This window comes from Cryptomeria japonica, chromosome 10 (genome assembly GCF_030272615.1).
Source record: "Cryptomeria japonica chromosome 10, Sugi_1.0, whole genome shotgun sequence".
In the NCBI taxonomy this organism is placed as follows: domain Eukaryota; kingdom Viridiplantae; phylum Streptophyta; class Pinopsida; order Cupressales; family Cupressaceae; genus Cryptomeria; species Cryptomeria japonica.
In genome coordinates this window covers 378,400,317-378,544,495 of record NC_081414.1, presented here as the reverse complement: position 1 = coordinate 378,544,495, position 144,179 = coordinate 378,400,317, and the positions used below count along the sequence as shown (strand labels likewise).

Below are 144,179 nucleotides of genomic sequence, written 5' to 3'. Positions count from 1 at the left end.
TCAAAGCTAATGTTATCTCTATCATTGCTTGAATGTGTTCTTGCTTTGCCTTTATTTCATCCATTTTCATAGGTTAGGTGCTAGGTGCAATGTAATCATTCTCCAGATAATATGCTGCATATTCTCCAATCCCTGATAAGTGCAGCTTCATCCTTTTCTGCCATGTGGTGAAACTTAACTTGTTCATCTTTGGTGCATCCCTTTTATACATCTTCGGATCTTGCCTCAAGTACCTTTAAACTTTTCTTCTGGAGTCCAAGCTCTGATACCAATTGTTAGTTAGATGAGAGGGGGGGTGAATCAGATAACCTCAATAATAATTACTCTAATTAGATTCAACCTCAGTAGAATTTACTTGATATGCAACTTATGACTGTAAATCATTCAAACTCATAAACAGATAAACATGAAACATTAAATCACATTAGACACCAGATTTAACATGGAAACCCTAATAGGGAAAAACCACTATGGGATTTCAGAACCACAAGAAAATATACTCTTCTAGAGTATGCTTAGTTAAAAGAAAATCATGTTAAAGATTACATACACATTGCTAGATGTGACCCGGTCAAGCGATTTCCCTCAGATCTATTAGAATCTTCACTTTGTTAGAAGTGACCTTGTCAAAGGATTTCAAACACGCATTCATAATGTTACCTTCCAAGAGGATTTACAAATAAGACCATTAAGTCCACTCGGTTAAGAGATTTCTTGTCACTTACAAAAATAAATAACAGTAATAAAATATATCTGCAACTTCACATCTAAAATGTTAAAGCAGATTCTATGTGCTCAATGTGCTCAAGATAATCTTGTCATAAGAATTATCTTTCTCCTTGTTGGACTTCTCACTCTGTTCTTCAATCAGATCTTCAATCTTTTGTACTTAGTAATTACCTCTGTAGCATCATTGTGCTTCAGTTTGCCTACATACTTTGTTCAACAACATTACTTTATTTATAAGCAATTCCCAACTGATTAATCTCCTTAATCACATTTCCCATGATTAATCTTAGCCATCATATCTTCAAAATTGACTAGGTTCATTGTATCCTTCAATCTGAAAAATGTTTTATCTTACCTTGAAACTTGTATACCTTTCTTGGTACTTGTGCTCAGTTAGGACCGCTCAATCTGTGATGTAGATCTTACTCCTAAATTTTAATTGTCATTGATCCTTAACAAACTTCTTACATGGCATTCCTATCTTCAATAAACCTCCAGCTCATTGGCATCCTTTATTTAATAATGTATACACTTATTTAATGCATTCTGTTATTGCTCGGTTGATACTCGGTTAATACTAAACTTTACTCGGTAGACATTCTCTTCTCGGTGACTTTTCTTTCATTAACCGACATTGGTAACCTTGGATTTTACCGACTAGCTCCGTGCTCGATAAAATAGAATAGTATCAAACCTTTACTCATTCTATTACATGAAATATTTTCCCCTTCTTGTTCAGTCTTCGAATACATATATATAGGATATCAAAACAATCAAAAAATCATAATCTTATCACTGTCTAACTTGGTAATAGTTGCCCATTGAATAACTTATTACTCCCCTTCATTTTCACATTCTTTCTATGTCACTTACCAACATCTTTATACTCATAAAAACATACTTTTTAAGATATGGCAACATCATACTGAATCAGAAAATCAATTGCTTGACATCAATGACAAAATAATAATATTAAGACAGTAATCATCCTTTATCAATTATATCATTCATCTCCAACAACCTTCTCAATATCATCAACCATCAAACTTATTGTAATGCCAACAATCTCCCAACTTATTGTAATGCCAACACCTCCATCATACTTTTCCTCCTTTTTTCACTTAGAAATGAGCCTTCTATTTTGTTTTGTTTGTTGGAGCCCCAAAAACATGGAATCTCAGGATTTTGGGTTCTTGTTTTGTTGTCCTCTCTTCGGAGTCTCGAAACTCTGGAGTCCCAAGGTTGGCTTTTTTTCCACCTTGGAACCCCAAGACACTAAAGTGTGTTGTGCCTTAGTCTGTGTGATCACCGAGGGGTATAAATACCTCTCCTTGCTTCATTTTTCTCATTTTATGCACTTGATCCTTTTGAGAACTTTGTGATCCAAACAATTTGGGCATTTTGTGGCAAACTTTGTCTCCTCTTTCCTCCTTCATCCAGGTAGGTCTTTTCCTTTCTTTCCTTTTGTTTTTGTGGGTTTCTTATTTTTTCTTTTTTTCCTTGTCTTGGTTTTTGTTTTGTTTTCCCCTTTGAATAAGTCATTTTTTGATAGTTAGGGCCTTTTCATTGAATCCCAGTCATTTTTGGATCTCAAGTTCCCGATATCCCACCCTCTATGTCTTCATCTTGATTGTTTTCTCTAGAAACCCAGAACCCCAAGTTTCTAGAGATTTGTCTTTCTCTTTTCTCTTCATCCTTGAGAACCTCGGGTCCTTAGAGCCCCGAAGGTGTTATCCTTGATTGATATTTTTAATTCTTTTACTTGGAAACCTTGGGTTCCCGAGATTCCATAGTATGTTTTCTTCTTTAGTTATTCATAATTTGGAACCCTGAGTTCCTGAGATCCCAAAGTGTCCCTAAGGCAACTCTTTCCAGACTTCAGAACCCTGGGTTCTTGGGATTCTGAAGTCACTTGTTGAGCTATCCTCTTCACCATTTTGGGATCTCAAGATCTCGAAACAGTGAATTTTTTTTCTATCCTCCACTTCGGAACCCCGAAACCCTAGGATTCCGAAGTGGAATCTTTGTGAGTTTTTCTCAACTTCAAAACCCTAAAACTTCGGGATCTCAAAGTCAAGTTGTAGGTTGGTAAAAAGGTTTATTTTGAACCCGGAACCCTAAGATTCTAGAGTTCACTAGTTATGAAAAGAATTTATAAGATACTGATTTTGCATTTTGTTTTGTCAGTTAAAGAAATTTATGGAAGCAGCAACAACCCCAAGGAGGAAGACCAAGAATGAAGTTAGGCTTGAAAAGAACCCTATAAAAATGAAATATCAGTATCAAGGCAAAACACTTGTCACAAAGTTTGAGAATGAGGTGCAATGGGTCACCGACACCGAAATAGGACATACTGAATTAGAGGCAATTAGGAAGGAAGTGTTTGGTCATAACCTAAAAGCTAAAAATAGGAGAATTGAGAAATTTGGGCTTGTAGAAGCCGCGGTCTTTCCCTAAGAAATCCAGTCTATTAAACTGATATTAGCAATTGCTCAATATTACAACCAAGACACCAGAAAGTGCCTAGATTCCAAAGGAAATGTAGTGGTGGACTTTTCAGCCAGCATGCTTGCCATGACCTTTGGTATTTCCGAATATGATGAAGTTCTCTACATAACTGAGGATGAAGTTGTCCAAATCTTCAATAGGATGTGACAAAAAATAGACATCACATAAATGAAATATGGCTTAATGATCCAAGGAAATCAGGTTTGAAGGCAATAGACAACATCATAAGGGCAAATTTCAAAGATGCTCCTTGTGACCACATCATCATGCTCAGCAGAGCCTTTGATAAAGAAGATTGCAAGAACTACCACTTGTGGATGTTCCATTACATCCATACCATCCTCAAAGGGAACCAATATTTTGATTGCGCACATATCATATCAGACAACATCCACGAACAAATATGTAATGTACTCAAACCAAGAATTTCTTCATGACTTCTTATGCAATTTGGATGGTGGCTAGGAGTAGCATTTACTAAGGCTTGGACACTAATGGCAGACTAGGGGAAGGACCTAAATAATAGAGAGTGTAGTAGTATTAAATTCAATTGCCTATTCAAAAATCCAAGAACCACTTTGAGAGGATCAATGATGCCTTTATATGCGCAGTCACCTACAGACTAATAGGTGATGTAGGATACCAATTGTCCCTTGAGGCAATGAAACTAATCAAAGAATGGGGAGCATGGTTCATTCAAAACCAAAGATCCACTTACATCTGATTGAGTGGATTCATGGGCAACCCTTTCTTTCTCCCTCACTACTGCAATAACAAAATCATCCTTCTCAAGTATTCAAGGAAAATTGTAGGGGTCCAATCCCTTACGACTCTGAAGCACAAGACAGGAGTGGCATTTCAGATAGTCCTTGAGCATTACAAATGCCACAATTTAAAAACTGCAAAGATAGCTATCCAAGAGTTTGACTATGTCTAGATGCAATATGACCCATTTGGAAAGCTGAAAGGAATGATGTTGGTAGCATATGAGGGGCATATACTAGCTTTGGAGGACTTTTGGGTAGGAATGCAAGATAGTTTTGAAGATAGGAAAAGGGGATTCTACAAGCTAACAGTCTTCCAGATAAATAATTTGAGGTAGAAACAAACATCCCCAATGATTTCAAACATGACGGGGAAGTCGTAGATCCAACCTTTGATGAAATGAAGGTAGACCAAATACCCCTCTCTTTTATAAGGCAATCAAAAAAGGAGAATGTGGAGATCGCCAATGTCTCTAAAAAGGTTGATTAAAGAACTAGGTAATGGTTGAGCCTTACGCTTTAGGCAAGTACTTCAAGAGAAAAGAAGAAAGGTTAAGCTACTAGTAACCCCCAGTCAAACACTACTTGGGAGTATGTAAGGAGGATCAGATTCAAATCAAGAAAAACTACTCTAGTGGACCAAGAGGCTCCTATACCGACTATTGAGAAAGAATAATTGATGAAGCAGTTGGATGCAAAGATGAAAAAGTCTCAACTCCTTTAGAAAGCAGCTAAGCATGGATAGCCACTAGGTTACTCATTGTGCCCCAAGTATCAATCACACATGTTGTACTTTCCATTGGCATTGTTTTGAGAGAGGGCACATCACAAGGACAAGATGAAAAACTTGATCCTTCTACTCAAATCTCTATGGAGCCCGCAAAGCCAACTCGTGAATGGGTAATTGTGCATAATATTGAATCAAATTAAGATGAGGATGATAAGCCTATTGCAATAGTATCCTGCAAGAAGAAGGAGAATCTCATGCAAAGACAAGCCACTTCCAAGAAATGGTTAGGAGAAGCAGTATTGGTACAAGTAGCTTCCATTCCTCAATATGAACAACCCACTCAAACACTTGTTGATGATCCTGTAAAGCGGAAAATCATGATCGAACCCTAGTTGCTCTCCCCTCTTCCAACTCCGAGGAGAGAGAAGGGAAATTTGCTAGGGTTGATGGTTTTCACTTAGGGGAGAGACTTTACATTCAAAAGAGGGGTTGAAACCCACAAGATCCAATCCCACACAATGCAAGATTGGATGCTAAATGAGTTTCAAGGGTTAAGACAGCAAGGCTACCCTCTTTTGTAAAGAATGTGCATAGGAGAATTAAGCTAGGAATGCATAGAAAGTGACAAAGATTCGCTTATAAACTGAGATAGGAATACAGTATGAAGCTGCGGACCTGGAATTAGCAGTAAAATGTCGATACGGCATTGTCCTGCAAATTTGAGCAAAAGTTGTCGGGACGATGGCGCCCAGCGCCACGGTCCTCCGAAAAATCCGTGAAACGAAGGGGGATCTGTTCGTCTCTGCACAAGGATTCCAGATCTTCAATTTCAGCTGCGTACCTGCAACCTTGTTCTAAGGATGTTTGTATCCTTATGTGCGAAGGTATAGATGTTGTATGTTGTATGTTGTAGCATGTAGTATGTGATCTCCTCTTCAATGGTTGAATCCTTGTCTTGAATGCAACACTTAGCCTTGAATGGAGACTTGGAATGAATGCTTGAATGTTTGAATGCTTGAATGCTTGAGTATAGTTTCCATGCTTTGTACACATATCCTCCTCATATATTTTTTTCTCTCTCTCTACCCAAATGAGAGAGAGAAATGTAGTTTATATACTTGTCATTTAGGGCTGATAGACTGATTTTCCCGACCTTAGGCCGACCAGGGAATGTAATTTCCAATTTGCAAACAAAAAGACCCGAGACCCCTTAGGAGACCGGGCCCAAAATAGGACCCAGGGACCAGGGCGCTGGGCGCTCTGGTCCCACCTCCCGGGACAGCAGGGTGCAAGGAGGTTCAGGCTAGGGTGCTTGAAAAATGCAGTTTTCAGTGTTGTAATCAGGTTTCGGGGTCTCCATTTAGGTTGCGTGTTGCGTCGCCATCGTGAAGACTGAAATGCAGTCAAAATTGCAAGTGTCACAATTTTAGGACGCTACAGATCCTAAAGAGAATAAGTGAGGTTGCACAAACACAATTATATTATGCATAAATGGAAACCATGGAGGTTGATGCTTACGATGAACATCTGGTGCTCACACCATAGGATCAAGAACAACTTCTCAAACAATTAGAGGGATGCCAAGAAAAAGAAAAAGATGAGGTAAATAAGGAAGCTTTTGAACAAGAAGTGGGTGAAAAGTTAGAAGAGCTCGCTAAACAACAATAACAGGATTTTGAGCAAGTGTTGCAAGCATACCTTGTTCAACAACTTCCCCAACCTCTGCCATTGCATATAGAGCCTAAACAAAAGCTACATGAAAAACACCAAGGTATTGATAAGGAATAGAAAGAAGAGTAAGAGGAGTATGAACAACCTCCACAAACCCACATGGTAACTAACCAAATAACCACTCAAAGTGAGCAACAAGATGATAGTATGTCGCAATGGCTTAAATTTAACTTCCAAAACATGAATACGTTTGTATTACCAAGTATCGCTCTATAGGAATCACTCACTAAGTCACCAAGAAGGATAAAGAGAGCTAAAACCCTTCACCATCTCTTGATAAGTGACTCTGGGGATGTTATAGCTAGTGTAGATGCGCCTGTGCAAGGATTAGATGGAGAAGAACAGGCTTCCCCAAGGTACCAAATCTTCCAAGTGAAGCTCAACAAACAGACTAAATGGGGAGAGATAGCTACCCTCGACGCCTCAACTACTTCCATAAAGACAAGGATAGAGAAGGAACACAAGTCCAAGAAAGAGGCCAAAGCTCAGTTCTACTAGTACAGGGAATTGCTTATGGAAATGGAAAGACCTTTCAATTCAAGGCCAAGTGATTATCAACCCTCTACCTTAGCACTTCCATAGGAAGAATCCAAATCATTATATGTAATGACGAAGTTAATGACTACTATTAAAACTTGGGTTTGAGATCAGTTGAGCAAGTTAAGGATGTTCTTAATGGAAACCATGGATATTTATGAGGATGCTCATCTCCTAAAAACAGGTATCATCTTTTTCTCTACCCAGGGGGATACTTGGTCTGTCAAGTTTACCAAAAAAATTAAGGCACTAAGAAGGATTAAAAATCTAGGAGAATATATCATTAAGAAAGAAGATTTGTTGGGAGGTGAAGATATCATTATTTTACAAGCTTCCATTCATGCTTTTGAATTCAAGAGGGAAGTAGTAGATCAATGTAGAGCCAAGGTGTTAAAGGGGCATCCTCCTCTCTTCAACCTACTTGAATAATATAAATAGTATGTTGTAAGGATATTAGAGAAGTATGGATTAAACATCCTTCATACAGGCTCATTGAACTAGGAAGAGGTGCTCAAGCAATGGGAATCCTATGTGTCAGAAAGATTCTCTCCCACTATTGAGTTTTATACTAGTATTATGGAAAGGTATATGTACCTTTTTCTCCAGTCCTACCAAGCATTTCAAATGGTGGGAAATTTAGTAGATAAGATGGAAGAGGTAAGGGAGACATTGAGAGTTTCCAAGTTCCAAATTGAGTATGTACCTAATCTATCATCCACCTCAATAGATTGCTACATTGGGAACTATCACGGCTATAAGAAGAACAAACAATGAACAGGTGGGTGACTTTGAGTATAATTATATTTGTCATAAAGAAGAAGGCATGAGCTAGGCATGAACAATAGTTTTGAAGGGAGATCCAAGATACACTTGTCATGCATGCACACCACTGCTAGGAAAGCATAGCATATGTGGGAGGTGCAAACCCCATCACACTCAAAGAAGACTTATTTCTCTCTTGTGTTTTGTATAAGTTAACTGAGGTTCAAAAGAAATGACTTGCATGTCAAATGCAACCACCACCGTTTCATAACTAAGTCATGGGTTGTAATTACTTCAGGATTTTAGGGATTAAGACATTATAAATGTAATGAATTAGGCAATTTTGAGGGTCTGAGAAATGATGATTCAGGGCCAGTAATTAGGAAATTTATCTATATATGCAATTTTACTTTAGAAGTGTGTTATAATTGAAACACTTTCAACACCAGTCATTTCTAGTATTTATCTTCTCAAATTAATGCAAGCAACTTGTGGATTGCATGATCTACAGAATGTCTCTTCGTAATGGGTATCTCTCATAATTTGGTATCTTCTTTCATTTTATCAGCAATTGAATATTTTAGGCTTTATCATCTTATGAATCATACTGTGAATTTAAATGGTGTATGAGGATTAAGTGGTAGTGCAATAGTATGATCTTTGATATCTTTTTTCATTTATATGTAGCTTGAAGAGTTTGCATGTTCACTGGAAATACTATTTAATTGTTGTTTTAGATGTTATTGATAATATTATGTTATGTGTTGTATCAATTTTGTAGGTTACTTAGTTGTTTATGTTAATATTACTTACTCCTTGCTACTATATCCTATCTTTTGATATTTATTTCTTAAGTGAAAACCTAAAAAAGAAAGATTTGTGTGTTTTGTTTATAAAACTAGTAGACCCCTTGATTGCAACAGACCACGTGAACATTGAGTTTCTATGCACCGTTGTGGCCCAACAAAAGAGATCTTGGGAGGTGAGGGGATTCTAAATTCCTTATCCTCTTTTAGAAGAAGCTTTTTCATACAAAGCTTGCATGTTAGGTGTGTCAAAAGGCCCATCAACAATACCTCTATACAACATGGTCTCTGCCCTAAACTTTGTGAGATCGTGTTGTAGTTGCATCCTCTCCTCTCATTAAATCTATGGCTCTATCCTCAATAGATTAAAAATATCCTCATGTTGTCTTGCACTACGTTGTGATATATGAGTGATCTACAAAGACTGTGGGATGTGCATAGATGTGATAATATCTCTCAGACCCTGGATCACAAATTCATGTTATCCATGTGCACTAACTATAAGATAGAGATATAAGTTAATTTATCATATGTATTCACATCAAATATTAATAATGATCATCATGTTGCAAGGTGTGCACCCTTAGTCTCCTTGTGTTGTGTAGCACAACACTCGGGTTTGTGACATGGATTAACCACCTCCTATGGATTCTATAACTCTAGTGGTTGTATCGGGCATTAACGAGTTGATCTTTTGGTGCAACAACAACCGTACTTGTAACAAGTGGTATCATAGCTTGGTCACAAGTTCAAACCTCTCACTTGAGTTGGGGGGATTGTTGCAAGGTGTGTGCCCTTGGTCTCCTTGTGTTGTGCAGCACAACACTCGGGTTTGTCACATGGCTTAATCGCCTCCTATGGATTATATAAGTCTAGTGGTTGTATCGAGCATTAATAGATCGATCTTTTGGTGCAATGACAACTGTACTTATGACACATCACAATTTCTTAACTAGGTCTCCCTTTTCCTAAGTGGGGCCATGGCTATGGCTAGGGTGTGAGGTACTTTGGTTGGTGGTATAGCTCTACTACTCTCTCCTTGCTTGTATGCCTTGTCTATCTCCACATGAAATGTCGGTGGTGATCATCTTCATACACTGGAAGTTTTTTGTAGAATGCTTGTCAAAGAACACACCTATCACACAAAAACAAAATGACTACTAATTCATTGTTTTTGTAGGTTGCCTAAGGAGATTCAAGTGAACTTCGTGAATTCTTTAAATTCATTTTTTAGGAAATTAAATTGCTATTTGGTTAATGAACAAATATGTCTTTTGTGTTTTAAGAAAAATCTAAGAGGTAGGAGAGTATGCTCGTCTGCATAGACAATCAAAAATCTAGACCCTTGAAGATTTTTCTAAATTTGAGATTCATGTACATTTAGCAAGCTTGTCATAGTGGGAAAAAGTAATCACCTTGTGAGAACGACCCAAGTGAGTATAGCTGGACCTGAGCATTCCAACTCACTATAATAAATAGGCCTCTGGTGATTAAAGTCTCAAAGGATGGGATTATTTGACTTTCCTCTTTGAGACCTCTCATATTGAGCATTTTGTAGGGCCTTGTGGTCTCAATCATGTTTACATGACTACAACTTGTTTTGGTACCTTGTCCGGCTATAGGCCTCAATCATTCTTGCATGACTTCAAGGGGTAATTTTGAATGGAATTCTAGACTAAGAACTATAAGATAGAGGCTACTTGATTCACCTTCAAAAGGGGGATAATCTTCGTGCAAGAGAGATAGTAACTGATGAATACTAAGAGGGGGGGTGAATTAGTATGCCAAAAATCTTTGCACTTAAACACTTTGCAAGACTGACAATAAACCGGTAAAACAATTTAGCAGACAAACCGGTTAACAAATATGCAAACCAAATAGCTAATAATGCATTCACCCACAGAAGCACAAACACCATAACACAAGAGATTTTGATGTGGAAACCTAAATGGGAAAAACCACGGTGAGATGGAACTCACAAGTAACTATCTACAGAATAGGAACTAGACCGGTTAAGGTCTTACAATGTTCTTTACCAGAACAGATCCTGTTAGGAATCTCAATCTCTGTTAGGAGATAAGTTTGATTAAATACTACCTTGCTAGAGGATTTTAGATCCACGGATGTGAACCACCTTGTTAGAGGATTTACAAAAGGCTTTTGGGCCTACCCAGTTAAGGGCTACCGACTTGTCAAAGATGTGAGTAATCAACAAGTGTTTGATCTAGCTAGTTGCACAGACTACTTGGTTAGATCCTTGGTAGCTCGTTCCTAATGCACTCCAGCATTACTTCAGTCTTCTACACATTCATATTCTCTCCAACACCTCAATCACCTTAAACCCTAGCAAAAACATAAACTTTCACTATATCCACATCAACAACCTAAAAACCCTAGACATGATGTCCTTATAAAGGAATCTGATTTCATGTCGGTCCAAAAGAACTACATTACAATTTCCTAGGTTCAATGAACCTGGACATACTTGGTACCACGACACAAAAAGCACCATTAATGTGTCGGCACCGTCAAACAATCGGTGGATAGTAACTCATCACAAAATGTCGGTTGGTAACTCATCATAGAGTATTACCGGTTCATACAAAATGTCGATTGTCGGTTTGACAAAAATGAAGACTGGTAAAAATGTGTTATGCCACTTTAATCCCTCGAACCGCTTGGAGTCAACATGTCGCTTCAGACCGGGAAACACATTCTGCAAAACATCAATAGTCTAAAGACTATAATACAACATACCAGTTGGAACAAATATCGGTTGTGCTCTAACTCATACATATAAAGAGGATCTCAATGCAAGTGTGTGTCCATCAATGATAATCACAACATAAACATCAAAAATGCCAACAATCTCCCCCTTTGGCATTGATGGCAACACTTAGGAAAATAAAATATTTGACATCTAAGTGTTTTACAACAAAATCATGCCATTACCAAAATTGCTCCCCCTAAGCATATACACTATCCCTTTAACAATACAATGTATAGCACTTTTTCATATAGAGCATAAACATTGAGATATTCAAAGCATATAATCAAAATTTTGATTACCGGATACTTCTCCAAATAGAATTCTTGTCCCCCTTTGCCAACAATGACAAAGTATAGCTTAACAACCCTATTTTCATTTGATATTAAAAATAATAAAAGTTTATGACAACAAGGAATGATACTTGTCAAAAACAGATTTAAAGTCCTGCAAGAATTGTTTCATCGAAAAAGACCAAGACTCAAGTAGGGAGGTGGCTACTTCTTGCTCTGTCTACATCTCGGAGACTTGTTCTTCCATGGCATCAATTGTGCTCATCTCTTATGTAACTGTTAAGGCATCTAGGTTCAGATAGCATTTCTGAAGAATTTGCAATCATGGGAGTAGAACCAGTTGTAGCTCCTACAAATCTCTAGACCGAGTGTTGATCTCTTCCTCCATTTTTGTTGACTGGATGTGAAACCGATGAGTGGTTTTCCCATAAGTTGTAAAGGAATCATAAGGTATCTTGAATGTGAGCAAGTAGGACTGCAAGTCTGTTTCAAGTTTTTACTTTTGAGCTAGCACATCATCATAGAATAGATGGGGTTGGTAGATCTTGGTGAGTAGTAGATTCTCCTCATCTAGAGCATCCCTTATATCCTTTTGTTCTTTCTTCAGTTCAATCCAGAGCTCATTCAACTTCTTCACCAAAGCTATATTAAGATCTTTTTGATGCTCCTTCTTGACATTAGCCTCTGTTGCCTCTTCAAGGCTCTGCACTTGACCATCCACTACTGTGCATAGGAGCTTGAGTTTAGCTAGTCATGAATCAGTGTTCGAAAGATTTGTATAGGGTATCAAACCGGTAAGCGTATCCACGGCCGCTTGAATTACATCCTGCTCCTTCTTTCATCGAATTATTTCAAGGCGCTCTTGAGATCCCTTCATGCTCTGCATTAGCTCTATTTCACTTGCAGACTAGAGATCGATAGGACTGGAGAGATCAGTTGGTTTGGCTTGACTCCTGGTTGCCTTTGGAGTCTCCATCTAGGTGCTCTTCTCCGCTTCTCCTACCTTGTCCTCTTTTGCTTTCTTCTTCTCTGCTTCTCTCCTCTTCTCCACTTCCTTATCTTCCTCTTCCTTCTTCCTTTTCTCTACTTCTCTCCTCTTTTCCTCTTCTTTTTCTTCCTCTTCCTTCTTCTTCTTCTCCTCTTCATCTTTCTTCTTCTTCTCTTCTTCATCCTTCTTCTTTTTGTCTTCTTCATCTTTCTTCTTCTTCTCTTCTTCATCCTTCTTCTTTCTCTCTTCTTCATCTTTCTTCTTCTTCTCTTCTTCATCCCTTTTCTTCTTCTCTTCTTCATCCTTTTTCCTCTACTCTCCCTCTTCCTTTGCTACTTCCTATCTATCCTCAGCTTGCTTATCAACCTGTTTACCCTATTGCTTCTATCTTGTTGCCTCAGATGGTGTTTCCTGAGTAACATCCTCAATGTCTAGAGCATCGACATCAATGGTGTCAATCGGTTCAACAACCGGATTTCCTTCATCATCAAATACTTCATCCGGTTTGGATATAACCACTTCTTTTTTAGCTTGTTGGTTGGCTAGACGCGCTTTGTGAGTCTGGACAATGGTTCTCATATACAGATGAGTGTCTTTTTCGACATCATCAACTCTGCCTTTTAACAACCAAAGTCTTCTTCTTCTACCGAAGAAGAGTCCTTTATTTTGGTCAATAACATCAAACAATTCAGAATTTGACAGGTCGGGAAAGTACTATGCAAAAAATTTCTCCCTAATTTCCTGTTCCTTTTCTATGGCAATACGCCATCTATTGTCTAATGACATATATAAAGAATCTGGTGTCTGAGACTTAATCTTTGAGGGCGACCGGTCATTAACACATAAATACTAAATTATTTGCTTTTCAACCGCTTCCTTTTCATCATCATTAAAGTCATCAAAACACTCAATTCAGTCATTTAGCACTTTTCTCCTAACATTCTTTATTGTTCTTTGACAATGTGTCAAAGGTTTATAGGAAGATATATCTATATTTACCGGTGCAGATGATGTCGGTTCATTCTTTGTCTTCCTCTTTGCTTGATGAGTTTTCTTTGGCTTTTCCTCAGACACAGTTTCTTCTGAGTCTAGAGAGGTATTCCTTGTCTTCCTCTTTCTCTTGAACACTTTAGCCGGTGCTGCTTCCAGTTTCTTCTTGGCTGGTGACCGCTTGGTCACTTTTGGAGTTGCAGTAGTAACCGATGTTGATGCTACAAGCACTGCCTTTGCCTTCTTTACTGTTGGTTCTTTTTCTTTCATTGTTGGTGGTTCCTCAACCGATGCTATCCTCTCTAGGTAGGTGTCGGTTCTCTTTTCCTTAGGATCAAGCGGTGAGGCAATAAGGGTAGAGGCATACCCTTCCAGCATATCGTACATCACCTCATAGCCCATTGGCTCCACTTCTTCCTATCTAGGCTCAACAGCCTCCATTATGCATTTATCTACTTGGATGGTGAAGCAGATATTGTCTTCATATTTCTTGATGATGTCACCTGATATCCTCACTCTTTGGCTCATTTTCCTTCTAAAGTCATCAAAATACTTATTAAGAACATCAGGATAGTCGGTTCCAATTGCTTCAATGCTTTCCTTGATTTGCATGGTCACTGATTGGTCACCAGACCATTGGACATTTCCTACTCCTGGAAAGTAGCCTTGGAAATAGAAGAACAACCCCACCAGTAGTTATCCAAACTTGAACCTAAGTGCATTATCTTGTTTGATCGACTTTAGATTCAACAGGAGTTGTCTCTACATACCGGTGCACAGATCAAATGATGCATCGTCCTTTATCATCTAGTAAGTGGCATTTACCGTTACAGCAGATACAAAGTTAATTTTGCTGGTTGAGAATGTCTGGTATCCAATCACCATGCATGCATACTTCACCAGATCATCCTTGATAGAATTTACTATCATGCCTCATGAGTCACTCACTGAACCAGTGAGCTTGGACATTTCAGTTTTGCTTACCGTCCTCAGAGCTGGCACTTCCCCTGTGTTGTAGAATCCAGTGACTGCATGAATTGCCTGTGACATGATATCATGTGTTCTCTCTAAGTACATCTTATCACCATGGACTCTGCTTAGAATGATCCTTATATGAACCTTTGTGAAATCCTCCAAGAAGTAAATAGCATTGTGGAGCTTTTTCTTCTCCAAAATATTAAACTCCGGTTTGATCTTCTTATCTTTTCCACAAAATAAACCTAACTGGGTGTGGATAGCTAGAGACCCTAGGTCTTCAATCTTGCAATCTATGTAGTCATAAATTCCCTCTTCTACTATCACACCAGCCGGAACTTATGATAGGGCATTATACTTGGACTTCCGTTGAATAAAACTTGCAGACTCGACAGATGCACTAGAACTGGTATGAGATGTGGAAGCCATGATAGAAATCTTAAGAACTTGAGAAATACCTTTTGAAACATGTGAAATTAGGGCTTGTTGATTCTCCTTCACTTCACACTCCGTCGGTTGCAGAATCACCGCTTTGTGTTCTCCACTTGACCGTTTCCGGTTTGGATTTGAATGTCCTTCATGGTTTCTCAATTTCTCAAAATCTCTACTCAAATCGCCTTTTCATCACTCTTCTATTTGAAAAACTTTTCTTCGCTTGAAAACTGATAGTGAGAAATGATTTGAAACATGCTTTTAAACATATTCCTCACCTACCATCATTAATGCTCCTCCATTAGGGCGTAAACCCTAATTTGCCTTTTTACCATTTCTGGTCTTCTGCCAAATGACAGGTATAGCATACCGGTTAAGGTCTTTTACCGGTGTAAACTGGGGGTTCGAAACATTTTACCGTTTTCTCCACCTAAGCTTTTCTGAAGCTTAGTTTGTCGGTTCTGTGATTTCTACACTAGGTGCAGAAACCGGTTCCTCTTGTAGCACCATTGGTTTCTCCTTCTAGATTTTTTTCATGTCTACTTTAACAATGTCAACATCAATATTTCCTTCTGGAGTGATCGGTATATCATCAGATATGTTCTTTATTGATCTACGGAATCTGGCAATGTGACCCAGTTTGTTGCAGTGATAGCAGACCAATCCAGGTGCTCTCCAAGATCCATTGTTCATGTTTCCATTCTTCCTTCTACATGTTGCAGTAGTGTGACCATGACCATGATAGATCATACAATTTGCTCTCCATCCAGTTGCCGCTTGATAACCACTACTTCTTGGCTAATGATTGAAGGCATTAAACTGATTGTGATTCCGGTTCACAAAAGGTTCAGGACCAACTCCTTGGGTCCTCTGAGGATATCTTCCAGTGTTATTCATAACAGACCTGCATTCAGATTCTCTATGCCCATACTTGTTTCATGCATAACAGTTACCATCAAAACTATAGGATCTAGGCTTATCATTTAGGAAATAAGGAAAATTGTTGTAAGCCTTACTCCTACACACATTTGTAGTATGTCCTTTAAGACAATTAAAGCAAACAGGTTTAAACTTTTTCTTACCTTTATCCTTTGATGTCGGTTGTTTATTTGATGTTCTAGTATTTGTACCAAAGGTCTCACCTTCCTCATGACCGGAATAACCAAGTCCATTGGTATTCTTGACCGGTTTGGCAAATTCAAGCATTTGCTCTAGCTTGATAGTACTCTTGTTGAACTTAGCAAGTATTTCCTTTGACTCAGAGAGTTCTTTGGAAATAGTAGCATTTGTTTCCAATAGGTTTTCATTCTCAGAGATGGCAGTGTTCAGTTCTCCTTGCATGTCTTCCTTTTCCACTTTGCTTGCATGGAGTTGAGCATTTAGGGCACTCATCTCTTGTTTCAACTTGGAGATCTTGTGATCTCTTTCTTTCACTAGATCTTCAGCTTTCCTCCAGTTCTCAAGCTCTTGACACATCTAGATAGTCAGTCCTTCCAACTCCTTTCTCAGGTTGGAGTTTGATTCATTCAACTTATTTACTTTAGCAATTAGGGCTTCCATGTTTGCTTCATCTGAAGAACTATTTTCAGATAGCTCCATCATCTTTTCTGCATGTTCTCTTTTTTTTTCTTGAGATGCCTTGTATTTGACCATAAGATCATCATAGGCTTTCTCAGACTGAGTGAGCCGATGGGTAAGTTCCCTCAAAGTGTATTCCCCCATATCTCTTTCCAAGTGGTTAAACTTATAGAAAGGTTGGCTCTAATACCAATTGATGAATACTAAGAGGGGGGGGTGAATTAGTATGCCAAAAATATTTGCACTTAAACACTTTGCAAGACTTACAGTAAACTGGTAAAACAATTTAGCAGACAAACCGGTTAACAAATATGCAAACCAAATAGCTAATAATGCATTCACCCACAGAAGCACAAACACCATAACACAAGAGATTTTGACATGGAAACCCAAATGGGAAAAACCACGGTGAGATGGAACTCACAAGTAACTATCTATAGAATAGGAACCAGACCGGTTAAGGTCTTACAATGTTCTTTACCAGAATAGATCCTGTTAGGAATCTCAATCTCTGTTAGGAGATAAGTCCGATTGAAGACTACCTTGCTAGAGGATTTTAGATCCACAGATGTGAACCACCTTTTTAGAGGATTTACAAAAGGCTATTGGGCCTACCCGGTTAAGGGCTACAGACTTGTCAAAGATGTGAGTAATCAACAAATGTTTGATCTAGCTAGTTGCACAGACTACTTGGTTAGATCCTTGGTAGCTCATTCCTAATGCACTCCAGCATTACTTCAGTCTTCTACACATTCATATTCTCTCCAACACCTCAATCACCTTAAACTCTAGCAACAACATAAACTTTCACTATATCCACATCAACAACCTAAAACCCTAGACATGTTGTCCTTATAAAGGAATCTGATTTCATGTTGGTCCAATAGGATTACATTACAATTTCCTAGGTTCAATGAACCTAGACATACTTGGTACCATGACACAAAAAGAACCGTTAATGTGTCAGCACCATCAAACAATTAGTGGATGGTAACTCATCACAAAATGTCGGTTGGTAACTCATCACAGAGTATTACCGGTTCATACAAAATACCAGTTCCCAGTTTGACAAAAATAAAGACTGGTGAAAATGTGTTATGCCGCTTTAATCCCTCAAACCACTTGGAGTCAACATGTCGCTTCAGACCGGGAAACACATTCTGCAAAACATCAATAGTCTAAAGACTATAATACAACATACCAGTTAGAATAAATACTGGTTGTGCTCTAACTCATACATATAACGAGGATATCAATGCAAGTGTGTGTCCATCAATGACAATCACAACATAAACATCAAAAATGCCAACAGTAACTCTCTCAAGATACTTTCCATTTCGTGCCCCCATTAGCATTTGGAGTCGGCTAATACGGCATTGAGAATCCATTGTGTGAGACTCAGTGGATGTATTTTGATTAGCTATTGGGTTTGTACCTAAGTCTACAAGCAAAGGTTTTCTTCTCTAAACCATCTTCTATAGGGTTAGCGTGTTGCTCTTGAATTCATTATACATCTTGTGTTTTTACTGTGTTTTCATCCCTAAAATTGAAACTGAAATACTAAAACTGGAGAAAAAAATCAACAAAGTCAAAAACTTAGTCATCTAAACTTTGTCCATGTCAAAAACTAGTCTCTATCAGTCATCAAAACTCTGTCCATGTCAGAATCTTGTCTCTATCCATTCCACTATCGTACGAGTCTACTAAATTATCATCGAGTTATAGCCCTATTGTCATACAAGTCTGAATTCATCATGTTAGTTTATCGTTCGATTCTGTCAGAAGATTGAAGGGGATCATCTTGGAAGAAATGGAAATACATAAGGGGATCATCATGGGATTCCAGTGAGATAGGATCTTTTTCAACCATTGGATGGGATGGCCCTTTAGATAGCCCTAGAGGGTCAAAATGAAAAGTTTCATCATTAGGTTCATTATTTGAGGGATATGGTATGGATTTTTGTTGAGAATCTTTAGGAGATGGAGGCATCATCGAAGAGAGGGAGGCTATATGTGGGCCATTGCTAGACACAGGTTCATAATTTTGATCATGCTTGGAAATGACATCTGGTATCTCCTTAAGTGGAAATTTAGAATCTTTAATTTCAATAACACCACCATCAAGGAGGTCTTGAATTTTATGTTTTAATTTCATGCACATTGAAGTCTTATGTTTGTTATGCCTATGATATGCATAGTAATTACTCAAAATTTCACATCCCCATGTGGTCTTTTTAGGCAATGTGATAAGATTATGCTCAAGAAGCTCTTCCAAAGTTGACTCAATAGATTGCCCCAAAGGTGTAAATTGTCTATCTAGGGGATATATATCTTTTTGTCTTGGTGAAGGTTTCTTGTGATCTTGTATTCATTTGGATTTTGATTTTCAATTACTTTTAGTTCCACCTTGTGTAATTGTTTTAGCATTTCTTGAAGTCCGATGTTCTTGATATCATGAAATTTTATCGAAAGAGAAGTTATTGAATCTTTTTGTTGGCTTGAATTTCATATATTTCCTAGTTTCAATGAACCTAGACATACTTGGTACCATGAAACAAAAACCGTCGTTAATGTGTCGGCACCGTCAAACAATCGGTGGATGGTAACTCATCACAAAGTGCCAGTTGGTAACTCATCATAGAGTATTACTAGTTCATACAAAATGCCAGTTGCCAGTTTGACAAAAATGAAGACTGGTAAAAATGTGTTATGCCGCTTTAATCCCTCGAACCACTTGGAGTCAACATGCCACTTCAGACTGGGAAACACATTCTACAAAACATCAATAGTCTAAAGACTATAATACAACATACCAGTTAGAACAAATATCGGTTGTGCTCTAACTCATACATATAAAGAGGATATCAATGCAAGTGTGTATCCATCAATGACAATCACAACATAAACATCAAAAATGCCAACAGTAACTCTCTCAAGATACTTTCCATTTCGTGCCCCCATTAGCATTTGGAGTCGGCTAATACGGCATTGAGAATCCATTGTGTGAGACTCAGCGGATGTATTTTGACTAGCTATTGGGTTTGTACCTAAGTCTGCAATCAAAGGTTTTCTTCTCTAAACCAACTTTTGTAGGGTTAGCGTGTTGCTCTTGAATTCAGTATACATCTTGTGTTTTTATTGTGTTTTCATCCCTAAAATTGAAACTGAAATACTGAAACTAGAGAAAAAAATCAACAAAGTCAAAAACTTAGTCATCTAAACTTTGTCCATGTCAAAAACTAGTCTCTATCAGTCATCAAAACTCTGTCCATGTCAGAATCTTGTCTCTATCCATTCCACTATCGTACAAGTCTACTGAATTGTTCTTGAGTTATAGCCCTGTTGTCGTACAAGTTTGAATTCATCCTATTAGTTTATCATTTGGTTCTGTCAGAATTATTGTCCTGGTCCTTAGAATTGCCATCTGACCTATAAAACATAGTCGTACGAGTAATCATTATCCTCATCAAATTTTCATCTGTAGAACACTAAAATATCATGCGAGTATAGGTCGCAACTCATACGATAAACTACCTGTCATACGAATTTCTATTTTAACAGTCCAAAAAATTGTTTGTTTACACACTTTTCCAGAATTTTCATACTTGCCTAATCGGTCTATAGTGAGCATCTATTTGGTCATCATAATTTTGAGCATAAACAATCTTGATAGTGTACCCAAGTTGTTATGTTGCATGATTTTTTTATTATCTCCCAACTACTACAAATCAATCAATTATCAAACTTATCAAATCTCTTATCAAACTTAATCAACCTAAGTTGCTTAGATTGTGTATTATACAGGATAGATCATTCTTGAAACTAGACTAGGTCTTAGTCACCTTTCTCAATAACTACGTTAAACAAACAACTAGCTCTGATTTAATCTTGACTTCTGTATCACATCTAGCTCTTGGTCACATCGATTGTAAATGCCTATTCAAACCAGAAGCTCTTCTAAAAATTCTGACAAAAGTAAGAAGCCCATGGATACCTTGGTCCCACAAATTCAAAATCTCAAGTAGGAAATATACGAAATTCAAGCCCAACAAAAAGATTCATTAACTTCTCTTCAAATAAAATTTCATGATATCAAGAACACCGGACTTCAAGAAATGCCAAAACAATTACACAAGGTGGAATAGAAAGTAATTGAAAATCAAAATCCAAATGAATATGAGATCACAAGAAACCTTCACCAAGACAAAAAGATATATATCCCCTAGATAGACAGTTTACACCTTTGGGGCAATCTATTGAGTCAGCTTTGGAAGAGCTTCTTGAGCATAATCTTATCACATTGCCTAAAAAGACCACATGGGGATGTGAAATTTTGAGTAATTACTATGCATATCATATGCATAACAAACATAAGACTTCAATGTGCATGAAATTAAAACATAAAATTCAAGACCTCCTTGATGGTGGTGTTATTGAAATTAAAGATTCTAAATTTCCACTTAAGGAGAAACCAGATGTCATTTCCAAGAATGATCAAAATTATGAACCTGTGTCTAGTAATGGCCCAGATATAGCCTCCCTCTCTTCGATGATGCCTCCATCTCCTAAGGCTTCTCAACAAAAATTCATACCATATCCCTCAAATAATGAACCTAATGATGAAACTTTTCATTTTGACCCTCCAGGGGCTATCTCAAGGGCCATCCCATCTAATGGTTGAAAAAGATCCTATCTCACTGGAATCCCATGATGATCCCTTATGTATTTCCATTTCTTCCAAGATGATCCCCTTCAATCTCAAGAGAAAATCATCCTTCCTAAGAAAGATCATGATGCCTCTTCCACCTTTTCAAAGGATTCTATTCAAAATGAAGAGTCAAACATCCTTCCTATTCTATCCAATGGTCCTCCTCCATGTTAAGATCAAAGTATACCTTCATCTCCTTTTCATAATCCTCCATGTTTGCCTCACAGATCCATCATGTCTACAAAGCCCTCTCATGATCCTACAAATATTTATAAACACAAAGGGGTAGACCTTCACAAGCAAGAATCCCTCCATGTTAAAGAAACTATTAAGAGTCATGGCCTCAATGACATTCCTCAAGATGTTGGTATCCCTATTAAACCAAAATCCAAATACACGCCTTCCCCTTCATCTCTTCCATCCATTTTAGGACCCTATATTCCTCCATCCCTTGTGCAGGATCAACAAAGGCGTACATCTTTGTGTACCTTCCATCCATCTAAAAGGACACAAAGGCCCACTAAGCAAAAGAAAGAAAAATCAAAAGCTATATGGGTTCCTAAGGAACTTGTAGAAGCAATGTGTTCCAAGAAACTACAAAAGCATGAAAAATCAAAAACCATGTGGATCCCTAAGCGTCTTCTTGAAGCATGACAATCTAAAGAAAAATCCAAATCAACATCCAAAATTGTTATTGCTCCATGCAAATCTTCCAAATCTATTTCTCCATCACCTCTTTCATCCATTTTGGATCCTTATGTCCCAAAATCCCTGGTTATTCCTCCATCCAAATCTCAAAATTTGAGATTCACTTTTCCTCCATCAATCCACCACCCCTCAAGATGTGTGCCAATGGTGATCCTGCCAACATTTCTATTCACTCATGCACCAACCTTTCAATATCCAACAGCTCTTTTTCATCCTTCCATTCCCCTTATCCAATCCTTTGCATAAGACTTTACCCTAGTTTAATCACCAAATCCAAAAACTAAGGAAATCAACATTGGAGATGCTTGACATGTACACTTAGTTGAGTCTTTCTTGGAAAAGACATCTTATTTGACTCTTCAAACAAAGACCAATGAACTACCTACACAAAAGCCCCTGACCCTATGAATAGCATGCACCTTAATGATATTATATCTAAGGGTTGGGTTAGTTCAGGTTTTGCTTATGTATTGCATATCATTTTATTCAAAGCACTGCATCACATATAGTTTTTAAATGCATCGCATTTGCAAAGTTTTTGCATTTGCATATAATAGCATTAATAAAACAAGGCAACTGTCCAAGTTTATCATTTGTTTGCATTCAAGACAAACAAGGGTCATCTCTTTTCTTAGATATTCAAACATGAAGTCTTTGAGGTCCTAAGGTCATTCCTTTTCAACATTACCCTGTGACGACGCTTTACTTATGGTTGGGTAGTGATTTCACTATTTAAGACCTGTTAACCCAAAATCTATCAATTGCTATATCTCAAACACATTAACAAAATCTCTAATTCATTCTAGATACCTAGTTGATCATCTAACTAGTGAAAAATCTAAAAATTCTACTTCAGTGCCGATGTAATTGTCACACCCAAATAGGTTTCATTACTTACAAGTCAAGGCAAGAAAATAAAAAAAGAAAAGTGCTATGCCAAATATTCATCTCAAGGCAAAAGAGAAATCATATATAACTGAAATATCATGCATACAAGTGCGACAAAAAGCTTGACTATGGGAACATGCGAGTAACTCCATCAGGGCTATGAACGTCTGCTAGCAATGGAGCAATATTTGAGAGATTACAATCTAGAACCTCATCGGAGCTCTAAAAGCTTGCTGATAGCGAGGCTCTATTTGGGATGCTTTTGAAGTTAGAATAATCCACGTAGCTAGTCATATAGGATTCTAAGGATATTTAGTGAACACAAGAGCAGGAATTAACTCATTTGCACTCACATGGGAAAAAGAAGATCAAAGTTTCAAGAATCAATGAGGAATTTTTATGCGTCTCCATTTATAAATCCTAGTAACTAAGTGTGTTAATTCGGATGTTCCAAGGGACCTTAAGGATTGATTGACCGCTTATCTATGAAATGTTTTGTACCTTCAATTCAATTGGTGTATTACAAAGTGCAAAAAAAACATGGTCATCCTTGTTTGAATAGGAAATGCATCTTCATTATGCATATTGCATTCACATAGTTCATATCAAAAATTCATTGTCTCCACATGCATTCTGCAAATCATCATGTCTTATAGGTCTGCAAACTGGGGGCATATATGAAAAAATCATAAAAATGTCCTGAAAAAAATCCTAAAAATTATAAACAGTCCAAAAAAAATAAAAAAAATCAAATGCCTTGGTGAAAACTTAGTAAATAGGCACCTTGGTAAAAAAAAGAAAAAGAAATACTTTGTCAAGCAAGTGAAAACCTGGTAAACAGGTGCCTCTTATACTTAAGTGCTCCATATATCAATGCAAATTTGGCATTTCCTGCTTTCCTGCATCTTTGCTTTCGCTTGTAAATGTCTTTTAGTCGCTTTTGTGACATCCGGGTTCATTTGGAACCCTCATGGCTTGAAACCGATCAATGTCCTAGCCTTAGGGTAATCGACTAATCAATTTATATGTCCTAAGCAATTTAACCAAGTCATTTTTATGTCGGTAGTACCAGGTCGTCCACTCTGAGTCAGTCACCTATCTCCAAACTATTGAAGAGTTTTATCAGTGAGTAAACAAGCAAAACAAGACTACTAAAAACAATCTCTAATTTGTTTTAGATATGATTCAAATGTTCTTTGTGTGTTGTCTTTTAAATTGGTTTTTGATTATTATTCCCTTTGAGTAACTTGAGGAAGTCTATCTTGACTAAGAGGATTAAGGATTGGGGGCATAATACTTTTCTTTGTTTTCTACTTGTAGGAGTGATTCTAATGATCTGGAAACATCTATTAAGTTGGGTGTCTATGATAAGTGCCTTCACATCAAGGTGAAATTGCCACACATACCTCGACTTTGCTTATTTGTATGCTACAAGGAGGTTGGAGCCATTTCTTTGTCTATTTTGAGGAAATTTCTTTAATGTGCAATCCGGATGCATGTGTAATCTGTCCAAGGATATGAATGATAAAAGGGTCATTGTGGACAAGATAATTAATATTGCATATGAAAAGGAAAGAACTTTGTTTTGCCTATTGTGTTTGTAAAAAGATCAGTGATGAAAATTAAGCATACCAAATCCAGTGACTAAGTTTAGGTTGCATTCATTCTAAATTTTATGCATTTCACGTGATTTCAACGTGATAACAATGATCTCTTTATCTTTTGAATGAGAGTCTAAAGCAATCATCGTTTATCAGCTAAGTGGTCTCTTTTTCATCATCGTTTCTCTGATCGAGTACTTGTGTATTGAGATGTTAGCTGCATACATGAGCATATTATATAGCTCCATACATTTCATTATATATTTATTGGCATTCATATTGCTGCATACAAAAACTAAACATTTGCATTACTAGTTACTCATTTTCATTATTTATTTGCATATGGAAAAGAAATGAAAAAAAAAAAGAACATCCATATTCATCTCCATTTCATACATCCATACTGAAAAAGATACGCATACATATAGAATAAAGCATATAGAAAGACATCTCATAATCAATCAACACAAGTACGATGAATTGAAATCAAGAGATCGTATATCTCATCATAATCTCAGTATCTAAGAGTAAAAATGATATCAAATGCCAAATACAATATCTCATCGGAGAAAGAATTGTATATGCTACAAAAAAGGGGTATATAACAAAATCTAGGACACATAACAAATCTATCTCTCTGCCTCTCCCTCATCATCAGGTGGAGGAGGTGTTGCCTGCTAACCGATGTCCTATATGGGTGCCCTAGCTCCCTCAAATCAAGCCATATACTGAGAATACCGAACAACCTGATGCACTACTTGGATTGCTACACTATAAGTTGTGACGTAATAAGCTACATGGCTCATCTGATATAAATCCTCTCACTGAAGAGCATCATGCTCTGCTCTCACCTTTGTAATTTGTCAATCTTTCTCTACTCTCACCTCTACAAGTTGTTGATCATGATCAGCTTTGATCTCAATGAGTTGTCGGTCTTGCTCTGCCAGCCGCGTCTGCACCACTATCAACTGTGACAGCAAACTTGTCAACCTCATCCTCAAAGACCATACTATGTCTGGTACTGCCTGATCTCTCCCAACATCCCCCTCTCTGCCTCCCTTCTCATCTCTCTACTGCCTAACCTCCCTAGGAGTTTCTCTCTCCTCCTCACCTCCAACCTCTACTACCCTAGAACCACTAGCCTCAACCCCAACAACTCCTAAGGATCCACCCTCCCCTCTTTGTTGATATCAACCTCCCATTGCTGCCCTGCTGCTACTAGAACCAGGATCACTTCATGTCTATCTAGGTACATCCACTTTCTGTCCCTATACCTACCCTCATCCCTGTACCTGACCTAGTACTTGTTCCTGTGCTGATGCATCCTCCTCAATCTCCTCTATAAGAAGTGCATACTCTCCCAAATCTATAAATCGAGGAAAAGGATATCTCTGAAACCAATCTCTATATTGGGGAAATACCCCCGCATCTACTACATCCTCTAGATAATCCCATATTTGTGGTTGTAAACCTACTAACTCATGCATGCTCAGTGCATATGACAGTCTCGGTGTCCATCCTTGTCTCTCCTCCTCCCCATATCAGGCATAGGCTACGAAATCCTAGGATATACTATGCGGTCTCCCATACTATCTCATCACCCTAGATACTACAAATCGCTCAATAATAGACACCAATCTACCAATGAGAGGTCAAGTCATAAACATATCCTTCCTATGTTCTCTCCAATCATCTCACAACTCTAGACCCATATACGGTCTCCATACTACAGCAATCAAATAATCCAACTGCCTCCTCCAATAGTCAATCTTACCCAAGTGGAGCAGAGTAACATAACCTGAGTAAAAGCATACAATAGGTTGGTGTGCCTCCCATTAATCATCTACAATAGGTCTACATACTAGGATGTGTTCGCATGCCCATATCTGTAAAACTAACACACCTCCTGCCATGCTCTTCCCATCCCGATACACAATCTCATGAATCTCATGATATATATGAGCGATTAAGCATGATCCCCACCCTAATCTAAATAGATGAGTCAATAACCTCTCAAGCATCCTACCCCAACCACATACAAATCTATGTTGTCCCCTATCAAGCATCACAAAACAACCAATCATACCAACCAAAACGCAAGCCAGAGGGTATTGTGCACCATATCTGCTCATCAAATCATCCCACGTAATAGCGTGATCAAGAATAGTCTTGTCATGGAATATCTGTCTCAAAGCCAAAATACCTAGTCGTGGAGTAGAATCATAATCAACCTTATCTCCAGCAAACAGAATCCTCAAAATCCTATATATATCCTCCGACATGATGGTCATCTCTCCAACCAGTAGATGAAAGGTGTTATGCTCAAAATAAAAACACTCAACTAAAGCGGTCAACATATTGTGATTCACATGGATATTAGGAATCTGTAATAGGTATGTGAATCCACACAAACCAATATGACCTCTCTCTACGTCTGATAAATCACGCACTAGCCTCATCGTCAGCGAAAATGTACACCAAAACTGAATATCAGGAAACTGAATCTGCAAAATCGAACATACAAATCATCAGTTTGTGATCAAATTTGTGCTAAGAATGTGATAAACATGCTAAAGAATCCAAATATACAACATTCAAAATCAAAAAATACTCTTTGAACCTTAAAAACTACTTGTTGTTTTTTATACAAGTTTCTACAGACAAGCAGCAACTCGTACGAGCAAAAAATATGACCCACATGACTAAACAGACCCAAACGACAATTTAATACTCGTCAAATGATTAAATGGTCTATCAAGAACATTTTTGTATGAAACAAGGGTATACATCAGATGATAAACCCTACATCTGCATATGATAAAACAAAAAATTTCAGAAACTCGTACGATAAATGGTATTGAATCGTACAACAAAACAATGCATCCCAACTTTAAATGAATTTCAAAATGCAAAATTCACAAAAAAATTCAAAATTTGAGAAATGCAAAGGCTAAAGATCGATAACTAATTGTTGGGGCGTAGTTCTATGGTCAATTATGTCATCTTTGGCGCTCGAAGTGATGCTCTTGAATTGGAATTGCTATTTTCTTCACATGAGGTTTTCCAAGTTTTAAACTTTGAGATGTAAAAATGAATTGGCAATGACACATTGAACCCCTTATATAGCCCAAACCCTAATTTTAAACTTGCTCTGATGGACGTAAAACTTGTACCCTAATCTAAATCGACTATCCTGAGTCCATTTTCGGGATCGAAATCGAAATCTGACGTCAATTTTCTATTCAAAATTCAAAAGGTTGACCACTTAGCACTTTCATCCTCAAGTCAATTTTTTGAAACATTTGGCACTCAAATCATCTTTGATCTCAAAATTAATTCTTACATCAATCTTCATGCTCAAATAATTATCATCGCTAAATCTTTTATCTTTTCAAAATTGCCTAAAATCATTGTACCCTCTCTATCTTTTGATTTCGCTCCTGAGGGGGCATACTCATTACACGTTTTCAATTATTATCATCATCAAAAGTCGAGAAATTTTTTAAATCTTCATAAAGTCGAGTAAAAATCTTTTCAAACAAAGAAAATCAACCAAACCTTGTTACTAGGGGCATCTTAGCTAAATCACGTCATATCAAGTTGAGATTCTTCGACATCAAATAAAGCAATCTCTAGGGACATATCAACTTTTGTCCTTATCTGAATCAATCTTCCAAATCGATGTTCAGTTTCATCACAACAAATCAAGCTGGACATTTTCTCTTGCTAATTGTTTCCTTCTCCATCAAGTTCTGAATCAGTTTTATCGCTTTGCTCGGTTGATTCTTGTTCAATCAAGTTTGGAATCGGTTGCGTCTGTCACTCAATCTAGTTCAATCAAGTTCTAGATCGATGCTTGTTTCTTGATCAATCAAGTTCAGAAACGGTATCTCACTCTTTGTCGATTCTTGTTCAATCAAGTTCAGGATCGATATCGCTTTAATCAAACCTGTTCAGTTTCATCGCTTCGAATCAAGTTGAACATCTCACTCTTCATCAGTTTGTGATCCATCAAGTTCGGAACTGATATCTATTTGACATCAACTATTCTTTGAACCAATGCATTGCTCGCACATTAATTCAAAGAAGGGCAAATGTAATACCCTAAAAATGGTCACCTAAACCATGGGCCCCTAATCTCGACAACATCACCAAGGTCCTAACCAAAGGCAATTAAATCAACCTTGAGCACCTATTTAATTAATTCTTCAATCATTAATGTTGCATGGTTTGTTAATCACTCTATATTAAAAATATTTATTTAATTAATTAAATCATTCCAAGTAAATCATTTTGCTCAATTATCCTATTTATTTAATTAAATATCCTAGCATATTTAATTAATAAATAAATTTGCCATTTAATCATAAAAAAAGGAATTAAATTACAAAAAGAGATTAATCATAAAAAGAGGAATTAAATTTACAAAAAGAGATCAATCACAAAATGAGGAATTAATCTGCAAAAGAAAGAGTTAAAATGAAAACAAAAGAAAAGAATTAAATTTAGAGAAGAAATCAAACTTAAGATATTTTTTTTTCTAAAATTGAGATAACTTGAGAAAAATCAAAAAAGTAATTAAATTGAATTAATCATTTTCTCTAAAATTAAAACTCAAAGCTTCTCTTGAGGAAAGAGGTTCAGTTGCATTGAAAAAGCTTTTTCTAAATAAAAATCTTGAACAAATTAAAGAAAAGTGCATGGAATCAACTATTTTTATCTCAAGTGCATGGAATCAACTAAATTTTATCTCCAATGCAGACTTAGACTTATAATCTGAATGCATTCAATCAAGCTATAATTGGAATTTGTCTCAAGGTTAACTTAATTTGATCTCTCAATTATTTCAATTAACCAGGATTGTGCTTTTTCTTGAGGAATCTCAACCACTCATTGTTAATCGATCTTGACCATTGGTCTCTCTTTTGAGTCTATAAATTCAGCCTTCATCTCTCATTCAAAACACCCTGGAGATTTATTTTTATTATGCAGTTTTTGCTCTGGATTAATTGAAGATATTGTTCTTTGAGATATTACATCTTAGTTTAGCTTTTTGCATACTTAGTTTAATGGGTATTGCTTGTATTCAATTAGCTTAATCTTCATTCACTTAGCTTGATCTTCATTCACTTATCTTAATCTTCATTCATTTAGCTTAATCTTCATTCATCTAGCTTAATCTTGCATCCATTTAGCTTAATCTTGTGCTCATATAGATTAAATCCTTCGTCTTGGTGTAGTCTAGTCACTAGTATTGCTTATACAAATCTGAGAGCAAGTCTATACTCGCATATTTTAAAAGACAATAGGTCGATTTGTTATGTTTTTTTATATTCATGATTATATATGTCTAACCATGCATGAAATGACTTAATTGAAGTGTTGTGTCTTACATCTTGTAGATACTTACCCACTTTTCACACACACAATCATCATCTACCACTACTCCCTTCCCTCACTCCTTTGCATGTGGTAGATTGGGATCTAGTATCTCCTCCTTTGCATGGGCAGGAACCCTTTCATCACTCTACTCCTATAAATTTTACACCTTTAATTAGGGTGTCCAATTTCACACTCTCCTAGCACCGATTTTAGTATTTCCCATTCCTCTATACATTATAGACCTTTATTGATTTGAATTAATATTTAATTCAATATTATGAGTCTTATTCCACTTTAATACATCATCACATTCTTATTTGGGCCCTTATTTCTAGGTGTTCCCTTTATCTTCTAATATCCTTATCCTACCCTATTTTAAATCTCAATACATGTTTCCCCCATCTAGACGTATCATATATGGTTGCACAAGCTTAATTCTAGAATTAAGATCCTATTATCTTGCATCCCTAAAAAAGTCAGGTTGAAACTGTCAAGACCGTGTACAAATTTCCCAACATGGTCCCCCACTTTTGTCCTAAATTTTGGGAGGATAATAAGATAGTCCTATCCTATTTAAATCTAGCTCTATGTGAAAATATGATAATTCTAGGTTGGCCTAAAGGTGATTTTATTATGAAATCCCTATATAAGGAATCCCTCTCAATATATTTTATATATCGAGCAATATTTGATTCTTACCTCATCATTATGCTATCATTCCAATTCAAGAGCAACACTTCAAGAGTAGATTCAATTCAAGGACAAGAAAACTAAATCAAGGCATCTTCTTCTTTTTTTAACTATGATTTCACAATGGATTTTATGTGATTTGTCATTTTATTGCATCAACACATAGAGGAATTATACTAAAAGCATTACATCACCTATTGAAGGTATAATCTACATTCAAGCATTTCAATTCATATTTATCCTTGCCCTCAAAAGGCAGGTTTTTTATAATTCAATTATAGGGTTGATTCCAAATATGGGGTTTGACCTAAGGAAAACCCTATCAACAACACTATTTTCTTCTTTATATGTGTAGGCGACAAATCCAAGAGCCATGGATGGAGATTTCAACAAAGGAAACATCGACAATCAAATCTAACTTTTACAGAGGCAAAAATCAAAGGACCGAGGCAAAAAAATTCCATGGTCCTGAGAATTTCTAGCGAGATTTTGGGAACATATTTTATGTGACATCTTGATTTTGAATCATTCAAGTTTTTTTGCATCCAACATTAGGGACCAAGATGCTAAATGAGCCATAGTCCCACACTTTCGGGCCAAACTTGTTGTCATGGGTGCCCCACTGATTCTTTTGTGCAAACTTATCTCTGTGTCTTTGTATCTCATTTGTAGCTCATTGTTTCTACCATTTTCTATCATTTCTTTATCATTCACCCTACATATAGCATTCAAATACATTCAAATTAATTTCAATTAGACAATGGAAAAAGAACTTGATTTGCATTCAATCTTCTTGCATTGGATCAATTGAGTTCTTCCTTCCTTTAATGTTTTTATTGAAAAGTTAGGTCATTTCCTAGTTTACATGGCTTAACTTGTGAAACCCTAATTTTCCATCCATTACATTTTAGTGAACCTGACACACCTTACACTTGCATATCTTCTAATTTTAAATTTGATTTTGCATAGTTTCATTTGCATACACTAACTGAACATTTCTTTGGTTACATCTTTATTAATTAGTATGGCATATGAGTATCTTGTTTGATCATTTGACTAAATGGAATTGGTATCTTCTTTTTCTAGTTCAATTTTAATTTATATTCAAGATGTTCATGATGTTCCCTTTCATGCATATGATGAAAAATAAGTTGTTCCTTTCATCCATAGCTATGATCTACCCTCTCCCAACTTTGATCACACCCATGAGAACACTTTGGTGCAAGAAGATATTATAAACACTTCTTTCAAAGATCTCCCTTTTAAGGATGAAGCTTTGAAAAATGATGTTCATTCTTCTACTAGAATGTACCTCCCCTATGAGGATCATTTGGTGCAAGAGGATGATATTGTGGCTATCCTTTGCAATGATAAAATATCATCTTTTCATTTCAATGACCTTCTCTCTAGAGATGAAGAATTAATGAGTTATGTTTTCCCCTCTCCTAAAGTTTGTCTTACTCATGAAGATACCTTGGAGTAAGAGGATGATACCATTTCCCTTCATGATAAAACATGCAATGCTCTCTCTCCTAAATATGAGGCTTTTGTGGATAAATAACCTAACCAAGACCAAATCAATGTCATTGATGTTGTTGAGAAGCCTAAAATTGTTGTCCACCTTCATCAAAATGTTCCTCAACCTCAACAACAACAAGTTATTGTTGTAAAGGTGGAGTCAGTCATCAGCCTAATTATCATATAGTAGCTCATACATATAATAACAATCCTTCCCCCCCCCCCCCCCCACCCCCATATTTGACAATATGTTGGAAAATAGTATGAACCAAGGGCAAAAATTGAGTTCTACCAAAATGAGTTATCTCCTATAGAAGCTCAAAACCAATGTGATCCTCTTGTTGGAAAAATACTGGAAATTTTTGGAAATCTCTAATCCAATAAAAATATTAATGAGATTCAAAGCTTATAATATACCTGATTTTAATGGTGGAAAATTAGGGTTAGGGTTAAATCAAGATAATAAAACCACTAAATGACCTAATTATCCAATTATATTAGGGAGGAAAGGAATCTAATAGATCTATCCTTGAAAGACCAAGATTTTGATCAGATTCCAGGCTCCTTTGATAGGAATTTCTCCTCCTTGAATTGAATTGAATTCAATTGTTGAAGATTGAGCAAGATAGTGAACTATTGAAGCAATTTGATAGAAACAGTAAGCTACAAATGTCATACAGAGCCACCAACCTAAATTTGAGTAGAAGAATATATTTTAGATCTATTCCCAAAAGTTTGGGCTAGTTTTTCGGGACCAAGTAGTATCAATTTGCCATGGTCCTCCAAATTTTGTGTTGTTAAAAGTTGAACCTGTTTGTGTCTGTGAATTTTTTTGATCCTCTTTATTACAACTCTGTACCTATTCTTGCACATAGTGAAAAGGGGAAATATGTTATTAATAAGGGTTTGCCTTAGGTCAAACCCCGATTTTGGAATTAACCATGAAATTGAATTGAAAATGTAAATGAAAGACTACAATTTAATGTTTTCCTTTTGAGGGAAACGCTAAAAATGATTAAAACACTAATGATATACCTCAATGAAGTTTTGTTTGTCTCCACAAAGGAATTAGGGTTTCATATATGTTGTCTTCATAAAACATAGATCATGAATGTCATCTCCAATACTTGAATCTTGACTTCACTTCTACTCAAATGCTTGATGAAAGACGGATTGCTTACCCACTTGAATTTAGAATCTTAATTTTTCTTTATTGAATTGTTTAGGAAATTTAAGTATGGTTAAAATGAGAGGGGTAGATCTCCTTTTATACTTGCTTGTCGAAAATCCAAATTGAATTTCCGCAACAAGCCAATATGAGGCTAGAATTCCCGCTCATCCAAGGTTGTCGTTAGAGGGGACCAATGTGGGGCCAATTTAAGAGGCCCAAAGAATATATGCCTTGGTCCTAATTTAGGACCAGGGTACCACCTAGTCCTGTAAATCGGCACTCCAAACCAAGGCTAAGTTCGAAAATTGATGAAAATGTGAAGTAGATGGGTGGTGTGAGTAGAATTAGTATTGCAATCAGTCCTTGGAGGACAGAACACCAAAGTGAGGCCTAAGTGAGAACAAAATTGTAGGCGAGTACAATTTAGGACACTACACCAATAAAAATCTATGACTATATTCAAATCTGAAAATTAAGCTATTGTAAGATTGAAAACCATTTAGATATTCATCTTCTTTAATATGTTGAAACCACCATTTTAACATTCTTGATAAACCTATCTTAGATAAACATAAAACATCATAAAATGAATATTATTTCACCATAAGATAGTATAAATAATGAAGTATACATCAAAAACACAAGAAGAACATCTCACAACATATGATTTACATGGAGAAACCCTTTTGGAAAAAAAACTCCATTAAGAAGAGAGGATAATGCTTGTATTATCTTCAAGAAATAGATATTGCATGCAACCATTACTTCTTTCTCATTTTCAAGCTTCATCCAACAATACTTATGTACAAAAATGAACTCCCATAATGTCTCCATCTCAAACCCTCAATATATAGGCTTATGGAGGCCCAAAATACCACTATAGAACATTACCATAGGCCAAAACAAGGTTCTAAAAAATCATGGTAAAAATCCATATGACCCACCATTGAGATTCCCTCTTACAATTTCAAAAAGAGCACCATTATTGCACCCACAACTTTATGACAATTGTCATAAGCTGCTCTTACATGTTAGAAATTGTCATAACATGCACCATCCAATATTAGCACATTCTCTTACAATTGTAAGACACCAAGAATAATATATTCTCTTACACATATCATAAAGTAATGATAGATTCTAGGCACCACAAATTTACTTGTGGTCAACCTCGTGGTAAATGTGAATAGTAACAAGTGTCCATAATTAATAAACTTATCATTTCTAGTATAGTATTTTTACTATCATTGGTGAAACTCTCACCCTTTATGAATAATTTAAAAAAATTATGAGGAGTAATTCATTACATAATATTTACAAGGTTGATGCCACCTTAAGCCTAACACCTCTGATGACATTTTTTCTTATCAATGGTCATGTCATAAGATGCACTCTAGTTGATAATGGTACAGCTCTTAATATGTGTAGCATTGACTTGTTGCATAAAATCAAAGTGGATACTTCTCTTATTCAACCTGATTCTCTTCATATTTGTGACTTTGATAATCTTGGTAAACCATCATTAGGTAAAATCACCTTGCCTATTAAGGTAGGTATTGTTATTTTACCTACAACTATCCATGTCATGCTCGATACTCTCACATATAACCTTATTTTAGGTAGACCTTGGATTCATACTATGCAAGAAATCCCTTCTTCTCTTCATCTCAAAATCAAATTTTTCTTTGAAAATGGTATGTATAGTTTGTAGGCTAATATGAACTTACAAAATTGTTTGCAAACACAGTCTCAATATTATTCATTTTCTTCAATATTTTCTCCAATACAAACAAATGCATCACCTTCTACTAAAGAAACTCCTTCACCTAAAAAGGTACTCTTGGAGGATGATTGGGGGTCTTTATAACTCACACCCTCCTTTCGTAGAAAAAATAAAATACCTGAATTTGAGACTCAAACTTCTTATCCTAACACATATCTGGATGTTTATTGGGGCTCTTTAAATTTCAATACAATCCCACCTAAGAGTAAACCCTTTGTTCTAGACATTTGAACAGCTATATTTGATTCTACACATGGATACAAAGGACATGGTTTAGAATGCGTGCAACAAATTTTTTAAGATCATGAGAAATCACACTCTTCCAATAAAGATTTAGGTTTCCAACCTTTTCCTTTGTCGACACCCCCTCCCCTACTATCTAGTGCATCCATGTCTTCTAACTTCAATGTTTCATTACAACAAAATAGTATTTTTCCAATATTCTTAAATATAAATTGATTACTCCTCTTCTACCCAAATGAAGAAGTAAATGTAGATAAGATTCTCAAAATATACTTTTTTGTGCATATCATCAACTCCATGACCATTCTGTTGGCAACAACAATGCAAGAAAACTGGGGTGAGGGTGAATCAATTTTCACCAAACTTAAACAAATTAACCTCAACTTATTATCTGATCAAGAACAACAATAACAAAGATAAACACCACATCAACAACACACATAACACATATATTTTTGACATGGAAAACTCGGTTAAGAGAAAAACCATGTGCGAACCTACCCACAATATGATAATACTTGTGTGTGGGAAATGTGGTGTACAGAAACACAAGAGTCGGGTTCCAAAAGATCCACACACCAATGGGACTCTTGGTGCAAGTTATGGAGCTATATTGAATAGCTCAACTTCCCAAGGGGTGTACCATTGTTCTCTATCTCACAGGATCCCTCAAGTCAATGTCTTTGCTCTCATATCACTGAGCAAAGTGACTTAGGAATGACAACTCCAAGAATGAGTGATGTTTGATTAATTTAGCATGAATGCATTCCTAGATATGTAAGATATTGAATCTGTGATGATTTAAACTAGCATGAAAGATGATGCTATGATAGAGATTATTAATCTTATCCTAACAAGATATACTAGTCTAACATGGATATGCTATGATATTTAAAATTACTTCTAAAATGCTATTAAGATGATTTTTATCAAAGAGAGGCTAAATGCTTAGTAAAATAACTATAGATTAGATGCATGAAACTTAGATATATGAAAATGAGAGAATGAGAGCTCTATTTATATGGAAAATAGGGAAATGGATGGTCAAGATTGGATAATCTTAACAAGGACCAGGATTGAAAGTTATCAATCCATGTTTACAATTCTCACCAATGAAATGGTGACAATTGTCAACAAGAGGTTGCTTGAGAGGAGATGAAAGAAGCATTAAATTCTTGAGAAGACATGAAGGTTACCTTAGGATGTAAAGGTTAAGGTTAGATTAGGGTTATCCATTGGATAAAGCTTTTATCCAAGGGATAAACTCTTGTGCAAGGGTTAAAGAGATAACCAAGGTTAAAGCTCGCAAGAATTCTTGATGAGACCCTTGGGTTAGATGAGGGTTGAGTTAGAGAGAAAGTCTCTAATCATGCAAGAAGGTTGAGTTAACCATTAATGGTAAGTTAAGAGCCTTAAATGGTTTGGAAGACTTTGAGGGTTAACTTGTTGAGGACATAAAACCTTTAATGGTTTTCAAAGACTTTGGAGGATTTGAGAAGTGACTTCTCTTTGCTTAGGATTGTGACAATATTTAGGAGATAGATTAGGCTAAATTAGAAGTGATTAGAAGAATCTAGAAGGGTTTTAGGGAGGCAAATGGGAGATGTGGGAAAATGCAAGTCGCTAGAGGGGAATTTTAATTAAAATAAATTACTTTATTTCAACAAAAATAGATGCAACTTGCATAAATACAAGTGAGGGATTTAAATAAATTAGATTTATTTACTTGCAAGGATCAATTTAATTAAATGTAAATTTAATTAAAAAGGGGGGAAAGGGGAATTAATTAAATAAAGTAATTTATTTAATTAAAGTTTAGAAAAAGGCTTAGCCGAACTTAATTAAATAAATTGAGTAATTTATTTAATTAAATAGATGAATGTGAAGAAATTAATTAAATAAAGGAATGGGGTTAAAATGAATATTAAATATTCACTTAAGAAAGTGGTCAGATTTATACGTCTGCAATACTATGTAGTAGTATGTGTAAATATTACAATGGGGAATGCACATGCATTCAAGCACACTACCTAGAACTCACTGCTCAAAAATAATAAAGGGCTACAACCCTGGGAAGGCTCACTGCCTTACAAATATTGGACACCAATCCGGATTACATGAACTGAAATAATAGCATCTCCAAATGCCTTATCATAGTTTCGGTTAAGCACATTGTCTGCTCTACAACTCACTTCATTGCACTTCTTCACACTTCTAAAAGATCAATTTGCTTGCTCGCACATACCACACTCTCAAGGAATGCAGACACACATCTTACATGATTGTTACTCTTATTTAAAAAAATCATCAACATTAATTTCAAGGATGACTCAACTCATAAGACCTAATTACAAAATTACATCACATGATACATAAATCAATATGTGGACCAATACAATGTCAGCAAGGACATAGCATGGACCTAAATAAAAACATCAAACATGCAACACCACCAAATATCTCTCCAAGATCATCTGCAATATGAAAGAATCATCGGGTCGGTCAGAAGGTCTTATAACATGAAGAATACCATCAAACCAATAAAATCTTTAATATCATGCACAACGATCAATACGGACCAACAACGCGGATAGAAAACGATCAAACAACATCTACAAGCAACATGAATTCCTTCACAACAACTCGGATAACAAGAATCTATTGGCATTATGTGAACCAGTATGAGGACATGATGACATTGTATGTTGTCATTGATGTCAATATGTTGCAGAAGAGAGAACTAGTATATGTGAGAGCCGGTATGTTACCAAGAACCAGTATATGTGAGAACCGGTATAACATTGTGAACCGGTATATGTGCCAAAGTGAAGTGGTGTGTTTGTTCAAGGTGAACTGCATGTTGATATGGGAACCGGTACGTGGAAGCTTTGTATGACTTCCGGTTGGTAGTCTCAACTTCAGGGTTTCCGGTTGAAGTGCTTCAAGCCTGTGTGACTCAATCGGTGACTTTATGTGATGAGTTAGTATTGTAATGAAGAACAGACCATGTTGCCACGTTAGCCTTGTGCGCGTGAAGGATCTTGCATGAAGGAGATCATTCCTATCTACCTCGGGAATGTGCGAAGTCTATAAACGATGAAAACGTGTGATGGATTATCAGCCGCCATGAAAGCGGTGGAAAATGAATGATGGAGAATGTCTTGAGATCAGTTCAAGACTAGTGCATTTAATGCAATGTGCTCAATGGTCAAGATTGAACCGTTTGAATTTATTAACCTAACAGGTTTAGGGTTTAGGGTTTATGCTACTGACCTATCTATTTCCTATAAGGTCGATGTTATGTTTCTTTCTGAGGTTGTTGGCAAAAGTTGTGTGTGTGTGTATCCAAGTGAAGCGATACATGATTCTTACCAAACCAGAGAAGAGAAGTGATACCTGCAGAGTGTAAGTGCAGAAGGTGAAGAGGAGTTAAAGCGGATCTGCATTGGCATTGAGTGTTGTTACCAGATCATTGTAATACCTATTGATCTCTAACCACTTCAATAGTTAGGAAATCCCTTAACAGGGTAGCTTTAACTGGCTTACTATAAATCCTTTGACAGGGTGACTCAAAACCATTGAGTTCTTGAAATCGTCTAACAAGGTAACCTTTAATAGGGTTTAACCCTTAATCGGGTATTCTAGCCATCCCTTAACCAGGTGATTCCTAACAGGATCAGTTCCTAACATAACCTATTGTATCAGTCTTTAACCGGACAAGGCTCCTAATAGAGCGAACTTCTAAAGAGTTCAAAAACAGCATGTGGGTATTCATCCCCACCGTGGTTTTTCCCAGTTTGGTTTCCACATGAAAAATATGTGTGTCATGTGTTGTGTTATTCACGTGATGGTTTAAGTGATTTGTGTCTGAAGGTAAATCATGTTGATCTAGCGGTTTATATATTTTGATGATAGATTACATGTTCATGCACTAGGGTGAAATGGAAATGAAGTATTAGATTCTATGAAAAGATAAGTGTCAACTGGTTTATGCTTGTCTCAGTTATTCTGGCTTTTGCCGATTGTACTCTGTTTAAGACCAATGTTACTATTTGTCTGCCAAAGCACAGTGTCTGCTGACAAACCAGTTTTAGGAATGTGTTTTTGTCTGTACTGATTCACCCCCCCCCCTCTTAGTACTGGTTTGGTACTATCCATTCATCATTGAGTTATCAATTGGTATATGAGCATCCTCCAAGTCCTTTGTGTTATAAGCTTAACCGCTTGAGGAAAAGATCCCAGTCTAATGATGAAGAGGGAAGGTCCAAAGTTCAACAGAGATAATTTCAATATATGGAAAGACAGAATGAAGATACACATCAGAAGCATGGGCACTCAACACTGGAGCTATGTTGAAAATGCTTATGTTTCCCCTACCGGTACTCTCACCGATGACCAAAAGAGAGAGATGCAGGAGAATGGGCAAGTCATGGAAGCCCTAATTAGTAGTTTATCTGACATTGAGTTTATTGATGTCCAAGATAAAGTTAATCCCAAAGAAGTATGGGATACTCTTGAAAATATCTATGGTGGTGATGAGCATGTAAAACAAGCTAAGGAAGAAAGCCTTAGAGGGAAGTTTGAATACATGCGGATGGTTGAAGGTGAGACCATTCAACAGTATGGAATAAGAAACAAAACTATTGTTGGAGATATCAATAGTGTAGGTGGTAAAATGGAAGATTCCACTATGGTAAGCAAATTTCTGAGATCCTTATTACCGATCTATGCAATAAGGGTTGCTCCTATTCAGGAGTTGAGATCAATAGCCAAGACTAAGGTATCCCTAGACTCCATCATTGCAAAGTTGACAGCCTATGAGCTAAATAGTTTTGATGGCAGTATTCAAAAGACTGAATCAGCTTTTAAAGCTTTTGTTGTTGTTAGGGTTCCCACAGATACTGAGAGGGGGGGTGAATCAGTATCTGATCGGTTATGAGATTTTCTTAAAACTGAATATGCAAAATATAAAGTAACAGTATACCGGTATGCAAGAATTAATGTAAATAACAAAATCAAAAGCATCCACATGAAAAGAACACCATAACACAAGATGTTTAACGAGGAAACCCGGTGTGGGAAAAACCTCGGTGGGATTTGTGACCCACAATATTCACTTACTGGCCAATAAGAGAATATTACTTACAATAGGGGCCTACACATGCAGGAAGGCCAACTGCCTAGAGCTCACTTCTCAACAAGAAGTCACACTGACTTACAAAGAGGATTTACATAAATCCAATATTCTGTATTGCTTTACAATAGCATCTTCAATGCCAGATTCAGTACCGGTTCTTGCTCTGTTCTTTACATATACCCTTGACCTACAATTCGCACATTAGGTTTGCCTTATATTTTTTTCATTCTCTCTCTGTCCTACAAATGCCTACAATGATCTCTTTTATATACAAGAGTCATTTTACAATTTGCCAAGTCGGCTTACAATGATAAACAAAATATTACATATCAAAAATCCTGTCGGCCTCTGTGCCGGTATACATATTTCCTTCTGTGTCAGTGTACATCTTCTGTGTCAGTGCCGGTGTACATTGATTTTGTTGATGTCGGTGCATTGTTCTGTTTGAGTAATGCTTTGCCAGTATAATGTCTTTGTCAGTGCCATAGGATTGCAGGGTTGCTTGTGTAATGCTTTGCTGGTATAATGTCTTTGTCGGTGCCATAGGATTGCAAGGTTGCCATCAATGACAAAACCTTCAATCACACACAATGTCTCATTGGAGTGTCCATATGCCAACAATCTCCCCCTTTGGCATTGATGGCAACACTCATGAGAAATTTCAAAAAGATATCCAAAAATGTGTATACCCAAAAAAATCTTACCAAAAATATGAGGGCTCCCCCTGAGCATGTGATCCCTATGTTTTGAATTTTCTCATCTACTACTCCCCCTTTGGCATCAATGACAAAGGTTAGTAGATTTGTAGTTGTACCAATACATAACCTCAACCTTGTAGTTGGGTAGTTATTAGCTGAAGAATATCTCCCAAAATTAAGTTTATACCATCCATAAACTTCTTGCTCTCCTTTATTGCTATCTCAGTTCTGTGTACTGTACCGGTGAGATGTTGCAAGTGCTCTGTCGGTGTTTTGCTACCCTATTTTAGTGCCTCTGAGATTTCCTTACGCAGAGATGCTAAATAGTCCAATCTTGGACTTAGTTTAGATCTCAAAAATTTTGCCTTGTTTATTATTTTCTCTTTTTCTCTTTCTAATTTAAGCAATTCTTCCTCAAAATTTGTTATCTTTTCCTCAAAAAATGATAATGTATCGGGTGAGTTAACAAAATTATTAGCAAGTTTATTGATCTCTTCCTGTACCTTGCTCATCTTTTTATCTACATCCGTGGTCAAAAAGCTTATCTTACAGGTGTCTTTATACAGAGTTTTGTGCTCTTTCAATATATTGCACAGTTCCGGTAGAAGTGTGTCAAATTCCTTGATACACTTCTTTATTCCTTCCTCAAAGAATTTTTGTTTTTCTTTTTCTACACTTTCTTTTACAGTTTCTACCTTTGATTGCTCAAAATTTCCAGAAATATATTTACAAAGTGTATCCAACTGGCCTAAAGAATCTTTGTTGGCTATATTACAGTTTGGAGCTATTAATTTCAAAACTGGAATTGAATCATCTATTGCTTTATATGCTTGTGAGCTATAATTGGTTATTTTCTTGATAGAATCAAGCAATAACTCTGTTACATTTGATGATGACCCAGTAAACTGAGTGTCGATGGAAGGGAACATGCTGGTATTGACCTCTGGTAGGTCTGTTTGTGTCTCCACAGTTTTTCTTGCATCATTTCTTACCGGTGGCATCTGTTCTTGAGCCTTTAGCTCTGTTGGTTGCTCTGTTTGTGTTCCAGATTCCTTCTTTTTCTCTGAATCTGCTACCGATTGCTCTTGGTTTTTTGTTGTCGGTTGCTCCTTATTATCAGATTTCTCTGTGGTATCCTTATCTACCACTATGGTGATTTCTTGAGTATCAACATTCACAGTATATAGGACTTCAAGATTAGGATTGTTATCCTTTGTGTCCATGCTCTCAGTTGCCGGTTGATCTTCTGCAGTTGTTTTTACCAGTGGAGTATTTAAAGGAGGTGGGGGTAAGTTGTCTCTAATCTTGATACTTGGCGGTGCACCAACTTTACCTTTCCCTTTGTCCTTTTGATATACCAGAATGGGCTTGGGATTCATATATTCTTCTTGTTTTTATTTTTCAACCAAGAATCTATCCCAACCATCTTCTATTTCAGTTGAGACTTTAGTAACTCTGCCTGCCATTAATGATATTTGTCGGTGTGCAGTGGAAAAGACTGTCCGGTTGGCCTGAGCTATCAAATCATCAATTTCCTTAGGTGAGTTGGCTGGGTATACTGCAAGTAATTTTTCTATTTTTATTTTCTTATCCAACTCAATTATTCCTTACCTTCTGGCCTCAAGTCTCTTATATAATTCATCAGGAATTTCATTTAGGACTTGCATCAAAAACTTTTTATACATGTCCATGTGTAGTATAACACTTTCCTCAATTTGTCCTTTCTCATCTTCTGATAGGGTGTCATAGATTTTCCCTATGTTTTTCAATTTTCCTTCCACTATGATTTCATCCAATAATATGTCAAAAGGGGCCAAGTCAGTGTCTATCTTCTTCTTCCTTTTAGGGGTCAGGTTTTTCTTAGGTGTGGCTTTCTTGACTGGAGACCTCACAGCTTGTTGCTTCTATCTTGTCCTTCTAGGTGAAGGAGTGGATACCGATGAGGGGTCTCTTTTCCTCACAACTCTTTTGAAAGTTGCTGGCATATCTCCTTCTGAGGAGATATCTACCAGTGATAGATGAGTTTCAGGCTGTTGGGCTGCCAACTTATCTTCTGTTATGCCGGTTGTCTTTAGTACATCATCTTTTAAGGATTTTGCTTGCCTGCTTCCTTTCCTCACATATGCCTCAACTTTCTTTACTCTCTTTTTGGATTGTATTTGACTTTCAATGTGCTCAGCACTACCAAATACTTCTTCCTTTGGTTCATGGGGAGCTTCCAGAAGTGCTTTGGCATAAGTTTCCACTATGTGGTCATATGTTTCATACCCCATTTCTGTAACCCAGATTGTTCTTGGGATGACTGCTGCCATCCAGATCTCATCCTTTTTTATTACAAAACAAATGTCATCCTTGTATTTGTTGACAATTTCTTGTGATAGTCTGATCCTCTTATTCATTTTGACCTTTAGTGCTTGAAAATACTCGTGGATATTCTTTTCTTTGTTTTCACCCATGTTCTTGAATAAGTCAGACAATTGTTTTCCTACCGGTATGTCAAATCCAAAATCCTTGTTGCCTATACCGGGAGCCTATTTGGTTATATGTAGCATTAAGCATACAAGCAAATTTCCAAATCTAAAGGTTCCTTTCTTATCCTTCTTGATTTTTGCTAAGTTATCAATTAACTCATCTTTTAACCATTCACAGATGTCAATTTTTACATTGTTCTTAACCATGTCATAAGCACTTTTTATGCATAAACTGGAAACAGAATTAAGCCTATTTGCATGAGTAGCTTTGTAACCTAGAATCATGCTAATGAATCTTACATTTGTATCAGTTACATCATTAACCCTCAATGATCTTTTGTTTGATGTTGCACCAGTTAGTTTTGTTACTAGGTCATTGGAGACCTTCTTGGTTTTATCGGGTCTAGTACCGGTGGAAGGTAACCCTGTTACTACTTTCATAGCTACCTTTGTAATTTTATGTACTGAGTCAAGCCAAAAGAATGAGCCATGTACCCTGCTGAGAACTATCCTAATCACTTCCTTGGGAAATTCAGGAATGCAGAGGATTTCAGTGAATCCTAGGGTTTCAACAATTTGGTGTTCAGGTTTCACATTTCTGGCATTGTCACATATAACAGATTTGTACATGTCTTTGATTTCTTCATCACCTAATTCCTCTATGTTGCAATGAATGTACATTCTAGGGTCTTCTACATAAACAACACCCTTTGGAATTTGCGAAAAAGCACCTGTGTTGTCATCTTTCTTAGCTACCTCAGGAACCAGCTCAAACACGGGCCTAGGTCATTTTATAACCTCGACTACTGTAGGGTTAGCTATGAATTCAGGTGCAGAGGAGGATGCCATGATGATAAATACCTTTTTCTACCTTTGGATGGACTGATTGCTGAAGTCTTTTACCTCTTTGGAATGCCTTAGCTCAGAAATCTTCGCGCTCTCTGAAAGTTTGAATTCACGGTGAAATGAAATGGAGCCAAAAACTTAATTTATAAAGTCTTTTCTACCACCTACCACATTAATTGTCTGTCGGTGATGTATTAACTCAACTTTGTTTGCCGGTAATGAAGGATTTTCAATTTCTTTTCTCTAACCGAGGGAATAATAGCATATGTGTCATTAAATTGCCAAACCCTCAAGATAATTTTCTTCAATTTGATGAAGAACATCCTGTCGGTGGAGCATTGCTCTATCCTGCTAGTGGAGCATCATATTGTCCTGCCGGTGAAGCATTTGTTGGTTCTACCGGTGGAGGAGTAACCCCAATATTTAGATTACCTTTTCTAATCCATTGCTTTGAAAATTCTTGCTTAACCTCTTCAACTTTTTCTTTACCTTTCAAGCTAGTACTTTTGTTATCTACCGATGTACCTTTGCTTCTACAAAATTTTGCAATATGACCAATTTTGTTACATGCATAACAAGTTACATTATTTTTCTGAATAGTTTTCCCATAACCTATGCCGGTTTGTGTTCTGCATTTATTTGATAAATGACCAAATCTTCCATAAACATAACATCTTACATTCATTCTGCAATTTTCAGAGTTATGAGCAATTTTATTGCATTTGGTGCATTGACCGGTGGGAGGATTGATGTTCTGATAATTCCTAGATCTACATTCATTTGCCCTATGACCATATTTATTATAGTTAAAGCATTTTCCATTGAATTTGTAAGTATTAGAGGGTCTTACCGGTTTGCTTTGATCCTGGGTATTTGCAGTACCGGAGCTTTCTCCAACTTCAAATCCAACTCCAGAAGTATCACCTTTGGGTTTTTGATTCTTCAATAAGGTACCAAGTTCTTCTAAGCTTTTCTTGAATTTTTCTTTGTGTTGCTTTGCAGCTTCCAATTCTCTTTCCAAGATCTCTTTTTGTCTCATTAGTTCATTCGAGTCATTTTGAGTATGCATTAGATCTGTCTTCAACATATCATTTTCATAGCTAAGTCTTGTGTTCTCATTTGTTGCATCACTTAGTCTTCTGGTCAATTCTTCTTCATTCCTCTTTCTGTCCTCAATCTCTTTGCAAAATCTCATAGTCATATCTTGCATTTCATTTTTTGTTGTCATGATCTCTTGTTTCAATTTGCTCATCATATCATTTAATGATTCCTTTTCATCATTTTCATTTTGCAACTTTTCACAAAGCTCTCTTCTCTTGTTTCTTGTAATAGTAAGATTTTCTTGAAGTGTTTGAATAATGTCCTGAGCTGCTTTTAAATCATCTTCTAATTTGATATTTTTCAACTTCTCTACATCATAGTCAGTAAGAGCTCCTTCAAGTTGCTTCATCAGATTTTCCATCTTTACCGGTGTCAAGATCTTCCTCAAGCTGTTAGGCTTCTGAAAATAGAGGACTAGGCTCTAATACCAATTGTTAGGGTTCCCACAGATACTGAGAGGGGGGGGTGAATCAGTATCTGACCGGTTATGAGATTTTCTTAAAACTGAATATGCAAAATATAAAGTAACAGTATACCGTTATGCAAGAATTAATGTAAATAACAAAATCAAAAGCATCCACATGAAAAGAACACCATAACACAAGATGTTTAATGAGGAAACCCGGTGTGGGAAAAACCTCGGTGGGATTTGTGACCCACAATATTCACTTACTAACCAATAAGAGAATATTACTTACAATAGGGGCCTGCACATGCAGGAAGGCCAACTGCCTAGAGCTCACTTCTCAACAAGAAGTCACACTGACTTACAAAGAGGATTTACATAAATCCAATATTCTGTATTGCTTTACAATAGTATCTTCAATGCCAGATTCAGTACCGGTTCTTGCTCTGTTCTTTACATATACCCTTGACCTACAATTCGCACATTAGGTTTGCCTTATATTTTTTTCATTCTCTCTCTGTCCTACAAATGCCTACAATGATCTCTTTTATATACAAGAGTCATTTTACAATTTGCCAAGTTGGCTTACAATGATAAACAAAATATTACATATCAAAAATCTTGTCGGCCTCTGTGCTGGTATACATATCTCCTTCTGTGCCAGTGTACATCTTCTGTGTCGGTGCCGGTGTACATTGATTTTGTTGATGTTGGTGCATTGTTCTGTTTGAGTAATGCTTTGCTGGTATAATGTCTTTGTCGGTACCATAGGATTGCAGGGTTGTCTGTGTAATGCTTTATCAATATAATGTATTTGTCGGTGCCATAGGATTGCAAGGTTGCCATCAATGACAAAACCTTCAATCACACACAATGTCTCATTGGAGTGTCCATATGCCAACAGTTGTAACATCTAGAAAAGGAAAAGAAGCAACCACCATTGGTGAACCAAGACAGAGTAGAGAAATGGATGATGAGGAGATTCAGATGGAATTTGAAGCTCTTCTTGCTAGGAAACTTCCTAAAGGAACCGGTAAATACAGAGGTAAGCTCCCTTTGAAATGCTTTTTTTTAACTGGATAGGACATATTGTTGTAAATTGTCCTAATGGTGACAACAAAGACAAACCGGAAAGGTTCAAGAAATTCAAAGGAGGAAACCGAAGAAACTGTTTTGTGGTAGTTGATGAAGGTGTCACAAATGAGGAATCAGAAGATGAAGAAAATGAAGATATTGTGTTTGTTGTTGTCAAGGAAGATGTGTTAGACAAGAAGGCTCTTGTCTCCCACTTTGATAATTCCAATGAATGGATTATTGACAGTGGTTGTTCTCACCATATGACTGGTGACCGGAGCAAGTTTCTATCCTTGGAAGAGTATGATGGTGGTGTGGTTCACTTTGGTAATGATGCACCATGTATGGTCAAAGGCAGAGGGTCCATCTCTCTGAATGGAAAAAGTAGTGTTGACAATGTGTATTGGGTTGATGGTCTCAGACATAACCTTCTAAGTGTTGCCCAGTTGAATGATAGTGGTCTCACTCTGGAATTCAAGAATGGAGTGTGCAAAATCAAAGGAAAGAATGGTGAATTGGTGGCCACCGGCATGTAGACCAAAGGTAACTTATTTCAGCTGAATGCAAATATCAATACATGTCTTATGGCCAAGTTCGATGACAACTGGATATGGCATAGGAGACTCTGCCATGTAAACTTTGATAACATCATGAAGGCCAGTAAGATCAAGGTAGTTAGAGGGTTACCGGTGCTGAGAAAACCAGAAAATACCTTGTGCAGAGATTTTCAACTGGGGAAAATGTCTTCCTCAACCTTTAAAGGTAAACCTTTCACTGGTGACAATTTACTTGATCTTGTGCATACTGATTTGTGTGGTCCTATGAAAACTAGGAGTGTGCAGGGTGATAGGTATTTCATGATTCTCACTAATGACTGCTCAAGAATGATGTGGGTCACATTCTTGAAGGATAAGTCTGAAGCTTTTGGAAAGTTCAAATCTTTCAGAGCATTAGTGGAAAAGGAAAGCGGTAAAAGGATCAAGTGCCTTAGATCTGATCAAGGAAGGGAATTCACTTCCGGTGAATTCAACAAGTACTGTGAAGAACATGGCATCAAGAGGCAACTATCTGTCCCCCAGAATCCACAGCAGAATGGCCTAGCAGAGAGGAATAACTGGACTATGGTTGAAGGAGCAAGAACATTGTTGATTCAAGGAAAGGTTGCTCACACCTTTTGGAGAGAATTAGTGAGCACTGTAGTCTACACAATGAACTGGGTAATCATCAAGAAAGCTAAGGATAAAACTCCTTATGAGTATTGGACCAGTAAGACACCTGTTGTTAGCTATTTTAGAGTGTTCAGTAGCAAATGTTACATCAAGAGGAGCGAACACCAAAGAAAATTTGATGCGAAATGTGATGAGGGAATATTCCTAGGATATTCCACCAAGAACAAAGTTCTCAAGTGTTTCAATAATAGGACTCGGAGAATTATGGAAAGCATTAATGTGAGAGTTGATGAAACCTCTGAGAAAACTAAGGAAACCGGTAGTAAGCAAGCGGTAAATGAACCGGTTGTAACCTTCTGGGAAACAATTGCCAGTCAACCAAGTACTAGTAACAGTGTTCCTACACCGGTAGATGTAGATGTTATTGAAATGTGGCGATTAATCAGCAAAGTACTATACACTCAGCACGTATCCTTGTGGGGGTATGCAGCTAGGCCAGGCCCCGGGCGGGGGTTTGGGGGCGACAGCCCCTAAAGCGAGCGAAGCCCGCTGCGGGGGTTTGGAGGCGGCAACCCCCAAAGTGGGCAAAGCCCGCTACGAGGGTTCAGGGGTGGTAGCCCCCGAGAAAAAAAAATTTGCCATTTTTTGTTGATGAAAACTAACATTGTAATAAAACCCTAAAAAGGCCGACTTTGTTTGTTGCCCTAAAAATGCATGTTATAAGCGGCAAGGATGCTTAAGGCATTGTAATGTTGATGTACTATTTTTGCTAGATAATAAGAAAGATTGGATGGCTGTGTATGGTGGACGTAACCCATTTTGGGTGAACCACATTAAATCTCTATGTTATCTATGTCCTATTTTATTTCTTTATCTTTTATATTTAAATCTGCATATAATTGTTAGTTCATATTTGCTTCGGATCTGCTTGAAACCCTAACAATTGGTATCAGAGCAAGGTTTTTCTATAAATTGGCAGGACTTTCAAATTTGAGTGGGAGCAATGGAGGATTCCAAATTCAAGGTCGAAAAGTTTAACGGCCAGAATTATTAGTTATGGAAAATGCAGATGGAAGATTACCTGTATCAAAAGGATTTGTGGCGGCCATTAGAAGGAAAGGCAAAGAAAGTGACCACAATGTCAAATGAAGAATGGGACATTATAGATAGAAAGGCATTAGGATCCATTCGATTGTGCCTTGCACCGTCTATAGCTTTCAATATAACATCAGCAAAAATGGTTGTAGATTTGATGGCGACATTGGCTAAGCTGTATGAGAAACCCTCGGCTTCGAATAAGGTATTTCTTATGAAGCGTTTGTTTAATTTGAAAATGAGTGAGGGAGGATCTGTAGCAGAGCACTTAAATGAATTTAATACAATTACCAGTCAATTGTTTTCGGTAAAAATTACCTTTGCAGAAGAGGTTAGGGCTCTCTTGATTTTATGTTCTTTGCCAGAAAGCTGGAATAGCTTGGTTATGGCTGTAAGTAACTCTGTCTCTGGTAAAAATACTTTGGTATTTGATGATATTGTTGGTGTTATCCTAAGCGAGGAAATGCAAAGGAAAAGCACAGGTGAGACTCCAACATCATCGGGTAGTGTTTTAAATGTGGAGAACAGAGGAAGATCAAAGGAAAGAGGAAAAGGCCCTTGGAATGAGAAGTCACGAGGGAAGTCAAAGAAAGGACGCTCTCAATCTAGAGGAAAAAAAGATTGTTGGTACTGCGGAAAGCTTGGTCATCTAAAGAAAGACTGTTGGTCTCAGAAAAACAAAGGAGGAGACAAAAATGAAAATGACAGCAAGGAAGCTAATATTGCAAGTAATATTTTACAAGATGCTTTAATCTTATGTTTGGATAATGTTAATGATTCCTAGGTAATAGATTTTGGGGCTTCATTTCATGCTACACCCCATAGAAAATATTTTCTAGATTATGTTCAAGGTGATTTTGGACAGGTATATATGGGTGATGATGAGCCCTGTCAAATTGTTGGAAAGGAAAGATAAAGATCAAGTTGCAAAATGGTATTGACTGGTTTCTGCAGGAGGTAAGACATGTTCCTAACTTAAAAAGAAATTTAATTTCTGCAGGGCAACTAGGTAGTGAAGGTTGCATAGTTACCTTCTCAGACAGTATCTGGAAGGTCAGTAAAGGATCATTAGTAGTAGCTAAAGGTGCAAAGGTAGGCACATTATATTTGTGTACTGGTAACACTTACTCTACCTTAGCTGCTACAGATAAAGTTATTGTAGGGACAGCAACAATAGATGTTGCAAGAACAGATTCGATAATGTGGCACCATAGGCTTGGGCACATGAGTGAGAAAGGGATGAAAATCCTTCACTCCAAAAATCTATTGCCATGACTAAAGAAGATTGATTTAGAGTTCTGTGAAAATTGTGTTTATGGAAAATAGAAAAGAGTCAGATTTCTCAAGGTTGGGAAAGAGAAGAAGAGTGAGAAGTTAGAGCTTGTGCATTCAGATGTATGGGGACCGGCTCAAGTATCATCTCTTGGTGGCTCTTGTTATTATGTTATTTTTATTGATGACTCAACCAGAAAAACATAGGTATATTTCCTAAAGCAAAAATCAGATGTTTTTGAAACTTTTAAGAAATGGAAAGCTTTAGTTGAGAATGAGATAGGAAAAAGGTTGAAGTGTCTCAGATCCGATAATGGAGGTGAGTATTGTAGCAAGGCATTTGAAGATTACTGCTCCTTAAATGGGATTAGAAAGCAGAAGATAGTTCCAAGAACTCCACAGGAAAATGGTGTGTCAGAGAGAATGAATAGGACTATCATGGAACGCGCAAGGAGCATGAGATTGCATGTTGGATTGCCCTTACATTTTTGGGCAGATGCTATACATATTGTTATCTATTTGATAAATAAAGGACCTTCAACCCCTTTGGATGGTGGTATTCCAGAGGAGGCATGGACTAGTAAAAAGGTAAATTATTCTTTTTTGAAAACCTTTGGTTGTGAAGCTTTTGTCCATGCTGATAAAGAAAATAGAACCAAGCTTGATGCTAAATCTCATAAATGTACCTTCATTGGATATGGGATAGATGAATATGGCTATCGGTTATGGGATTTTGAAAATAAGAAAATAACTAGAAGTAGAGATGTTATATTCAATGAGAGGGTTATGTATAAAGAACAGATGCGGGAAAAGAAGCATGACCAGGACAAGTAAGAATATGTGGTGTTGGATGAGATTCCTGAAAATGAAATGCCACAGGTACCTGATGCTCAGCAACAACAGAATGTCCCACAAACTCGTACAAGTGTTAGACATTCTACGAGGTCAAGTAGACCCTCTAAAATATTTTCTCCTTCTTTGTATTCTCTATTATTAACTAATTCTGGTGAAGCAAAAGAATATGAAGAAGCAATGCAGGTGGATGCCAAACAACAGTGGGAGCTAGGCATGAAAGAGGAGATGGACTCCTTGATGAAAAATAAGACTTGGGACTTAGTCCCTTTACCTGTAGAAAATAGAGTCTTTCCTAACAAATGGGTTTATCGGCTGAAGGAGGAGGAAGGAGGTCAGAAAAGATATAAGGCCAGACTTGTGGTAAAAATTTTTGCAGAGAAAAAGGGTATAGATTATGATGAAATATTTTATCCAGTTGTAAAAATGACTTCAATTAGAACTGTACTTAGAGTTGTGGCTACAGATGATTTACATCTTGAACAATTAGATGTGAAAACAGCTTTTCTCCATGGAGATTTGGAGGAGGAAATTTACATGTTGCAACCACAGGGATATGAGGTCAAAGGTAAGGAGAACTTGGTGTGCAGGTTGAAGAAAAGTCTGTATAGCCTAAATCAAGCACCCCGATAATGGTATTTAAAATTTGATAGTTTCATGGCTGAACACGATTATCATAGATGTCATTCTGATCATTGTGTATATTTTAAGAGATTTGATAATGGCAGTTATATTATACTATTGCTTTATGTTGATGACATGCTTGTTGTTGGGTCTAACATGCAACATATAAATGATCTTAAACAAAAATTAGCCAGGTCATTTGCTATGAAGGATTTGGGTGCAGCTAAGCAAATTCTCGATATGAGGATTACACGAGACAGGAAAAATAGAACCTTGAATTTGTCCCAAAGTGAGTATATAAAGAAGGTGTTGAAAAGATTTAACATGCAGGATGCTAAAGCAGTTAGTACACCTTTGGCTAGTCATTTCAAATTGACTAAGGAGATTTGCCCAAAGGCACAGGAAGAGGTTAATAAAATGTCTAACATCCCATATTCATCAGTTGTTGGCAGTCTAATGTATGCAATGGTATGCGCAAGGCCAGATATTGCACATGTAGTGGGAGTTGTGAACAGGTTAATGAGTAATTTGGGTATGGAACATTGGAATGTTGTGAAATGGATTCTTTGATATTTGAAAGGAACTACTACAAAGGCATTATGTTTCAAAGGATCTAATGCTGCTCTGAGTGGATTTGTTGACTCTGACCTGGCGGGTGATATTGATTCATGGAGGAGTATTATAGAGTATGTTTTTACTATAGGGGGAACTGCAGTCAGTTGGATTTCTAGGCTGCAAAAGGTTGTTGCACTTTCAACCACTGAAGCTGAGTATGTTGCTGCTACAGAAGCCAGCAAGGAGATGATTTGGTTACAATGTTTTCTGGAGGAATTGGTTCAAACATAGGAGGATCGCCCATTGTATACTAATAGTCAGAGTGTCATTCATCTCCCAAAGAACTCTACTTTTCATTCAAGGACAAAGCACATTCAACTCAGGTACCACTTCATCCGGACTATTTTGGAGGAGGGTCAGTTACGGCTTGAGAAGATTCACACAAGTGAGAATCCTATTGATATGTTCACGAAGGTAGTTCCACAAGAGAAGTTGATTTCTTCATCAGTTTCTATTGGTCTTCTTGATTGATAATTGTGGAATGTATATCAGTCGAGTCCTAGTGTTTTTCCAGTGGATGTTGCATGTACAGTGGTGTTGTGTAGTTTCAGTCTCCAAGTGGGAGATTGTTGAAATGTGGCGACTAATCAGCAAAGTACTGTACACTCAACACGTATCCTTGCCAGGGTTTGTGGTCAGGTCAGGCCTCGGGTGGGGGTTTGGGTGTGGTAGCCCCCAAAGCGGGTGAAGCCCACTGCGGGGGTTTCGAGGCGGCAACCCCCAAAGCGGGTGAAGCCCGCTACGACTGCCCCCAAGAAAAAAATATTTGCCATTTTTTGTTGATGAAAACCAACATAATAAAACCCTAAAAAGGTTGACTTTGTTTGTTGCCCTAAAAATGCATGTTATAAGCGGTTGGGATGCTTAAGGCATTGTAATGTTGATGTACTATTTTTGTTGGATAATAAGAAAGATTGGACAGCTGTGTATGGTGGACGTAACCCATTTTGGGTGAACCACATTAAATCTCTGTGTTATCTGTGTCCTATTTTATTTCTTTATCTTTTGTATTTAAATCTGCATATAATTGTTAGTTCATATTTGCTTCGGATCTGCTTGAAACCCTAACAGATGCTAATGCTGATGGAGATGAGGATGAAGAAGAAAATCAAGAGGAATCTATTAAAACCATTCCTCGGTATGTCAAGCTGAATCATGATCCTAAGCAAATCATAGGAGATAAGGATGCAGGAATCCTTACAAGAAGAAAGGTCAGAGAAAACTCATGTGTAATCTCTCAATTTGAGCCTAAATCATTCAAAGAGGCACATAAAGATGAAGACTGGATCAAGGCAATGGAAGAGGAAGTTGACCAAATAGAGAGAAATGTACATGGTCTTTGGTACCCAGATCAGAGCATAAAAATGTCATCGGTACCAAATGGGTTTTCAAAATTAAGCTGAATGAGGATGGCACAGTGACTAGAAACAAAGCCAGACTGGTGTGTAAAGGATATGCCCAAGAAGAAGGAGAAGACTATGGAGAAACCTTTGCTCCTGTAGCTAGATTAGAAGGAGTTTGTATGCTTCTTGCATATGTAGCTTTTAAAGGATTCAAAGTATATCAAATGGATGTAAAATCTGCATTCCTAAATGGTGTACTTGAAGAGGAGGTGTATATAGAGCAACCAGATGGGTTTTCCCTATCTAAAGATAGTGACATGGTGTGTAGGCTACATAAAGCCCTATATGGTCTAGAGCAGGTACCTAGAGCATGGTATGAATGCCGGCACTCCCATCTTGTGAAGATTGGATTTGAGAGAACAAGTGAAGATAGCAATATCTACTTGAAATCTAAAGGAGATCAAATCCTGATCTGTGAGGTATTTGTTGATGACATTATCTTTGGTGGAGATGACAAGATGAGTCATGAGTTTGCAAATGACATGAAGAAAGAGTTTGAGATGTCACTCATAGGGGAGATTAAGTTCTTCATTGGACTGCAAATTCAGCAGATGAAAGATGGAATCTTTATCGCTTAGTCCAAGTATGGCAAAGAGGTGTTGAAGACCTTTGGCATGGAAGATAGAAAACCAGTTGGTACACCGATGGTGACCAATTTTAAACTATCCAAAGAGGATGACTCAGCATTGGTTAATGATAAGGAATATCGATCAATGATTGGTAAGTTGCATTATGTAGTGCATAGCAGACCAGATATTGCACATGTAGTTGGCATTACTACAAGGTTCTAGAAAAGTTCAAGAGAATCCCACTTGTTTGCAGTCAAGCGGATTCTTAGGTATCTGAAGGGAACTATTGATTATGGATTGTGGTATCCATATAGCAAGGATTTCAACTTGAAAGTATTCACAGATGCTGATTGGGCAAGTAATGTGGACGACCGGAAGAGCACAATCGGTGGTGCATTCTTTCTCGGTGGTAGAATGGTCTCATGGATGAGTAAGAAATAGAGTTGTATCTCTCAGTCTACATCAGAAGCAGAGTATATTGCAGCTTTCATGAACTGCACTCAGACAATTTGGATGAAGCATGTATTAAATGGCTTCAAAGTTCCTATATTTGAACCGGTAAGTATATTTTGTGACAATACTAGTACAATTAACATCTCCAAGAATCTGGTTTTATATTCTAGAACCAAGCACTTTGAGCTTAAGTATCATTTCTTGAGGGAAAAGGTTCAGAACAAAGAGATTGCACTAAAACATGTTTCCAGTAAAGAGCAGTTAGTAGATATATTCACCAAGCCTCTCCCAAAGGCTAAATTTATGTACTTAAGAGGTGAATTAGGGGTACTGCCCCTCCAGGAGGTGAACTAAAGGTATATGCTCCACATCAATCAGGTATTGCATAGTCAAATTTTTTTCAGGATTGATGTGTTGAAGGATGCTACTCCTAAGGAGGAGCATCATAATGGAACAGGGAAGCTTGTGCCTCCACTTTGGCATTGTTGTCAAAGGGGGAGAAGAAGTGAAGCGGAGATGATATCTACAGAAATTGGGGGAGAAGATGTGAAGCGGAGAGATATCTTTGTATATTGCCATCAATGCCAAAGGGGGAGATTGTTGGCATTATGTGAACCGGTATGAGGACATGATGACATTGTATGTTGTCATTGATGTCAATATGCTGAAGAAGAGAGAACCGGTATGTTACCAAGAACCGGTATATGTGAGAACCGGTATAACATTGTGAATCGGTATATGTGCCAAAGTGAAGTAGTGTGTTTGTTCAAGGTGAACCGGCATGTTGAAATGTGAACCGGTACATGGAAGCTTTGTATGACTACCGGTTGGTAGTCTCAACTTCAGGATTTTTGGTTGAAGTGCTTCAAGCTTGTGTGACTCAATCGGTGACTTTGTGTGATGAGTTAGCATTGTAACGAAGAATAGATCATGTTGCCACATCAGCCTTGTGCATGTGAAGGATCTTGCATGAAGGAGATTGTTTCTATCTACCTCGGGAATGTGCGAAGTCTGTAAACGGTGAAAAAGCGTGATGGGTTATCAGTCACCATGAAAGCGGTGGAAAATGAATGATGGAGAACGTCTTGAGATCGGTTAAAGACTGTTGCATTTAATGCAATGTGCTCAACGGTTAGGATTGAACCATTTGAATTGCTTAACCTAACAGGTTTAGGGTTTAGGGTTTATGTTACCAACCTATTTGTTTCCTATAAGGTCGATGTTGTGTTTCTTTTTGAGGTTGTTGGCAAAATTTGTGTGTGTGTATCCAAGTGAAGAGATGCGTGATTCTTGCTAGACCAGAGGAGAGAAGTGATACCTGCAGAGTGTAAGTACAGAAGGTGAAGAGGAGCTAAATTGGATCTACATTGGCATTAAGTGTTGTTACCAGATCATTGTAATACCTATTGATCTCTAACCACTTCAATATTTGGGAAATCCCTTAACAGGGTAGCTTTAACCAGCTTACTGTAAATCCTTTGACAGGGTGACTCAAAACTATCGAGTTCTTGAAATCCTCTAACAAGGTAACCTTTAACAGGGTTTAACCCTTAACCAGGTGATCCCTAATAGGATTAGTTCCTAATAGAACCTATTGTATCAGTCTTTAACCAGACAAGGCTCCTAACATAGCGGACTTCTAAAGAGTTCAAAAATAGCTTGTGGGTATTCATCCCCACCGTGGTTTTTCTCAGTTGGGTTTCCACGTGAAAAATTTGTGTGTCATGTGTGGTGTTATTCACGTGATGGTTTAAGTGATTTATGTCTGAAGGTAAATCATGTTGATCTAGCTGTTTATATATTTTGATGATAGATTACATGTTCATGCACTAGGGTGAAATGGAAATGAAGTATTAGATTGTATGAAAAGATAAGTGTCAACTGGTTTATTCTTGTCTCAGTTATTCTGGCTTTTGCTAGTTGTACTCTGTTTAAGACCGGTGTTACTATTTGTCTACCAAAGCACAGTGTCTACTGACAAACCATTTTTAGGAATGTGTTTTTGTCTATACTGATTCACCCCCCTCTTAGTACTAGTTTGGTACTATCCGTTCATCATTGAGTTATCAGAATCATCATCATCTCACTACCAGAGCACAAGAACACCAACATAACTTACTGACAAACTGAAAGATATTCTTGTGAAGTTTCAAATCATGAACCACTCAAACTCAGGACACACATGAACATCACAAACACTCTCCAAAATCCACTCAACATAATGAATCAATTCTAGAGCAATATAAACCAGAAATCACAACTCTGCAATACAGAACCAACAGAAAAACCGGTCTTCACACCGGACCACATAAATTTATCAAATCACCTTTCAGAGCATTGAAACTCATGTTGAATCAACTGAAGATACTAATCTTTGAATCCTTATATCCGCATCATCATATCTACAATATACCGAACCAAGCCAACTCTTTGTAACACCAAAGCACAAGAACATAGGAATATGTTGGCATCAATGACAACAACACATTCCAACAACTCTAATATCCAACACATTCTACTAATGATTGCCAAGCTTTGTATTGGAAAAATTAATAATACATTGATGATGGTATCATTAAAGTAATATATGACAATGAATGGCATCTTTCTCATGACCATTCTAAATAACATTTATGACCTATTATGTAGCTCCTCACTATGTGGCATTAGAAGCTTACCTTCTGGGGGATCATTGTCATTCATGGTGGTACAATTTCAAGTGCAATCATACTTGGTGAGAAATATAATAGCATCTTTATTCTTGTCTCCATGCCTGGGGGGAAAGAATAGTTTCAAATCATTTATCCTTTCTAAAGATTCATTTTTCCTTGTTGAGTTGTATCTTCTATAACTTCATGTCCTTTCTTGCATAGAATTATCCTTTATGTGAGTACATATATGTTGCTTGGTTATGACCTATTATTGTCTTGAAATAGTACTTCTTTTATGAATAATCTCTCATTTGTGAGTGTGTGAAATCCTTCACTAAGAATCCACTTTTTCCTAGTAATAAGGAAGATGTGTATTCTTGTTCTCCTTTCCCTTTTTCAAAGATTTCATATTTTTATATTTGAAGGTATATGTCTTTGGATAAATATATCTTCCTCCTTGCATCCATCAAAAGGATCCCTTTAATTTTTTTGCAAGAAATCTCTTTTCCAACTATCTCTTTATGTCTTTTTAGCTTGGATTGCATGAACCTTGTTGCTTAAATATTATCTCCTTGGTGATAATGGTGTGCATCATTATTCCTTGTTCTTTCTACCTTAAGATATTAACATAGGCTATGTTGACATCTTAAGGGGGGGCACATAGACCACCTCCTTGTTGCTTATTTTCAATTCAATGTTACAAGATTTCCCTACAAAGTGTTTCATTATCCTTTTTTAATTTGAATTATATAACAGCATTGAGTTGACTATCATAACACTAGGAACATGTTGTACATGACCAAACTATCGCATCACTCTATCATAATAGGAGATGATGATGTAGTGATGGTGGCCCTCTAGAAAACAGTCTCATTGCAACCTCCCCAATTGTCTATGTTGCTCATCCCATATGTGCATGTGTCTATAGGGCCTCCAAGTGATGTTTGCAAGTTGTAGATGGTCTAATACATTCCTTTAATAGAGTAGATCCCCTCTCAGCCAAGGTCTCTCACATGGGTATGCATGTGCCCAAGGCTCATCAAAGGTGATATCCAAAGGACATCCCAAAAGCCTCATACACACTATATGCTCAAACACCCAAACCTGAAGGAGAGTGTCAGTCATCAAACTCTTACCCTCATAGTATATCAATCTCTCTAAATCATGGTAGAGATGTGTCAACATGTTGTGTCCCCATGAGAAATATTCCCAACTCTCCCCCATCTCTTGTATAACATGAGTGAGGCCTCCTAGCATGTGAGTTCCTCGTCCATCTGGCACAATGATAAGTGCTACTATTCTGATCAATATCTTTCAAAGTAGCAGAATGTCTCTAGTGGTATGTAGCAGCCATTGTATTAGGATCCATCCTCTTGAATATTTATGTTGGCTTGATGATGACTGTAATATATTCATCATATGTTGTCATTGATGAAACACATACACACACATATGTTTATATTGTCTATCAGTATAACTTCAAGTTGTTTATTCTACAACCAGTATGCTAGAGGTTATACTTAGAGGTTTATCTCTAAAACGGTACTTTGTGACAACCGATATATACATAGAAGACAACCAGTGGATACACATTAGTCGGTATCAACATTGAAGATCAAGCGGAGATTATATCAGAAGATTCAAGGATAACAGTTCATATATTTAACTCTAATCGGTATTGATTGTTCCAACCGGTATTTATTAATTTTGTGATGAGTTACCACAAATCGTGATGAGTTATCCCACCGAAAAATTGTGGCAGTATTTTTGTGATGAGTTATGATCACTTGGCCAAATACACTGCACCTAGGAAATTATGTTATGATTTCTTCAGGCCGACGTGAAATCTTAATGTCTATATATTGACATTACAATGAATTATTTTATATGAGTGAAAGTGATATGTTGTGTGAAAAAGTCAAAAGAGTTAAGTTGCAAAGTATGAAGAAGAGCAGTGTTGAATATGTTTAGAAGGATCTGATCAAGCAAGTATTGTGCTACTCAGACAGATCAAACCAATCCTATTTTTTTCTAACAATCACAGCAGAATTCAAATTCCCTAACCAGGTAAGCTCTAACAAGATTCTGTGTACAAATCCTCTAACAAGGTGATCCATTAGTTTGGATTCAAAAATCCTCCACCGAGGTTACTCCCAACAGGGTACGACCTTTAACAAGGTACAAGCTTCTAATCAAGCTTTGGGATCTCTAACAATATTCACTCCTAGTAGAGCACTTTGTAGACCCTAACCGGTCAGTTATCTATTACTGCGGATAGTTAACATGTGAGTTACATCTCACCGTGGTTTTTACCTATTTGGGTTTTCCACATACAACAAACACTTGTGTTATGGTGGATGTTTTACTTATTGTGGATGGTGTTATATCATTTTGGATTACATGCATTGTGTTAAAAAGTTTTGTTAAGTTCATCTACCGATTAGTGTTTGAAGTAGTTTTATTTTTGGTGTCACTGATTCACCCCCCCCCCCCTCTCAGTGTTTTTCAAGTCCATCACTTTATATGTCACCTAACCTATGCAATATGTTTGTTCCTCCATCACCATAGTGGGTGAACATAAATCATGTAACCTGCTAGTCTTGCATTGTACTAGCAATCACAAGATCTGGTAGAATCCTCCAAGATGATTGTCATCTCTCTCATTGAAAGATGGAAGGTAGAGGTGTCTACATCTCATTATTCCATCATGGCCATAAGTATAGTCTCATGGTACTGCATATAGGAAATGTGATACACCTAGTAGAGTCCTACAACTCAGAGGGAATTCTTCTCTTCTCGATTGAGATCCAATTATGAATATAGCTAGATATGGAGACTCCATTATGTTCTTGTGTATTCGGTAGCTCTTGCAATCACAACAATCAGAGATTCATATAAGAATCATCATATGAATTTCATCCATATCTATAGTTTTTATCTCTCATCACCTTTATGACTCTTTGTGTGCTTCATGATGCCTATTTTCGGACCATGTCACCTAACTCTAACCATGGCACCCAGAGGGGACCATGGCACTCATCTGGGACCATGGAGCCCAAAGGGGACCATGGCGCCTAGTCTAGAGGAGTCCATGTGCTCACCTAGGGTTAGACACAAATCAATAAGTCAATGAAATCACATAATAGAGTTGGTGAGCATACCTCATCTAGTGAAAGACCCTCCTCAATCGATTGCCTTAGGACCTTCATCTTTGTGGACTACTCTAGTTGTCTAGATGGCATTTTCTCCTTGGTAGACCCCTCTACACTTCAAAACAAAAGTCTAAATAAGACAATGAATAGTGGAGGTTCCACTATTTAAAAGGTAATTTCTTTCAAAATCCTAATTTATTATGTTTTGCTAATCCTTTCATATCTTGAGCTAGAGAACTCTAATTCACCTATCGTCTATTGTGTTGGAATCGTGATTCAATCCCCTATCTTTCCAAATTTTCATTGAGTTGTTTTTAATTAATTTTAAACTTTGGTAAAGTCATTTTTCATCACCTACCTTACACAATTCTCATTGGTAAACATGATACCTTATTTCTACCTCCACCAAAAATAGGGGGCATATAGCTACCTACCCTCAAACTTTATCCCTCGTAGTAAGCATTCTAGGAGAGTTTTTATTTCAACTAACAAAGTGGTTTTACATAATGTCATTCCTAACATTATACTATATATATTATTAGGGGCTTCGTTTAACACTTATGAGAATATCCTTTTTACATGAATGTTTACTTTTCTCCACTTTAGCTTGCATATGCACATAGTGTCATATGACCGCTAAAGTGGGGGCTAAATGTAGCATCATAAATTGTACACCTTTAATTAGGGTGTCCAATTCCATGCTTTGTTAGCACTCATTTTAGTATATATCATTAAACTATGCATTATAGGACTCCATATGAACTAAATTATAATTAATTCAAAATATGGATCCTTTCTTGATTCTAGCCTCTTCACACTCTCATTTGGGCCCTTAATTTTAGGTGTGCCCTTTATCTTCTAATGATCTTGATTTATAATAGATCCTACCCTATTTTAAATCTCAAGACATGTTTCCCTTACCTAAACATTATATATCGTTGCACAAAGTTGATTCCAACATTAAAACCCTATTATCTCACATTCCTAAACATTCGGGACGAAATTGTCAAGACCATGTCAATAAATGCATCCCCATCCCACACTTTTTGTTCTGAATTTTGGGAGGATAATAAGATGGTCCTATCCTATTCAAATCTATCTCTACGCAAAAAAAAAAATAACAAATCTAGGTCATTTATTCATCAAATTAAACTTATAATTTCATATATAAGCAATCATTTCCTCATTTGTGATATGAATCTAGCATTATCAATTGAAGGTGTGAATTGGTGATATCCGCATGAAGTGAAAGTGTTTCTTTTAGGAGAATTCCAGATCTGCAAATCATTCATCATCAAATCTTCATCAACATTCATCAACCATGGAGGCTTCCAGAGATATTGGAGGATAATAGGGAACTATCAACTGATGATTGTCTTGTACCTCTTCCTAAGGGATTTGGTATGATTTCATGTTGTTGTCATATTTTTTTCATTAAGCTTTAGGCCTACATTTCTATCATTCAATTTATGTGATTCATATGTTTTTACATTCAAATCATATCATTTAGGTTTTTGTTCTAGCACATTTGAGTATACTCTAGTTTGTATCTATGCATTTTAGCTCATAACAATCTTAAACACACTTAAGGTTCAAGAGCATACATGTTATTTCAATTTTAATATTGGCTATTTGTGGAGGTGTAAATCGCCAAAATGTGGGGTTGAACAAGGCAAACACCTATATAGCCACCACCCTACCCTCTTTCTGTTTTGCACGTGTAGCTACAAGTTTCCATTTGAGATAGGGGGAAATGGGGAGAACTACCAGACTAACATAGATCTGTATCCAAAAGAAGAACTAGAAAATACAGGACTGTTGCAAATGTGATGTTGATTATTATGATTGGTTGTCATTGATGTCAACATAATGGTTGTCATTTGTTTCCACATGTGATATTGGTGTTGGTGATCCGGAAGATGTGTCCTCAAAATATTTGGTGCTCTGAAAGACATGTTTTAGTATGGATTAGTTGAGTTGATGGTGGTCCAGATATTTATGTTTGTCATATATGGTGTTGATTGTATTCATGTATATATTGATTCCATTCTTATTTTCGGTGTAATGGACAATGTTTTTTGGGGTTTGGATTAAGTTTGGAATTCGATGATGTGTAGCAGCATTGGGGTAGCATGTGAGTTGTGATTTGGGTCTAGAATTTGTAATGGATGTAACTTGTTGATCTAATCGATGATGTATTTTGTAGTATGGTGTACTTATCATTCCTTCCCACCACTAGAATGTTTAGTATTGACCTATTTTAGATCTATGTCTTGGCCGACTTGGAAGATTATGTTTCCCGAAAGAGTATTTATATGAGGATGATCTTATTGTGTTAGTATGGAAAAAGTATGACATTCTTATTGAAGATATGCAAGATTGAGAAGGAAGAATCTGATTCTTGATGTTGTGCAAAGTATGTTGGTGTTGAGGCACCGGATTCAATCTAGTTTTTCCAGTGTGTGTTACGGTGGTGGATTACCTTTCTTTCTTTCTTTCTTTGGTAGTGAGTCTTTTTCTAGGCATTGAGCCCTCTCTTAGTGAGTAATCTAGAAATGAGCCACCCTTTGTAAAAATCACCTTAACCGGTATTTTATATTGAGAAATAACATTCTCTATGGTTTTTCCCTTCTTAGGTTTTCCACATCATATCTAGTGTTCATTGTGTAATGTGTTGTATGTATGTGTTCTTCATGTTATATCTACTTTTTAAGTTTTCAATTGATCCACCCCCCTCTCAATTGCCTGGATATTCAAGAGTTGGTATTAGAGCTTTGGTTCCTTGGAGAAGAGCTTAACTGCTTGAGGTAAATCTTGATCCAATGGCACATAAACTAACTAGACCTATCTTTGAAGGACTTCACTATAGTTTCTGGAAAGTGAAGATGAGAGGCTACCTGATCTCTTTGGGATATAACACTTGGAAAGTAGTGGAAACTAAGTATGTTCAGTCGGCAAATGGTCTTACTACTCCAGATGAGATTCAAGCTTATGAAGAGAATGAAAAGGTAAGTTATCTTTAGTGCTTTATCAAAAATTGAATTAACAAAGGTTATTGTTAGATAATTGATTAATCCCAAAGACACTGAGAGGGGGGGTGAATCAGTGTCTGGCCGATTGATGAAAGATTTAAACTTATTTGAAATTTTGTAACTAAGATTAATATGTCGGTAAGCAAAAAATAATGCAGCAAAGAGAAATAAAGGAATCAGCATCAATGCACACCATAACACAAATACTTTAGTGAGGAAACCCGGTAAGGGAAAAACCTTGGTGGGATTTGTGACCTGCAATATTTACTCACTGACCATATGAATAAATATTACTTAGTACAAAAGGGTCTACACATGCAAGAAGTCCAACTGCCTAGAGCTCACTGCTCAACAACAAAAGTGGAGTCACACTGACTACAACATCACACTGATGTAAACATAAAATTAACTCTTACAACTTGCATCAAAATGTTGGATGAGTTTGTTGTTATGCTCTGTCTGATACCGGTTCTGCCTCTACCAAAAACCCTAGTCGGTATGTTGTCAAATGTTTCTACTTATATAGAATAGTCTTTGCTCTACTTTGCCTCTTATTTGCACTAAAATAAATACATCAAAATGCATATACAACTATTCGCTATCATATCCTATCTTATCTCATATTACCGCTTTCATACATTTTAAATGACCTACAAGAACTCATAAATATATGAGTCTTTACAGTACAACATGTTGGCCATACAATTATAATTTACATTATAATATATTTCACATAAACAATATTTATTGACAAGTCGGCCTGGAATGCCGGTATAATCTTCTGTCAGTGTAAACTAGATGCCGGTGTGAATAAGCCTTGTTGTATCTGTCAGAGCTAGTAGGTGAAGTATATTGTCAGTTGAACATGTGGAACCTTGTTGCCATCACTAAAAACATCTACCATTCTCATCTAAGTGTACAATGTCGACAATCTCCTTATTTGACATTGATGGCAACACTCATTAGAAAAATCAAAACTATGAATCCAAAACGGTGAGTGCTCTGCCTGAGAAAATGATCTATTCACTGTACATTTTTCTCACTTTACCACTCCCCCTTTGGCATCAATGACAAATGATGTCAAAAATTTCCAAAAATTCAAAAATTTACTTAGAACTCTGAAGCCGGTTGTATACAACTTGAAAAATATCTGCCAGAACTAAGTTCAAACCCTGCATGAACTTCGTACTATCGGTGATTAATGTTTCTATTTGCCTGATCATCTCAGTAAGATAGTGCATTTGTTGGTCTGGAGATCTATCTCCTTGAATTGTAGATTTTGATAGTGCATTCTGGTGAGTGATTAGATTATCCAGTCTTGGACCAAGCTTATTCTTCAACTCCCTAGTTTTCATTTTCAGTCTTGCCTTTTCTTTTTCAAGATTTTCAATCTTTTCCTCATATATAGCCATCTCCTTTTCTATGATTGATGTTAGTTCCGAGGAACCAATTATGTTATTCGCAATATCATCAATTTCCTTTTGAGTTTTTCTTATCTGATCATCAATATCTTCTGTTAGTTGATATGGTTTACAAGTTTCCCAGTATAATTCCTTATACTCCCAAATAGTAGAATTCAATGCCAATAGCAGTGTATCAATCTGCTAAGTACATTCCTTTATTGTTTTACTAAAGAATACTTTCTTTTCTTTATCAACTTTTTCTTGAATAGTCTTCTTATTTATTTCGTCTAATGACTGAATGTTAGCATAAATGAATTTGGACAATGTGTCCAATCTACCTATCGAGCCAACAATATGATCTACCTTGCACTTCGGTGCAATCATCTACAAAATCGGTAGAGAATCGTCGATAGCATTAAATGCTAAGGCATTACATTCCATTATTTTCTTTATAGAATCCAAAAGTGCTTTCGTAACAGTTGTTGGTCTGAAGTCCAAAATTGAAGTACCAGGAGAGGTGCTAGGTTCTACATTATCTTTCTTCTCCTCTCTTGATATCTTTGGCCCTTCCTCTGTTTTATGTTTAGCTACCACTTCCTCTTCCTTATTCTCATTCTTATCCTTTTCTGGTTAAGATGTTATCTGATCTTGTGCTTTATCTATCAGTATCTCAACATCTTGTTGAGTGTCAGCTGCCTTTACCGGTGAGTTAGAGATCTCAATATTTACAGATTTTGATTTCTTCTCCTCAAAACTTTCTTTATCAATTTATGGAATAGAGGTATCATCAATTATAATGTTGATGTCTTGAGTGTCAACCTTCATTGTGAATAGAATGTTTGACTTGGGATCAACTCCATCTATTCCTTTTTCTTCCTTTGATATCTTTTCTACGTGCTGATTTTGCACTTTTTCCTGTGCCTCTGCTGCTGCCAGTGGGGTGTCCTGAGCCGATGGTGGTAAGTTATCTTTTATTTTTAAGTCAGGAATATTGCTAACTTTATTCTTTTCTTTATCCCCTTTTTGATATACCTTAGTAAAATATTTGTCATCTTTTTGTCTTTCTTTCTCTTCTCTTTTCTCTTTCTCCACAAAGAAAATATCCCATTTGTTTGTTGTCTCATCTGCGATTTCCTTTATCATGCCGACCATGAGGCTTACTTGTCGGTGACCACTTACAAAAACAATTTTGTTAGCTTTGGCTATTAATTCATTTATTTCTTGTCTAGACTTAGCTGGATGAACAGCCAACAGTGCTTCAACTTTCAATTTCTTATCCAATTCCATGATGGACATTCTTTTTGCCTCAAGTCTTAGATATAAGTAATTGGGGAGAAAATCAATGACTTCAATAAGAACTTTCTTATATACATCTAAATACAAGATTATGCTTTCTTCAATAGCATTCTTATCCAAATCATTAAAAGAATGATAAAACTTACTGACATTGTTGAGATTACCATCCTGAGTTATTTCGTTAACGAGCTCTATCAGGGAAAGTGTATCAGATTTCTTTGGTGTCGATTGCTTCTATGTAATCTTCTTCTTTGGACCACTAGGCTCTCTCATAGCTTGTTCCTTCTTTCTAAGTGTCCTTGTCTTCTTAGGTGACGGAGCAGGTGTCGGTTGAGATTTTCTCTTCTTCCTATCCACCCTTTTAAATTCCACAGCTTTGTCACTATCAGTCTCGAATGAGGTAACAATAGGGGAAACATGTGTTACCGATTGCTAGTTAGATTTTCTTTCTTTTATGCTTGTAGCAACATCACTCAACTATTCAAGTTTCAATAATCCCTTGGTGACATCTTCGACAAATTTTGAAGCATCTTTCAATGTTTTATCCCTTTTCTTTCTTTGCTTCTGAATAGCAACATCTTTCTCTATGGTTTCAGCAGTGCCAAAAATCTTCTCAGTAGGTTCCGATGGGGCATCTAGAAGTCTCTTGGCATAAGTTTCCATAATGTTGGTGTCCACTTCATATCCCATTTATGTTACCCAAATAGTTCTAGGTGTGACAGCCTCCATCCATGTTTCATCTCTCTTTATAACAAAGCATATCAATTTGTCATACTTATCAACAATACTCTAAGGGGTTCTTTCCCTTTGCTTCATTCTTTATTGAAATTTTTTGAAGTATCCCCATACCTGCTTGTTTCTTTCTAAACCCATGCCAGAAATTGCCTCCTTAATATGTTTTCCAATAGAAATATCATAGGCAAAGACTCTATGCCCTATGCCGAGAATCTCCTTCGAGAAGTATAGCATCAAACATACAATTAAATTTCCAAATTTGAATGTTCCCTTTTTATCACCCTTGATTTTGTCCAAGTTATCTATCAATTCATCTTTTAACCATTCACAAAGATTAATTTTTGCATTGTTCTTTACCATTTTATAAGCAATGTGAATGCATAGACTAGAAATAGAATTCAGCCTATTTGTATGTGCAACCTTGTAACCAATAACCATGTTGGCATATTTAACATTGTCATCAGTTATGTCACTTACCCTAAGTGATCTGTTATCAGATGTAGCGCCGGTTAGATTCATAACATCTTTGTTTTCAATTTTCTTCTTCTCGGGCCTTGTGCCAGTAGAGGGTAAACCTGTAACAACTTTAATAGCTTCCTTGGTAATTTTGAAGACGGAGTCAAGCCATAAGAATTCAACGTGAACTCTACTTAGAACATATCGGACAATTTCATCTTCGAATTCAGGCATATAAAGGATGTCTACTAACCCTAAATTTTCCACAATCTTATGTTCAGGTTTTATTACACCTTGGTTGTTTGTCATGACTTCCATAAACATGTTCTTTATCTCCTTGGACCCTAAATCTTCAATATTACAGTAAATGTATGCCCTAGGGTCTTCTGCGAATGCAACTCCCTTCGGAATTTTTGAAAATGCTCCAATAGAGTCATGCATCTTAGCTATCTTAGGAATTATCTTAAAAAATGGCCTAGGATGTTTGATATTCTCCACAACAATAGGGTTTGCTATGAATTTAGGAATGGAAGATGAAGAAGCCATGACGTAAGATAAATACCTTTTTCTGTCGAATGCAAGTGAAAACCTTAGATGCCCTAGAAAATATTTGTTGCTTCTCTTCTTGAATGTCGGTGCTCTACTTATGTGCTCTTTGAATACTTGAATGCTTGGTGAGTCGAAATGAGAAATTTTAATGCTTTATAGCCAAAAAGTTAACTAACAACTGCATTAAATGCTTCGTCGGTTAGTGAATTTCCATTGTAACTCAACATATGTGCTAGTAAAGAAGGATTGTGACTTCTTACCATCATTTGAGGGTAAAATGCATGATCTTCAATTAGTTGCCTTATCCCTAAGAATTATTCCTTAGTTAGATGAAGAATTTCCTATCAGTGCAGGATTGCTTTGTTCTGTCGGTGCAGAGCCAGATTCATTATTTCTCTAATCTATCTTCTTGATCCATTGTTTAGTGAATTCTTGCTTGATTTCATTCACCTTTTCCTTGCCTTTGACATTAGATCCTCTGTTGTTTATCGGTACATTCTTGCTTCTGCAAAATCTTGCAATATGTCCAATCTTGTTGCATGCATAACAAGTTACATTGTTTCTTTGAATAGCTTTTCCATAACCTTGCCCGATTTGAGTTCTGCATTGATTAGATAGATGTCCAAATCTACCACAAGCATAGAATTTTACATTCATTCTGCAATCATTTGACCAATGACCATATTTATTGCATTTGGAACATTGATCGGTAAATGAGTTTGTATTTTGATTATTCCTATATCTACATTGATTTTCTTTGTGACCAAATTTGTTGCAATTAAAATATTTGCCATTGAATTTATAAGCATTAGGTTGCCTTACCGGTTTGCTGTGATCATGATTATTCGCAGTTCCACAACTTTCTCCATGTTCAAATCCAAGTCCAATTGTATCTTTATCAAGTTTTTGACTTTTCAGCATATCATCAAGCTTGTCAGAGCTCTTCTTGAATTTGTCTTTGTATTCATTTGCAGTGACCAACTCACTTTCTAGAGTGCTAACTTGTCTCATAAGTTCCTCTTTGTCATGTTGCATATGAATCAACTCTATTTTAAGCATATCATTTTCATGACTACGCCTTGTAGATTCATTTGATCTTTCATTAAGTCGCATGGCCAAATGTTACTAATTATTCTTTCTATCTTCAATATCCTTACATAGTCTCATGATTAAATCTTGCATCTCATTCTTCATGTTACTATTCTCTTATCTTAGTTTATCTGCAATATCTCTAAGAATTTCTTTTTCTTCATCATCTTGTTTTTGCAATTGCACATTTAATTCTTTTCGCTTATTCTGTGTCATGACCAAGTTTTCTTGAAGTGCTTTGATGAATTCTCGAGCAGATCTAAGTTCTTCTTCCAGTTTGATATTCTTTAATTTTTCTGCATCAAAATCTCCAAGAGTCGTTTCAACTGTTGTCTCAAACTTTCCATCGGTACTGGTTTCAAAATCTTCCTCAAGTTGTTAGGCTTCTGCAAATAGAGGACCAAGCTCTGATACCAATTGTCAGATAATTGATTAATCCCAAAGATATTGAGAGGCGGGTGAATCAATGTCTGACCGGTTTATGAAATATTTAAACTTATTTGCAATTTTGTAACTAAGATTAATATGTTGGTAAGCAAAAAATAATGCAGCAAAGAGAAATAAAGGAATCAGCATCAATGCACATCATAACACAAATATTTTGGCGAGGAAAGCCGGTAAGGGAAAAACCTCGGTGGGATTTGTGACCCTAAATATTTACTGACCATATGAATAAAAATTACTTAGTACAAAAGGGGCCTGCACATGCAGGAAGGCCAACTGCCTAGAGCTCACTGCTCAACAACAAAAGTGGAGTCACACTGACTACAATATCACACTAATGTAAACATAAAATGAACTCTTACAACTTGCATCAAAATGTTGGATGAGTTTGTTGTTATGCTTTGTTTGATACAGGTTTTGCCTCTGCCAAAAACCCTAGCTGGTATGTTGTCAAATGATTCTGATTATATAGAATAGTCTTCACTCTGCTCTGCCTCTTATTCACTCCAAAATAAACACATCAAAATGCATATACAATGGTTCGCTATCATATCCTATCTTATCTCATATTACCACTTTCATACATTTGAAATAACCTACAAGAACTCATAAATATATATGAGTCTTCACAGTACAACATGTCGGCCATACAATTATAATTTACAATATTTATTGACAAGTCGGCCTGGAATGCTGGTATAATCTTCTGCCAGTGTAAACTGGATGCTGGTGTGAATAAGCCTTGTTGTATCTGTCGATGCCGGTAGGTGAAGTCTATTGTTGGTTGAACCTATGGAACCTTGTTGCCATCAATGACAACATCTACCATTCTCATCTGAGTGTATAATACCAACAGTTATTCCATTGAATACTGCTTATGAGGTTTGGGAAAAGTTGAGAGATGTCTATGAAGGAAATGACAGAGTTAAACTATCAAAGAAGCTAATAGCTAAGTGTGGATATGAGTTTAAAAATGGAAGAAGGAGAAGACATAACAAGCTTTTTCATAAGGTTGATAGTGTGGTAAATGAAATAAAATAACTTGGCGGCACCTTGACAAATGAAGACATAATTGAGAAGATTATGATGTCCCTACCAGAAAGCTATAGTGACAAGATCTCAGCTATTGAAGAAACCTATGATCTGTAGAAGTTTACCAGAGAGCAGTTGTATGGTACTCTATCAACATTTGAGATTAGGAAGTTTGGAAAAGACAAAGCTAATACTAAATCTTTCTTTAAATCCTCTGAGAAAGATCTGGAAGATGAAAGTTTGGATGAGATGGAAGCAAACTTTGTAAGGAAACTAAAGAAAGGCAATGGCAAATACAAAGGTATGTTACCCCTTAAATGCTTTAGATGTGGAAAGATTGCTCATATTGCTACTAGGTGTCTGGAAAAAAGTTCAAGACAGAAATCTAGAGATGGTAGAGGAAAGTTTAACAAGAAAGCCTATTATGTCAAAGATGATGTTGGTATTTCAAATGATGAATCAGATTGTGAAGATGGTGATTGTTTGTTTTTGGTAGAAAGAGATGTACCTAAAATTGATATTCCTAAAACTATTGCTACTGCTTTGCATGTTAGAAGAGATAGAAATGAATGGATGATTGATAGTGGATGTTCAAAACATATGACTAGTGAGAAAAGTAAATTTGTAAAACTTGAAAAAGTATGATGGAGCTTCTATTAGGTTCGGAGATGATCAAATGGCACAGATTATGGGAATTGGTTCTATTTATTTTGATGGAAAACATAATACTGACAATGTTTACTATGTGAAGGGTTTGCATCATAATCTTTTGAGTGTTGGACAAATGTGCGAAAATGGTTACAATGTTGTCTTTCAAGTTGATGGTTGTGAGATCTGGAAGGGATCTAGAATTGTTATTGCAGCAAGGAAAAGGATTGGTGGAAATATGTATCTACTAGAAGGAGCTATGAAGCTTTGTTTGTTATCTCAGATTAATGGTAGTTGGATCATGCACTGTAGGATGTGTCATATCAATTTTGATAACTTGGTGAAGATTAGCTCATCAAGTGCAGTGAGAGATTTGCCTAGGCTGACCAAATCAAATAACAACATTTGTAGAGAATGTCAAGTTAGAAAGTAAACGAAAGGAACACATAGAGGAAAGGACCATTCGTCCACCGAATTGTTGGATTTAGTGCACACAGACCTATGCGGTCCTACCAAAACAAAAAAGTATACAAAGTGAGAAGTATTCCATATTGTTGATTGATGATTAGTCTAGAATGTCATGGGTTGCATTTCTAAGAGAGAAGTCAGAAGCATTAGAGAAATTCAAAATACTCAAGGCTAAAGTTCAAAATGAAGTTGACAGAAAGATTAAGTGTTTGAGATCTGACAGAGGAGGAGAATTTACTTCTGATGAGTTTAACAACTTTTGTGAGAAACATGGTATTAGAAGACAGTTGTCTGAATCGGAAAACACCTCAGTAGAATGGTGTAGTGGAAAGGATGAATTGAACTATTCAAGAGGTAGCCAAAACAATGATCAAAGGAACAGAAATCCCAAAAGTCTATTGGAGAGAAGCAATTCATACTGCAGTCTACATTCTTAACAGAATTCTATATCAGAAAAGACATGGGAAGACATCTTATGAGATATGGCATGGTAGAACTCCAACAATGAAATGTTTCAAGGTATTTGGAAGCAAGTGCTATATCCGGAGAGATGAAGATAATCTTGGAAATTTTGACAGCAGAGAAGATGAAGGCATATTCCTAGGATATTATACAAGGAGAAAGGCATACCGATGCTTCAATAAAAGGTTGAACAAGATTGTTGAAAGTGAAAATGTGAGAGTTGATGAAGATGCTTTTAAAGAGTGACAAATTTGTAGGCTGAGTCTAATGAACTGGATGACAAAAAAAGAGAAGAGAAAATCAAAGAAGGGGGAGAAGAAAAGGAAGCTCGGGAAGCTCTGACATATACATCTAAGACCCTAAGATATGTTCAAAAGAATCATTCAACAGATCAAATTATTGGAGATAAGAACATAGGAATCATCACAAGAAGCAAAGCAGCTCAAGAACAAGTCGTGTTATGTTTACTTTCTGAGATTGAAGTAAAAATAGTAGAAGAAGCTTGCAATGATTAGAATTAGATAAAGGCAATGAGAGAAGACCTGGATCAAATTGAGAAGCATCGGACATGGGAATTAGTTAACAAGTCGGCAGATAAGAATGTGATTGGGACAAAATGGGTATTCCACAACAAGCTGGATGAAGATAGAAAGATTGTGAGAAATAAAGCGAGGTTGGTTTGTAAAGGTTACACTCGGGTTGAAGGCATTGACTTTGAGGAAACATATGTCTCAGATGGAGGCAATCAAGATGTTTCTTTCTTTTGCAGCTTTTAAGGATTTTAAGGTCTATTAGATGGATGTGAAATTGACATTTTTGAATGGAGAGTTGAAAGAAGTTTGCATTGAACAATCGGAAGGCTTTAAGTTGAAATATGAACTGAACATTGTTTGCAGATTGAAGAAGGCCCTGTATGGATTGAAACAAGCCCCTAAAGCTTGGTATGGAAGGCTAGATAAGTACTTGATTAATCAAGGTTTTCAAAAGGGTTCGACAGACAGCAATTTATATTTCAAAGTTGATTCGGGTAAATTAATTGTTGTATTGTATGTTGATGACATAATATTTGAAAGAAATGAAGGTATGTGCAAAAAATTTGCTAATGAAATGTAAAAGGGATTTGAAATGTCTATGATTGGTGAGTTAAATTTCTTTCTTGTTTTGCAAGTAAATCAAAATGCTAAAGGAATTTTCATTTATCAGTCTAAATACATTAAGAAATTGTTGAAAAATTTTGGCTTGGAGAATTCCAAACTGGTGTGTACACTTATGACCACCGAATACAAATTGAAAAAAGTAGATAAGTCCCCTAAAGCGGATGCAAGTCAGTATAGATCAATGATTTAAGGACTATTATATTTGACTGCTACCAAACTAGATATCATGTATGTAGTTTGTTTGGCAGCTAGATTTCAACAAGAACCGAAGGAATCACATGTTGTGGCAGTAAAAAGAATTTTAAGATATCTAAAAGGAACATAAGAGTTTGGCTTATGGTATCCTAGAAATTCAGATTTTACTCTGATAGCTTATACTAATGTAGATTGGGCAGGAAGTGTTGATGACAGGAAAAGTACAAATGGTGGAGACTTCTTTCTTGGCTCCCGATTAGTTGCTTGGTCAAGTAAGAATCAAGATTATGTCTCTTTATCCACAATTGAACTAGAGTACATTGCAACATCTTCATGTTGCACATGGATTTTATGGATAAAGTAGAATTTGAAGGATATTGGTGTAAAGTTCAATGAACCTATCTCTATTATGTGTGATAACACTACTGCAATAAACATTTCTAAGAATCAAGTATAGCATTCCAGAACAAAACACATATCCATTCAATATCACTTCTTGAGGGAAAAGGTGATGGACAATGAATTAAAGTTTAAGTATGTACCTACAAAAGAGTAGATTGCAGATATCTTCACAAAGGCATTGTGTAAAGATACTTTTGAGTATCTCTAACAGAAGTTAGGGGTATTACCCCTTCCTAGTTTGAACTGATGTACATTTGGATGTGCATTGGTCCAATGAATTGCTTGTATATCTTTATCTAGACTGATGATTGGGCGCTTCCTCAAAGGGGGAGAAGGAGTGAGTTTCATAGGGAGAGAGATTACAAGAGATTTGGAAATATTCAGAGTTGTGCAGAGAGAGTTTTTGTGTTTGTTGTTATGGATGTTGTCATCAATGACAAAGGGGGACATTTTTACAAATGTGATGTTGATGATTATGATTGGTTGTCATTAGTGTCAACATGTGTTCTTGGTGTTGGTGATCGAGAAGATGTGTTCTCATATCTTTGGTGCTTCAGAAGACGTGTTTCAATATGGATTAGTTGACTTGATGGTAATCCAGATATTTTTGTTTATCAGATATGGTGTTGATTGTATTCATGTATATATTGACTCCATTCTTATTTTTGGTGTATTGGGCAATGTTTTTTTGGGTCTAGATTAAGTCTAGAATTTGAGGATGTGTAGCGACATTGGTGCAGCATGTGAGTAATGATTTGGGTCCAAAATTTGTAATGGATGTAACGTGTTGATCTAACCGATCATGTGTGTTGCAGTACGGTCTACTTCTCATTCCTTCCCAACACTGGAATGTTTAGTATTGACCTAATTAGATCTTTGTCTTGGCCGACTTGGATGATTATGTTTCCCAGAAGACAATTTTTATATGAGGATGATCTGATTGTGTTAGTATGGAAAAAGTGTGGCATTGTTATTGAAGATATGCAAGATTAAGAAGGAAGAATTTGATTATTGATGTTGTGCAAAGTGTGTTAGTTTTGAGGCACTGGATTCAATCTAGTTTTTGCAATTTGTGTTATAGTGGTGGATTACCTTTCTTTCTTTCTTCGGTAGTGAGCCCTTTTTGGGGCAATGAGCCCTCCTATAGTGAGCATTCTGGCAGTGAGCCACCCTTTGTAAAAATTACCTTAACCGGTGTTCTCCATGGTTTTTCTCTTCTTGGGTTTTCTGTGTCACATCTGGTGTTCATTGTGTAATGTGTGTATGTATGTGTTCTTCATGTTATATTTTCTTTAATTAAGTCTGTTGATTGCTCTAAATGTGTGAAAGCATTGAAGAAATTATTTAAGTTGTCAACTGATTCACCCCCCTCTCAGTTGCCTAGATATTCAACAAGGACGAGGGAAATCTGGACGACCTGGTCCAGGACCAAGGCACTTTGGGTGTCCTAGTCCTCCAACATCTACGCTAGATTTGAACAAGGAAAAGTGCATTATCTCAGGATGCTCCTGTTAACCTTGTGTATATAGGTCATAGGACCAAAACACTCTAGGCTTCTTGGTCTAGTGAATTCAACCCCAAATTCCAGTCATAGGTACACCTTTGTATCTTTCATTAATTCCTAAACTTGTTGTTTAGTTTCTATCCACATATTAGTCTGTCATAGCATTTTTAGTTTATATTTAAATTGTACCTAGATCTTAGTTTGACATTATCTCAAATGAATACACTTTCCAAAGCAACAAAGGAGTAGAAGCTCTAAGGTACTATTTGACTCTCTTTGACAAGAGATAGTCAAATTCATTCACATCTTTGTGGCTTTGTATTCCCATGTTTGTGTGAAAGTGGATCTTGGTCCTAATCCTACCTTGCTCCATTTTTACATTAAAGAACCCCGAGTTGATCTAATCCCTTGTGTGTCTAGCTCAAGTATGATTCCATAAAGGTAAGGCACGAGATTAAGCTACCTAAGATGTATCAAATTTTTTTCTCAAGGTCAAATCTCTAGAAAAGGTACAAAATTTGTAGATCTTGTCTCTAATACCATGTCAGAGTTGATAGTGAACCCAACATCTCCCAACAATCACTTGCAACTAAATTGTCTATCGCATGAAGAGAGAAAATGCTATGCAACCTTGAGAAGACAATTTATCCACAAAAGCATCTGATATTGAAATGAATGTTGGATGATTAAAATGTATAATAATGAATATAAAAACAAACAAAAAAATAGATGAAACCCTAGGTGATGATTAAATTAGATTATGACAAGTGTCATCATCTTATGCTAAACGACATCACCTAATAATAGAAAAAATACTCCTAAGTTTAGCTTAAGTGTATTAAAGTAAAAGGGGCCTAATAGTTAATTAATAATTTAAGTGATTATCCTATTTACTCTAACACTTTATATGTGAATACTAAAAACTAGGCCACAATATTTAGATTTCTAGAGTTTAATGTATGTGATTTATTCTTTAGTTGTTTTAAGGATGACATATAGATTTGCTCAAGGGAATGTTGTCACTAGGAGCGAGCTAAGATATTATTTTTTATTACAAATTGGATTCACAATGAAAAATATTTCCTTTGTAGAGGAAAAGTATTTAACAGTTAGGAGAGATGTTTAAAGTTATTTATTGTACAATTAGGATGGTCTTGCAGCTATACAAGAAATCCTATCTAGTAAGTTTTATCATTTTTTTCTCAATATTCATCATAATGTTTAGTAGAGAATCAGGCAATTGGTAGCCTTGACATGATACTAAAGGGAAACCAAGTATATCTACTTGCAACACATTTTTATGTGATAATGTGATATTTCAAGTGTTATTTGATATTTTTTTATGTGTATGATATCCATTATAAGATAAACATTGGACTTTTAGATCTTTATTAGGTGAGATGAGCCTTCTAGGATTGTAATTATATGAGGGTTTGTGCATAGGATGTAACAAATATTGTCCAATGAGGTTTGAGTGCGCACAAAAAGATATTTCAAGAACTACTTCAACTCCAATCATGTGGTTTGTTCTATTAAAATTAACAATTAGGAATTTACAATACTGTGTCATATTGTGATTGTGTCTATGGGATTAATATAATATGAAACCTTTGGAGGCTAGGTTTTTCCTCACTAAGGGTTCTCACAAGGTATATATGATGTTAATTTATGGTGTGTTTCTATTTAATACATGTTCACTTGTTTGAAGCATTCAAATCTAAATAGACCATTTGTGTGGATTGCATAGCTAGATAGTCTCTCCTAAGGCTTTCCCATCGTGACTACATCACTTTTGATAGCCTAACTCCACTAAGTGGAACCAAAATTTAAGTATGTGTTTGTCTTCTAGGTGATCAAATACTTTTAGGCATATGCACAAGGATGTTTGGTCATTTGAAAGGGTGACCTACAAAACCCTAAGGCTTGGTATCAAATATTCAACTAAAACTACTACTTCAATTCCATACAATAGATGAAATGGTGCATATCCTATGAAACATTTGCAAGTTGTTTGATATTCATGTCATGCCCAAACTTTTGGGCACAAACGGAATAATTTTTTTTTGAAATACTTAACCTAGTACAACTATCTTATTAAAATAATGCGAAACTAGTTTAGTCTTAACTATGTTTTGAGTGAAACTAATAACTAAACCAATTTGGCGAAAAACCATCTAAGTTAAAAGCGGGATTACAATTCTCCAACAGAATTATTATTATCTTCCATTAATAAATAATTAAACTCACTTAGCAAATAATCTCAAAATTAATTGATAGGGGATATTAATTATCTCATATAGTTCTTTAATTACCTAGGGTCTAAATTAATTTACCCTAACTCTTAGATTAATTAAACCTATTTAACAAATTACCATTAATTATAATGTCTTATAAAATTAAAATCTAAAGGGGCATCTCAACTTACAATTAGGTCACTATTCTCCCAAAGGGGTCCATCTCCAAAGGATCCAATTTTAATGCATTCAAACCATATGCACTTAAATATAATAATTTAAAAAAACATTAATAGTTCATATAAATATATAGGAACAAAAAAGAACACATATAAATATATATGGCTATAGGTAAATATGCACCTAGCATATATATATTTATATTTATAAGAAGGTTGCTAAGTCCTAAATTACAACCCAAAAGAAAACATTACATATTACTAAGTTGGGTGGGGAAAACCCTATTTCAAATTTTGAATGGGTATTTCCCCCCCCCACTTATTTCTATCCTTTTAATCTTTTTTCTTTAATTTTTTTTTAAAGAAGAGTCCTAACCCTAATCTCTTTTCTTTTACCTCACACCTACTCCTTTTTTTTAATTCCTATTTGTATTTTGCCCTAACCCGAAAATAGGGTTAGGGCATGTGTGTGTGTGTGTGTGTGATTCCATTTTTTGTGTGTGTGTGTACAAGTGTGGGAGCGGCAGCCTGGGTTCCATTTCTTGACGGAGCCGAACGGGTGGGGCAGAGGAGACCGAGCGGCGAATACGGTGAATGGCGAGCGGAGGGAGCGCTATGCAAGGGCGTCGGGCGGAGGTATCCCCGGACGCCACTGTGTTTCCCCACAGTGGCGGGCCGAGCACCGCCCACTGTGGGTAAACACAGTGGCGGCCGGGTGCCTTACCACTGTGGGAAACCACAATGGCGGCCCGAGCTGCACCGGCCACTGTGTACTTACACAGTGGTTCGGCCCTCCCGGAAAACCCTTTCTTCTTTGCAATTTTTTTTTTTAAGTTTTTTTTTTTAATTTTAAAATTTCTATTTCTTTAAAATGTATTTACATATATATATATATTTGAAATATGTAGACTTCAAAAAAAAATTGCATATATATATATATATATATATATATATATATATATATATATATATATTGCCCTTTCTTTTTATAACTCATTTAGGCATTCTTATGAGTTTCTTTTTTACTTTAAAATACATACAGAGATTTTTCTAATATTACTTCTAGTATGTTAAAGGGGAAATACCCCCTTTTTATAAGGCTGGAAAATATATGTTTTATATTCTGTTTTTTTTGTTTTAAGTATTCTGAAACTAATATTGAAAATGCACAAAATAAAATCAGCAACTTAAATGTAATCTTTTCTGGTATAACAATAAAACTAAATCTAGATGCTAACCCCCTTTTTTTTTAAAATAGGCAACTACTATAAGATTTAATTTTCTGCATTAAATGAAAGAAAAAATAACAGATTTAATTTATTTGCAGCAGTATAAATAAACATAAATGAACATATGATAACAGATTTAATTTATTTGCAGCAGCATAAATAAACATAAACAGATTTAATTTATTTGCAGCAGCATAAATAAACATAAATGAACATATAATATTTTCAATAGCAATGGGAATTTAATCCCCAAATATAGACATGTTTCTTTTTTGTGTAAAACTAACCAAATTGAAGAAATACATTCCTTTAAACATATTAAAATAAATATTATTACAAATGGGTTTGAAACCCCAACTAGAATTTCCCTTCCATAGGACTATGAATAAATACATACATTTCTTTTCTTTTGGAAAATAAATACAACAATGGCTCTCTTTTTTTTTTGCTACAAATAAATACATTTTTTTTTCATTGAAACTTTTCTGCAACTCAAAAAATAGCAACAAATCTCTTCATCTTTTCTTCCCATCCCAAGCAACCTGCAATAAAATACAACTTGACCATGGAGAGCTCACCTCCTAGCCTAGGCTTACTAGAAGCCACCCCCGACCTTGGAGAACCAAGCACTAGACGGGTCACAAACAAACTAACAACACAACAAACAAAGGGCAAACACTCAAGATGCATTTTCCCATCCCAAGCTACACTCTCACCACAACTTATGATGAACTTTCCATGGGTGGAAGTGGACCAAATACCATTGGGGAGACTGCAAGCATAATACAACTCAAGCCACCTCATGGCAAAACAAAATACAACAAATTCATCTCCACTCCCTTATGCCCCCCAAAGGCATAAAAGCCATATTTTCTCCCCTTATGACCCCCAAATGCATACACAAGGCTATGCAGCAAGGGTCAAAAAGGAAACCCTTGAGATCACTCTCCATAAGGAGAGCCTCTCACCCAAGGCTGTCATACTTCTTCCACCCCAAGACCATCCTACTCTCCCAAGAGTAGGAGGCCTTGGACACTCCCAAAACAAGAACACATAAACAAAGAACAAGGAAAGGAAAAATTTACACTTTTCTCCTACAAAACAATTTACATATACACATCTCCTCATACAAGCATTTCTTTCTTTCAAACAACATAAACAACATAACTAAAAGGAAGTAAAACCAACCTTAATCTGCCAATAGGTATGATAGACTTTGTTGGGGATGAGCAGCCCAAATCCACACAAACTCTTCACCAACACTTCACCAAAAAAATTCTATCCTACAACTAATTTTCAAAAATTGCATTATTTCCAACAATGGAGAGTGGGTGATTACTCACTAAGTCCCTAATCCTTGCCTAAGAAGGCTTCTCTCACACTTCCCAACCCCTTGGGTAAGGTGAGAGTTCCCATTGGTTTCTCTTCCCAACCTCTTACATGTTACTAAAACTGGAAAGGGAAAAGGTGAGAGAGGATGGGGAAGAGAGTTTGACATCAAAAGGGAAGGTTGTCTATCCTAAGAGGAACCTTCTAAGTTGAATTTTCACTCACCTTGGGAAAACTGACCCTAGGAGTCCATTTGACCCCTTAGAAATCCAACTGAAGTTAACCTACAAGTCAAACTTGAGTTGACCACTCCCAAGACTCCCTACCCAAGGCAAATTTGGGACCACACTCATGGGTTTGAATGGCTTTGGTAGAAACAAAACTCCCTCCAAGAGACAAGTCAAAATCAATGACACTAATCAGCACATGTGTCAAGTGACACAATAAAATACAATATAAAAATCACACATGGAATTTGTCTCTTGTAGGATTACACATATACATAAAATCAATTTAACACTCATGCATCATTTACTTTCACAAATAAAATACAATACAAATGGGGTGTTGTCTCTCCAAATAGACAACCCCTGGCTTAACAAACATACATAGGTCTAGGTTTGGTTCTCCATATTATTTCCATGGTCACATGGATAATTTTCTTGCGCATCTCAATTAACACATCAGTAATTCCAAATAATCACAATTATATATATAATTAAACACATGGATTTCATTGCACATCAAACACTAATAATTCAATATCTCATTCATTTAAATTCGATTCCACATAAGCAATTATCATACTCCTCAAAATTGAACCATTCATATAATAAGCATCCTATTTCTATCATCAAAATGAAGTCCTGCAAATCTAATAATGACATACATCATTTCAAAATAATTCTATTCTATCAACATATAAAGTTTCATAATCATAATGCATAACATGAAGCATCAATATACGTCAATGTGATCCAAATCATGGAATCATATAAGTTCTAAATCCATAATGCATAAAATAAAGCATCCATAATAGTCTCAATATGAAAATAACAGAAAATGTCAGGATGAGTCGGGGTAGGGTCTCACACCCTCCCCCTCTAGGCATGAACTTCCTCCTGGAGTTCATCAAAAAGGTGGGGGTACTGTGATCTCATACGTGTTGCATCCTCCCATGAGGCTGTGACCTCATCATAGCAATCCCATTGGACCCTAACCTGGTCCAGCTCTCGACCTCGAAGGCCCAGCGTCCGCCGTGCCAAAATGCGAATGGGCTCCAAAGCTAGCTGCCCGTCTGACTCCACCTGCAAGGCATCCCAATCTAGAATATGAGACTCGTCATAGATATGCTTCCTCAAAACTGAAACATGAAACACATCGTGGATGCGCGACAGGCTAGGTGGCAATGCTAAATGGTAGGCAACTGGTCCTATCCTCTCAAGGATCTCAAATGGTCCTACAAATCGAGGTGCAAGCTTAGAACCCTTTCCATAACGGATTGGACTCTTATGCGGTCGCACTCTCAAGAAGACTCTGTCTCCAACCAAGTAGCTACGATCTATCCTCTTCGCATCTGCATATTTCTTCTGTCTATCCTGTGCCTCTCTAAGACGCTGCCTAATCAAATCCACCTGCTACTCCATATCCCAAACTATCTCAGGACCAATAGCAACTCTATCCTCTATGTGGTCCCAACTCAACGGTGTCCTACAAGGTCTGCCATATAATGTTTGATAGGGTGGCATCTCCAAAGATGTGTGATGCCCATTGTTATAGGCAAACTCTACCAAGGGAAGGTACTCTTCCCATCTGGTCTGGTGATCCATGATGTACATGCGAAGCATATCCTCTAACACCTGATTAACCCTCTCTGTCTGGCCATCTATTTCCGGATGGTAGGCTGTACTGAAATTGAGCTTGGTACCCATAGTTGCCTGTAATGCCTTCCAAAAGGAAGATGTGAAGAGGGAATCCCTGTCGGAAATAATCTTGCGGGGAACGCCATGAAGTCTGACAATGTCTCGCAAAAACACCTGTGCTACTGCTGGTGTTGTGAAGGTGATACGAACTGGTGAAAAGTGGGCCACTTTGGTCAACTTGTCAACCGTCACCAAGATGGCATCATGGCGACGAGATGACATGGGGAGACCAATGATGAAATCCATGGATATAGTATCCCACTTCCACTCTTAGTCCTATATGTAAGGACCCTAAAGACATGTTTTGCATAAAACATACAAGAACAAGCAAATGTTGAGTGTGCTCTCCATCAAGTTTGCACATTATAAGAAATTCCAAAAAAATGTCATGATGACATCAAGCTTTTTCTACCCTTAATAACCATGTAATTTGTTCTACAATTTGAATAATTTCAGGTTTCAATATTCAATATATTTCATTAGTGTCATTTTACTCATCTAGACTTGAAATAAATTATATTGTTGCATTTTAGAGGTTATTCAATATACATTTCTTTAAATAATTTTGAATTAGTTATCTCAAAATTAAGAAGGGAGCACATTCAATTTTTTATTTTTCAAGATATGTTCACTATTTAAATTAGTTAAAAAATCATATATACATTTAAAAATAGCATAATAATCTAGCATAAGCTACACGATGTTAACTAGCTTTCCATTATCTAACATAAAAGATTTGTGAAATAACTTTAAAATTTAACATTTTAGGGGAAGCACACCCAATGATATATATTTGTATAACAAAAATAAGATCATTTTGTGTACTCCTCCCATCTTAAATTTTTAGTGTAGGTATCTTTCTCTTTTTAAATTAGCTTTTGTTAATTTATGGAAAAAAAAAAAAAATTGGTCTCATTTGACCTACATTTGGCCCTCCATTTCCATGCACATGCCCATCTAAATATATTGGGTTTAGATCTAAAAAATGTTGTGTTTGAAAGAAAGTGACTGTAAAATTGTTTGAATGACCTAATGAATTTTGAGATGACAGTCTAGTTAAAGGATTAATTATAATATTGATTTAAAGGTCAATGATGTGACTTTTAATGTGCCTTAATTTGCTAGAATTTGAAGCCTCTAAAAATGTCTCCTTATAATCGCTTGATTTGATGAAGAGTGATAAATGCTAAATTGTTGAAATAAAATTGTGTTAATATTATTCCAATGATGATGTTTTTGTGGCTTACATTCATAGCAATGTTATGAAAGTATAGATGATACAATAAAAATAGTTTATGTAGTAACCTTTAAATAATGAGAATTAAATGTTGCAAATAGTAAGTAACAAAAGTATTGTATGCATTGTATGCATTTCATCATGTGGTTAAATAATGTAGTGTTATAATGCTTTGTCTATGAATTGTACTATGTATATTTTGATATTTGCAATGTCTACAAGAAATAGATTGGTTGAAAAGAATCAAGTGCCCAAGTGTCAAACCTCACAACTTAATGTTGCTAAGGAGGGATCTCACTATGCTATCTTAGTGATCCATAAGATGCTAGCATGTATGGATATGAACCCCACAATATTTCTTAACCTTATGAAAAATGGTATGGTCATGTGTTTAATGTCGACTGGGCATGTATATGTTTAAAGGACCCCAAAAGGTTCCCTCGTCAAAATTTGTATAAAATATTTTTGGAAAAAATGATATTTTCTGGTTTTCTACATCTTTTGGAGTCCCTATATACAACATCTACTATTGGATACTCATTGGGCTTTTAGAAGGTCGAGACCTTGAGAGATGGTATGGAAATACTTTTCACTCAAATGGAAAGGTGTAAAAGATATTTCCTACGATGCTTCCCATGTAACAATTTCAAGTGTTGGGTTTAACCATCCTCACTCCTTGTGGGAAAGTGTATACTCACATAGGTGAGAACATCCTCACGGGTGGGTTCACCTATAGTATCACAAGGGTGACAAGTTTCTTAGGCTTGGTGGATGCAATATGGAACTACCCCATTGTTTGGAATGGGATGAGAAGGTACATTTAAGGTTGACTTTTGGACTTTAAAAAGACTAATTTACTACATTTTAAAGCTTGAAGAATGAGGTTTGCTCAAGCTCCTTGTGTAATGGTTTTAACAAATGTATTTCATTTGTGTAATGGTTTTAACAAATGTATTTCATTTGTGTAATAGCTTTAAAATTGAGTGTTGGTTTAAAATTTATCATAAGGATGTATTATTGTAATAGTGAAATGTGCATACCCATGACAATTCCCATTTTGTAGTGTGCCAATTTTGAGAAGAATGGCTTAATTCAATTGCATATTGATAAATGATGATCCCTTGCCCCAAGTTGAGCTCACTCTCCTATGTTGTTACTCACACATTTACACACATCTCCACTTTGTATATCTACATCTTAGCCATAATGCATTATTTACAATGCTTGTAGGACCCATCCTTTTAAATTTATTATCCACCTTCAACTTATCATTATTTTATCCCAAGTCATTCTCGTGGACATAACATTGATCTTGTACCCACAAATATGAGCTATGTTTTGTAAAATTTAGAGTTAATTTTTTGTCAACTCCCCCTCATCCATTTCCTAGTTAGTCAACTAAACATATGTTTGTACAATTTACTCCTATGTTCTTGAAATTAATGTCATTCAATTGCATTCATTTATAATAATTGAACATCAAAGAAAAATTATAGTTTAAGAGCACACAAAGAACACTTCCCTTGGTCCACTAAAACGAATAAGAATTTGTGTAATCCATCTAGAAGCATTAGCATGTTTAAACATTGTTTTCCTCGATCATTCACATGACCAAAAATCTGATTTTTCTAGGGGTTCATCTAGAACATTTAACTTCATGATCTAGCAACACTCCAAAGGTATTATTGAATACTCCTAATCCTTCTAACAAAGTAAACAACAACAAATCAAATGAAATAGGAAAAAGGAATGCTCTATGTACCATACACACAACACATTGTGAAATCCACAGAGAAGGAATGCCACATTCAAGTAGATATCAACATGCTATAAGCATCTAGTATCAAATCCATTACAATCGAAGTAACTGAAATAAGATGCATTATCCCCTTTTTATCACAAGAATCCTCATTCTCAATTCTTTGTGCACCTGTATTTTACCTTATTATGTCATTGAACACAAGTAGTTTTATTTGCTAGAATCTCACAATTCGAATGTGTAGTGGTCCACATATTGAGTTGATGACATTACACCTATTTTAGAGTTCATGGATACAATGACCTTTTAAATGCAACCATTAAATTAAAACATTGAACCTTTCTTCCTTGGGTCTATGTTGCTTGCACTCTTAGCCTCCATCATTTCAACCTCTTCTCCTTCAATATTGTCATCCTCATTTTCCTTGTCATAATTAATCGTTTTCTACTTCATTATCATCTTCTCTTTCTTCTCCATCTCAATTCTTTGTTTCATCGTCGCCTCCTTATCATCGTTCTTCTTACCTCCCCCATATATTTAAGAAAGTGTGTACTATTTCCTCCCAAAGTCATTTTACCTAGAGAATAATGGAATGCCCTTGCTTCACCTTTACGATGCCATTAAATGTGCAAAGGCAACTCTCCATAAAAACTAACGATTCAATGGTCTTACCATTACACTTCCCATTAAACTTAATTAAACTTAGGTAACTCCATGAAACTTGAGTTTGAAAAACGTGCTTTCAAATAATCTTCTCTAAAATGCAAGCTAGATCGTTCACCAAGTTTACACTAGATGACACATTTTATTAGTACCATGCTTCAAAAAAACCAATCTAGATTCCAAAGGTCCCCTTGGGAGAGTCAAGAGTCAACACTGCTTGACTTCAATATTGATCACAATCCTACCATAAAACCACTTTTTGAAATTACTTTGAAAATCATTTTCAACGAGACATCACCTCAATCAGACCAATCTATGAGGAGAATGAGACCTCAAAATTTGAAAAAAAATTCCCTGATTTTGCAACTAAATATTGCTAAAAATATATATATATATTCATAATGTCCACTTTCCATGGCCTAAAAGAACAAATTGGTGTAGTAAACTACTAATTCAAATGTAAAACAACTCGGATAACTAAGAGGATTTATTACATAAATTATCCATATAATCTATATAAATAACTAAAAGAATATGTACCACAAGTCGAACATCTTGATAACCCATAATATCATATATCTAGGTACATAAAAATAATTTTAAAATGCCAACATGTAAGAGATAGACACATCCAGCCACTCAAATTTATCCTTACTAAATCCCTAAATACAAATAGTTACTTTCACTATCGCTATCATTCAGCAGTTACTTTTGCCAATATTCAAGAATGACATGATTTTGGTAGTCGTAGAAGAGTACTTAAGAGAGTAATAAACACAAGTGCTTAAAATACCAAGAAAACAAGGTTTACATTACACATGCTACCTGGACAACGAGCATCACTAATTCGAGAAGAGTTTGCTGCAGAAGTTTTGTTGTGGTTGTAATATAACGAAGTACAATGCTATAATCTTGTTTTATGCGCCTTCAAATATTAACTTTTTCTCAATCATGTTCTCTGAAAAGCTCACTGCCAAACATGAGATAACAATGAGCAATACAAATAAGAAAATCCCCACTTCGAAAGTTTCTCGGTATATACTGGTGCTCAAAAAAAATCTGTTCACATACTTTTTTAATAGAAGGGTATGTGACACCTGGAAAATTGTTGTCAAAAATCAATGGCATCTTTGGAGACAACGTACTCTATTGGCCATTGTCCATTCGGATTCATCATACTAGTATCATAAAAGGGCTGCAATTGAATAGTGGATCCTATGTATATCTTAAATGCCACCATTAAATTCTCGACAATCATTCCAAATGAGAAGATAATAGTATTAGAGTTAAAATCCATGATTTACAACTTCATCCTAGTCCTACAAATCTGGGAAAAGGATGAATCTAATAATCCCTCTCATGCATAAGGGGGCACAATCTTGTTGTATTGTAATATAGGTGCCCATAACACTCCACAAGCTTTACTCAAATCTTCATGTATTCGTTTGTCTTACTCCATAAACCTTCTAATTTGCATTAGATCAGTCCTCCCCAATTTCACCTTCTTCAGGCACTTCATCTTTTATCTGTTCTTGCAGACTGTTTCCTTCAAAAAGCTCCTTGCTTGTCTCAGCCAAAAACGCTACAGCAGCAGCAGCAACAGATTGTCTTCCAGATAAATCATGTTTTCTCTTCTTTTTGTTACCACGAGCCTCCTGGGACTTTATCCCAGATCTCTCTCCTCTGCTTATTTCACGCATCTCACTTTTTTGCTCTATCATGCAAAAAAATAGCTAGTTTTATCACAAAATTGAAACAAAGTATAAAGAACAATCTCAATGCATATATTTGATATGCCAAATTGGCAGCCAGAAAAAACTTACGTGGGGTTAAATCAGGTAAAGAATGCTCAAGAAAACGAGTTGCTGCTCGTGCATTTATCTTGGTTGTGGGACGAGCTGTCATAACACAAATAAAACAGAACTAAGCAATCAAAAATGCAAGAAAGACATGCTGATTGTATGTAATACAAAAACAATGCACAATTGGAATCTGCAAATTACTTTGAAAAGGAAGTCCGTAACAAAACTCATTTCTTTTGATTATTTCACTATCATTAGCATATATGGCATTATTTTCCCTTCATATAAGCACATGTAAAATGAATATACTTCTACTTAGCCTGCCATATACTCATGATTTTTATTAGCAATAAGAACTAAAATGTTGTAGCTTTTCAAGGATTTTGTGGAGATGCAATTTATGTACAGAGGTTCGTAGACCTGAGCTCCATTTCACAAGGCACCTTGTAGAGGCCACAGGGACACCTTAAGGAAAGGGTCCAACGTATGGCAATGCATGGACCAAAGCCTACCCCTATGTATTGCCATGAGGGCACCTTAAGGTATAGTTAGGTGTGACCATATTAATCATCTAAACTCCAAAGCAAACCCAATGTTCTCAATAAGCTCTAGCCCAATGTTTAATCTAACATACAGGTTTGGGGTGAGTGGTGGGAATGATGAGTTTCACAGCATAGACCCAAGTTCCACTCCCAGAAGCAGGGTACTTTGTAATGGCCATGGAGACACCTTGAGATAGAGGTTGAACTTATGGCAGTGCATGAACCTAAGACCACCCCAGTGCATTACCTTTGGGGCACCTTGAAGTACAATTGAAGTGATCATATTATATAAGCAAGCCCATCCCCATACTCACTATGAGCTCCAAAATTTGCCTAATATTTTTCAAATGATAAATCAGTTTTCAGACTGGAAACCCATGTTCAAAAGAATCAAAACTTTAGAAGGCGTGTTGCAAATTAAGATGTACAAATGGTAAAGTTGAATCTGATAAACTACCACATCCAATTCTGGTTGTGTTGTACCCAAGAAATGAGGTCAGATGCAAGTCCTCAGCAAAATTGACAAAAAGAGATACCCCAGTTGTGCCACCTAACTTTGAGGTCACCCTACACGGGGATATATTAAAACCATAGATGTATTAAAAAATTAAATGGGAATAAAGCATGATGACCTGCATTTAATTGTTACCTGGCATCTAGATTGTGCCAGGTCAAATTGGCACACCTTCACCTGGTCAAACCCAGATGTTTTTGAAAAAATATGGCTTATTGAATAAGTCACATTTTTACCTTTTTTATAAAGGTGTAGTTTTTAGGGTTTATCGTTCAATTTTTGTCATCTTTTCCCATTTTAAACCCATGTAATTGAATTCAATTTACACTTTCAGTTTGCCATCTCAATGCCATGTAATTGTAATACAGCAATGCTACTATGATTAAAATTTAAAACCATAAAAATTATAAATATTCTACACAAACAGTACAATATATGTACTCTAAGAATGATTTTGGTATGGTTTGTCTCGAGTTTTGAGTACATTAATTTTGTTAAAAAATTTGGGGTCTCAATAAAATTATAGGCATCCCTCCCAAAAATTAAAAAACAATGTTTATATTATATGTAGTTATTCTCCATGTGAACAACATGGCTTCGACACACAAAAATTATTAGTGCTCTTATTGCTGTACATATCTTTGGGTCCGACCTATTTAACCATATCAAATAAACAGTGCATCCAGTGTAAAAAACATTATATGTATACTCTAAAAACTGGCATCCATTGCAAATCCCAAAAAGAACCTGTCTCTAGATGGTCTCCCTCACTCATCCATTCCTCTCTTACAGTAGCAGGAGATGCCTGGAAATGAAGGCACATCTCTGAGTCATCTCTCTAGCATCTTCCAATGTCTTTAAAAAGGTGAATCACAGATAGACCCCGTTATGCAACACAAAGAAAAGGGAAGTTTTCCAAAGTCGTGAACAAAAAAACTGTAAAAGAAGTCAAAAACGAATAGAAACAAAATAAAAATATCAAATTAAAACATTAAATGTGTAACTACATGTATGAGTTCATAGCTGTCTTTGCCAGCAAAAGTTTTATAGATGAAGGGCAGACAAGGGGAAAAAAGGTCACACAAGTGTAATCTCTCAAGAAATATCTTTGCATCAAAGGATTTTTTTTCCTTTGACAACAACCAGAAAGCTGAAAATTCAAATTTAACCAACAAGGAGGCCAAAATAATCAAGCGTTAATTCTTATGCAAACCAGAAGATTAAAGCATGCCTTTCAAAAATATGGCTATTAGGGAAGCTGGGGAAGACAGAGGAGAGCACACACTTGGATGAATTTTCTTTATTAATATTTTTATATCCCTCTCTTCTTTATACCTATTGATTTTTGAATGATTATCATTCGTGAATCTTTAGCATTGTTGCATCTCATAGCCAAAGTACATCAGTTAACTGTTGTTCATTTTAAATTTCGAAAGATGTACCTTCTGTATGTCAATGCCTCTATACAGATACTGATTAGTATTTTTATACACAGATGTACCCCATTGGCCAACCATGCCCAAATTTTTAGAATCGTCTACAAGTAGAGTTAACGTGCACTCTTGTACCTTGTTACCTATGCTAGGAATATAATTTGCCTTGTCACACATAAATCTAAACACTATCAAACATATCAACCATAAAAAAGTCTTGCAAATAAAAGACTTGTTTAAATGGCAACAAAATACTGAAAATGCTGGTCACCATGGTTGAACTCTTGCAGATAAAATAATTGTTTAAATGGTACAAAAATGCTGAAAATGCTGGTCACCATGACATTAGATTTCCTGCATAGAAATTCTGGAATACTTATCAGCAACTCATGGGTAATTTGAAATGTAATTTACTCTTTGATGCTAGCACCTTCTACTTCAAACCCATGAAACAACAAGATAAGAATGTTACTTCCCCTGGATAGTAAAGAGACAGATGACATCAAAGGCATCGGATATATTTTTAGCAGAAAGTTAGGTCATAAGGGTGCTATGTAAACAATATTACCAAAATGTGTATTAGATTGGAAACTTTAAAAGGCCTTGCAGACGTAATCAAATGGCAAGAGGCAAAGAACTCAACAAGCAATTCTAGAACTGATGTTGACACTTAGGTGCTTGCAGACTCTCGTCAAATATTACATAGATGAAAGTACGGTGTTGAACAGCAATTGCAAGAATATTAAAAATATTTAAAATTTTGAGGTCTTCTTGGGCTAAACTAATGCTTTGAAGATAAGAAGGAAAACAGCAACCTGTGGGGCCCAAAGCATCCTGTGTCAAAGTAATCCACTGGAATCAAAATGAAAAGGAAAAACCATGCAAAAGAGTCATCGTTTAGGGATAAGTGCAAAACTGGAGTGATATCAACATTTTTGTAACTATTATGATATTTGAAGCTGTGCACTTCAGTTAGGGGGTTACAACAAGATCTTTTTGTAAGTAAATAACTAATGTATCCATTTGGGACAGCTCTATGGTTCCTTAAGAAATTATTACGTGTGCAAGAGGCAAAAGAGCTGATTTGAAAAATATTATACAAAAATTCATTGGTAGTACAATAGCACATGCTTTAAAGAAAGCAAATCTTGTGCACAAGCCTGCAGACTGTCTTAGACCAGGGCAGCATTCATCCTGACATGAATTAGGCCAGACTCAATGACAATAGCATTAACCTCTCAGAATGTTAATCACTATTATGAAAAGTTTCATCTTTAGTCTTCTCTTTTCACATCTCAGCTAATCAGGATATGAATTCAGCATAAGTTAGATCAGATTTCAGACATTGCAGAACTCAGGATTTTGTCCCAGGGTTTCTAGCATTCAAAAAAATTATTTGTATGCACCAGATTTACAATTGCATTTAAAAGCAATTTGGATTTCAAATATTTTTCAGGGGTTTTGCATTTCTCCAATTTTCCAGCTGTAAAGGACTAAAATGCATACAGAAATTAAACCCAAAAAGACTCTATCAACAGATATGTTTTCCTTTTTATTATCTTCATGCAAACACACATATTCAAATGGAAATCACTAGCTTATTACAACTCACTAGACACCCCCAGCATGCACATCTGACTCCTTTGATACTCCCAGAGCCCCTGTAACATGCTAAATTGAAAGCCTATTGATTCCAAACACTTTACACAACCCTGCTGTCACCCTGGACCGCTGACTATTTCTTGAGGGCTTTCATCCCCAAGAGAACAAGACGATACACTTGAGATTTCTGTCCCAAACGCCAAAGCTGTTATAGCAGCAGTACCTCCCTAAAACTGAGTTTTTGCTGTTAATTTTTTAAAAAGTGTCAATCTCTTTACCCCTCAGCACTTTCTTATAGTCTCTGTCTCCTGCAATCCACAACTATAGGCAGATATCCTTTGAAAATTAAACGGTTGCAGCTAACTGATCAGTCTATCCCTCAATAGCAGGGGGTTAACCAACCAGTCTACTCACTCAATATTAGGTAGTTAACTAGCCAAAACTGAAAACTGTTGACTAGGCAGACTTAAGGGGTCACCCTCTTTCTAACTTCAGACTCGGCTGTTTATTCAACTGACAGACACAGCTGCCTTATTCCAGCTATATGACATAAAAAACTACAATCACCTTATTCTACAATTCAGCCCTATACTTCTGCTGACAGAACACTCACTCACTATCTAATTGATGTGGTTTACTCACTTAGTGCTGCAGATTAAAAGGGGAAATTATAAATCTACCTTATTCTCTGGGGTTGGTTCCTAAAGCACTCTATGACAATCTTGTCCCTTAGTTTCTTCTCCCATATGTCAATGATGGCATCTGGAACCCTTTTAAGTTTTCCACTCTCATCAACATGTTTCTTCATCGTGAAGAATCCAACTTGCGACAAGCACCTTCCATCTGCACAAGGTCCAAAACAGGATTCAGGCTTCTTCCATAGCCATAAATTTACCAAATCGGCTGGATATAGCCCCATTTCCAGGTATGAGTTGTACCAGAATTGGATACCAATCAGAATTGCCCATGGAATCAAGTAGGGTTCAGATTTTTGACCTAGCAATTTTGTTGGACACAAGATACCACTGAGAGGGGGGGTGAATCAGTAGTTTCCAATTTCCTAACCCTTAATCTTCTAAGTATGTGTACTGGTTAACATCCTAATACCTAGTGGGCCTACTGGTAAAATAAATAAAGACAATGCAATCCAAGCATACACAAGGGCACATCACATAACACTAGTATATACGAGGAAAACCCAAGATGGGAAAAACCTCGGTGAGAAATGATGTTGGAGTCTACTACTCCAATCCAGCCTCACAATGAAAAACTGATTACAATGTGTAGGGCACCAACCCAAGGAGCACCAACCCCTGATTTAGGGCACCAACCCAAGGAGCTACAACCCCTACACCAAGCACCAACTCAATGACCACAATACATGATATCATAACAAAAGTAATAGCCCAGTTATAAATGAGTTCTATAACCACTAATGATCAAGTTCTCTATCGGTTTCCCTTCTCATTAACTTTACCGGTAGTGTGTTCTATGTTCCACTCAGCCTCCTCTCTGCCGGATCACACTCTATCCCATTCGCTGCTGCCTCCTTTTGTCTCTGCTGCTCTCTTGCCGACTCAGCCTCTACCGATTGTTTATCTGACAGGCTTTGCACTTGACTGTCGGTTACTCAGCTTACTGGTTTACCCCTACTCTGTTCTATGACTGTTGAATCTTCTTTGCCACACTCGCACACAACTACTTCACTCTGAGCTACCTTCATGCTAGCTCTAACACTACCGGTTGTCTTCACTGATGCACTTTTGCAGTTTACCGATTGCTCTGGCCTTACTGGTTAAACCTCTGCTAAACCCTTCCACTGGTTGCCTTACTCTCACCAGTTGAACTCTTCAACCCAATACTCTCACACACACTCAGTCTCTCCTCTGATCGACGTTGAGCACTTGACTGAAAATCATTCTCCACTTCTTCACTCTCTCATGCAGCAGCAGCAACTTTCATCGATTTTGACTTGCATATTTATAAACAAGTATTCCCGCCAAAAACCAATTCAAACTTCAAGCGGTTAGGGTTTCTTCATCGACCTGAGGCAAACCAAATCCAATCGAATCTCATCAAATATGATCTCCTTGATTGATGATCTGCAACTCATCAATCAGCACTGCCATTGTCATGCCTTCCAAAACACGCCTTCTATATCTAGCAATCTGCATTTAATCTATCAATTGATCTCTTGGTCGATCACCAAGAATGATTTGGCGGTTTCCTTCACCTACTTTGATTTGCTCAATCAATCTGTCCTGGATCTCTGTTGTCCGTTTGACCTCGAGCCGCAAACCTCTGCTATACATCCCATGAATCACGCAGTCAACATAAATGTCAACCTACCACCATCTACCTCACCGACAGACACTTCATCGACACACCACGCCGACCTGTGCATGCATGCTTGCCACTTCAACTCCACGTGGCCACTTTGTCGATATCCACCTTTGCTAGGTCATTTGTGTCGGTCTGGATAGGATCACCGACCAACCCCATAACCAGGTTCATCTACCGGTTCACAAACCCTGCCGATTATACCCTAACCGATCTGTCTTCAACCTTGCACTTTTCTTCTCTTCTGGTGGAACACCTTCACCGGTCATCACACTTGCCAAAACACCTCATGCACATCTTCATCAGATGAGGGCCTAACAACTCTGCCCCTTGTCAGCTTTACCGGTGGACATACTTACCGGAACCACCTTGATGAAACCATGTCATCAACCTTCAACAAACTCCATCTTCAATCCAGCAATGTCCTCTATCTGCAGTTGTTCCAACTTTGCCTTCTTCACCATTTGACCAGTCCTCCTCTTAACAGGTTTGCCAAGATGGCAAACATATCCTTCCTTCTCTGTACCAGCAACTCAACATGTCTACCTTTGCAGATCCGATACACATCTCTGATCTTAAGGTCAGGAGGCTTCCTCATCATTCACATTTGTCATCCAGTCTATGCATCCAATCTCTTGCCTTTGCTTCCTCTGACTGCCTTCTCTCAAAGGGATGTGATGCATTCCATGCATATGGTGAGATAAGTTACACTTACCGGTAGGAGTGGATCCTTGTCATCTACATCCTGCATTGCACCAATGTGACTTCCCTGTTTGAGCAGTATATCTTCAAACAAGCACATGTGATCCGGTTTGGGCACACTCACTGTTAGTCTTCTCTTCATCCGGTGGGAGTCCTACAGATTGACATCCAATAGCATACCGGTGACTTGTGTACTCTGCAGTCTTACCGGTCATCATCTTACCAGTAAGTACCAACATGTATAATAACATGTTCATCCACTTATTCACCGAGTATCGGTTTCTTCATTCTCAACAACAACTTGTATACCGGTGACTCTAGCTTGCATACCGGTTGGCCTTAATTGCACACACTGCCGGTTGTCATTCATGACAGTAATACCAAATGACATCAATAACAACACTGCACATACATCTCCCATACCGGTTGACATCAATGACAACACAATGCCAACAAATTTTAACTCTAATCTAATCGAATTCAGGTCAGCGTCGGCAGATTTTTTGATGCATTTTTTTCCCTAGTCTTATTATATCGCATTTTGTATGCTCAAAAAACATTCATAGTGTTAGGATAACCAGTGGACAATTGAGAGGGGGGCGGTGAATAAGTTGTCAACAGATTATAAAACTTTAAGCTCACATAACCTTCTACCGGAATGTATAAACCAAATACCGGAATAGCAGATGTAACAGTTAAGCATAAACATAAATTACAGAATAATTAACCAACCATCTATAACACATGACACCAAGATTTGTACATGGAAAACCCGATAAAGGGAAAAACCACGGTGGGAAGCCTACCCACAGTCAGATAACACTTCTGCAACAAGTATGTGATTACAATAAGAGGGGCCTGCACATGCAGGAAGGCACACTGCTCATCACAAAAGGAGCCTCACTGACTACAAAGAAATCTAGACTACATTCCGGAAATAAGAATGAACTACAAGAATAGCATCTCCTATGCCTGAGTACAGTTTCGGTTAAGCTCAATACCGGAGGTCTTAAACCTCTTTCACAAACCCAATTCGATCACCTATGATCGACCAAAACCTCTGCATATGATTACAACATTATTCGCACACAAATAATCCTATATCCCATAAGACCACGATCTACAAAGAGATCTTACATCATATTTATACCAATCCGGGACCTAAACAATTAGGTCGGCCACCTAAAAGATAATACAATAGATCTGTTACATAATCCCGCGAAACAATGATAAACCAAGTCGACCTAAGACCAAAACAACATAATCCAAACAATAAATCCAACCGCTGACGCATCGGGAGCAACCAACACGTTACACAAACTGGTCCATAACCTAGCAAAATAAGACCAAGATAGAATAGGTCCAGTCCTAAATGCAAACACCACCGATCAACTGGAACACGAACAAGATAACCATCAGCATCCTGATAACCTTCGAGAAGCCGCACCAACACCACTTATCAGATTCATCAAAAGATCTTCATCAAAGCGTTGCCGATAAAACCCTTACCGATGACCAAAAGGCTTACTAGAACAAATGATAGCATCCAGATCATCAAATCCCGAACCAACTGAATGTGATACGCATCAGGAACACACGAATAACCAATCCAAGCCAATACCACAAGCCGGACCAAATCAGAGAATACCGGAGATGGTCTCCAGATCAATATCATAGTCCAACCACTCTACCGAAAGCCGATAGACAGCAAAACAGCTAGTGTTGACATCAATGACAAAACATCAATGCAACACATAATCAATTCCTCCAGATTGCCAACAATCCCCCCCTTGGGCATTGATGGCAACAGTAGATGTGAAAAACATCCAAGTGCCAAGAAAATGTCAAACAAGTCTCCCCCAATGGAAGACAACCAACAAACACACCGAGAAGATATGACAATGAAGTTCTGAATCAAAAACCAAACTCCCCCTAAGAATGATATCATAGTAAAGCTCTTTTTTTCACATATATCTCTCCCCCTTTGACATCAATGCCAGAAATCTGACATAAACATTAAAGAAAAATCATAAAACCTCTTAACCACACAGCTGACTACTCCCCCCTGAGTAGTAGCATCAACACATCAATCCAGAATGAATGATAGCACTAATAAATGCATACCGGACTGATGCCAGTCAGCATCACTCAAGTCTCTACTGGAGGGGCAGAAACTCCCAATCTGTCTCTGAAGTACTCAAATGATTCCTTAGGCAAAGGTTTAGTGAAGATATCTGCAATCTGCTCTTTGGTGTTCACATAAACCAGTCTGACTTCATTTGCTTCCACCTTCTCCTTCAGAAAATTATACTTGATAGAAATGTGCTTAGTCTTAGAATGAAATACGGGATTCTTTGATATATCAATAGCAACAAAGTTATCACAATGAATAACTACCGATTCATTACAATCAACCCTTATATCCTTCAACTTTGCTTCATCCATAAAACTTGTGTACAGTTAGTAACAGCAGCAACATACTCAGATTCAGCAGTAGATAAAGTACATGATTGCTTCTTGTTGATCCATGAAACAAGTTTCTTTCCAAGAAAGAAAGCTCCACCGGATGTGCTCTTCCGGTCATCAACATCTGCATATGCACATAGTGTAAAGTCATCATCTCTAGGATACCACAAACCATACTCAGTTGTTCCTTGCAAATACCTGAAAATCCTTTTCACCGCACAATCATGATTCTCTCTAGGATCACTCTGATATCTTGATACAATACAAACAGCATTCATTATATCTGGTCTAGTCTGAGTCAAATATAACAAACCTCCAATCATAGATTTGTACCTTGTAGGATTTACCTTATAGGTTTGCAATCTTCCATTCCGAAAGTCTTAAAAATTTCTCGTGTACTTAGTCTGACTGATAAAGATGCCATTCTTTAATTGAGAGACTTGTAGGCCAATAAAAAACTTAATCTCACCAATCATGGACATCTCAAATTCTTGTTGCATTTGTCCTGCAAAGCTTCTGCTCATCTCATCATCTCCCCCAAAGATGATGTCATCTACAAAGATCTCAGCAATTAGGTGTTTTCCTTCAGATCCACTCATCAGATACAGGTTACTGTTATCACTAGTTCTTTTGAACCCAATGCTTAGCAGATATGAGTGTAACCTCTCATACAAAGCTCTCGGTGCTTGTTTCAGCCCATACAGAGCCTTCTGCAACCTGCATACCATATTCCTCCCATCTTCAAATACAAACCCTTCCGGTTGCTCTATGTATACTTCTTCCTCTAACACCCCATTTAAGAATGTCGATTTGACATCCATTTGGTATACTTTAAATCTTTTATGAGCAGCATAGGCCAGCAAAATTCTGACCCATTCCAGTCTGGCTACCGGTGCGAAGGTTTCTCCATAGTCCAAACCTTCTTCTTGTGCATAGCCCTGTTGATGTGTATTTTGTACATGACCAAACACAGAATAAAATACCTAGAGGTATCTTATCCTCTCTTGAGTAAAGTCTCCGAATGCTGAAGATATCACAAAAAAGGATCAATCGGAAGGACTTCAAGGTTCTGCTTTGTAGGATCTCTACTCGCGGATAAGCACCAGTGGTCGTTGTGTTTGTTGTTTCTTCAAGGAGCCTTACGTACTTTCAAAGAAAGCTTATCCGTGCTACTATCTTTCCAAATGAGGAAACAGGATTTTCCTAATACTAACAGATTTTCAAAAAAGATCAAAAGATAAGGGTTTCGAGGAAGAGATACTTAAACTAATCCTAAGAGTGACTTAATGAGGACTGGTCTTGATAAGATTTTACCAATTTCAGTATCGCCAAAGGATTACAACTCCACTGGAATTGGTGCGATCTTCTGAGGGGATTCAACAATTTTCAAATCACCAAGGTGATAGATACTATCAGGGAGATACATATCAATACTTCTAATGATGATTGAACTCTTAACCAATCTTAATGTTTCTAGTTGACCCCACAAGGTGTTCTTACAATCAGTAAGAAGCTAGTGGTTTGGAATGTGAGTCTTATCGAAGATCAGGCACAACATTCATCCTTCAAACTTAAAATTTAAATGTTATCTCTACTAAGAGTGATTCAAGAAGATAAACAGTAGAAACAAGGATTGCAACAAAACACCATAACTTCAATATTTCATTGATCTCATAGCCAAATAAACAACAATTGTTCAACTTTCTTTTTTCACTACTCAATTCTTTGCTACTAACAAAATTAAACTTGCTTCTCTCCAACTTTCTAACCTTTCTAACCTTTCTAATCCTTCAAAATGAAATGAGTGAGGGCTTATATAGCATCCTCAAATACAATGAACGGCCTGGATTAAAAGACGATCGATGGCTAAGATTTTGAAACCTAAACCCTAATTAGGGTTTGTTACAAAAAAGTCCCCATTTAGATAAACATTATCAATCCATAGCCAATAAAAATTGGCACAAATAACGAGGAGACATAGACCAATAGGAATTACGCTGCCACATCATCTTATAACAACTTTTCATCTAGAACTTTGTTCCCCTTCCTATGCTCTTTTCTAGCATATTCAATGAATCTGGACGTGACCGCCTCAATCTCAGCAATGGGAATCTCAAGAAGATTCTTCATTCGTTCTTCCAAGTGAAGGACTTGATCAAAGGCAGTGAGAAGAGTTGTCTCCCATCCAAGCTCCACCTCTTTTGTTTTCTCGATCAGGAACATAGTAGCATGCGTCTGATTTTGCTGCTCCTTGATGACTGTGTTCTCCTCTTTGCAAAAGATGATCTTGATCTTGTCATCCAATTCTTGGATGTCCACATCCGTCTCGATCTCAATTCTTCTGCCAAGAATCGTACACAATACCTCAAATACCTTGTCTTGAATAGGGTGGATAGTTCCCTCAACTTGGCTGCACCTGGAACTAATATCTTTGAAGAAAACTTCTTTATCTGGAGCAAAGTTGACCACTACAGAAGACTATGGGCTTCTCCACTCATTATCTTCTCTTGCGCTAGAATCTGTCTTGGAGTCCTTCTTATCACTTGCAAGACTGGGACGACAACATCTCTAGTGTGAGCAAATGCATCCACAGTTACCAATAGATTATGGATGATCTCAAGAACTTGGATAGCACGGTGGACCGTCTTCATCATCCTTGTTGCAAATTCCATGGCCACCTTGTAAGATTCATCAATCCAAGAACTCATGAGTTGGACCAAGCTCTTTACCCTTTCTGCCTCATTTATTGATTCAAGAGGAAGTGCATGTAAAGGAGATATCGCTGGATCCTGTCGTCTCAAAGGCTGGTTAAGATGGCTAAAATAATTCCTCCAAGCACTGACCTCTCTTTCAAGCTTCTTATTCCTTTCCACTTCTTCTTTGAGTTTGTCTTTGAGTGCTTTCAGTGAATCAATTGCTTCTTCCATAGCCTGCTCGGAGGTAAGTGGACCAAGATCAAATGTTTCTAGATCATATTCTTCTGCTAGAATCTCATCCTCATACTTGTCCACCACTAGTGTAGCTATCTGCACTTTTCTGGATCCTGTCTCATCTCTAATTACCTTTGACATTTTGTGGCCACCTTCTTTTCTATTACTTCATGAGAATTTCCTATAAGGCTTTCCAAGTCAAATACATGTTCTTCCTCTTCGACCACAACTACCCTTGTCAACCTCTCTTTTAGCCAATCTGGAATGATAGATCTCCTTTCCCTCACTTGTATTTCTTTAGGCAGAGGTCTATCTTCCCTGAAAGGAGATGTTGCTTCATCATCATTCTTTTCTTCTTGTTGCTCATTAGCACCAACCTGGGGAGATTGACTTGATGAATGCTAAGGGGTCTGTCCTTTTCCTTGTTTATTATTCTGTACCATGGATTCCATAGACTCATCAATTTCATACACTATCTACCTCTGATCTTCTCCTTGACTTGCTTCCTTTTCATGCCTAGAAGATGTGCTTGGTGGGCGATCAGGATTCATTTTCTACTTCTTCTTGGAAGGCTCTCTCTTCTCAGGTTCTCCTTTCCTCTTTGAACCTTTGGAATGAGAAGTATTTTCACTCACACTTGCCTCTCCTTCTTCTGGTCTTGTTTCCAAGGTGAATGTCATGGATACATTCTGCTCTTTCAACTTTTGATGTTGTACGTCCACCCACCTGCGAGTGCAAGATAAAACGGGAGCCATCAAAGCTCTTAAGTCTAAAACCTTGGGCTCATTCCAATCTACCTTCACTTCTTTATCTTCCTTCTCATAGGATGATTGGAGGTATCTACCACTATCCTGGGCTTGATCGGCTACTCTATAAATTTTGCATTTCCTGATGAGATCCAAGGGTAATCTGGAATGCATCTTTCTTTTTGACCTCTACATCATCTTGGACATTCATCCAAAAGTCTTCCACTTGAAACTCATGTTTGTACTTCTTCCCGACAGTCTCTTCTATATAACCATGAGGATCAAAATTCTCCCTTGAGGCAAAGGATGTGAATGAATATAGAGATAATTCCTTCTCGGCATCTTCCGCGGCCTAAGTATTAGGACACACTTCAACTGAGTTCCCTAGTAGGATGGGTACGGGAATTCCATTTCCATGCTTGTGTCTTGATGCCTTTGCATAAGCTGCCAACTGCCTAGTCACCTCAAGTAGTATTATCCTGTCTGTAGGATATCTCGGCAACATGTAGGGAGGTGAAGGACATCCATGAACTCTGATGTATGTGAATTTTGGAAACTGAATGAACCATGCACCATGCTTCTTCACGAGCTCCTGTGCATCCAGAGACAGTCGATTGTGAATCCCTCCTTGCAATGTCCTGGTGATATACATCATGAAGGTGTCATTGACTAGCTTGTAGTCACTTCCTAGCGGATGATGCAGTTGAACATAAGAATCACAAACTCTTATTTCTCCGAGTCCTCTTCCAACATCTCCTCTGTGAGGTAGTCCTGCATACTCAAAACCTCTGATCAAGGCATATATAACATATGAACTCATGTGAAATGACTTGGTAAGCCTTAGTCTTCTCAATTGCACGTCCAGGCTGTTGCTAATGATTCTAGCCCAATTGAGCATTTTCTTTCCTTGGACGATCAGTTGTATGAAGAAGAACATCCACTTGTCGAAGAAGAAAGCTTGAGAGGCACCCGTGACCTAATTGAGCAAGGTTATCAAGTCCTTGAATTCTTCTTGGAAGTCGATTTTGTGTGGTGTATTGGGAATCTTGTTCAAGCGAGGTCTGCTCTTGAGTAGCCAATTCTTGTTAATGAAGTTCAAGCAGGAATCAGGATCATCCTCATAGATAGACCTAGCTCCTTCTAGACTTTTGTAGATCATGTCTCTATGTTCCGGGAGATGAAAGGCTTCACTTATAGCTTCCTCCGAAAGATAGGCTAAGATAGTTCCATCCTCGGCTACAATCGTCCTTGAGTGTGAATCATAGTGTCGGGCACACTCGATCATCAACTCATAACACTTGACTACAGGAGGGAAACCTGCAGCCTTGATGATGCCACTCTCAATTATCTTCTTTGCAACAGGTGACGGCTTGCCGATGTAGGGCGCTTCCTGAAACTTCTTCACATTGAAGTTTCCTAGATTGGTGTCTCCGATATTGCTCCACTTGGACACGATCCTGGTCTCCAATTCGTCATTCCTCTGATCCTCCTTGATGAGAGCCTGTCGAGTAGTGGATCCTTCGGCCTTGGGGGTCGTCATTTGATACCTACACAAAAGCTTAAAGTTAGGGTTTGAGCATAATATCTTAAGGTATAGGATTTAAGACCTTTCAAGGAAATAACTAAATATTAATTTGAAAATGATATGATAAATCCTAGAATTATGAATTTTCAAATTAATATTAATTATGAATGGAAATCAGATTGCACAAGACTTAGATTTTCAAAGGATTGCTATGGAAATCAAACTAAAATCTTGAACAAACTTTCAAAAATCTGATTATTCATACCTCTCCCTTAATTTTTAGCTATCAACCTTTAAAAAATGAATGAAGGAAGATGAGAATTTGCTGGACAAGGATGTTTAATTTGAATTTCTGGTCCTTTCTTTGATGAATTCAATCCTCAATCGGCCTTCAAGAAGAAATTCACCTTCAACTAGCCTTCAAATACCTTCCAAATTCTGGAAATTTGCCTTCAACTAGCTCAATTTCGCACCTCCAAATCTGCTCTTCAAGTTCGCATGAAAGACAATGAATGAATGATTTGAATTTGTCAAAACACACCTCTCTTTATATAGGGCGCTCACCTTGATTTCCCTTAAGGCCGACTTGGTAAAGGTTAAAATAAAATAAAACAAAACACCTCCACAAGCATGGCCGACTTGTTTTGCAAAGGCAAAATAATGAATATTGAGCGCTCAAGCATAATTTTTAATTTTTTAAATTAATTTACAAGCTAAGGGTGGATTTTTCATTTATTTTAAGGCTTAAAAATTAATTAATCAAATTATAAGTGCCTTAATTTATGCGAATTTGCCTTAATCTCCCAAATGTGCTTTAATTGGCAAATTTAGTGAAAGGCTAAAGGCCAGCTTAAGGAATGTTAAAGCTTGATCAAGGCTTGAGGTATCTGTTGAATGTGTTTTTTATGCTCATGCGAACACAGAATAAAATACCGAAGTATCTTATCCTCTCCTGAACAAAGTTCCTGACTGCTGAAGATCTCGCTGAAGGATCAATCGGAGTAACTCCAAGGTTCTGTTATGTAGGATCTCTACGTGTGGATAAGCTCTCTGTGGTATGATGTGATTTTGCTAGAATCACAAGGGGACTTACACTTGACGACCTAAACGCATGATTTGCTGGAATCACGGGTCCTATTAACTAACTGGAAAACAAACAAATGACAAAAGATGCAGGGTTCAGGAAGTCGACTCTACTATCTAGAATGCGAGAAGATGGATGAATGGCTAGGTGGAGTCCTACTGGGCTGGGTCTCACCATCAGGTTGAACAATTCAACACCAATTCAGTGCGATCTTCTAAGGGATGCTTCCAATATGTTCAAATCGTACACCATCTGACAATGATCACCATTCAAGATAATGCATGAACAATAGACATGTAACGACTTAAGATTAAGCTCATTTTATGCCAGTTGACCACGCAGGGCACATTTACCATCAGTAAGAGGCTAGTGGTATGGACTAGACAGATTCCACACAAGTGCATTCAACAATTTTCTTCACTCAATTTAATCATCTATCATCAAAAATGAAGATTCAACAAGAGACCATGCACATTGCAAAGAAACAACATATTCCACCATATCTTCAATGAAAAGAAGTCTTTACAATTAAGGCAACAATGTCTTGCCTTCTCTTCTTAATCTACTCTAATTGCTATTCTACTATTCTGGCCTCTATTACTAACTATTAACTATTAGCTATTATTGACTAACTATAAGCCTTTACAAATGAGGAGCCAGGGCTTATATAGCGCCCTCAATACAATTCAATGGCTCAGATCACTTTGAGATCAATGGCCGAGATTTTACAATGAAACCCTAATTAGGGTTTGTTACAACAAACTTAATTCTGACCAATGAAATAATTGTATTATTTGGACACATGTCTTCTCTGGAATATTCGACCAATGGATAGCCAGGGTAGGTACATCGAAGATAGTGCCATCTTTGATGAGTCAGGTACATTGAATCTGAACATGCTGAAGTGGACCAACCCGACTGGAGGAGTGATGACTGGGATGCCACCTTGTCTTTCCTTCAAATGTTGGATTGGAAGAGGTCGTCCGTGATGAGGCTGGGCTGGAGAAGGTCGTCCTTGTTGATGCTGGGTTGGAGAAGGTCGTCCTTGTCCTGGCCTGGTCTTCTTTCATTTGCCAAAACAAACCAAAAGATGATTAAGGACACATGATAAATTCATTTCAACTTAAAATATCAACAAAAAGATATTAACATGAAACTTGCCCAAGATTTTCTCCAGGAACAGACCCTATAAGAATTTCGCCCTGGACACTTTGGAAGGGTCAGGAGCGAAATTCCAACTTTAGCTCAAAATTCACATTTTTGAAGGTCAAACATCTTTCCAAGGCATTCCAAATAGCTTTTCTCACCCTAGTCCAGGCCTGACTTAGCACAAAATTTGGAGAAAAGGATGGTTTTAGTGTTTTTCGCTCTGGACCCTTTGGAAGGGTCAGGAGCGATTTTCAAGTTTTGAGCATGTTCCTCCATCCTTTCAACTTCAATTCACCTCCAAGACTAAGGACACATTGCCTCACTCCTGTCTAGGCTATAGAAATCAAAATTTTAACTTGTCTTGCAAAGAAAGTAGGTGATCTTAGGATTTTCGCTCTGGACCCTTTGGAAGGGTCAGGAGCGAAATCCTTGGTTTGGGCTAATTTCCATCATTTTTCAACATCAATTAACTTCAAAAGGCAAGAACATGTCTCCTCGCACCCATCCCAGCCATGAAAACCTAACGTTTGACTAGACTTGCAAGGAAAATAGGTGATTTTAAGATTTTCGCTCTGGACCCTTTGGAAGGGTCAGGAGCGAATTTCTTCCCTGAGCCTAAAATCATCATTTTTGGAGACAAAAATCCATTCAAGGGCAATCTCAAGGACCTCTACCATCTTTGTCTAGGCCTGGCTAGGCATAAATATGAGAGGAATAGATGGATTTTAGAATTTCGCTCTGGACCCTTTGGAAGGGTCAGGAGCGAAATTCTTGTTTTAGGCTTATTCTTCCATCTTTCAACCTTAACCAACTTCAAAAAGGCAAGAAAACACTTCTCTCCTCTCATCCAACCCAAGTTTGACTTGATTTTGCAAGGAAAAATAGGTGATTGAAGAGTTTTCGCCCTGGACCCTTTGGAAGGGTCAGGAGCGAATTTCTTCATTTGGCTCAATTCCTTCAATCTTGATAATCATTGGCAATTTGGAGTCATTCCTAAGGACATCTCCTTCTTGATTTTACCTTAGCCCACACTTGATCTAGCACAAAGTTAATAGCAAAGAGAGGTTTTGAGAAAATTTGCTCTGGACCCTTTAGAAGGGTCAGGAGCGAAAATCTCATTCTTGACCAAAAATCATCATTCTTTCAACTTGAAACTTCATTGCAAGGTAAAATCTCATCTCTCTTTGCCCTAGGAACAAGGTTTTAAGCCTAAGAAAGGTCAAAAAACTAGGCTTGTAAGGAATTTCGCCCTGGACCCTTTGGAAGGGTCAGGAGCGAAATTTCCTTTCTTGGCTAAATCTTCATTCCTCAATGCTATCAAACACTCTCAATGGCAAGATCATGTCCATTTCCCCTTTCAACATGCTTTGGACATCACAATTTGGTCAAATAGGGAAGGAAATGAGGTCTAGGAGGATTTTCGCTATGGACCCTTTGGAAGGGTCAGGAGCGAAAATCATGATTTGGGCTTGATTCTTCCTTTTTCCAACTCAAAATCACCTCAAGAGGTAACTAAACATCATCCTTCACCCAAGGGATAAGGTCTTAAGCCAAAATAAGGTCAAAAGAATAGGCTTGCAAGGAATTTCGCTCTGGACCCTTTGGAAGGGTCAGGAGCGAAATTCACCTTCTTGGCTAGAATCCTTCATTTTTTCAAGGCTTTCAAACATTTCCAACGTCCAAACATGTCTACTCTTCCCTTCAAAATGCCTTGCAAATCAAAATTTGGTCAAATAAGGCAAGAAATGAGTCTTAGGTTGATTTTCGCTCTGGACTCTTTAGAAGGGTCAGGAGCGAAAATCTTGATTTAGGCTTTAATTGCTCATTTTTCAAACTTCAATCTTCTCCTAGAGGCAAATATAGATTGTTTTCCACTTGAGGAACCAGGTTTTAAGCCCATTCAAGGTAGCAAATGAGGATTATAGTGAATTTCGCTCTGGACCCTTTGGAAGGGTCAGGAGCGAAATTCCTATTCTTGGCTAAAATCTTCATCTCATCCACCTTTACTCACCTCCTAAGGTCAGAACATGTCAAAAATCCCCCAAACATGCCTAAGGAACTATGAAATTGGTCTTGACAAGTGATAAATTGAGGTGCATAAGGATTTTCGCTCTGGACCCTTTGGAAGGGTCACAAGCGAAATTCCTAATCTTGGCCAAAATCCTTCACATTTCTACGTTCCATCACCTCAAAAGGCAGAGACATGTTATTTCCTTCCCAAATTCGCCCATGGAACAAGGTTGGTATCCAAAACAAGGGAGCAAATGAGGCTTATGAAGAATTTCGCTCTGGACCCTTTGGAAGGGTCAGGAGCGAAATTCCTATTTTTGGACAAGATCCTCACTGTTCAAAACACTTCTCAAGGCAAGAACACATCAAGACTCGCACACAATGCCTAATAAACCAACACCCATCCAAAACAAGGAAGGAAAATGAGGGTTATAAGGATTTTTGGTCTGGACCCTTTGGAAGGGTCAGGAGCGAAATTTGACATTTTGAACTCTCTGTCAGGATCATTTTATGGAATATAACATTTAAGTATAAGTTTATACTTTAAGTTATATTCCATATATACTTTCAGGATGTTTGAGAGTGGTTTCGGACCTCCCGGAGTTATATTGCAAAATCTAGTTTTTGGAGGATTCTTCAGTTTTCCAGACTTAGTCAAATTTCAAGATCAAGACATTCCAGACTTAGCCAAATTTCAGGATCAGGGCATTCCAGACTTAGCCAAATTTCAGGGCATTTGAAGATCAGGATGACATTCCAGACTTCATCACTCACCAACTCGACCTAACTCAAACCTTCAAGGATGATACTCACTCACCAAGCAAGACACAATTAGCAACAAGAGCAAAACCAGGCCCTAAGGAAGACTCTCAAAGAAACCCTAACCTGGAGCACCTGCTGACTCCCCTGGCTCAAGCAAAGCCTACCATCCTACTGATCCCCTGGCGACACTCAAAATGCAAAGGCTAACAGACAAACCCTAAAAGACCTAGAAAACAAACCCTAGAAAGCAAAAAGCAGGGGTCCCCATTTGCAATGGGGCGATGTGTGAATACGTCACAACAGTATCTTAGGCATTAAAATGTTTGAAGTTTAGGTCTCTCCAAGGAGGCTTGCTTGAATTTTTATCTAGGTTTGTTTGCTTCATTATTCAACATCCTTACAACCTGGATTTGCCATCTCCCATGTTCTTGCCATCATAATTTTGCAACTTGCCTTCAGCTTAGCCTAAACAAGGTGAATAATAGGTGTTTTCAAGAATTTCACCCTAGACCCTTTGGAAGGGTCAGGAGCGATTTTCTTGATTAGGCCTTGAATACCTCCTTTTCTTCACTCCAAAATCCTCCGGAAGGCGAGCTTATGCTTGTTTTGGTCTAACAAAGCCTAGGATTTCAAATTTTAGCCTTTCACATGGGTAAATTAGGTGCAAATGGGAATTTCGCTCTGGACCCTTTGGAAGGGTCAGGAGCGAAATTCACTTTTTAGGTCAAAATTCACCTTTGCTTGATCATCGACCTTCTCCAAGGCAATCTCCAGGGTCCATTCTCCTTGACCACTAACTTGTCTTAACAATATTTTGAAGGAAACACTGCATTTTAGGAATTTCGCTCTGGACCCTTTGGAAGGGTCAGGAGCGAAATTCACCCTTCAAGCCAAATTTCCAATCTCCTTCACTTCAATTCATCTAAACTCCTTCAGTTTGAATCCACTTCTTAACTTGCCAGTATTGGTTTGATCCTTACAAGGCGAAAAAGGTCAATTTTGCTCAACAACCTAGCCAGGGACAGGACCTATCCAGAATTTCGCTTTGGACCCTTTGGAAGGGTCAGGAGCGAATTTCTCATTTGAGCTCAAAGTTCACATTTTGAAAGTCAAACATCTTTCCAAGGCACTCTAAATAGCTTCTTTCACTGTAGTTCAGGCCTAGTTTCACTCAAGTCTTGAAGGGAAAAGTGTTTTTAGGGTTTTTCGCTCTGGACCCTTTGGAAGGGTCAGGAGCGAATTTCTTTGCTTGTAGCTCATTTTTCATCATTTCAACTTCAATTCACCTCACAAGGCTAGGAAATAGTTCTCTTCTTTCATCCAATCCAAGTTTAATTTGATTCTGCAAGGCAAAATAGGTGATTTTAGGATTTTCACTCGACCCTTTGGAAGGGTCAGGAGCGAAAATCTTGTTTTAGGGCTATTTCGCCATTCTTTCAACTTCAAATCACCTCCAAGACTTAGAACACCTTGCCTCACTCCTCTCTAGGGTATAAAAACCAAAATCTTGACTTGATTTGCAAAGAAAGTAGGTGCTCTTAAGAATTTTGCTCTGGATCCTTTGGAAGGGTCAGGAGCGAATTTCTCATTTGGCTTCAAAATTTGCATTCTTGGCGACCAAAATCCACTCTAAGGCAATCCAAATGACTTCTCTCACCCTTGTCCAAGTTTGACTTTGCTCAAATTTTGGAAGAAAAGATGGTTTTTAGGATTTTCGCTCTAGACCCTTTGGAAGGGTCAGGAGCGAAAATCACTTTTAGGCTCAATTCCTTCATCTTTCATGGTTTCTAGCAACTTAAAGTCACTCTTAGGGGCAACTTCTCCTTGATTTTACCTTAGCCCACACTTGATCTTAGCAAAAAATTGATAGCAAAGAGAAGTTTTGAGAGAATTCGCTCTAGACCCTTTGGAAGGGTCAAGAGCAAAATTCTCATTCTTGACCAAAAATCATCATTTTTTCAACTTGAAACTTCTTTGCAAGGTAGAATTTCATCTTTCATTGCCCTAGGAACAAGGTTTCATGTCCAAGAAAGGTCAAAAAGTAGGCTTATAAGGAATTTCGCTCTGGACCCTTTGGGAGGGTCAGGAGCGAAATTTCCTTTCTTGTCTAAAATCCTTCATTTTCATAACTTCCAAGCATCCCCAAGGATTCCAACATGTCAATTCTCTTCTTCAACATGCCTTGGTCATCAAGATTTGGCCAAACAAGGAAAGAAATGTCTCTTAGAGAGATTTTCGCTTTGGACCCTTTGGAAGGGTCAGGAGAGAAAATCTTGACTTGGGCTAGATTCTTCATTTTTTCATTTCAAAACATCTTCAAGAGGCAAAGACAAGCTATCTCCCTTCCATTCAATTCATAAAAGACCAAGAACTTGACCTTCTTCAATGCAAAAATAAGAGTTTTTTAGGAATTTCGCTCTGGACCCTTTGGAAGGGTCAGGAGCAAAATTTCCTTTTTGGTCCAAAATCCTTCATTTTCAATGCTTTCAAACATTTCAAAGGCAACAAGAATGTCCAACCTTCCTTCCAAGATACCTTGCTAATCAAAATTTAGTCAAACTTGGGAGGAAATGAGCTGAGCGAAAATCTCATTCCAGGCTAGATTGCTCACTTTTCAAACTTCAAACCACCTCATAAGGCAAAATTAGATCATTTTCCACATTAGGAACAAGGTTTCTAGTCCATTCAAGGCAACAAATAAGGTTTATGATGAATTTCGCTCTGGACCCTTTGGGAGGGTCAAGAGCAAAATTCTCCTTTAGGCCAAAATCTTGTTCTTCAAAATCAATCAACTCCATCTCCAGGCAAAAACATATCAATTCATCCTCAAACATGCCTTAGAAACCAACACTTATCCAAAATTGGGAAGGAAATGTGGGCTACAAAGATTTTCGCTCTGGACCCTTTGGAAGGGTCAGGAGCAAAAATCAAGATTTGAGCTTGATTCTTGACCTTTTGAACTCCAATTTTCTTTGAGAGGCAAACAAAGACCCTTCTTCACGCATCCCCATCAAGATCCTGACTTTAGCCAAGGAGAAATGAGAGCTTTCAAGAATTTCGCTCTGGACCCTTTGGAAGGGTCAGGAGCGAAATTCATCCTCTTGACTAAAATCTTTCATCTTACCCATCATCAATCACTTCCTAGGGCTAGAACATATCAATTTGTCTTTACTATGCCTAAGGAAGCTATAATCCTGGTCTTGACAAGTGAAAATTTGATGCTAAAGGGGATTTTCGCTCTGGACCCTTTGGAAGGGTCAGGAGCGAAAAAAATATTCTTGGCTAGTTCCTCACCTTGGTTCATTTCATTTTCCATCAAACTTGATCAAATCAACTTCCTTCTTTCACTATCAAGACAATTCTCCATCCAATTTGGTCTAGGCAAGGTCCAACTAGGTTTTCAAGGGCCAAAGGGAGGCAAGAAAGGGAGATTTCGCTCTAGACCCTTTGGAAGGGTCAGGAGCGAAAATCTCATCCTAGACTGGCTTTCATCATTTCAAAGCCTAAAAACTCTTCTTCAAGGCGAAAAATGTATCAACTTTCTCAATTACGCCTCAAAAGTCAATAATCTTGATCATTTCCTTCCAAAACTCCTTAAATCATCATCCAGTGCATTCATTCATCAATTTCCGAAATCACCGCTTTCATCCCTCTCTGACCACTGACTCTGCTCAATCGACTCAAACCTGGAAGAAAACAAGACTCTAACAAGAAAACCATCAAACTAGACCTATCCTGACCTGAGACCTATTCACCCTCTTCTTCAATCTCACCATCCTGATTCTCCTGAAAGGAAATACTTCATTAAGGCAAACTTAAGGTTCCAGGCAGACAACTAACGACCTCCCAAAACTAGGCTAGACTCAGCGTGAAAGAAACCCTAAAACGAGCTTTTAGAGATTAGCCCTAATCTAGCCAACCCAGGCAACCACTCACTCACTCAAAACCTAGCAAGCAGAGAGAAAAACTAAGTAAGGGAAAGCAAAACCCTAAGAAAAAGAGGGGGTCCCCATTCTGATGGGGCGATGTGTGAAATGGTCACAACAAGCCCTTATAGACCAATCTTGCCTTGTTTCTTATTACCTTACCGGTTTCATCCATCTTATTTTTGAACACCCACTTGGTGCCTATTACATTTTTATTTTTCGGTCTTGGTACTAGAGTCCATGTATCATTTTTCTCTATTTGCTCCAGTTCTTCTTCCATGGCTTTGACCCAGTCATCATCTTTCAGAGCCTCCTTTGCTGTTTTGGGCTCAAAAATGGAGAGCATACACTCATTCTCTCTTGCTCTTCTTCTAGTTAGAACTCCTGAATCCTTGTCACCGATGATATCTTCTGCAGAGTGATTATTTCTGACATATTTAGCCAATACCGGTTCACTCCTTGGAGCTTCTTCTACCGGTTGTGCAGGTTCTATTTCACAGGCTTCTTCATTAGCCGCTTCAATAGGATCTTCTTCAATAAGTTCCACCGGTACATTGTACTCGAACCCTTTATAGTCCTCTGGTTCACTCTTACTGTCCTGTTCATTTTTCTCAGAGTACTCATCTACTCTAACATTTGCACTTTCCACAATCTTACCGGTCCTTTTGTTTAGACACCGATATGCCTTGCTCTTTGTTGAGTAACCTAAGAAGGTTCCCTCATCATTCTTGGGATCAAATTTTCCAGTGTACTTGTCCCTTTTGATGTAGCACCTGCTTCCAAATACTTTGTAATGGCAAACATTAAGTGAGTAACCACTCCATAATTCATAGGGAGTTTTGTTTGTCCCCTTCTTTACTTGTATCCGGTTCAAAGTGTATACAACAGTGCTTATTGCTTCTCTCCAGAAGGTATGTGGGATGTCCTTCTGTATCATTAGAGTTCTGGCTCAATCAATGAGAGTTTTGTTTCTTCTTTCAACAACTCCATTCTGCTGAGGAGTTATGGGTGCAAACATTTGTCTCATGATTCCCTGTTCCTCACAGTAGTTCATAAACTCTTGAGAGGTGAACTCTCCTCCTCTATCTGATCTTAAGCACTTCAGATTCTTACCGGTTCCTCTTTCTACTCGAGCCTTAAACACTTTAAACATGTGAAAAGCTTCTGATTTTTCTTTTAAGAATACAGCCCACATCATTCTTGAGAAGTCATCCACAAATAACATAAAATACCGGTCTCCATAGAAACTCTTGGTTCTCATGGGACCACACAGGTCTGTGTGAACTAAGTCCAGCACACTTTCAAATGAGAAAGTTTTACTGCTGAAGCTGGACCCAGTCAACTTCCCTAGTTGACACTCTTTGCACATAGCATTTTCAGGTTTTACTATGTCAAGCATACCTCTTACAGATTTTGCCTTACTGACTTTAGCTATGCTATCAAAATTAACATGACACAATCTTTTGTGCCATAACCAGTTGTCTTCTACCTTAGCCACTAGACAATTACCTATGGTGGTGTCTAGATAAAACAAATTGCCTCTTGACTGTTTACTAGTGGCAATTAAACTTCCCGATTTGTCATTTATTTTACATATCCCTTTATTGAACTCTAACCAGTATCCTTTATTGTTAAGTTGTGCAACACTTAACAAGCTATACTTTAATCCTTCTACCCAAAAGACATCATCACAATTTGTCTTATCATTCAAGGCTATAGACCCCTTACCTCTTACTGCACATGGGGCATCATTTCTAAACCTCACTGTTTCTCCATTGCAATCCTCCATGCTGAGGAATTTGCTTCTGTCACTAGTCATGTGATGAGTGCAGCCACTATCGATCACCCATTCTCCACACCGGTTTGTGCTAGAAATCAATGCCATATCTCCTTCCTCTGCGCTATCCTCTTTGACTACCACAAAAGCAATGCCATCTTCATCAGATCTCTCTGATTCTTCATCAGTGACTCCTTCTACAAGATAGCATTCCTTCTTGCTCTTGTCCTTGTAACTTCTGAAATTGTCCTTCCTGTCTCTATCATTGTCAGGGCATCTTGAAGCAATATGACCTATCTTATTACAGGAGACCTATCTTATTACAGGAGAAGCACTTTAAGGGTAATTTACCTTTACCTCTTAGCAATCTTCTTGCCAATAGAGCTTCAATTTCGTCTTGCTCCTATTCCTCGGAGAGCAGATTGTCACTCTCATGGGAATGACCGGTTCTGGTAGTAGAGCTACTACCAATTTCTTTCCTTCTCCTTGTGGGTGCATGCATCATGGATGCTTTGAAAGCAGCATCAATCTTTGGTATGTTGTTATATCATTGCTCAATTCAAAAGCGGTCCACTTACCAATCAGCGAGTCAAGAGTTACACTGACTGTTCCCAAGGGTCTAAGTTCCTGGATAGCAGAAACTCTTATGGTATATTGTGGTAGCAGAGTTCTTAGGATTTTGCTAACCACATCATCCTCCTCCAATTTTCCTCCTACACTTTTTATGGAGTTTACTACATCCTTTATCCTCTTACTGTACTGCTCTATGTTTTCACTTTCCTGCATTCTCATCTCATCATATTTACCTCTCAGGCTGTCTACTTTGACCTTTTGAACATGGGGATCTCCCCCATAGACTGTCTTCAGCTTATTCCATATCTAAAAAATTGTTTTCAAATCTTGTACTTCAGCAAATTCATTATCTGAAAGAGTGCTAACAATCAGATCCATAGCAGCAGTATTATCTTGCCTTTCCTTTATCTGGTCCGGAGTGAGAGTCCCTGAAGGTTCATTCTATTCTGTGATCACATGGTTCCAGTAGTGTTCACCTAGGGATCTTAGATAAAGTTTCATTCTTCCACACCATAAGGTGTAGTTCTCCTTTGAGAACTTAGGGCCCTCCTTACGCATCATCTTGGATCTCTCCCTAAACCGGTTAAGCTTCTTCTGATTCTAGGGACCTGATGCTCTGATACCAATTGTTAGTCCCAACCGGTGCTGAGAGGGGAGGGGTGAATCAGCACTTTATCAGAATTTCACAATTTAACTTTTATCTTAAATCTTCATTCATCTAAAGATCCAACAATATACTTAATCACTAAAGTAAAATATGCAAGCATGAAAAGTTGACAGTGACACCAAGGAGTTATCTCGTGGAAACCTAATAAGGAGAAAACCACGGTGTGAGTAGGAACTCACAAAATTTGCACTCTTCTGAGTACGCCCGGTTAAGAGCCATCCCTGTTAGGATATTACAAAGACACTATTAGGTGCCAACCGGTTAAGGGATTTTGATCAAGGTCGGTTAGTGCCTTTACCCTGTTAAAGGTAGCAAGATTAAAGGACTTAGAACATTAGTTAAGATGTTACCCGGTTAAAGGATTTTACAATAGGGACCTGTTAAAGTCCACCCAGTTAAGGGATTTATGTTGCAGTTGTTAGAAAGTAACAGATGGATGATCTGCTGAATTAGCTACTGATAGCTTGATCAGATCTCAATATGCATTCCACTCAATACACACCGATTGTGTCTTCTCTGCACAGCACCGGTTTCCTTCTTACACCTTCGGCTATTCACTCAGTCGGTCACCTATCCCTCGACACTGCACTTTGTCGGTCCTCTGACCTTTGGCTCTGCACTCTGTCGGTCCTCTGTCCTTCGGCTCTGCCCTCTGTCGGTTCTCTATCCTTCGGCTTTGCACTCAGTCGGTTCTCTGTTCTTCGGCTCTGCACTCAGCCGATTCTCTGTCTGTTCTCAGCCGATTCTCTGTCTGTTGACTCTACACTTAGTCGATCTACCTCACACACACACTCAACTGTGCTAACACCTCTTAGCACTTCCTCTCACTCTGCTCTTCACCTTGGATTGCCTTCAACAAGATTTCCTTGTTCCAAATTTCACGATCAAAACTTTCTGAAAGAGCTCAAGAACTCTTTATACATTTTCTGTCGACACCTTCAGGCATATCCTCAATCAAATCAATCAAGGATTCTGGAAGATTCCAATTTCAAAATCTCCCACTGGAAGTGTTCAACCAACTCTGCCATTGCATCTCCCAAAGATAGAAACTTCTGAGTCATGTTCAGCCAAATAAATGCGAACTAGAGAATCCGCATGTAATCATGCTTGACTACATGATAAATGAAAGTTAACCTTACCAACAAATGTTTTGGCGTAGACACAAGCTTACCAACTCATCCTTTGCCACCGCAACTGAATAACCGATCACTACTCCAAGATTTATGGTGATCGTTTGTCTTCCTTCTGTCATACCGGTGTACCGGTATGTAACTACACTTCTTACTTTACCGGTTCATTATTTGACTGTCAGTTTGTTGTGCTAGCATCATGTCTCTCCCCTGTTTGCCAATGAGTTACCGGTTGGTTAGAGAAAACAAGTTTTCTTGCCTGAGTCACCTTTTGTGACTTCACCATCACCAAAGTGACCAATCTTCCTGAATGATAGATCAGTTGACTTACTTTATCTTTCCTTGAGCTGAAGTACCCTTCGATCATTCAATACCAATGTTGTCTCCATTCATTATTACTTACTGAAAAGCAACACCACTTTACCTATACCACTTCACCAGTTAGTGTCTTCACCGGTAAGTGTTGGACATCAATGACAAACCTTACACATATACCGGTTTTCTAGATTGACCAGTTTTGTCAATGCCAACAATCCAACACTCTTATGCCATAGCCAACTCTCATCAATTTGTGCAATCAAACATGTCTTCTCACTGGAGTTCAAATGAAAGATGTTACCTTTAGTTTGTGTATCAGTTGCAATCTCCATTCCAGATCTTTTAATGATTTTGCATTTTCCATCCTTGAACTGTAATTGAAATCCCTTATCCACCAACTGTCCTACACTCAAAAGATTATGTCTTAAACCTTCAACATAATAAACATTATCAGTATTATGCTTACCATCCAATGATATAGTTCCTCTTCCTCTGGTCATGCATGCTTTGTCATCTCCAAATCTAACCAGTCCACCATCAAATTCTTGCAAAGATAAAAACTTTCTTTTATCTCCACTCATATGATGTGAACAACCACTATCTATCACCCATTCATCCTTGTCTTCAATTTTAGCAACAAGGGTCTTTTCCTCATTTTGAATAACAGGTACCGAAGCATCTTCATTAATAGCCAAAAATACCCATTCCTTACCACTACCGAATCCACTAGCCTAATCTTGTGCCAATTCATCATCGGAATCAGTTACACCTTCCTCATCAGCATAGTAACATGATTTATCTTTGTTTCTCCTGTACTTATGCTTGTTCTGATAATCATGGTTAGGCCTAAAAGATCTTCTAGCTCTCTCTTCAAATCTTGAATTCCTCTCAGGACATCTAGATGCAAAATGACCTATCTTATTACATGCAAAACATTTAAAAGGTGATTTTCCTTCATACTTACTTCCAGCAGGACCTTTAGGTACTCTTCTAGCAAATAGGGCTTCCACTTGCTCAAACTCTTCATCTTGTTTCTTCATTTCATCCAGTTCCTTCGCATATAAAGCTTTACAATCACTCTTGCCGATTGATGATATAGGTGCATGAAAAGCAGATTCAATTTTTGCAGCTCCTTGAGGGCCAAATTCTTCAAGCTCAAAAGCAGACAATTTTCCAACCAAAGTTTCCCGGTTAACAGAAGTGTTAGCCATGGTTCTCAACTCATTAATTGCAGTAGCCTTCATCTTGTAAGCCGGTGGAAAAGCTCTCAAAACTTTAGAAACAATCTCATCCTCGCTCAGAGATCCACCACAGCACTGAATTCCCATAACAATTTCATTAACTCTTTCCATGAAAGCAGTAATCCTTTCATCTTCTTCCATCTTCAGGTTCTCATACCTTACCCAGTAACTATCAAGTTCAGCAATTTTAACAATAGGGTCACCTTCATTCAAAGCTTCCAACTTATCCCATATTTCGCATTAGATTGGTCAATTAATCCCATAATTTGCTGATCAAATAGTGCGCTCAAGAGTGCTACAATCATTTTCAATGTCCTTATCCAGGCTTACCAGAGGAGGATTGTCAGATGTCGGATTATGAGGAGTATAGCCTTTCTCCGTGATCTCCCAAATTTCTTTCCCAATACATCTCAAATGAGTCTCCATCTGAATCTTGCATACTCTGTAATTTGACGAATCAAGCTTAGGGGTTTCTCTCCGGAAAACAGATGCAGTTGAATTATTAGTTGCCATAGGATCTTCCTCAAGTGGTTAAGCTTCTGCAAAAGAGTACCAAGCTCTGATACCAATTGTTAGGATAACCGGTGGACAACTGAGAGGGGGGGTGAATCAGTTGTCAACAAATTATAAAACTTTAAGCTCACATAACCTTCTACTGAAATGCATAAACCAAATACCGGAATAGCAGATGTAACAGTTAAGCATAAACATAAATTACAGCATAATTAACCAACCATCCACAACACATGACACCAAGATTTGTACGTGGAAAACCCGGTAAAGGGAAAAACCACAGTGGGAAGCCTACCCACAGTCAGATAATACTTTTGCAGCAAGTATGTGATTACAATAAGAGGGGCCTACATATGCAGAAAGGCACACTGCCCATCACAAAAGGAGCCTCACTGACTATAAAGAAATCCAGACTATAATCCGGAAATAAGAATGAACTGCAAGAATAGCATCTCCTATCCCTGAGTACAATTCCGGTTAAGCTAAATACCGGAGGTCTTAAACCTCTTTCACAAACCCAATTCGATCACCTATGATCGACCAAAACCTCTGCATATGATTACAATATTATTCGCACACAGATAATCCTATATCCCATAAGACCACGATCTACGAAGAGATCTTACATCATATTTATACCAACCCGAGACCTAAACGATTAGGTCGGCCACCTAAAAGATAATACAATAGATTCATTACATAATCCCGCAAACCAATGATAAACCAAGTCAGCCTAAGACCGAAACAACATAATCCAAACAATAAATCCAATCGGTGACGCATCGGGAGCATCAACCAACACGTTACACAAACCGGTCTATAACCTAGCAAAATAAGACCAAGATAGAATAGGTCCAGTCCTAAATGCAAACACCACCGATCAACTGGAACACGAACAAGATAACCATCAGCATCCTGATAACCTTCTAGAAGCCGCACAAACACCACTTATCGGATTCATCAAAAGATTTTCATCAAAGCACTGCCGGTAAAACCCTTACCGGTGACCAAAAGGCTTACTAGAACAAATGATAGCATCCAAATCATCAAATCTCGAACCAACTGAATGTGATACACATCAGGAACACATGAATAACCAATCCAAGCCAATACCACAAGTCGGACCAAATCGGAGAATACCGGAGATGGTCTCCAGATCAATATCATAGTCCAACCACTCTACCGGAAGTCGATAGACACCAAAACAGGTAGTGTTGACATCAATGACAAAACATCAATGCAACAAATAATCAATTCCTTCAGATTGCCAACATATAGGAAAAAAATTGTGCACAATTTCCCTGCAATAAAATTTAGGGCAAATTCATTTATTTTATGGTAATGTGTAATGCCAGTTCATTTATGTTTCATGCTAAATAAAATAGGGCGAACTCATTTATATGCTACGGTAATTTTCTATAGTAATGTCCCTAATGTGTAATGCCAATTCTCACATCTCTACCTGTGTCATAAACTTATATTCTAATATTCTAATTTAATATGGTAGTATATCAATGTATAATTTATACAATATAATAATATATCCTTTGCTATACTCTGTTGTAGCATTTCCAAATGGTCGTTTGATATATAATAATATAATGCAAAAAAATATATCGTTTGATATACTTTGACCCTACTTGAATTGGCATATTAATATTATAATATTATATACTTTGATATTGACAGGTACAATATAGGTAGTAATTGACAGGTACAAATTTACATAACATTATATATTTTGATATATAATAATATAACGCAAGAATAATATATCTTTTGATATACTTTGATGTGTTCAATTAATATATTATATATTATATTTTAAATTTATATGGTAGTTTTGTTTAGCATATGCTTGATATGTGATATTATGAGTTTAATTCGTGTTTTTAGGCTACAAATATGTATATATTTATTACTTTTATATATTTTTTGTACAGATGTACCCATAACGTACCCAGCCCCAAAACACTTTTTGTCATATCCACATATCGTACCTACGTGTTAATTTTGTGACCTAGTTCAGTAATCAGATTTCCAGCATTTAATTATTTGCTAACATTTAGTAAACCATAATCAAGTAAATGCAAGAATGAAAACAAGTGAGCAAGAGACCAACGCAAATATCCTGGGAAAACCTCCAAGGAGGAAAAAAACCCAACACTAAAGACCCACAGGTCAGATTATGTATTCAATCTTAATTGCATCAATACAATACTTATCTTGACTCTTCAGATCTGCTCCCTTTTATCATATCAGATTTGCCCTTCTAATTACACCAAGTCTGCATCAAGGAATACCAAATGCCTTCTATCTTCTTGAACAAATTCGCACAATCCTCTTCTATATTTCGCACCTTTAGTTGCAGAGCAATTTTACTGATTGCATGAGAAATTGAATGAGTGATTTGAGTTTTCATTTGAACTTTATTTATATGAGCTTTTAACCCATATAACTCCAAGTCGGCCTTAATGCATTTTGGCGCCAATTTGATTTATTGTGGCGTGGTAGATATTTAGTGTGGCATGGAGATATGGGGCTGGTCCTGTTTTAGGGGCACGTTACCCTCCTAGGATAGGTCCCAGTCCTATATGGGTTCAGATGTTGCCTTAAGGCAGAACCCTCTTTCCTAGTTATAAATAATACTACGTACCTGATTCTGATTACAATTCCAATTCAGTAACTTAGTTTTGAAGTATTGCAATTGCTGCTGAAAGAAGGTCAATCTCAACATTATTTACTGCTACTCCATAATTGAGATATTTTGAAATGATTAAATGACAGAAAGATCCATTGATTGGACTTGATGAGCACGCTGAATCTGCCCTGAGAACTGTTAATGTAGCACAAAGTTGCACTGAACATCCTTTCGATCTGTAAACTTTATCACCAATTTCCAAAAGGCCGTGCAGAGTGCTGATTATTGTTAGACCAGCATCAACAGCTGCCTCATAAATGTAGTGTGTATAGGATCTACTTTCAAGATCCCTCAATCTTAGGTCTTGATCCAGCAGCCCTCAATTTGCCTCTTTATTTGGAGTGACTATGAACAATCCTTTTCACAACCGTTGGTAGTAATTCTTCACAACATCTAAAATCTATCATAAAATCTACTAAGGCAATATTTATTATAAAGTTGCTGCCATAAGGATGCTGAATATTTTTCTCTAGATCAACAAGATCACATTTAAATGCCTATGAGCTAATCACAAATTCACATGAACAAAATAATGTTGTTCTATATTCAATATTGTGAGACAAGTTACAGTAGGTAACATACAAATATATAGAATTCTCAGATGCATGAATCAAACATATGACACATACAAGAGGTACAAGCTAACTCTTAATCACTCTCGATCAAGAGGTGAGTTAACTCCATCTAGCTGAGACAAAGGTGGCCTTGACTAAATACAAGTGGCATCCAGCTACAATCAATCAAGGATTGATGAAGATAGTGGTAGCACTTCTGTACCTGAAGTCAAGGTATACACATGCCATTATTAGCTACTTAGGTGAGAATAAATAAATATCACACACGTAATTTAGAGCATCTTCAAGGGGAACAATATATTACAACACCCCGGCATAAGTGCAACTTAGGAGAAATGAGATGAGAAATAGGTTCCAACAACTAAGCCCAATCAAGTACCCATGTACAATAATACAAACCCCCCAAAACAGGGAGAAAAATCCATAGAGAAAAAACTTGATCCCAAGGAGGGAATGATGAATCAATCTAAAAGTTCCTTGAGTGCTTCAATGTTGATGCTGATCTATGATTAAAACCAATCCACAAGAGCAAGTACCATGAAGATTTTGGAAAATTAGCCATAATGTTTGAAATGTGATCTGGTGTAAATCAAATAAAAGATTCAAGATCATTTACCATGGCTCTCAATGTAAAATGTGAACCGATGTGAATTAGATGCAAGATTCAAGAACATTTACCATAATGAATGGCTCTCTATAGAGATGTGTACTGATGAGAATCAAATTCAAGATTCAAGATCATTGACCATAGATGAATGGCTCCCCATTGGAGATGTGAACCAATGCGAATCAAGATGTGTCAAGTCATAATAAGCAAAATGCGACAAAGAGAGAATTAGAATATCCAAATAGCTAATGCAACTTGATGTGATATTTGATCAAGTTGGAGTTAGAATCATAATGCATGTCATTTGACAACACTCTTATCCCTTATTATGTCCTATTGTGTAGAAACATTGGAAGCCTATGCATGAGGCACACGAAGATGGAACTTTATTGTAGTTTATAATTACAAAATGCCCAAGTGTAAATCCCCCTAAGAGACAAGCATATGATCCGATGGCTCTTTATAACTTGAGTACATTTGCTTTAACACCCCAAAAAACTAAAAAGCAACTTGTTTTAAAGACTCTCCCCAAATAATTATGATGTGGCACTTTATACTTGGCACAATTATAGTTTCCACTTGCCAAGTCAATGAAGTGGTCTTGACTTTGATGTATTACAAATCTTAAAATAAGCCATGGAGCTGAAACTACTCTTTTTGATACATAATGATATAGATCAGACTACACCAATCAAAAGTAATTAAAAATTATGCACTTTCCAATAAATTGCACCCAAAAACATTATGTATGAGATTCAACGGAGCCCTAAAAGTTCTCAAAATGAGAACTGCTTAGCATCACTTATTAGAATCTAAATTTTTTTCAAATTCCCAATGCCAAAATAAAAAATCATCTGTACCTTGCAAAGGTCACAAAAAATTAGCCCATATCAAAAAAAATTGCTCAAAAAAAGGAGCAAAAATGAGCAAGAACAAAGCCTCTGAACTTCAAGGACCAAAATCAAAACTCCATTAGAGATGAGGCAAGAGTTGAGGGAAGAAATGGATGATGTCATGCTGAAGTCAATAAAAGAATATTGCAAAATGCCTTTATAATATTCCTTGATGTCAAAATATGCCAATATTGACAACTGTTTTAGAAAACTGCCCACCATACTATTGAATCCATTGTGTTCAATTTCAAAACCACCTTCATCTCATGGGAAACCACTCAAAGAGAAAACAATGATTTTATCAAGAATATCCTCAAATATGATGCAAGTCAGTAGGTAAAAGGATTGCTAATCGGGAAAGAGCAAAGGAACCACTACGGCTACATTTGGTTGGCAAAGCAAAGATGGTTAAGTGGCAGGGTTGAGTGGTCGGTGGGTGGCCAAAATGTTAAAGGCTGGCAGTAGTGAAAAAACCAATGGAAGTTGGGGTGCAAGCCTTGACGCTCCTGCCACGCCTATTATATGGCAGGTGGTGGCAAGGGGGCCAAGTACCCCTGCAATACCCCATGTCCCCCCAATTACACAACACTTTAAGCACTTTTTAAAAAATTGTATGAATTTTTTTCAATGCTTTTTCTTTTTTTGAAACTTTTGATTTCTTTTTATTTTCTGCCACATACTTCTGCTGAGAGGACACACTTCCTATCTAACTGCTGACAAAATTCTTAGTGCTGCAGATTAAAAGGGGGCATTACACCAGCCCTATCAGTTACATCTTTCAAGTAGTTTTAGATTCTTTAGTTTCTGTTGATTTTCCCAGGTTTTATTGGATGTATTTTAATGTATATATCTGATTCAATCTGATACTTGCATTCTTGGAATTCTATCTATTCTCAAATTGAATAACATTATACTATATATATTCCTTTGGAGAGGCATGTCCTTGAATGGACATGTCTCTCCTTTAATTATAATAAATTAATCAATATTATAATGTTTCATCAATCAATCATTAATTTAGAATAATATAATAGATTAATATTGAATATTAAATTTTATATGATTAATAATAATATAATAATATAACATAATAATATATTATTATTAATCAACATATAGTATATGTATTCTAAATGATCATTCGACTGAAGCTACAAACATTAACACTCCCTCTTAGCTAGGGAGGATGATCAGACAGAATGTGTAGTGATCTCCCATGTCAACACTTATGGCCCTCACCATAGCTACACAAAACATAATTAACACTCCCTCTTAGCTAGGGAAGATAAAATCAATGCAAATGCATTAAGTCTAGATTCATTATGGAATAGAGAAAATATTATCTCACTATGATATCAGGAAGTATGGTATAAACAAGAATATCAAGGCACATGATATTCACCATAACTCAAAAATATCATCTCATGATATTGGGAGTATTTGCATCAACCATATGATGCTAATCACAAGGAACCATAGTCTCAAGGTGTGAATTTGCCTCCGTCGGTGATTCTATTCACAAGCTCTTGTGTGGATTGCCTCAGTCGGCGATTCTATCCATGAGCTCTCATGTGGATTGCCTCAATCGGCGATTCTATCCACAAGCTCTTACGTGGATTACCTCAGTCAGCGATTCTATCCATGAGCTCTCACGTGGATTGCCTCAATCAGCGATTCTATCCACAAGCTCTTAAGTGGATTGCCTCAGTCGGCGATTCTATCCATGAGCTTTCACGTGGATTGCCTCAGTCGACGATTCTATCCATGAGCTCTCACGTGGATTGCCTTAGTCGGCGATTCTATCCACAAGCTCTTAAGTGGATTGCCTCAATCGGCGATTCTATCCATGAGCTCTCATGTGGATTGCCTCTGTCGGCGATTCTATCCACAAGCTCAAGTTATTGTAAGATCATCACCTTCCGATAACCTCAAAAATACAAGTGGAAATCATTCGAAAGTCGTCACTTCCTTATGATTTACACAGGGCCCATAAGGCATTAAATGATTTCATTAGTATAATAATCAATTGAATCAAGTTTTACCTCATAAGTGTTTCACCTTCAATAGTGAAAATCCCTCTCAATCACTATGATCGAAATTGTCACAATTTGACTGAACAATCTGCTCCCTCTCAAGCTCAAGTTCTTGTATCAACCTCTTGTTCTCTTTTGAAATGTCAGACTCCCTCTGCATCTAGTCTCAATCATCAGTTCGTTTATAAGCATCAATTTATTTCTCCCTTTAATTCAATTTTATTGTGCTTTCGTCCTGAAGGTATGTCAGAGAGAGATTACAAATAGCTCATAAATTATCTCGAACAGAAATACCAATGATAGAAGCATACAAGATTTTACTAGCCAATATTATAGCATAAATTACAAACTCAATAATTCATGTGCCTTAATAAAACATGGAATACTTATCTTAAGTTTAAAACATTTTTTTTCATAAGGTGAGCCCATATAAGAAATATCACGCATGAATCATCTCTCATCATAATTCCCTTTGAATGATGTAGAACATTTTCATAATTTTGATCAACGCTTTCATTATGATCTACCACACACAGTCATTAATAACTTTTGCAATTTACCAAATTTATCCAATCTCTTCGGTGAGATGTTAGAAAATCTAATTACAAACATTTCCTCCAAGTTATAGCCAGATCCAACAGTTAAAACAAAAGTTATGACATTTTTCCCAAAACTGCTAACCCTAGGTAGGGTTTCAAGTGACCTGCACCAAAGTCGTCATATCTTGCACAAAACTAAATCAAATTTGATGAAATAAACATATTTGAAAACTAGAAACACAGATCTTTCCATCCATATATTATAGTCCTCATTTTGAGGCCAACCAAGGGCCATACAATAGCATATTTTAGACTGAAAGTTCTAGAAAAAACTGAATTCTCCAACCCTCTCCAACCTCCAAATTAAACTTCACAGGCCTGAGCTCTGATACCATGTTGAGACATGGACCAGCTAGGACTCGAACCTAGGACCTTCCATACGCTGTTGGAGTGCTCTACCACTGAGCCACTGGCCCCTCTTGGACCAGTCCATCGTCGGTCCGGGTGTGGCTTATTTCCAACACCAACACCCCCCCTTAAGCCACATCTCTCGTGTGCTTGGGGTTCCTAGCCTGGACCTGGCTCTAATACCATGTTGATTTTCCCAGGTTTTATTGGATGTATTTTAATGTATATATCTGATTCAATCTGATACTTGCATTCTTGGAATTCTATCTATTCTCAAATTGAATAACATTATACTATATATATTCCTTTGGAGAGGCATGTCCTTGAACGGACATGTCTCTCCTCTAATTATAATAATTTAATCAATATTATAATGTTTCATCAATCAATTATTAATTTAGAATAATATAATAGATTAATATTGAATATTAAAATTTATATGATTAATAATAATATAATTGTAGCGTCGTAAATTGTACGCACTTGCTAGGGTTGTACAATTTCACACCTAGTTTAGCACCCGCCTTGGCGCATTTTGCATTTTGCATTGCATTTCCCCTTAGCGCTTAATTAATTAAATTAATTAGGTCTAAGGTCCTATTTTATCATCTCCCACATCATAAAATTGGGCCCTTTCATTAAAGTGTGCCCTTTTCATTTTATTCCTCCTATACATCATTTAATCAAAAACCCTAATTAGGTCCTATTTTGAACTTGGGGGCTTGGTTTTGGGGGTCAAAACCTCTCGAAATCACCTGTAACTTCGGGATTCTCTCTAAAATCATCATATCCGACGGCCCTGAAAATTTGGTGAAAAGTTGTCGGGACCATGGCGCCCGGAAAGGACCATGGCGCCCGGAGTGCACATAGTCCTGGACATTTTTCCCGAAATTTTAGGAGCGCGATCCAATCATAAAATAAAGCTTAACCCCAAGAAATTGGCGGGATATTCAATCTCTAGGTCGGCTAAAAGTCGAAATTAAGACCTAGGGTTTCATATATAAGAGCCCTCTTTCTTCATTTGAAAAGATGGGAATTTTGGCTTTCGAGGACCTTCTATGCAGCGAAAGAGCAGATCTTTGAAGACTTCAATAACATTCAACATCCATCCATCAAGCATTCATCAATTTCATTCATTTAGGGCTTGGGAGACATTGAAGAACAATAGGAGATTACCGACTGAAGATTGGCTTGTACTCCTCCCTTAAGGGTTGGGTATGATTTCATGTTGTTTTCATGTCTTTGCATAAGCTTCAATATATCCTTTATTCATGCTTTAGATCACTTTGCATCTTGATTTAGAGCATTTACATTATCAGTTACAAGCAATTAGGGTTTACTTTCTAGGTTGCTCTAGTTTGCTTTCTTGCATTTAAGGACCTTGCACACACACTAGGTCTGCACACACAATACATTTTACAATACAACTTGGCTATTCGTGGAGGTGGAAATCACTGAAGCGGGGGTTTGACTAAGGCAAAACCCTATATAGCCGCCCATACCCTTTTCAGATATAAGTGCAGGTTTCGGGACTCGGACGACGCCGCAGGTGACAGATCCGAGAAAAGCAGGTCAAGATAGCACTCCACACCAAATTGCAGAGCAAAAGACCAGGACAGGGGCGTGGGGCGCCCTGGTCCCTGGGACAGGGGCGCTGGGCGCCCTGCTCCTCCTGACAGACAGCATTTTCAGCATTTTTGACAACTTTTTCCAGAGTGCAAAACAACAGTTTCTGGAGCAGTTTCAGGGGCAGAATCAGGACAGTGGCGCCCGCGCCCCCGTCCCGAACATTTTCAGTCAGATTTTAACTCCGGGTATGCATTTGCATTCTTGTCTTATCCTTGTATTTACAGCTTTTCATTATTTAAGTTCAATTCTGCAATCTTGTTAGTAGTTCATACTTGCACTTTGGGGTTAGGAATTGAACTTGCGTCATTCTATCTATCATTTGCAACAAAGGAATAGAAATCCTAATAGGTAGCCCGTGGCTCTCTCTCTTCCACAAAAAGAAGTAGCCAATTGTGTGATACCTCTAGGCTCTTTCGTATTCCACAAATGTGTGATTGAAGGTGAGATTAGGGCATGTTTGCTTAGTGTCACTTTTTCCCCCACACATTTTGGTGAACCCGACGTGAATCTATCATTGCTTCCTCTTGCATTGCATTTGTTAGATCTAGATCTAGATTTAGTGTGTTTTCATTTCATTTTCATTAAAAAGAAAAAAAGAAAAAAAGTGTTTTTCTTTGCATTGTGTGTTTAAATTTTATGCAATTTCAAAATGTCAGATTTTTATTTGCAAGATGTTCATATTTGTGATGATTATGAGTTAGATGAAGCTTTAGATGAATTTTTGAAACCTAAATATACCAAACCTTCATTTTACCAAAAACTCATAAACATTGTTACTATGCCATTTCGTTGTGATGAGAAAGATAAGTCGAATGATTCCTCTCAAGGGTACATTCCTATCAGCTCTTCCACTAAATCTAGTAACATGGTTGTTTTCAATGATCCCCTCTATGAAGAGATATCTCCTTTTGAATCAAAAGATAAACCTTTTAATAGATATGATCATGCTTTGTTGAATGATGCCCTTGATGCCTTTGTGTCTCCTAAAAAACACTCCCTTCATGAGGATCCTTTTGTGCAAGAAGATGACATTATCCCTACATTTCCTAGTGATGGCCTTTCCTTTTCCAACAAAATCCCACTAGAGATGATGAATTAATGATAAATGCTTACCCTTCTCCTAAAGTTGGTCTTACCCATAAGCATCCCTTAGAGAAAGAAGATGAAATAATAAGCAATTTCCTTAATTCTCTCTCCCCTAAAGATCATATTGAACATATTTTGAGGAAAGAGGATGAGTTTAACACATCTATTGATGCTCTCCCTCCTAAGGATGAGGAATTAATAAACAATGTTATCTCCTCTCCCGAAATTGACAATACTTCAAACATTCCTTTCAACAACCTCACTATTTGGGATGAACCATTAGAAGAAGGTATAGATTATTCTCTACCCCTAGCCAAAGGGGATGAAATCAAGATTGGAAACTCCCTTGATAGTTTCTCCCCTTCCTTGAATCTCAATTATTCTCCCTCTAAAAATAAAGCATCTCCCTCTCCTCAACTTGGTTCTACTCATAAGGAAACCCTAGTTCAAAGCAAGATGGTTAACATCTCTTTCAAAGATCTCCCTCTCAAAAGTGAGACTTTAGAGAGTAATGTTGATCCTTCTCCTAGAGAGTTTATTCCCCATGTAGATCCTTTGATAGAGGACGATATGACTTTTCCTAGTATTACCCTTCCTACTAGAACATCAATGCCTATCCCTTGTCTCTCTCCTAAAATTGATCTAATCTGTGATAAGATTTTAGTGCACGAGAAGACTATCAATAATTCTTCCAACACTTTTGTTCATTCCTCTAAACCATCCTCAATCAATTTGATACATGTGAATGAAACACCTAACAAACCTCTCTTCACTATCCAAGGTGCTTGTCCTTCTCAAAATTCTCAACCTTTAAATAAGCCTATCTTAGTGGTTCAAGGTGGTTATGCTAATGATTCTTTTTGCACTCCTAAGAAACCTGTTATTACTGTGCAAGGAGGTTATTCCTCTAAGAGCCCTTATGAGTATGCTAAGCAATTGACTAGAGAGAGTTATCATGCGGTTGCCCATACTTATAATACTAGAAACAATAGGCAACCTAATCCTCCTCCAGTTATCCCAACTTCACTTCCTCCTTCCCAACCTATTCTTCCCCAAGCTCCACGTATTTCACAAGTTCTTGGTAAGGAATATGATCTCATAGAACAACTTAAAGCTACCCCTGCTAAGATATCCCTTTGGGATCTGATCCAAACTTCTTCCGCTCATCATGGAATGTTACAAGATGCCTTGAAAGATTTGAATGTTCCTCCACCTAATACATCTAGTAATATAGTGTCTTTGGTTAACTCTATGATGAATCCTAAAGCTCAAATTGTGTTTACTCAAGATGAGTTGCCTACTAGTGAAATTCAACATCAATATGATCCCTTGATGATTGTGGTTATCATAAATGACACTGCTATAAGACGAACACTGGTAGATAATGGCTCTGGCCTTAATGTGTGTAGCATTAATCTATTGCAGAAGATGAATGTGGATACATCCCTTATTGAGCCTGACTCTCGTCCCATTCGAGGCTTTGATAATGTGGCTAAGTCTTCATTAGGTATTATCACCTTACCTATCACAGTGGGACCTGTTACTTTGCCTACTCCTATCCATGTTATGTCGGGAAATCTAACATACAACTTGTTATTAGGGAGACCTTGGATTCACGGTATGCAAGCTGTCCCCTCTACATTGCATAGACAAGTTAAATTCATTTATAACAATAAGACATATACCTTGATAGGTGATACTAATTTTCAAGCTTGTTTGCAAACATCTAAGCCTTCCTCTTCTAGTAATGACTCTTTGAACAAGATACCTATGGATGAATCCTTACCCTCTGATAACCAAAATTCTTTGGAAGAGTCTGAAGCTCCTAAAGAAGATCCTTCTCGACTTGAATATACGCATAAAAAGGCTTTTGATCCTGAGAAGGTTCTCGCAGAAGACGATTGGGGATCCCTTGATTTCAATCCCACCTTTGTAGGTGAGTATAGGGTTCCTCCTAGAGAGTTTAAAGTTAAAAAGAAGGAAGAAACTAAAAATCAATCAATCTTACCTGAACCTATGAGCAATAATTTTGTGGCCGCTTCTCAAACTTCTTCTCCTCACACCTCTAATTATGAAGAGTTTGATTCTTTGTCTTATGAAAAACCACCTTCTCTTCCTAAAATGGTTGATCGTTATGGTTGTGGTTTTCGCATTTTTGCTAATGCATGGGTATCATGGAAATGGTTGTGGCGCTCATGAACAAGGGATAAAAGTTCCTCTAGAGACTAATTTTCACAATTATGCCTTTGGACTTGGCTATAATCCCTGCAAACGTACCAAAGCATCTAAAAGACCATCTCTCAATGTAAATGCTATATTTAGTAGTGATGATGATCTCACTTCAACTAAATCATCTTCTACTTCTATCAACTCTCATTCCCCTCATAAGGAAATCTTGGCAATAAACCAATCTCTTTATGAATTCCCTCAAATTTCTAAATCCACTTATGAATCTTTATCTCCTATTCATCATAAAGTCCTTTCCTCTAGGGATAAGGCTCTAATAAATTACACTCATCCCTCTTCTAAGATTTCATGTGACTTTTCTTCTTCAATTTTCATCATTTTATACATGTTTTTGATCTCACTTATAGTTGAGCATTTAACATGTCATATTCAAATACCTCATTTAGTCTATCATGTCTTTAAATAACATTAATGGCTATTATGTTGCTCATCATTATGTGACATTGGTAGCTCATTTACTGGGGGCTCATTGTCATTCATGATGGTACAATTTCAAGTGCAATCATATTTTTTGAAGCAACATAATAGCCTAATTTTCTTGTTCCTATGGGGACAAGAGTGATTTCATACATCTCTTCTTTTGCTTATGTCCAAATCTCTCCCTAGAAGATTGTGTAAGTCCTTCTCATTGTCCTTATCCTTGGGAGGCAATGATCTTTCCTTATTTTTATCTAAGGATCCACTTTTTCCTATTTTGTAGATGGTGTGGACTTTATTACTTGATGTTATGCCTTGTACACATTTGTTGTTGTTTGTTCAAGGATTCTCTCTTACAAGAGGTGTAAGTCCTTGACTACAACCTCTTTTGCACTTGGTAAAATACATCCATAACGAATTCACTCTCCTAATTGGGTTAAAAAGAGTGTCATCCTTCATTAAGAATCACTTTCACCTCGCAAAAGAAGGAAGTATTGCATTCTTATTCTCTTCTTTGTCTTATTCTATAACATGTTATCTTTGTCTAGGACAATTCCTCTCGGGGATAGGTATCTTTTGTACAAAGATCTCTTCTCCTCTAAGGATCTCTTTTACACATACTACAAGAAATCCCTTTTCAACTATCTTATCCTTACTTAAAGAGTGCAAAACTCTCTTGCTTGGATCTATGACATTGTTGCATTTTTGGGGTATCTTCTTTTGTGATGAAGGTAGGTATCCTTGTTCTACTTTGCTTATGACATAAACATTACACTTTTTGAGCAATGGGTCATTCTCAGAACCAGAGCACAGACTCTTAGAGCGAGATGTCTCCATTTTTCTTTTATGCAAGGTGATTATTCTCGGAACCAGAGCACAGACTCTTAGAGCAAGATGTCACGCTTTTGTACTATACATATACAGGTTGTAGCATACTCGGGCATAGACTCCTATGAGGTGCTTCTAACCTCCCTTACACACACATGCACGAGGTTGAGTGGAACTAGCGGCATAAGGCTAGACTTTCTCACTCTCCTCCCTTACATGGATCACCTAGACAGACTCTAGGGGCTAGTTTTCCATGTCCTTTTTCACATGGATCACCTAGACAAGATCTAGGGGCGAGAAGTCCGTGTTTTTCTCTCTCACTATTCTTCTCATGGATCACCAATGTGTGTATTCATGCTTTTCTCCTTTCTTTTCTTCTCTTTGCATTTTGTTTCCATTTACATCCTTCATCTTGTGTTAGAGAACTCTCAAAACCTCACACTCTTTGTTGTGTTGGAATTGAGATTTAGTCCTCTTTCTTACCAAATGATTCTCCATTAGTTTTTGATCTCATATCAAATCTTCTTGTGAGCATTTGTCATCAATATTCTTTAACAATTCGAAGTGGTAAACATGATACCCTGTTTCAACTCACTAAAATTAGCAAGCCGAAACAGGGGGGGGCATATAGCTACCCTCGAATTTTCATCACCTTCCTTAGTAAGCATTAGGTGATTTTGTGATCTAACGTGTGTTTTGTAGGGTGCGGTTCCTAACTGTGTACTGCAGATACCACTGGGGGCTTCGTTCGACAGACTTATGGATATATCCTTTTTCAAATAATGTTTACTTTTCTGTACTTTAGCTTGCATATGCACGTAGTGTTCATATGACCGCTAAAGTGGGGGCTAAATGTAGCGTCGTAAATTGTACGCACTTGCTAGGGTTGTACAATTTCACACCTAGTTTAGCACCCGCCTTGGCACATTTTGCATTTTGCATCACATTTTGCATTTTGCATTGCATTTCCCCTTAGCGCTTAATTAATTAAATTAATTAGGTCTAAGGTCCTATTTTATCATCTCCCACATCATAAAGTTGGGCCCTTTCATTAAAGTGTGCCCTTTTCATTTTATTCCTCCTATACATCATTTAATCAAAAACCCTAATTAGGTCCTATTTTGAACTTGGGGGCTTGGTTTTGGGGGTCAAAACATCTCGAAATCACCTGTAACTTCGGGATTCTCTCTAAAATCATCATATCCGATGGCCCTGAAAATTTGGTGAAAAGTTGTCAGGACCATGGCGCCCGGAAAGGACCATGGCGCCCGAAGTGCACATGGTCCCGGGCATTTTTCCCGAAATTTTAGGAGCGCGATCCAATCATAAAATAAAGCTTAACCCCAAGAAATTGGCGGGATATTCAATCTCTAGGTCAGCTAAAAGTCGAAATTAAGACCTAGGGTTTCATATATAAGAGCTCTCTTTCTTCATTTGAAAAGATGGGAATTTTGGCTTTCGAGGACCTTCTATGCAGCGAAAGAGCAGATCTTTGAAGACTTCAATAACATTCAACATCCATCCATCAAGCATTCATCAATTTCATTCATTTAGGGCTTGGGAGACATTGAAGAACAATAGGAGATTACCGACTGAAGATTGGCTTGTACTCCTCCCTTAAGGGTTGGGTATGATTTCATGTTGTTTTCATGTCTTTGCATAAGCTTCAATATATCCTTTATTCATGCTTTAGATCACTTTGCATCTTGATTTAGAGCATTTACATTATCAGTTACAAGCAATTAGGGTTTACTTTCTAGGTTGCTCTAGTTTGCTTTCTTGCATTTAAGGACCTTGCACACACACTAGGTCTGCACACACAATACATTTTACAATACAACTTGGCTATTCGTGGAGGTGGAAATCACTGAAGCGGGGGTTTGACTAAGGCAAAACCCTATATAGCCGCCCATACCCTTTTCAGATATAAGTGCAGGTTTCGGGACTCGGACGACGCCGCAGGTGACAGATCCGGGAAAAGCAGGTCAAGATAGCACTCCACACCAAATTGCAGAGCAAAAGACCAGGACAGGGGCGTGGGGCGCCCTGGTCCCTGGGACAGGGGCGCTGGGCGCCCTGCTCCTCCTGACAGACAGCATTTTCAGCATTTTTGACAACTTTTTCCAGAGTGCAAAACAACAGTTTCTGGAGCAGTTTCAGGGGCAGAATCAGGACAGTGGCGCCCGCGCCCCCGTCCCGAACATTTTCAGTCAGATTTTAACTCCGGGTATGCATTTGCATTCTTGTCTTATCCTTGTATTTACAGCTTTTCATTATTTAAGTTCAATTCTGCAATCTTGTTAGTAGTTCATACTTGCACTTTGGGGTTAGGAATTGAACTTGCGTCATTCTATCTATCATTTGCAACAAAGGAATAGAAATCCTAATAGGTAGCCCGTGGCTCTCTCTCTTCCACAAAAAGAAGTAGCCAATTGTGTGATACCTCTAGGCTCTTTCGTATTCCACAAATGTGTGATTGAAGGTGAGATTAGGGCATGTTTGCTTAGTGTCACTTTTTCCCCCACACAATAATAATATAACATAATAATATATTATTATTAATCAACATATATTATATGTATTCTAAATGATCATTCGACTGAAGCTACAAACATTAACAGTTTCTATCAATTTCAATCTACAGAATTTCAGTTGCCAGCACCGCAAAGAAATTCTCAAACAACAGGGAAATTCTCAAACAAAAGGGAGACCACCACAAAATTCTCAAGCAAGAGAATCAACCAAAGTCATTCTCATCCATATCACATGCTCTCAAGACAGAGTACAGAGTGCCAGATATTTCCTACAGGAAGAAGCATACACTAAGAGGAGATGGGCAGAAATGATAAGTCAATGACCCATTGTACCACTTCAAGATTTAAGAAATCCTATAAGAAATAAAAATAAATTATGTACAACTTCCATAACCGAATGAACTCTAGCGGACGTCAAAAGCTTAACGAATTGAGGTTTTGATGACTACAGCTACCCCAATGAGTTAACCTTCCATGCAAGACCAAAAAACTAGACATTAAAAGTGAAGGAATTGGTACTCAGAGAAAGAATATTTAAAGCATTTTTTGATCTATCATGACACTGCACGGTGGGATATCCAATGCCCACAAACATGCTAGTAATGCTGCAAACTTACAAAGCTAGAGAAGAGGGTGGACAAAATTTTAACAGACACCCTGCTAGGGTTACCATTATGCATCATAATATGCTACCTTCTCCTGCAAGCTATCTGAAGACATTGTTCTCTACGCAGTGGAGGAATCCATTGTTGAGATCTTGCTTTCAAAAAATCCTACTTTTATCTTTCATTTTTTTAGAGTTCCAATGTTTTCCTGGGTTACAAGCTCGCGTTACTTGCAAACAAAGAACATATAATACCCGTTTGCATTTTCTTAGTTCTATGACTCCAGTGTTTTGTCCCTCTAATTCTAGCTGCTAATGTTCTTGCTTCGTAAAGATATTCCCAACAAATGGTCTTTTATTTCTGACACTTGCAGTACACATGAAAAAATATGGCTACTGCTGTTTACTGGTATCAATCACTGGGGCAATCTCACTTAGCCATCTGTAACTGTATAGTGGAACTTAAACTCGTTGACACATTCAAGACATCTTTAAATTTATTGTACTTACACATTCATGACAGGAACAATGTCATAAGTGATGCCCTCAGAGTGAAAATCTACTCGTACTTGGAAACCTTTACATAACATTTTCGGTCTTTAGCTATGCATGGAGCTTTACAACCACAATGCAATAATAGTTTTTACATTTGTATCAAAACTATGAATCACAACTTTTTACTTTTATTATTCTGTTCACTAAATTGTCCCCTAGTAACTGTATTTAATATAGAGGAAATGCCTCATCAAGCATTGCTACTAGGCTTCAAGAAGCATCCCAAGAGTTTGAGTTATATCATATTCTCTTGGAAATTGTACCCAAAATTGCTGAAGAGTAACCCACGGCAGCATGGCCAATTAAACAAACAATGGAGATTGAACTCACGTCAACAGTTGCAACAATCACTTATTTGAATAAAAAATAGAAATATATACTACTATAATTAAAAATTGATTTCAGGGATCTACTCCGAAGTCACAACTCAAAGGCAAATGCATTTCAATAGCAATGCGACAATGAATATTGAAACAAACAGAGAAAATAAAGTAAGGAAAATTGTGAGAAAACTTGGCTAAGAAATTATCCGTACCTGTACTCATATCAATATAATATTCCACCTTGCTTGTGTACAACTCCAATCTCTCCTGGCAAAACCACAACAATATTTTTTACTACTTTTGAAATGCTTGATATTTCTTGTTTCTGAAAACCTTCCCACCGAAATCATTCAAAATTGAAATAGACTGACTTGACACAATCCAGAAACACTATGGGGTCCTCAATCTTACCATCTCCTTCTTGAAAGGATGATCCTCTACAGATTCTCCAACAAACTGTAGTTGCACTGCCAGAAAAAAACCACCATATTTTTAACGAACAGAAAAATAGACAATATCTACAAAACCTAAATATTGTAATTTATAAGTTTAAGGATTCGAGGGAAGCAACTAGGATTTGGGGTTTTACAAAGAGAACCCACGGTTTTGAATGTTTCAAAAATACTTGGGATTCAGGACAAGAAACACAGTAAGAGTGGGTATCAGATGTTCTTATCAGCTAAATTAATGATGACCAAATATTCAAAGGCACCCTTTGTAAAACTAATAGCACAGTAAACAATGTATAGAATGAATAAGTAACAAGTATGTTGCACAAAGCTTACTAGCATATAGTGTAGCTGCTGCTTTTGCCAAGGTTAGAAAGATGTAAGCACGATCGAGAGGGGGTATTTCGGCCAAAACATCTGGATCGCAGGCTGCCAATACATCTCTTACATTGGACTCCACCTCCTCACAGTGACTATTTACACTTTCAACAGATTCAATTAAATCTATCGGGACTCCCCGGCTCGCCATCTGCACAAAAATTAAGAGGGTGTTTTATCCTTCTAAGTAGAGAAGCTCACATCCCCGTTCATGCCGCTTAGAAAGCTTGTTGGATGTTCTAGCGTCGTTGTACAGGGAACAAACAAAGACAACCTTATCTCAGGGAAGTTCCCGAAGCCTATATGGGCTGAAGCATTGGGGAGACCAAAAACAAAAGGTTTTGAAGAATTCCACTAGTGAACATCAGTTAAAAAAAAAATTATATATAGGGGGAAGATGTACTAATAGTCTTTTGTTTTATTTTTACTAGTATTTTTGGATTTTAATTAGAGGAGTTGTGCAATTTTATTGGTATTTATACCGCATAATTATTTGGATATGTACTGATAGTCTTTTGTTTTATTTCTATTAGTATTTTTGGATTTTAATTAGAGGAGTTGTGTAATTTTATTTGTATCTATAGCGCATAATTATTTGGATATGTGTGCATAAGTATTGGTCATTTTTTAGGTGGTTGTAGTGCACATTTATCAAGGCATCTTTAAGTAGGTATCAGGCGGCACTTTGAAAGGACCACTTTTGACCCTTGTGCACATAACAAATCACACAGTGTGCAACGTTACTACCCAAAAGCCAAAACAATAGCTATAAACAGTTAATTTGCATATGGAGATAATCAAAAAATAACCATTTAAATTTGATGTACCATTTAAGATTTGTGGTCCCCTAGGCTTAAGTGTTAGGGAGAAAAAAAAAATCTTGTTTTGAAAGAGTTCCATTTCACTTGTGATCATCATCAAGAAGCATAGGACATTAGAAACAAGCATGTCAATATAATAACATTGTTTCTTTGCATGGTTTATTTAGCAAGGGGACTATTGAGAAGACGAGGATGATGATCATTTCTTTGAGTAGGAAAATAACTAAAATGCAAAAGAGCAAAATAATAAAGTTGGTTGACGTTAAAAGACCTACGTTTCTATCTATCTATCTATGATTTTCCCACTATTTCAAGTTATGTAGATTCACTCAAATTTAGTGATGGGAAAAGGCTTTGTAGTTGTGTGTTTTGTTTTGTTTTTTAATAATTTGAATGTTTGAATTAAGTAGGAGGTATATTTCATAATGTGTAAAGTTATGATTTTAATATTATTATTTAATTGTATATTTTCGAGGTGAATTTATTGGTCTATATTTTAAAAGCACTAATTTAGTGCATCTGGATTATGCGCAAAGGAATGAAGCATCGAGTTTTTCTAAAAGTTTAAACTATGGAAGAAACTATATGATAAAGCTTGCTTGTATAAGGGTGGAAATAGATAACCTCTTGGAGAATCTCAATGCTTCACTCTTAATCACATTGATGCAATGAAGGTTAAGTGGACCATTCATTCTCATAAAAAGTGGGTTCATGTGGACCATTATCCATGAAATATTCATGTTACATCCCTCTTGTGCCCTAATGTTGATAATGTTTAAATGCACTGATACATGTTGCTTTATATTGTTGAATAGTGATTCTCAATGCACATGCAAATGATTTTGTTTTAAATCATTATGTTTATATCAACTAATTTTTATCATGTTTGTATATGCTAGAGTTATGATGAGATTCTGAACTAACTACATGGTTTTGACCTAGTGCATGTAGGGAATTTGTCATCCTCCGAGAAGAGAGGGAGAGTATCATTAGGAACAGGAGGTAATAGATGAAGAACCTAATGTTATTTGGGACCCTAATCTTGTAAGTTTTAGACTTGTTATCTTGAGTTAGGGTATGGTGTCTTCAACTCAGTGTCTATATTGGTTAACCCTATATGGTCAGTCTAGTAGTTAGGGTTTGTTACATCCTCGTCATAGACTATGGCATATTCCTTTTAAACAAAATTATAAATTTAAAGCACTTGAATAAATAATTATGATCTTTTATTTTAACTCTTAATGCTTCATATGATAAAAGAACAAATATATACATGATTACATATAAATATTGTGGATATCTGTGTGTGTATGTATATATACATATACATGTACATATGGATATACATATATACATTTATATATACATGTATATACATATATATGTATATATATACATATATGTATACATGTACATATATGCATGTATACACATGTACATACATGTATATACATATGTACATGTACATGTATACACGTATGTACATACGTACGTACATACACGTATGTACATACATACGTACGTATATGTATATGTATATGTACATGTATACATGTACATATATATATAGATACATGTATACATGTACATATACATATATGCATATATACATAGATATATACATAGATATATACATATATATACATAGATATATATACATATATACATATACATATATATGTATTCATATATATACACACATATACATATATGCACATATACACATATATACAATATATACATATACATATATATACACATATATACATATATGTATACATACACACACATAATTACCACATAATGGAACGTGCGTCCAAGGAAAATAATTGAAATTCAGGGTTAATGAAATATAAATTGGCTTGAAACAATACAAAATGTAGGAAACTTTTTGTTATCAATTGATTTGGAAATAATTTGAAGTTTGTGGGTTATATACAGAAGGGGATTTTAGTCTTTCAAAAACATTGTTTATATCTCATACAAAAAAAAAGGAAAAAGAAGCTCTAAATATATCTCCGTAGAAGAATAGGAAAAGCTAAGTTCATACGCAATTGTAACTAGTAGAGGAGGGGAGGAGGCATAGCTCTCCAGTCAAACAGAAGAGTGCTTTAGGACCATAATTGCCAAAGAATCTTTTGTCAGGTTACATTTTCTAGACTTTGTTTTAAATTGTAAAAACTCTTAATGATGTTATACAGTAATTGCAAGGAAATTTCTTCTTTTTAGACAAATGATAATGCGTTATAATCTCAAAAAATGCATAAAAATTTAAGTTTGAGGTGGTAATATGAATGAGAGTAGCTGTGAAATAAGCTTGATTGTGTAGCAATGGTTTTGTACCTTGCCAAGGAATTTGATAAATTATATCTGAAAAATAACATAAGCATAATGATTTGAGCATTGTTCATTATCATGAAATGGAACAAATATTTTGCTAATTTAGAAAGGAAAAATAGAATACAAGAATCGTCTTGCTTAGAAAAATGCCACAACTCATTGAGGAAGCCAAATCAGAGTTAAAAATAGGGAAAACATAGTCATGGTTAGAAATAGAGTTATACTTGTCTAAATTGGTACTTTGAACAACTCAATAGTAGTTAGATTTTAGCTACAAATCCCTTAAAATACAACATAGGGTTATATACCCATGACTGTTGCAAATTGAATATACCCTGATACTGATGAAGAATTTGGAACATAATTATAAGGATGAGATAATTCGTCATAGTTATCAGACTAAGATTTCAAACCTGTGAACATGAGAGAGCTTGTGAGCACAAGTATGGAATCAACAAATAAAAACAACCAAGTAATTAAATAAATGAAAGGTGATTCCATAAAGAATGAATATTACTATGAGCTTATTTCAAACGGTATGCTTTTTTTTAAGTCAAAATATATGAGTAAGCCTAGTAAGCCTCATAAAGAGTTAGTATGCAATTAGCATAAAAGACAGACTTGATGGCTTGGAAATCTTCACTTGTTCTGATCTAGCCGAGTAGGGTGATGAATAGGGACTACACACATTAATGTGTTGCAAACTTATAAAAACCTTTGGCCAAGGTGATGCTACAAAGTGTACGCATTAGTCAATTCATTTGGTCCAGATATGCAACCCGGTGAGAGGTCATACTATTTAGGAGTTGCCTATGGTGTGTGATTGACTAGGGTTGTGTAGGGTCAAACATTGTCTCAGATTGCATTAGATCTAATATCTATTTATAACCTGCAAAGGGTCAAGCCTTTCCCATTGGAAGTGGCACGAGGGACTATTAAGTCTGTGGTTGGGTGGAAAATTGCCTAGATGATACTTTCCCTCTTATCAATTCTGCAAAGATTACTTAAAGGTTCAGAATGAATCCAAGAATCTATAAACACTAAACCTCTCTTGAATTGTTTGTTTAGTAGATGTTATCAGTTAGTTTCATATTCTATTTATGCTTATGAATTCATTCATGAATAGATGTTGTAGTCACATAAATCTGTCCACTTAATTAAATGAATACTTAATATTTATTTGATTATTTAACCATCAATTAATAATTAATTAAATTAATATATTTAATTAATTCATCTTAACCCTCTTCTCCTATTAATTAAATAAATTATTTAATTTATTTGATTTAATTCACTTAACCAAATTCAGACCATTAATTAAATAAATAAATCATATTTATTTAATTAAAATATTCTCTCACATTTAAATAAATTAATATTTATTTAAATCCCCCAAAATCCCACCTCTCACATTTAAATAAATTAACATTTATTTAAATCACCTTTATCCTCTACCCACTTGTATTTTCCTACAAAAGCAAGTTGCACAATTATTTTAAATAAATAATTTATTTAAATCACCTTTATCCTCCACCCACTTGTATTTTCCTACAAAAGCAAGTTGCACAACTATTTTAAATAAATTATTTATTTAAAATCCTATTTATCCTCACCCACTTGAAACCTTTAATGGTTTCCCTTAAAGTGTTCAAACTTGATGGCTTTAAAGTCTTCAAACTTGATGGCTTCCTTCTATAGTCTTCTTAAAGACTTTAATGGTTTTCCTTAAAGTCTTCAAGCCTTTAATGGTTTCCCTCAAAGTCTTCAAGCATTTTAAATGCTTTATCTTCTTTTTCTCATTTAAATAAATTAATATTTATTTAAATATTTATCCAAATTCAACTTACACCATTTAATTGAAATAAATGATTTTATTTTGATTGAAAATACCAAAATTTCTCCCACTTGCATTTTCCTACAAAATCCACTTGTATGCCTAAACCCCTTCTAGATTCTTCTAAACCCTTCCTAATTAGCCTAATCCATCCCCTAAATATTGTCACATTCCTAAGCAAATTGGAGTTACTTCTCAAAGACTCCAAAGTCTTTGAAAAGCAATTAATGCTTTGTGTGTTCAACAAATTAACCCTCAAAGTCTTGGATAACCTTTGAAAGCTTCCAACCTTCAACCACTAAATGGCTCAAAGTCTTTGATAACCATTGAAGGCTTTCAACCTTCAACCACTTAATCCTCAAAGTCTCCAATAACCATTAATGGTTACCTCAAACCCTCACACATGGTTAAAACATTTGTTTTGACTCAACCTCTACCCAACCCAAAGGTCTCATCAGGCCATTAATGCTTTGACCATGATTATCTCTTAATCATTTGCACAAAGGTTTATCCTTGCATTAACTCCTAATCCAATGGGTAATCTTAATTTAGACTTGACCCTTACCTTCTAGATAACCATGAGGTCTTCTCAGGCCTTTAATGCCTCCAACTTCTTCTCTCAACCCAATCCTATGTTGACACTTGTCACCATTTTATTAGTGTCAATTGTGCACATGGATCCCCAACTTTCAAACTTGGCCCTTGATTAAACCATTCAATCTTAACCCTTCATTTCCCCATTTCTTCTATAAATAGAACCCTTCTCCTCAAGCAAGAAGAAGCATTTTAGAGTATTGTTGTTATACTGACATTAGCATAGAGCTTTTTCATAGCATCACTATCTACTCTTGCATAGTATTTGCTTATCATATTCAACCATCTTGAATCTCCATATGGCATCCATGGCTAGTGCTAAAAGCTGAGAGCTACACTCATTTGGGACTTGGAGAGGAGAGAAACAAGGGAGAAGCATCAAAAGGCATCATGGAAGCATCTTAGGGAGGCTCTTCTCCTTTCTTTTATTTTGTTAAACTTCTTTCATGCTTTTTGAAATCTCTCTTGATATGTTTGGAATGGTTTTTAGTTCTTTGTTTTGTTTTTATGGTTGAAACTAACTTATTAACATTGAACTTTGTTGTTACCTTGTCCTCCATTTCCATGACATCATTTGGTGAACCTCACGTGAATCAAAGAGCAATCATTTTGAAGACTACTAACTTTTGAATGTTTTAATTGACACACAGGTCATTCTCTTGCATTTTTCTTCTCAATTTAGCACCTTCGCAAATTGATACTTTAATGTTATTGTCTATAATGTTGCTCTTTCATGTTAAATAGCACTTCTGTTTTCACACAGAGTAGAGCTATTGTAACAAAGAGTTGTAAGAAAATTCCTTGTAACCGAAAACCAAAAATTTTAGGCTTGTAGAAGCCCACCAAAACATGCAGATTTTTCTAACTAATTATCTTTTGTGCAGGTTTTAACTAACCCCTACAATAGCATTATTTTTAGCAATTTTAGCTTAGGAAATAAATTTGTTCATATTGCTAACTTTGTCTTTCAAGTTAGGATAAAATAAATTCATTTTCCTTTTGGGTTAAAATCAACTACACTTTCATTTGGAGTTTTAAAAAGAACCATATCTTTCGTTTGGAGCTCTAAAAAAGAATCACACTTGTTCAAAGTTAAAAAGAATCACAAAAACAAACACGCAAATTTTTTTGTTGCAAAGTTAGGAACAAATTCTTTTGGTGCTTAAAATCAACAAGGCAAATTTTATTTCTTGCATCAAGATAAAACTTACAATCCACACTTCCATTTTTGGTGCAAATAAAATTCACAATCAACTTGTCTCATTTTTAAAGCAATTTTACTTCATGCAAACGTGTTTTTCATTAAGTTGACCAGGATTTTCAAATTCTAGTTTACTCCAACAATTGCCTTTGAAAATTAAAAAGAACACCATGATTGTTGGAGCAACATCTCCAAATACATAGAAAATCATTGCGATGACAAATTAAAAGGAACAAGTGAATTTTGTGTTTGGCACACTTGTGCAAAAGAGTTGGTCGAGTGGTCCTACCTCTAACACACACTATCCTCTCCCTTGGCTCTCGTGGTCCTAGGTGCAAGAGAAAAGTGTTAGTAACGCTCAAATTTTATCTTTTTAAGAGAGGCCTGCCAAGGGATCGATACTCTTGGGAACGACCTCGAGCGGTAAATCCTTCGAGCCGCTATAGAAATCAGGTGAGAGCGAAAGCTGTAGCCTTGGGTATAGCTATTCCTACAGTGTAACTGGCCGAAAGGACAAATGGGCCCCACCACCAGTTA

The 144,179-nt window shown here is 36.9% G+C and overlaps 1 protein-coding gene across 1 annotated transcript; it reads right to left on the bottom strand.

The window, feature by feature from the left end:
• Positions 1-87,196: 87,196 nt before the first annotated feature.
• Positions 87,197-137,212, bottom strand: LOC131075867 (uncharacterized). Its single transcript, XM_058012786.2, has 5 exons — positions 136,811-137,212; positions 136,437-136,492; positions 136,238-136,292; positions 88,118-88,192; positions 87,197-88,008 (listed from the first exon to the last, which is right to left on the bottom strand). Exons 1-5 carry the CDS (start codon positions 137,001-137,003, stop codon positions 87,776-87,778), a joined length of 612 nt encoding a protein of 203 aa, XP_057868769.1. The 5' UTR covers positions 137,004-137,212; the 3' UTR covers positions 87,197-87,775.
• Between the last annotated feature and the right edge of the window lie 6,967 nt (positions 137,213-144,179).

Excerpts from the sequence above, each read along its gene's own strand:
- LOC131075867 (XM_058012786.2), bottom strand. The coding sequence starts at position 137,003 with ATGGCGAGCCGGGGAGTCCCGATAGATTTAATTGAATCTGTTGAAAGT. Across the intron at positions 136,493-136,810 it reads AGCAGCTACACTATATGCTA|TGCAACTACAGTTTGTTGGA; the intron begins GTAAGCTTTGTG and ends TTTTTCTGGCAG. Across the intron at positions 88,009-88,117 it reads TTTACCTGATTTAACCCCAC|AGCAAAAAAGTGAGATGCGT; the intron begins GTAAGTTTTTTC and ends TTTGCATGATAG.